Source organism: Centropristis striata, chromosome 11 (assembly GCF_030273125.1).
Source record: "Centropristis striata isolate RG_2023a ecotype Rhode Island chromosome 11, C.striata_1.0, whole genome shotgun sequence".
NCBI lineage: Eukaryota > Metazoa > Chordata > Actinopteri > Perciformes > Serranidae > Centropristis > Centropristis striata.
This window is the reverse complement of record NC_081527.1, coordinates 7622899-7740975: the sequence shown is the minus strand read 5'-3', so window position 1 is coordinate 7740975 and position 118077 is coordinate 7622899. Positions and strand designations below refer to the sequence as shown.

Below are 118077 nucleotides of genomic sequence, written 5' to 3'. Positions count from 1 at the left end.
GAACATGCCTTTGTGACTTAAGCAAGTTATGGAAACACTGGTGTCTACATAAGAGTCACACAAGCCTGTCAGAAACATGACATGACAAGTATCATGAGCATTAATGTTACTTCAAAGTGTCATTAATGTTCATGACACATCCCATATCATGTTTATGACACGCTCATGTCACTCTTATGTAGACACCGTCAAAATAAAGTGTACCACTACATATAAATATACCATGTTTTCTTACTTTGGCCAGGTTTGTTGTAACAACACCAGATGGCAGTGTCGCCTTTAAACAAGCAGCAAACCAAATGGAAGTCCTTGACAACAAGCCACAGAAACCTACCATGTAAATTATCATAGTATTCTTAGCATGTCAGCCCCCAGTAGAATGGTAATTTTAGTTTTAGCCATCCTCCACTGTGTTGGCTGTAACCTCTTCCACTGGAGACTTTGACCAGACCTACCAGCCAGCCTACTCTTAGGCCGGGGCAATGGCTAGTCCAGTTTGTTTTAATCAGTAGCTTGACATCAGATTGGTTTAAATATTACGTTGGAAACCTGTTATTACGTACAGACCTCTAAAACAGTGCATGGGCCCATTAGATTTGTCTCATGCACTGAGTTGAGGTGAAAAGACGCCTCAGACAGTTTCAGGAAAAAGTCCAGTAACTGTCACTTGACTTGTATTTCCTGCTATTTTAATGTGTCACCCAGAATCTGTAACAGCCAGTGGTGTGCTGGAGAATATGTGGTGGCACCAATGTTAGCCAATTAGAACTCAAAGGTAGATGTGCCAACCTGGCCACCCTTTGTGTTACACGCTTGGTTGGGTTTCCCTCCTGTTGCCCTGTATTGTTAAATTTCCAGCGTGTCCTGTTTCTCTAAAGGCCATCCACCATGGCCATTATCTCATCTGAACAGTTAGCTCATTGGATACAGCTTAAATTGACTCTTAGTAAGCCAATGTAAGGCAAAGCTCACCCTCTGGTCTGACTGAGCTTTGGAAAAAAGACTTAAAATGTTACTTCTCTGCCTTAAGAGACTGAATTTGAGAACAAGAAAAGCATCACTGGTTAATCCTTAGAAGTCTAAGCATTCACATTACTTAACCCTTTGGATTTTGAGGCTATTTTGTCAGTTTTGGACTCCTTTTCATTCTGCCTGTATAAACCACTTAAAAATCTTTACCATGCCATGTTGGTATATAGTCTATTTTGACTTACTGGATCAACATTTTGAACACAAAAAAACTACAAAAAATACACACATAAAACACATAAAACATGAAAAACAAACCAAAAAACACACACAAAATTACAAAAAAACACATACAAAAACACTCAAAACACATCAAAAACATAATAAAAATTCAAAAAACACAAAAATTACAAAAAAACACACATAAAAACACAAAGAAATTATTATTTTTTAAATCATGAAACACAAAAGATTGCATTACAAATGCTAAATGCATAAAGCTAAATTAGAAAAATCTCTGCAAAAAAAAATAAGATCATGTTAATACATTTCAAGGTTTTTTTTAAACCTTTGCTAAAAAAGGTTTGATGCATTAAATTGGACATGGGAACTTCTGGAAAAGCCAAAACTTTAGAGAAAGCTGACAGCAGGGAAACATGCTGCTTCGTTTTTACATCGTGACGTCATGAAGAAGTCATGCTCTGGTGCTTTCGTGGACTCCTCACGGTTAAACAAAGAATCAGCGATGACATTCACTTTTGACACTTTTAACAAATTGATAAATTGTTTTTAATTATCAAGAATATTTAAAAAATCAAAGAAATACTACTATATTGTGTCTACATTTTTCACTTTTAGCAATGATTGTTTGATGAGTAAACTTGGACCTACTCATAATGTTTTAAAGAGGATATATTATGCTCATTTCAGCTTCATGCCTGTGTTTTTAGCTGGGGAAAGACTGCAATGGCACTTAATTTAATCTCTTCCACTTTTTTCCTAGCCCCTATGATACCTGGTGTGAATTATGGTTTTGCCTTCGGGCATGTCCTGCCACTGAACTGGAACTGGGCGCTGCCTCGATCAGTCAGTTTGTGTTAGTTTTGCTTGTTTCTGACCCTTTTGAAACACCACAGACATAAAATAACATAATAAACAAACAAATCGATGCAGCGGTAGACTATATGGACTATATGGTCTAAGCCAGCTATTCTCAACCTTGGGGTCCCGACCCCAATTGGGGTCGCGAGATGATTTCTGGGGGTCGCCAAATCATTTTGGAAGTCAGCTCTGTCTCCACTGTGTTAAAGTGTTTTCGTCTTTTAGGTCATTTTGTGATTTTTTTCTAGTCATTTTGTGTCTTTTATTGGTCATTTTGTGTCTTTTTTTGATCATTTTGTGTCGTTTTTTTCCTCAATTTGTGTCTTTTTGTGGTATTTTTTTGTCATTTTGTGGACAATTTGAGCCCTTTTTTGCTTAATTTATGTAATTTTTTGGTCATTTTGTATCTTTTTTTTGTCATTTTGTTTCTTTTTTGGGCCGTTTTGTGTCTTTTTTTGGTCATTTTGTGTCATTTTTTTCCTCAATTTGTGTCTTTTTGTGGTATTTTTTTGTCATTTTGTGGACAATTTGAGTCCTTTTTTGCTTAATTTATGTAATTTTTTGTCATTTTGTATCTTTTTTTGTCATTTTGTGTCTTTTTTTGGTTATTTTGTGTCTTTTTTGTCATTTTGTTTCTTCTTTGGGCCGTTTTGTGTCTTTTTTTGGGCATTTTGTGTCATTTTTTTTCTCAATTTGTGTCAGGTCTAAGCAACTTGTTTAAAGGCAGTTTCTGAATACCAGCTGTGTGCATTTCTATGCGGATGGACCTTTAACCTGTGATGATATTTATTTTTAAAGCCATTCCATTTAAATGCTGAGCATAACTGGCAACATGTTTATCAGATAGTCCAAAAAAAAGAGGAAATGTTGGAAGGAGAATGAATCATTCATCCTCAAATTAGACTACTTTTTTCTCAATGGTGGCACAAGCACTGTCACTTTCCACATACGCGTGACTTGTGTTGTTCATCACATTACCTATTTTTAGCAGTGATGAAGTGATCACTGCTGTTTTGCAATTCAGTAGCCTCATTGGTGTCTCATTGAAGTCTGACAACAGCCTCCTTTCCATCAATGGAAGATAGATGCTGTTGATGGACATACATGTTTCTACAATAACGTGTCCTTTGAAGTTGATATAAGTAAGTGAGACTTGATTTGTTGTTGGTAGCTATTGGCTGCTACTCAGGCAAAAAAAACAGGCCTCTGCTAAATCCTTTAAATCAGGGGTCTCAAATTCGCGGCCTGTGGGCCAATTGCGGCCCTCGTGACGATATTTTGTGGCCCCAACCTTGATATGAAAGTTTAATGTGTTTTATATGAATGAAAAAAGTAATTAAAGGGTCCTTCCACACACAACACAGTAAAGTGTTACTGTGTTGTGTGTGGAAGGACCCTTTAATTACTTTTTTGGGGGTAATTTTGTGTCTTTTTTGGTAATTCTGTGTCTTTTAGGTAATTTTGTGTCTTTTTTAAATAATTGTGTGTCTTTTTTTAATAATGTTGTGTCTTTTTTGGTAATTCTGTGTCTTTTTGGTAATTTTGTGTCTTTTTTAAATAATTGTGGGTCTTTTTTTGTCATTTTGTGTCTTTTTTTTGTCATTTTGTGTCTTTTTTGGTCATTTTGTGTCTTTTTAAGTGATTTTTTTTTTTTTCTGTCATTTTGTGCCTTTTTTTTGTAATTTTGTGTCTTTTGACACAAAATGACTTTGGTCATTTTGATACAGCCTCCAGCGGCCCCCAGGTAATTTGAGTTTGAGACCCCTGCTTTAAATTAACCGTAATGACAGAATCTCCATGCAGTATACCTAGTGTTTAGGCTTTATGTGTTTCATTTGAAATATGAACGTGTTTCTCTTTTTTTTTTTTTTGCCTTTTGTTCTTTAAGACTGCTGCCCGGGCAGGTGTCTCTTGTAAAACAGGTTTTGATAAGTAGGTGAGGTGCTAAAATGAATTTGAATGTAGTGACACAGACTTCTTTTGAAAAAGTGGTTCTGTTACAGTGTGATTATGCTTTTTTTTATTATAAAGGCATGACTCTTGTCTCTTATTTTTTTCTCCCATTGACTATGTTCTGGCCTGTCATGAACATGATGATTATTTTCACCGATCATCATTTCTCTCGTCTCTCCATTGAGGCGAATCTCCCATGTAGTGGGAGAAAAAGTAAATAGTGTGAGGGTCATCCTATGGAAAGCGGTCACCATAATTACCATTCTGTTTTAAGTGCAGGGTATGTCTGTCTTCTGGCTAGACGTTGCTTTCACCAGGAAAGAAAAACATCATGAAATGAAACTGACAGCTTGAGGGTTCTTATGGGAGTAGGCAGAGTTCAGCATTTACTGACTGACTACTTATGATTGGCTTTAAATCGAACCAGATAATGTGAAACAAGTAATTATAGCCCTCTGTGGCTGGAGCTTTTGTAATTATTCCCACAATATCGGCCATAACTCATATTGTGATTCCCTGCTGTGTGATGCAAGGTTATTATAGTTAATGGAAACAAGTTTTTTTTAAAACGAGAACTAACTGAAACTGTATTTTGTGGTTACAAAACTAACTAAAATTATAGTAAAAATGTCCTTAGTTTTCATCTTTGTCAACTTTTTTCATACGTAAACCTTTTTGGTTCATCTATTTGGTTTTATGACTTAATAAACTTATTGGGGCTGAGACGGATCAGACAAAGGAAATAAAGGCAACATTTATTGTGACCTTATTGAATCTTGCACCCAACAAATACCCCATTACAAAAACACTAAAACTAATAAAAACTAAACTAAAACTAAGCATTTTCCAGAAAAACTAGCAAACTCACTCTAAAAACTCATAAAAACGAACTGAATTTGAAAACAAAAATTGACAACAAAATTAAAACTAATGAAAAATCCAAAACTATTATAACCTTGGTGTGATGAAAGAGTATTTTATTTGTTAATAATAACACATTATATTTGCAGATTTAATCTTGTGAACATGTTTGTTCTGCTATTGGCAGACAAAGCTTCGTCCTCACCTGACAGGACTTGTGAACTGCCTAACCCTTCTTTATCATGGCACAGTTCACCACCTACAATGTACATACAGCATTATGCTTTCAGACCCAGCTGATTTGAACTCTGAAGCTGCAGTCTGTCACTCCTGTGCGACATTGGTTTGCTGGCCATGTGCCTGCTGGTTCTTTTTTTAATCTATTTGAGAGCTGAACTCCCGCAATGAGATTGTCCTGAGAGCTTGAGGGACGCTGAGGTCCTTCATTTATTACAGCTGAAATCATCAGTGAGGATTTTTCTTCCCTTGAGAAACAGACGTACAATGTAATCATTTTTTTAAATGTATTACTTTTTTTCTTTTTTTGTGTGTTGTTGTTGTTTGTTTGTTTGTTCATTGTTGTCTCATTATGACTACATGGGTGTATGTGTACTTATGTGTTTGTAAGTTAACCCTTTGATGCAAAACATGGGTCTAAAGTGACCCGGCAGAGTTTTTATGTTCTATGTCTTTGCAATAAATTATTTTCATCATTCAGTATTCCAGGTTTTCCTCAATTACTTTGTTTTTGATCATCATACATCCTAATTTTTATGTTTCCTTTATTAATTTTTGAATAAAATCCCTTTTTGTGTCACTACTCTTCTAATGCACAACATGGGTAAAAAATTACCCATATCCATTTTTAGCTAAGAAGCTTGCTAAACTAAATACTTAGCTAACTTATTGGCTAAGTATTTAGCTAAGTAGCTTGTTAAGCTAACTAGTTAGCTAACTTCTTGGCTAGGTATTTAGCTAAGTAGCTTGTTCAGCTAACTATTTAGCTAACTTCTTGGCTATGTATTTAGCTAAGTAGCTTGTTAAGCTAACTACTTAGCTAACTTCTTGGCTAAGTATTTAGCTAAGTAGCTTGTTAAGCTAACTACTTAGCTAACTTCTTGGCTAAGTAGTTAGCTTAGCAAGCTACTTAGCCAAGTAGTTAGCTATGTAATAATACAAAAACTTTTTTCTTCATAAAGTATGAGAGGCAAAATGGAAATAATGGTATATTGTTATCAAAAACAACATATTTAAAGAATACTTGGAATATTCAATCATAAAATACGTTGATATCAAAAGATAGAGCACAGAAACACACAGCAGCATTAGATAACATGGGGAATGAATAGACCCATGTTGTGCATTAGAAGGGGGGTCAATATGTTGTGCATCAAAGGGTTAATAACAACTTATGTACGTTAATAATGGTAATAACAAGTTCATAAACTACATTATATGTGTTATACATACATATATATGTAAATATTATTGTTGTTATATAACTGAATACAGTAAATTAACATAGGGAGAAGGGCTGGGATTTAATAAGCTTTGGCTCCTTTTGAACACAAATAAGTGTTGAGTCTTGTTGTTGTTTCATTTTATGTGGCTGTCTTGTATTTATTGTTGTTCGTTTGTTTTTAAATGTTCATCTTTTATTTTGTGTTCAAATAAATTCTCAATCAACATGTATGTTGTGCTCTAACCTGTAAAAGCAAAGTTATTGTCTGAGAGTTGAGTCAGTGTCCTGCTCTACCTGTTTCCACGAGGTGGGATCATCTTCCATTCCTGCCTAAGCTGGTATCTGCAAATCTGATTTGGTTGTGGATCTGGATTGGCATTTCTCCCAAATGGTATGTCAGCAAGCAGTATAATGTTATCCCCTTATAAGAGCTGGCTCAGTGTCACCTCTCATCTTAGTGTGATCTGAGCCCCTTTACTCCAATCACTGTCAGCAGAGGTCACTGAGATCGCCAGTAAACGAAGCCTCCAGTGTACAATGCAAGGACGTTATACTACATTTTGACAAAATAGCAGGAAATTCTACATTTAAATATCCACTTTGTTTTATAAACTGTTTAATGCAGTTTCCCTTTTTTTTTCCAAACATGTTTTTATTAACCCTTTATCGGGCAAAGAACTTTATGTGGTAACTTCAGGTAATATTTCGAGAAAAAAGTTGCAAATTTACTAGATTAAAGTGGCAAATCTACACGAAAAAAAGTTACAGATTTAAGAGATTTAAAGTGGCAAATCTGTGCAAAAAAAGTTGCAGATTTACGAGAAAAAAGTGGGAAAAAAGCAACTTTTTTCTCACAGATTCCCCTCTTTTAATCTCATAAATCTCCCGGTTGAAATTTGGAAGTTGCAAGTATTTCAATGAGTATTATTATCTCATTTGTGATTAGTCTGGTGTTAGCCAGGCTAGCGCAGCACATTTCCCAACACTCAATCTTCTATGTTCGCAGTTAGTATATGATAATATATACACATACATACATACATACATACATGCATATATACATATACTCATACACATATTCTTTGTTCTTTTATGACAATAAACTGAATATCTCTTTGGTTTGTGGACAAAACAAGAGATTTGAGAACGTCATCTTGTGGTTTGGGAAACACTGATTGATATTTTTCAACATTTTATTGACCAAACAACTAACTGATTAATCATTTAAATAATCGACACATTAATCGATAATGAAAATAATCGTTAGTTGCAGCCCTGCAAAAACCACTGTCTCAGTTTTTGTGAAATTTGGTGGAAGGGTGTAACATTTTAAGTGTCATTAACACTACAAGATGGGGCATTTGTCGGGGCATTCATGTGGTGTTGGAACAGTTGTAATAATCTTAAAAATATAGTTCCCAGTCACATCTCATGACTCACCTGATGTGTCTCCTTTGCTCTTTGTTGTCATGCAAATTCTGGAAACAGCTATCAACATGTTGTTTAAACACAGCAATAAAATACAACACATCTTCCTTGTAGCATTCATGTTGTTTCCACATAACAACTTTAAAGCTCATGAACACACCAAAGTCAGAAGAATAACTTTCCAACTTGGGAAGCGGATCCATCCGAGGAGCACATGAATGCACCATTCTGCACGTACAGAGAGCCATTCTAGTTGTAAACTGATTTGGTTTACGATTCTGTTATTGGTCTGATTTGAAAAACCAGATCAGTAAAGTAAGAGATCTCAGGTAAGATTGACTTGTGCCACCTGAAGGACATAGGCCTATTTGTTATTCTAAATATAAAAAAATGAACAATAAATTTGTACAAAAGAGATTGTAGCATTCAAGGTCTTTTTCAAGCCACTATTGTATGGTGGGGTTTGTCTGGAATCAGACATAATGTTATTTGGGGTGTCCTTTAAAAGAATTTAGTTTAGTTTAGTTTAGTGTAGCTTTTTTATTTCGAACATGTGCGAGTAACACAACAAAGTAAACTGAAAAACAAACAAATCCAATGAGAATAATCAAAACAAAAATAGCAATAGTCAAAACAAAAGCTATAATGTGAACGCAACATGTCCGAAAAGGAGCAGGATGAAGCATATTTAAACCTACCCCATCTCCACTGCTCAATTGACATCTTTCCCCCTAAACATACATATTTACATAATACATATTTACAAAAAAAAAGAAAATAAATAGATTAAATAAACAATCATTTATCATTTACGAAAACACCTGATTGTTAAAGCCCTTCTTCCTCCCTGTACCTCTTGAAAACCATGTGTTTGTACTGCTTTTTAAACTGGATCATGCTTGGATAGCCAGAGTATAAAGGAAAGTATGCTTGGAGAGAAGTAAAAGCTTACATACAAACTTTATTTTCATCCTGAAACTTGTTTTGTGAGCATCATTTACCACAATTCCCCCAGGCTTGGAAACAATTTTCCATCTTAATTTTCTAGCTTTTCCATGACCTCAAAAAGGTTTCTCAACCTGTAAATACTTAAATAAATAGATACATACAAACACAGATACATACACAGTATGCAGACAAAGTGTTTAGCTTTTAATTGTGTTGGTATTAGAAAGGCTTCAAAGAAAATGTGGAGTATGTTTAACCCTCTGGAGTCACCAAAAGCGCCAAAGCATGACTTCTTCATCACATCCAGACTAGAAAACAAAGCAGCATGGAGCCCTACTGTAAATTTACCTCTAAAGTTCTGGCTGTAAACTCCATGAGGCCAGTTTCAGTTTCATGATGATATACCAAGTAAAACTGGGGACAAGCTCACATATATTTAGTATAAAATGATTATATGTTATATTTGCAACCTTTGTCCACATTTGCAACATTTAAAATTCTATATTGAGCATGGTAGTGTTTTGAAAGTAAAAAAAAAAGATTCAAAATCACATTTTATGTTGGACTAAAGGACTAAAAAAGATACAAAATGCCCAAAAAAAGACACAAAATGACTAAAAAAGACACAAAAGGACTAAAAAAAGACACAAAATGACCCAAAAAAGACACAAAATAACTAAAAAAGACACAACAAAATAAACAAAAAAGACACAAAATTACCAAAAATGACACAAAATGACTTACAAAGACACAAAATGACTAAAAAATACACAAAATGACCAAAATTGTTACGCTAAACACACAAGACACAAATAAAATAGAATAAAAACCAGAGTTGGATGATCAAGATCACATTTATGTTGTTTTTTCCTTTTTTTTTTTGGTTCAAAATGTTGATCCAGTGAGTCAGAATAAAAAATCTATTATTATTAGGTCATATAGGTGAGGTTGTGCTAAAATATATATATATACCAACATGGCATTTAAACATTTTTTAAAGTGTTGTATACAGGCAGGCTGAAAAGGATTCAAAAATGGACAAAACAGCCCAAGACTCCATAGAGTTAATGGTTCAGTCCGTAGCCTACATGCTGCTTGGCAGGCAACAGGATCTCTTGCCTTCAGCCTATAAGCCAGCTATAATGTGAGCTAGTAAAAAAGAGAAGGAAAAAAATCCCTCTTATCGATTCTGCCTCCAACATAGCAACTGGTCGCTGATTGGCCGGCGCCCGGCACGTTCTCGGCTTCCCATTGGCTCTTCGGGTAGCGTGAAAACGGTGGTTTCGGACGGAGACAGAGGGGAGGAGAGACGTGATTGGCTGCGGCCAAAACTGAAAGCGAAAACCTCTTTTCCTCTGCGAGACAGTTGATGGTGTGTGTATTTTAGGCGTGACTCCAAAGGTAATTCGTCCTGCTGAACCCCCCAGCCAGGACTTATTTAAATTGAGAACTATAAAGCAAAATGACTATGAATTTAAACGAGTTATGTGACTGAGGTGTACCGACAAGGAAAGAAAAAAGGGAGGAAAGTAGAGACACACTGTGTATGAGTGAGATAAAAGACGTGGGGGCAGGGCTTTTACATAGATTAAACTCAGATTCAGGGAGCTAAGGAAAACAGGAGTGGGCAGTGGAAGATGAATTGCTGTGAAAGCAGCAGCTAGGCGAGTGTGTTTCAGGTCAAAGGAAGACCTAACTTGACCTTTTCCAGCCTTCATTTTTATATCGTCACACTGTTAAAATAATGGCCTAACTCATTTTTTCAAGTTTTGCAGGAAACACTAAAAACTTCACCTAAAGTGTAGCCTAACATATGACATTTATTGATAATTTCACGCAAAAAGGATGTAACAAAGGATGGCTATTGGCATAGTAATAACACTGTGTGTATATTATGTAACTTAAGAGAAATAAAATGTGACTTAGGCTATTTTTTGAACATGCCTTTGTGACTTAAGCAAGATATGGTAACACTTTATTTTGAAGGTGTCTACATAAGAGTCACACAAGCCTGTCAGAAACATGACATGACAAGTATCATGAGCATTAATGTTACTTCAAAGTGTCATTAATGTTCATGACACAGCCCATGTCATGTTTATGGCACGCTCATGTCACTCTAATGTAGACACCTTCAAAATAAAGTGTTACCATATCTTGCTTAAGTCACAGAGGCATGTTCAAAAAATTGCCTAAGTCACATTTTATTTGGACTTAGGCATAAAAAATCTGCTTGAGTCACACACTTGACATAGGCCATTATCTTAAAGGGGTAAAATCACAAGATCTGATCAACTGAGGATGTAGGTGATTTTACCATATAAGGAGATGATTTAGGCAAAAAAAAACAATTTTGACAAAAAAAAAATTACTTAGGCGATTATTTTAACAGTGTGATGATATATTTTTGTATCGTCAGTGACCCTATTATTATGAACCTATTATTTATTATTTTTTTTAATTTTTGAGTGGCGATAACATCCTGTACGTGAGCTACAAAAAAATGCACCTTTTCCTGTCTTTTCCCGTCAGCCTGCCCCACACACTTTCTCTACCCACTCTCTCTCTCTCTGTCTTTCGGACACTCACGCATCCCGAGTGTGACTCAGCGCTGGTACAGCCTGTCCTATCTATGTATCTATCTGTCTCCCCTGCTGCATCTGGTCCATCCGAGCCGAGCACGCATGCTTGCCTGTCCACCAGCTCTCTGTGCTGACACAGGTAAGAGGGAGTAATCCGTGGCCTGGAACTGGCGCTCTACCCCAGTACATCCCTGCCCTCTGCACCTCATTAATCCCTACCTAACACAGGCCTTATGTGATGGTTGAAAGAAGCCACCTGTTGCTCTGGTCACGGAGAGAGAGCCCGATGGTGATGTCACTCCGGTTCATCATCAGTGGCTTTATCATAAGGTTTACACAAGTGTTTTTATAGCTCTTTTGTGTAACTGTCAGATAATAAATGTGTTGACTATGTGATTAAGTTCTGGAGACAAAACTCTAAATGTTTACAGTTGAGCTGCATTCCTGCTGCAGTCACGGAAGTTTCATGAAAGTGCCGTTTAACAATACAGTATGTTCTTCGTGAAGCGGGCTTCGTAGATTGTTTTCTAGTGACTCAACCACGGCAAGGCTGAGTAGGGAAAGGGCCTGCGCATATCCTGCTATTGTCTTATCGCTTCCTTTCTCTTTCCATCTGTCCACAGTGTGTCCTCCAGTGCCCTCGCCGCCTCCTATCTCTGCTGACCCGAGGATAAGCTCATCGGACGACAATGGCTCCACCAAAGACAGACGGTACATTTTTTTTTCAATCTCACTTTGTCATTCTATGCTTTGTATTGGATCATTTTTCTACCCGTGTTTGAAATATTGAACCTTAAATGATTAAGAAAAACTAACAATGTGCATGCATTTCTTCCACAGCAACAGCAGTAGACTGTAAAAAAAAAAAAAAAGCATTAATGTTACTTCAAAATGTCATTAATGTTCATGACACATCCCATGTCATGTTTATGACACGCTCATGTCACTCTTATGTAGATACCTTCAAAATAAAGTGTTCAAAAAGTGTTCAAATGTTCAAAAAAATGTTTGAAATGTTGAACCTTAAATGATTAAGAAAAACTAACACTGTGCATGCATTTCTTCCACAGCAACAGCAGTAGACTGTAAAAAAAAAAAAAGAAAAAAGAAAAAAGAAGAAGCAACGGATTACGTAAGTTGACAAAACCCTCATCAGTTTATTGTCTTTCAGCAAGAAAAAGGTCAGGATCTCACATTGCTTAGCTTCACCCGAGGAGTTTCCTCAATCCCCCAGTGGAGTTATATTTTTCTAAGAGGCTTAATCACCCTCCTTCCATAAACCAACCTCTGAAATACATTTTACAGTTTCTCTGTACAGAGTATCTATTGTCCTCAAACTTGAAAAATGTGCCAAGTTCAACATGGATTCCTTTCCTCTTAAGCTATGTAGGCTGCATGTCATGAAAAACATTCATAGCTCGAGCAATGCCACAGTTCAAGTAATGGAGGCAGGATACTTCCGGACCTCTGGCAGTTCACACAAACATCGGAGGCCACATCATACCGACACCACCAAAGAGAGTGCATTTTTGTGGCAAATGTCAACCTCTCATAACAGCATTACCTTCACCACCATCATCATCATCATCATCATCGTCACACATTGCAACAATAGAAATACTGTTGGATTGCACTTTCTTCAAGCTTTCATCTTGTGGCATGTTTATAGAAAAAATATATATAGAATACAAAAAGCTTATACTTCTTTGAGTAACAGAATATAACATACAGTACTTCAGATTATGTTTTTTGATCAGCACATCAGCAGGTGTACATAAATTGCCCTCCCCTTGCCCAAAATGCAATTACCAGACTTAACAGGGACGTCGTTTTGCTCACTATTAAGTGCTTTGGTCAATGGGTATAACATTGAGTATGCTCTTACAATGGTATTCTACAGGATGTTAATGCTACATAATTATCCACTGTATATGAATGTCTGTTAAGAAAGGGGCAAATTGTCAAGATGCACCACGACTTTTCACATATTCACACGTGGCATTTACCCAAAAATGGTTTGGTCCACCAAACCAGTATGACGGAAACAGCGTGTTTACAGCACCATTTTCCCCTTTACAAATGCACTAAGTAGTAGTAACGTATTTCCCATTCCTGAGCACACAGTGGGACATTTTGCGCACAGAAAGATATTTTTTTACAAACACATAAATTATACTTTGGAGAGAAATTACTACGTAGGAAGTTATTTAACTTAAGTGAACAAAAATCTACTTTTTGCTCCGTGCACTTGCTACAGTTTTTTCTATTATCCACACTTGACAGTGTTACACTGTGCCATAATGCGAGCTACTCAGAAAACTGGAGTAGGTTACTTCTGATTGGCTGTTGTGTCTCTAATCTGATTGTTTAGTAGTATTATCGGTTACTAGGCGAGTAAGGAAGCACTCGAAGAATGATTAGCAGCTCTGCAATTTTGGTGACATACCTAGTTGCATTAACTTTTATTAGTACGTCTGTATTTCATCAGCAGGTCCATGCAGAATCTGCACCCGCTGATTTCCAACAGCACCTATGCAGATTTTTTACAGATTTAAAAATGCTGTTTTCGATTCCTTAATTTTGTCTATTACATTAAGACAAAAAAGTAATTCTGCAAGACTTTTATTCTGGATCACTGTGAAAACTGTAGAAAAAAAGTCTGCAGATTCTGTTTGGGTCTGTTTATTAGCTCGCTATCTTGCTTAAAAAAAAAAAAAGAGGTAGGTTGCAAACTAAAAGCATCTTCTTAAAACAATTTATGCGCCTGCAAAAAAAAATTATATTTTTTGTGCTCAAAATGCGCCATGACACGCTCAGGAACGAGGCACAAATATAACTCCATTGTAACCAAATATATTTCTAAACTATTGGTCAAATTTTCAGAACTCAATACATTTTAACTAGGGAAATGGACATCTCTAGCAACATCAACTCTGGTTGTAAAAGTTGAAGTCAAACAAAGGTGCAGCACCCGATGTCAGTGAGCAATTTTTCTGGTTGTCAACATCCTTACCGAAAAGGTGTCCATTAAACAAACTGCAATAAATGAAGTACAAAATAAAATATTAAAAGCTTAAACAGTCTCTTTGAAAACAAAAAAAAAGTTCAAGCTGACATTCAAGTTCCAGTCCCACTTCAATCTGTGAAATCCCATTCACAAAAACCGATGGAATCACTGTAGTGCAAAACTTTACACAATGCACCTCGATGCAGTCATTCTCGCAGGATACAGTAAACATGTCCTTCTCTCTCTTTCCGTTGGATTACATTTCTGGAGCTGCAGGTGGGAGCCCCGCTGTGTGTTTAGGAGTCTGTAAGAGTTTGTGTTCCTCTGCGTGTTGCGAAGGCGTGGCTGCAGCTTTGCCGTGTACTGGATGTGACAGCCGAACATCCAGGGCGTCATTGTGTTGCGCTAAGGAGTGCAGGCGATAGTGCAGGACAAGGTCTTTCAGGGAGCAGTGGGCATCGTAGGGCTCAGCAAAGCCGTATCCGTGCGGTGTGCTGTAGATCATACAATGCTTCACTTCTTCATTCACACTGTAGTAAAAGAAGACAAGAATCCCATCAGAGAGTGTCATAAAATTATACCATGCTTTACGTTCATCTAAAAATTAGGGCCGGGACTTAAACGCGTTAATTAAGATTAATTAATTACACAAAAATGAACGCGTTAAAAAAATTGACGCATTTTAATCGCACTTATTTTTGCACCGCGGAACGTTTCTCACTGGATGAGTTTCAGGCGGACCGATTATACTGGAGCACCAACTAGCGTTGATGAGTTCAGACAACAACAAACCACAGTGAACATGAAGGAAGAAGCTGATGAGACCTTTGGTTGGCCCCGTGGATGATGGGACATTTAGTTACTAAAAACCAACGGATGGAAGCGTCGATAAGAGCATGGTTGTGTTGCTATGCAACAAGGAATTCACATATCACCGCAGCACATCCAGCCTCAAATATCACCTCAATGCTAAACATATAGCAGCTAGCGGCTAGTGTGGTAGCTAGCGTGGATTGTGTTTGACTTAAAAAACCAAAGTATTCTAGTTTACAGAAGGTCTACCTACCTGAATTAATGAAATGTACTATATTTCTAAATATTCTATTTCTACACTTAATGGCACAAATTGCACTGGTCTGTCGGACTTGAACAAAAATAAACAATATTTTTGTTGCTTAAGCTTATGTATTCAGTCATTATTCAATGGTATACTAAAAATCCATGTGAAAAAAATTACTTCACTGCTCTCAGGTCAAATATTTATATGCGATTAAAATGCGATTAATTTCGATTAATTAATTACAAAGCCTCTAATTAATTAGATTTTTTTTTTTTAAATCGAGTCCCGGCCCTACTAAAAATATATCCTCAAGATACTGCTTTCCAAAATGTGATACTCACACGACAGAGCAGGCGTAGCATCCCTGTTTGCTGCTCTCGCGGATCAGGAACGTTCCCGGAGCTTTTCCTTGCAGCATGTCCTCAGCCTGCGTCCGGCTCAGTTCACCAACAAACCAGTTTGTCTCATCCTGATGTGGCAAATTCTTCTCGTCTCCCTTCAACACGTACGTGCTAAAAAAGGAAAAACAAACAAGATTGGTATTGCCACACAAATCACACATTCTTAAAACATAGTTTCCAGAGATAATCAGCTGATACTCACTCATCGAGGCTGTCACTCAGTATTCCCAGCCAGTCATTTATGCGTTTCTGCCTTACACCTTTGTGATTAAGCCAGCTGCAGGTGTAAAGAAAAGTTTCATTTTAATTTAGAATACTTCGCAAACCGGCCACAGTTTGTTGTGCACAGATTCCACCAACAATATTCAGGCAATACACTTACTTGAGGTACAGGTCTCTGATGTTGCGTAGCTGGATGAGGTCAGGCCGCAAGCTGTTAATCTTCCTGTCTGTTTCTCTGTAGTCCTCTACCTGCGTTCTTAAGTCCTCCTCCAGATGGATTTTGCTGTCGTAGATCTCCCCAAGACGACACTTCAGCTTCTCGTAGTTTATCAGAAAGCTAAAAAAGGGGGAAGTAAAGGTCAAAGATCTGAATGCAGTTCGATAAACATGGTTCTACATGCACCCAAAGTAAACTACATTTATGCCCCTTTAGCACCAACGCAGAATCATTTTAGACCATTCCAAGCATTTTGACCAAATATAAATTGGTTTGGAACTCCAAAACTTGGTTTGCTTCAACAATCCTAAACAAAACCGGATCAAGAACCAGAGCTTATTGGGAGGAAAGGGGGCCCAGGATGGACCGTGATGTAATGAAGTACCTTTCCAGATCTTTGTCAGTTCCCTCGGACTGATTGTTCATCTCAAACTCCTCTCCGTAACGTTCCTGTTCGCGACACTGCTCCTCGAAGATCAGCATTGTCTCGTTAAAGGCCTCTATTGCCGTTCGTTTCATCTGGATCTCCTGAATCAAAAAAGAAAACGTCCACTAAGAAACCACTCAGGAGACCGATGGATGCAAATTCTACTGTTTGGAAAAATATTGGTCTTATCAAAAGACTTTAGAGACAATATAATATAATGCGTTTTGGTTTTCTTTTACCTGTGAGGTCTTTGTAAAAGCTTCATAAAGACGATCGAACTCCTTTGACTTTTCTTGATACTGACAGTGGACCTCCTTGAGCTTTCTTCCAGCCACATCGACACTGTCCTCTTTTACCTGGAGGGAAAAAATGACATTTAATCCTCTAAATCGAACATTTTTGTCAAAGTTTTGACGACCATTTTTCAGCCAAAAACATAGAAATAATGGTAGCTGACGAACCTGCTGGAAGCGGGACACAGGATGGGTGAGCATCAGGTCCAGCGTGGCGTTGTACTCCACCAGCGGATGGTGCTGGTAGTGCCAAATGAGCTCCACTACTGAAGTGAATGTGAGGGGGTCCGAGAAGCCGTACTTCCCGTCACGGTGGTAAATCTTGATCAGCTTGTTGTGCCCGTCTTTCCTAAAAGAGCGAAAGCACAAAATGACATTATTACTAGGGTTATCAAAAGTATCGATACCCAAAAAACTATCGATACTAAAACGTTGTATCCGGATACGATGCTCATTTTAAAAAGTATCTGAAGCTTGTTATCATAGTTGCAGTTTCTTTTTGCACAACTGTTTTTTATTATAAATATTTAACCTGTGGTTCTGTTAATTTTTACATGTTGCATTTTTCTTGTTGATAAAAATATTTCTGTTAAATTTTGGGGGTCTTTGTTTTTATCCTTGTGGTATCGAAAATGGTATCAAGTATCGAATATTTTCCTGAGTATCGGTATCGAGTTGAACATTTCAGTATCGTGACAACCCTAATTATTACACAGTTGATATTTGTGGTAGTGCTGCTTTGATTAGTTTTATTTTATTTTTTTCTTCTGCGTACCTTAACGTCAGCGTAAAGTCCCCTTGCAGCTTTGTGGATGCGTCACGCACCAGAAAAGAGCCATCAGGTGTGTCTCGGAGCTTCTCGTTCACCTCGTCCCTGAGGGAAAAATCAGTTAACAATTAACGAATTTAACATACCAATACGTTAAACAATCAAACACCGCATACACAGTGTTTGTAAGCATGGCGGCACTTTCAAGTAAAGAGACTTTACCTGGTTATGTCTCCCCAGTACCATTCTGCATTCTGTAACGTATACGTAGGTGGCGAAGGGCAGTTGTTGTTCATGGTGGCGGGCGCTGGCTTTGTTGACCTGGGAGGAAGAGCTACGGGGGGAAAAAAAAACCAGAGAAAGAAAGATAAGAAAATGAAATGCAAAGGATCAGGATAACAGTTTCTTAGAAAGAGATCTATCAGAGATTGTAAAACATTGATCTGTTGTGAGATCAGGTGATGTTCTGCAAACATGACCTCTTCAATATTATGACTATTGCAATCAAGGATGTGTGTGTGTTTAGGAAATGCAGTTTTTAAATGTATATCACCCCCCCCAACCCCCTCCACCACCAGCAACAGCACATATACACACACACTCTGTCACACCCTTGCTTGATGGAGCCTGTCAAGATCTAAGGACAAGCCCAGGCATGTTTCCAAGAGATATCACTTGCCAAATCATTACCAAGTGTGGTCAGGACTAAAAAAGGAAATGTGGCAGTTAGTCCTTATTTCTGAACCCTGTCAGTCAACAGATATGGAGCGTGTTTTCTTTTATTTTTCCAGACATTCTCAGAGTTAGGCGTTCAGTTGCCCGCGAAGTCAAACTTCTGAAGTTTGCAGCAGCCCCTGGCACTGTCCTGGAGTGCATGAAAGGCATTAAATAAATCATAAATTATATTTAGAGCCTGTTGGACCACTCCTCTCATTTTATAACGATTGCACGCTTACAGATCCTCTTAAGTTTTCCGTCGACCTTAAAGGAATAAAATCTGTTAGTCTGGCTGAAAACGTTTTCCTAAAAATGAAAAAGGAGGGCAAACCGCATCAAGAGGAGGTGAAGGGCGATATATTTCACTGCAGGACAAAAGTGCCTTTCATGAGGCAGTTAGGGAGAATACAAGAGCACCCTCAGAGAGGAGAAAATGTGGGTTTCTCCCACCATCCGCTCTCCTCTTTTTCTGACCTTAAAATAAACAAAAGGCAGGTGCAGCAGCACAGTGGCAGGCACAAAACGCAAAGCTGCGGCTCCTGAACTCAGCAAAATTAAATCTGCACACCTTCCCCCCTTTTCTGTCTCCTGCCAAGAAACTCTACTGGCTTCCAAAACCCACACGCACATACCAGTACAGACAAGAGCCACGTAATTTAAGCGTGGAATAATAAAAAACATTAAATCAGTCACGCCGTTGTCTGCTTTTCGCATTGTGCCCAATCCAGAAAACACATAAAAAGGCCAGTCTTAATAATGAAACACAGGAATTGCCAGTGAAACAGCACAGAGCTTATAGAAACAACACAGGCTGTCTGTATTGTTCTCATGCTTTGTCAGTCACATGCACTATAAGTTCATACTCTAATGTGCTAATTATTAATAATAATAATGTTAAAATAATTAAATGTACATGGCCTAACATTATGCTGCAATTTTAATTAGCTCAAGTCAAATTAACTAGCTGGTTATTTAGACTACGACATTCCCGACCGTAATACAAGTGTTATACACTGTTAAAACAATGTAATAACACGGAGGTCAAATGACAAATGCAAATAAAAAAAAATGTGTTCGTGAGCTGCCGGAGTTAAGTCATGAGACGAGCTGTCTAGCCTGCTTGCCTCTAGCCTACTTTCAGAGCTAACACACAAATTACGCACGGCTGGCTGCAGAGGAGAACAAAGCGGTCGTTTCATGCGGCGCTCATTAACGCACCCTCAAACTCTATTCCCTTTAAAATGCACACTTTATACTGTCATATGTCCTTCAGGAAACCTTTTGGTTCATAAGGAGATGCAAAACCGCCATGCATTTGTGTCCAAGTTTGCCATAAGCGCTGGGACAAAAGAAAAGCCACTGCGCCTGGTCCACAGAAAGGTATTACGTAATTGGCAAGTGAATTGCGCTATGCATGCCTGGGCAATGCCACTGGGGGAGCGCAGCACTGAGGACCTGGCCATTATAACGTCTTTACTAACACCTGCACAGCATTGTCAGATGGCAGCTTTTATCGCACATATTATACAAGAAGATGACAGCGAAAGGAGAAAGCACAAAACGATTAAAACGTTTTCTGACCCCCCGCAGATCAGACAATGGCTGCCTTTAACCCTAACTTACCTGGTGGTGCTTGATCCATTTCGATGTAGAATAAACCTTCGGGAGGATAAACCATTCCTGTTTCAAAAGAGTAGTCCAGGTTGCTGTTGTTGTCTTTTAGCGTGATTATCAAAAAAAAAAAAAAAAAAAAGCACGTTTCTTTTGCAGCAAATTTAGGCGACTTCAGTGCAGTCGCAGACGCCACGTCCTACATAGATGTGGACAAAAAGAAACCTCCTTTGATTCTGAGTCCTTAAAACATCCCAAAGTCCAACTGTGTATTCTCAACATATCCTGTCTAACTGGGTTTTTTTTCTCCCCTGAAGGATAGATTGTCAGTCCTTGCTTTCTTGCTGTGCGGAGCTCTACTTTACTTCATCTCGGAAGTGGAGCGACTTTAAAGGGCTGTTCGTAACATCATCTTGGCGCGGTCCAACTCGCTGCTACAGAAGGGGTTGCGTTTTTTCGACACGGTTAATTGTCACGTAAAACACGCCCTGTCAAGTTTATATTTCATAGTTAAATTAAAACAGTAGTTTCTCAATTATAATCTGCAAAAATATTATTTTATTAGGTGAATTCCAGCCACGAGTACTTAGTGTATGCTACATGACTGACCCCCCTAAATTATAATGGTACATTCCAGACCGTTTCATTCAGATCTCCTCAAGCTGCACTGTAACAGCTGAAAAATTCCTTGCAGGGCATGAATGGAAAAGGAAAAAAAAGCTTGAATCATTTAATAATAACACGATCCAACTTATATAATGTTTTTGCTTTAAAACAACTAGGAGCTAAAGCCTCTTCTGCCACTTTAGCTTTGCCCTAATTTACTGCTGGGTGGCTGACCAGGTTGCAATAGAATGACATCATGCGATAGGTTTTATGATAATTAAAGTGTCTTCAGCTGTTTGGCATCCAGAGAGAACCAGGCGTCTTTGTCTGAGAGGTGACAGAGTAGCCTGTCTATTTGGCAAGTGTGTATTATATTCTTGTTGAGCTTGTCAAACACGTTCGGCAGCAAAAATGGAACATAATTATTGCAGCTCTGACATGGTCTTGTTGAAGAGACGATAGGTAATAGCAGGTGTGTTAACGCCTTTACACGTTAACCCTCTGGAATCCATCTATTTATTGAAAATACACATGTTTTATTTACAGTAATAACTTTATTTATATATGATATGTAGACAAGCTGAGAAAGCCCGTTGAAAGTGCATCATAGGAGCTTTCACAGTGTGCCATTTATGTTTCTAGACCATTTTTAAAATGTGGATTTTCTTTCTACAATGAAAACTATTACTATTTTTAATTTACACGCAAATAGACTGTTTTTTAGTGTTATTAGTTATTATTTTTTCTGTTGTTTTTGTGTGTATAAATGGTTAAAATGGTACATTACCATAGACACCTTTGTCTTTTGTTTGTATTTTGGGTTCCTGACAGCTTTATACTTTGTTAATTAAAATAAAATGAAAAATCTGACTGATAGCTAAGTTTGTGTCGAGAAAAAGGAGCCATACTTGTGATGTAAGGACAGACTTAAGGATGCTAAACAGAGACAGAAATTAATGCATAGGAAGTTGACAAATTTGAACCAAAATCTCACTTCAGAGAGTTAATGACCTAAAAATTAACGTCAGGCTGGAAACAAATGTATTATTTCATGATGAGACATTCTGCCGTTTCTATCTTCAAATGCGAGAAAGTTTCATAATTTGGATGAATACATGCATTGTTGTATGGTTATGACACAGAATGATGTTGTGCTATAAATTTAAACAACTGAGGCCTCTTCCACCAGCTGACATTAGTGGCTGCAGGGAGAGTGAAACAAGGCCTGCATGGTCAGAGGTCTGTCTCTGTTGGTGTCCAGGCGTTTATGGCCGGTCCCCTTTTGACCCGAGGACAGAGAGTCAGGGAGGTAATTGCCTCCAGCATTCCTTTTTCCCATCAGTAAGATGATTCTTCCCTGTGTCCAGTCAGTGGCCATGAAACGTCCTAAACTAACTGCCATGATGGAGCATAGTTAGGGCTCGGGAGGAATACAAGTATTTAAAAAACGAAATGTATCATGCACATTTATCTTTTTTTTTTTTATTATTATTTTTATTAACGAAGAAACAGAAAAGAACAGTGAATTATGAAAACAAAACACTAAAACACAATTCTACACAACAAAGACGCAGGAACATATTTACAAATTAGACAATGTACACACAAATAACATACAAAGAATAATATAAAGGATAACCACAACAACAAAAAATGAAAACAACGATACACCAGTACAAAGCCACACGGCGAAAACAGACAGACGACAAAAAAAAACAAAAAAAACCGGATAAATATGCACATTTATCTGTATATTTCCATTTATTGTGCAACCAGTGAAATAAGAGTTTGTTGGCAGTTGCTTCAGTTGCATCGTGTGATTATGATGAGTTAACAGTCGATCAGATATTAAAGTTGCATTGCTCCACTGTTTCCTGCTCTCTGTTGAGCTCAGTCCTCCTAACAGGCTGGATGCTGATGTCTGTATTCTTGAGACTTTGCCAAGTTTGAAAGCAGATTGAAGCCTGTATTGTTTTCCTTATAGTGTTAGCTTCATTTTTGCTATGCTGCGATGGTGATCTGTGAGCCTATTGGGCACATTACTGCAGTTATTTTAGCACACCTGGAGGTTTGCACTGACTTATCTTTCCTTCCTGACAACCATTCATAATTAAGCCTAAACGTTTTTTGTTGAAATATATTAATATTTGCAGTTCAAAGCTTGTTTAGATCTAAGATAACATTAGAAGATGACCATTAATGTAGTTCAGCGGTTTAGAACAGCTGTAAAGGGGAGTGATGCATGTAGTTTATTTGAATATATGCCAGGGTCAGAGTATTTTATATAATTTGCTCTAAAATTCATATGAGGCACACATTTCTTATGACCAACTTTTTTTTTTTAAAAGTACAACAATACAGTCATGGAAAAAAAATATTAGACCACCTTTGTTTTCTTCATTTTCTTGTTCATTTTAACCCTTTGATGCACAACATGGGTCTAAAGTGACCCTATATGTATGAGTTTTTATGTGGTCATTAGTTTGTTTTTGATCATCATACATCCTAATTTTATGTTTTCATTTATTCATTTTTTAATAAAATCCCTTTTTGTGTCACTACTCTTCTAATGCACAACATGGGTCAAAAATGACCCATATCCATTTTTAGCTAAGTAGCTTGCTAAGCTAACTACTAAGCTAACTTCTTGGCTCAGTATTTTGCTAAGTAGCTTGCTAAGCTAACTACTAAGCTAACTTCTTGGCTCAGTATTTTGCTAAGTAGCTTGCTAAGCTAACTACTTAGCTAACTTCTTGGCTAAGTAGTTAGCTTAGCAAGCTACTTTGCCAAGTAGTTAGCTATGTAATAATACAAAAACTTTTTTTCTTCATAAAGTATGAGAAGCAAAATGGAAATAATGATCTGTTATCAAAAGAAAGATATTTAAAGCATACTTGGAATATTCAATCATAAAATAAGTTGAAATCAAAAGATAGAGCGCAGAAACACACAGCAGCATTAAATAACATGGGTTAACGCCTGGTACAAGGTACATTTGTTTGGACAAATAATAACCAAAATCATAATTAAGAAAACCATGGAAAATGTCTAGATATCAGCTCTTAAATGAAACACTTATGAGCTATTTTTGTTGTTATCATTATATTTGTCCAAACAAATGTACCTAGTTGTACCAGGCATTAAAATGGACAAGAAACTGAAGAAAACAGAGGTGGTCTAATATTTTTTCCATTACTGTATGTGCATGAAGTGCAGCCGCCACACAACAATGGCAGAGAAGACATCCAACTTCAAGAAGTGGTTTATTGTATTTATAATACTTAACTTAACTTGTGTATTAACAAATCCAATAAAATGTGCTCCAAATTTCAATTTAGGGCATGCATTCAGTAATGTGCAGGAAAGTAAGTTTAAAAAGTAACCCTCCCTTCCCATGCTGCACTCATAGACACACATAAAACAGGTATTTCAGACAAATACAGAGTTTATCAACATAACTGCATCATTTGCATGCCGCATGCAAATAATGTTCCACTTGCCAAGTAGTAGTTGTGGGATGTTGGCAGTTTTCTTTTAGGCATTAGATCCACCATTTGACAGGTATGTAATTGTGTGGGTGTGTGCACCCGTTTGGTGAATGTGCTCCCGTGTTTATTTGCGGTTGCAGTGTATGAGCGTTTGCTTGTGTGCTTTCCATGCGTTCCTACTTTAAGAAGCCTCGAGGCCTGTCACGGCATGTCACTTGGCTGCTGCCCAACCCTCCCCCCCTCTTGGTGTCAGAAGAGCACAGCATTTGCCCCTTTAACTTCTGGGTCTGACCTCCATGACACATTTTACTACCACCATCCTCTTGAAACACAACAGCATCGGGGCTCCAGACACGTCAGTGGGGGTACACCGAGGCATATAGGCACGACGAGTTCCAGTCTCCGGGCTTTGTGATTGAAACATGTTGCCTTTATCATTAGTTTTAGAAAATCACTGAAATATTTAGGGTGTGCTGTGTAATTTTACGTGCGTCCCATTTGTGTTGTGTGCGTGTTTAGTGGCCGGGGTGAGGGAGGGCTAACTTGCAGGATAAAACCTTTAGGCTTTGCACCCCAGATCCAGGCAGTCCTGATGGGATCAGTGAAGGCTAATCGTAAGATTAACGGGATAGGCTGATACTGCAAGCCTGCCAGCTGCCTGCTAGCTGATGTGACTCATCTTGATATCCACTACCGCAATATGCCACTGGACTGTGGGAGTGCTGGGAAACGCTGCATGAGTTTTAAATTAATAGACAGATGTTTCTCTGTGCTAAATGTAGATAACAATTCAGCTCTAATTCTGTTAGATTTACATTTTGGACACTGATCTGACAACAACTCAGAATGACTACAGAAGGACTATTATAGGCTGAAAAGGAGAGTAGAGACTTTAAAGTTTGGTCAAATCTCTCCTCTGGAAGTCAGTATCAGTGGCAGAATTGTGACAAACAGGATTGTTTTTTGTGTCCTTGAGGTTATTAGGTCAGTGTGGTTCAGCGTGTTGTACACAAACTCTGTGGTGAAATTATGGAAAAAAGCTTTAATCCCCATATTTAAGAGTGTTAAATGTACACCATAGGCCTCCCGCTGTCATTCACTCAACCACACTAAACCACAACAACCAGTTTTTGTAGAATCAGTGGAATAATCTCCTTGCTTTTTAGACTAATGCTTGTTTAGACTTTACTCACTAACTGTGTCAAGGAAAATTATTTATCAACTGTTTTTCATATTTCCTCTGCGGTACAATGTAGGGCACATTTTATCAGGGTTTGTTGTGTTTGTTGTCGGAAAAAAGACTCAAAGACATAACACAGAGAAACCATGTCAGGAATTAGTTCAGATCACCAATGCATCTGTGTCATGGTCTCGCATTGTAGCCCTGGGTGAATTGCACATCTCTCAAATCTTCTGTACTGTAGTGTGCTGCTATTCACAGCCATTGAAGGGATGCATAATGGTCTTGGCAGGGCGTTCGACATTCACCATGGAGAGACTGTGGGGTTTCCCTGATCGGCCGCCAGAACCAGCACACAAAGCACGCAGTAGTCCTGCCAGAGGCAACTCAACTGTGGGCAGAGTGTAGGGCGGCTATGGTCTGGCCCCCAGGACCCTGCCATTGTGGAAATGTAAGTGGGGACAGTGTCTGAACGGCTTGAGTTGGAACAGAAAACTTTGGATGACCAAAACTATGAGCTTCAAATAGCTGGGCCCTGGGAAACATAGCTTGTTCTTTTAAGGAGGTCAAAGAGAAGCCAAAAAGAGGAAAAAAACGGAAAACCAATGTTTGGTGGATGTCAAATTGGAGGCTACTGTTACTATAGACATCAGCAAAACTGACATACCATTTTTCCAAACGCTCCGGTGTCTGTCTGCCTCTCTGTCTGTCAAGTCAACCCCTCTCCCTTTCCGTCTCTGTCCGCTGCATTAGCACCCAGCGGTCGTACCCACCAGTCGTCATCTGTCACTCCATTCTGCCAGAGCCTAATCTGACTAACAGAGGTGACAACTGAGGTACTCGTGGCATGCCACCACATAACATCTACCAGCTGAGTGTCTGAGTTATGCCGAGGATGATGATCCTGTGGTATCAGTGGCCTCTGTCTCTCCAGAGGCCTTCCCCCCACGTCCCTGCTTAAGTGGTGCACCAAATAAAGGCCTGACCATGAAGAGTGTAAGAGAAGTATATAAATGGGATGTTGCCAGTTTTCGGGCCTTATATCATTACCTCTGCCAAGGAGGTCATGTTTTCAGCTCTGTTTGTCTGTTTGTTTGTCTGTCAGCAGAATTATGGGAGAACTACTGGCCCAGTTTTCATGTAATGTGGTTGAAGGGTGCATAATGGGTGAAGGAAGAACCCAAGGAAATTATTTTTCACTTACAGTCATGGAAAAAATGATTAGACCACCATCGTTTTCTTCAATTTCTTGTTCATTTTAATGCCTGGTACAACTAAAGGTACATTTGTTTGGACATATATAATGATAACAACAAAAATAGCTCATAAGAGTTTGATTTAGGAGCTGATATCTAGACATTTACAATGGTTTTCTTGATAATGATTTTGGTTATTATCAAGAAAACCATGGAAAACGGCTAGATATCAGATCAATAAAATACTACACATCTTCGTAGCGTTCATGTTGTTTCCAAATAAAAACGTAATGAACACCGTGAAGTTGGAAAAACAACTTGCCAACTAGGGAACTGGGACCACTCTCAAACCCCTTTTTCCACCAAGGCAGTTCGAGGGCCGGTTCAGAGCCGGTGCCTAACCGAGAACCAGTTCCTCGCTTTTCAACAGCCGGCTCTCAGCCAGGAAAACTGGTTCCAGAGCAGCAACGAATCTTTGCTGGTCTCGAACAACGAACCACTTACGTCAGGGTCTGGGGGCGGGATTATCGACACCAACAAGACCAACTAAAACATGCATCTTCATTTTATTTTATTTGTTTAACTTCAATGTGATCGATACAGGCTAGCATTAGCGGGCTAGTGTTAGCTTATACTGAAGGCTAACATTCACTTCTTACACTCAGTGTAAATAAGAACATAATCTCCGTCCATATCTATCAAGACGAGCAGCACAAATGTGTTGTACATGTCATGTTTGGATGCCAATGTTGGCTCACAAAGCCAGGAGCAACATTTGTAGAGACAATGCAAACCAGTACCAGCCAAGAACTAGAACCCATTGGCTCCTGATGGTCGAAAAGGCGTTCAGAGTGCCATTCTAGTTGGGCAGGTAATAAAGTAGGTTGCATGATTATTTTCATACTCAAATAATCAGTTTTTTTCCTGATTAATTGCTTTAAATGTCAGAAGAAATGAAAATTGCCCATCATAGTTTCCGAGTTCCCAAAGTAGCATCTGCACATTGCTTGTTTCATTTAACCAACAGTCCAAAAACCAATGTTATTAAAATTGTAACGACAGAAAGCTGTATTTTTGCTTCCTAAACTATAGATTATTAATATGTAGCCTATCATTCCAGGATCAGCCACAAATCCATTCAGAGTTCCCAATTGTTCTAAAACAATCCATCTTATTTCAGATTTCTGATAAAAACACTATTGTTTACTGCACTCGTTGTCGTACTCTTAACTTTAACACTTACCTGCTCTACTCTACTGCCCTTACTTTTTAACTACGCAATGTTTGACTTGTGCTTTTTATTATTTTATCTATTTTCTTATCCTGCTGTATCTTATTTTATCTTATTTTTATTTCCATTTCCCTGTTTTAATTGTGTCTTTTTGTTTTTAACATTTATGTGAAGCACTTTGAATCACTTTGTGTTGAATTGTGCTATACAAATAAACTTCCCTTGCCTTGATCCAGTCCCTCAACCTGCATGTTGACATCAGCAGATCTTTTGCGACACATCTTCAGCCGTGACTCAACTGTGAGTCTTTACAGAGAGCATGTCATGTGTGTCAGTGAGCAAAGGATTCATGGCTGGAAGCTCAGCGAAGTTAAGCTAGTAACCTAACCGCCTCTCCCTCACGCACACACACACATACACAAATGCACACACACACACAATCCCAGGCTTTCATGCAAAGCAAAATTGAGAAGCCGTGGACTCTTTCAAGCTCCTCGCCAGTTGCCCCCCCTTTATATAAAAGGACACTACTCTCCTCTGCTACACAGCCATCACATCAGCACTATAACTCTATTAGGCACAGCTCCAGGACACACTAAGCAACCCATAGCCCACAATGGCATCATTGTCAGTGGGGATGCAGCTATTGTCGTCCATGCTACAGGATTTATTCCCCTCCTCCCATATTGTGACCTTCACCTTTGACCCCAGCTGCCATCTCACATACTCAGGGACTGAGAGCTTGTGAGGCTTTATGCCTTCCAGGTCTTAAATGCTCCTTTACAATGACCCAAGCCTGCTAAGTGGCTTCTCTCCACAGCACCAGTGTTGGGATGATTCAGGTTAGTGTCAGGAGGGAGAGAGAGAAAAATAGAGAGAAGGGGGGTGGGAAGAGGGGGGTCTCAGTACGGAGTTGTGGTTGGACTGATTGACCCTTAGAAAAGGTCAGTTGGAAGGCATGAGAGGAGAGAAGCTGCCTAAATGGCTCTTTTCTCTCCGTTTTCTCCCCCTGGCCTGGGCAGAGACTCTGTATGGTTATTTATGAGTGTGTAGGAGAGCGAGAGGGGCTGCAGTGAAACCCACCAGCCCTCTTTGTTGCGAGGGCTGGGCTGGGCTGAGGTGCCTGTCATTGGTTCGGTTCTGTCATATATACATGCACATGCACGCTCACACGCCATTAAGAACCCCTCCCAGAGCTGCAAGGACAGAGGAGAGAGGACTCTGTTGCGAGGCAGATTTAGAAAATGAGGTGTGCTTCACACAATAGCTGTCAGCAGTTTGATAGATGCCTCTCAGGCATCTAAACCCCAGGAAACTTGTGGAAACTGGAGGCCACTGACATTATTCTGAACTAAAGCTGACAGACATGTTCGGATAATGTCCATATTGTGACATGAGTCTTTATGTCATTGTCCAGACTTTTACTAATCTATCTCCTATAGTTTAATAAACTCCCCTCTGGAAGGGTTATCGAGACAGGTATGGCGGATACAACTCCAGTCACTTTTATGATTTTTATTAACATACATAACAAGCATCGAACCTGGTCTCACAGGAATCCGTGAAATAGCCACGGATTCGCTTAACTCAAAATCCGTGGAATAGCCACGGAGTCACTCAAATTTCCGTGAAACTGACAAGGATTTTGCTACAATGTAAGTTAATGACAGTCATATCCCGTGGCTATTCCAACATACAAAGTGATTATGTACATTCACTGAGTGAATATTTAGAAAATAAAACATATATTTCTCGCTAGAAATGTGATCAAAATCCATTTTTATGCAGAAACTAAGTCAAAATATTGATATTTTAGGATATTTTTTCCTATTGGTTTGTTCCAAGTCATGTGACTTTTAAGGTCCCGGCGGTCAGAACAAAAAACATGGGGGACAGTTCTCTCATTTTTAGTGAAAAAATCAATTCGCATATTAGTGGTGTTAATTAGAAAAGTAAACAGTGACGTTGATTTGGTTGTAAACCTGTAATGCAAACAAAAACACAGAATTAATGAATGAAATTATACACTCATTCATATGATATTTAAACACCAACTGTGCTAGTCTGCAGCTACTCACCGACAAGGCGTACCAGTCCTGACTAGCAAGTAAATGAAATCAAAACCAAAAGGTGAAACACCTGCTGGAAAGTTCTACAGTCATATCGGATTTGGGTATTCTTTTGCTGTGTTACAGTTAAATGATTTAATTTCATGTGACTGTGCTAATTAAGTGCCTCTGCCTGGCACACACATTGCTGATGAAGTTTATATTAAAGGGATACTTCACCAGCAAAAGTGTTACCTTTAATTCTTGTAGAAAACTTTCTTTTTGCACATAGAGAGAAGCGATATAGAGAAGATGAAATGTCACAGTATTTTTGACCAAATATCCCAACACAAATTTTGTGACAATATTGTGGGTTGACTGTTTTAACAATGAGATTTGGAAAAGTTATCACCAGCAATGTGGATTTAATGACTAAGTTGCCTAAATGGAAAAAAATAGCACAATTTTACTGTAATGCAGCCTTTAAAACTGAAAAAAAAACATTATATTACAATATCCAAAAAGTCAAAACAATATCTAATCTCATACAGTCATGGAAAAAAACATTAGACCACCCTTATTTTCTTTATATCTTGTTCATTTTTTGATGGTTTTCTTGATAATGATTTTAGTTATTATCAAGAAAACTATGGAAAATCTCAATATCAGCTCTTAAATTAAACTCTTATGAGCTATTTTTGTTGTTATCGTTATATTTGTCCAAACAAATGTACCTTTAGTTGTACCAGGCATTAAAATGAACAAGAAATTGAAGAAAAAGGGTGGTCTAATAATTTTTGCAGTAATAATATGTATATATAATATGTAATATGTATCTAAATATAGATATAATGTTGATTTGTTGCCAATTCTTGATGTATTAAAGTAAATAGGAGCCAGGTTTAACAACAACAAAACTATATCAAACATCCATATAAAAAACTATCACACAACTCTCGTCGTATAATCCAGATCTGATTCGTCCCGTGTGCTGACTACTTCCTGAACACATGGATTTTTGTTAAAAATGTACTATTCACTCTTCCACATAAACTGTCTCACGATACTTTTACCTCCAAGTCTGGACAAGTAGCGCAGCTGTGCAAGCTTCGTTTATACTCATGCAAGACGCTGCCGAAGTGCTATATGTAGTCTGGTATTATTGAAAAAGGCACACTGAAAAAAATTGGAGTGACATTTACTTAAAAAAAAGCTAGGCAAGTTTTTCCACACAGAAAGTGTTTGTAATCTTTACTCAGGCTGTTTCTAAGTAATATTTATTTAAAAGAACCACTTATTATTTTTAATGAAAATACACAAGTAAATTGCAGATTCACTGATGTCCCTCAATTACATTTTACTTGGAAATATCAACTAATTAAGCCAATGAACCGGTTTAGTGAATATTACTTGGAACGAATGATTCAATTTACATACAAAACTGAGGACACATAATAACAAACAATCACTAAGTAATGCACTACATGAAAAACTGCTATTTCAAAGTAAAAGCACTGAATTCATATTACTTTGTAGAATTTATATAGATGATTGAAATAATAATTACAGGGCCAAAAAAAATTTTTTTTTCAGTGCATGTGTTTGGAAACAAAAGACTTGATTTATTTTTGCTTTTGTTTAAGGCTGTCCCCATTTATTTCAGTTCATAAAAACATCTCTGTTTACAGATTCTCTGTTTACTGTGGAGGCATGTGAGAAAAACAAAGTTTTCTTCAAGAATCCAAAGTAAGACAGGGTAAACTACTGATCTGGGATGTATTATTTTGGGGGTGCAGTATCCCTTTAAATATGATATAAAAGCACCTTTAAACATACCTAAGATATTGTTCTTACTGCTGATATAGAAAGTGAGAATATGACTGTACCTGGGTTTGACAGCATTGTCCTGCTCTAGTCACGCACAAGCCAAGTCAAATCATTTCTTACAGTAAATACAGGATGTGTGAGATTGTCATGACTCATGTATTCCTCTTGGGTTTGATATTCTCGAGAATAAATGAGCTGTGCCTTCCCAGAATCGCATCAAAATACTGTTCACACCAGCGCAGCCTTCTTCCAGTGTAACACTCACCACTTTTTTTTTTCTTTCCTGACAAAGTTAAATTAAGCTTGAATTTCACGCTGAAGTCAAATGGTCATGATGTCATGGTTTGAGGACAGAATGACTTGGTTTGTCTGTTGACTGAGAAGGCCTATTCTTGCATGTTTGGGTGGGAGCGTAGCATATAATTGCAGAGCGGGATAGCATGAGGGGATGGGGGAGGGAGAGAGTTAGCACGCAACATGAGTTTTGGCCCACAGTTGCTGGTGTGGGTGCCAAACTTGTCCAGAGGGCTGCTGTGTATATCTGTGCGAGAAGCTAGTTTCTGCTCTGCCTAGAGGCTTGAACTGTTCCAAGACACATCTTTCATTTGCACACGCTGAATAGCTTAGGGGAGCCCAAGGCAGTTTGGACTGGGGACGGATCTGTTTTTTTTTTTTCTTTTTTCTTTTTTGACTTTTTAGGGGATGTTGGGTGGTTGCCCTGGCTGTGTGAGTGTGTCTGTGCGCACGTATAAGAGACTCCGGATTTTTTCTGGATGTGCAAAAAATTCTTCAGAGTGTCCCTTTTCAGTGAGAACCACTGCATTGTTTAGTTGTCAAGTCAGTTGTTAGGGAGCAACCAAACCGCTGTACACGTGTTGCAGCCATTTGAGGATTACACTGATCCAAAAATCTGACAGTAAAAGAAGAGAATGGAAAGCTTTGTCGGCCTTTTCATATCCTCTCAGTGGGAGGTAGAAAGGCAAGACCTCCAGACCTGGGCTTGCAGTGGTGGGTGTTAATGTGGGGGGGGGGCTGAGCTCTCAACTGCCAACCAGATGGACAACCAAGCCCTGTGTATTTAGGGAGATCATATGGGATAACCTTGCAAAGACAGATTGACATTTTGCTGACAAAACAAACCACCCCTGTCCTGCACGCAAGTAGCCCCCTTCCTATTTCGCCCACACACACACACACACACACATGCACGCGCATACTCTCATGTACGGCCATACAAATACTTTGAGTGGTATTTGCTTACTTAGGTCTTAAGGAAGTTATTTCAGCATGTGTTAAGCACTCGGTTAGGAGCCATAACAATAAGAGGATAACACAAAAGAATCTAGGATTACACAACTCCTGCACAAACAATGGCCGCATCGCTGACCTGTGTAAATGAGACAACCTTGAGCCACGAGGGGAGCAAGTAAACTAATTTTCTGCGTCATGCATTAGGATTTACCTTGATGCTTTAAAGCCAAAGGTTGGGATGCATATCCCAGGAGGTTAAGAACGTCATCGTCTGTTTAACTGGCCTCATTTTCGGTGGTAATAGCATTAGGCTACTTTCAAAGAACTATACATTCATGAAAAAAAATTATTAGACCCTTGTTTCTCTGTGTTTATTTTAATACCTGGTACAACTAAAGGTACATTTGTTAGGACAGATATAATGATAACAACAAAAATAGCTCATAAGAGTTTAATTTAAGAACTAATTTCTGGACATTTTCCATGGTTTTCTTGATCATGATTTTGGTTATTTTCAAGAAAACCATGGAAAATGTCTCGATATCAGGGCTCAAATTAAACTCTTATGAGCTATTTTTGTTGTTATCGTTATATTTGTCCAAACAAATGTACCTTTAGTTGTACCAGGCATTAAAATGAACAAGAACATAGAGAAAACAAGGGTGGTCTAATAATTTTTCCATGACTGTAAGAACTGTACCTAAGTACAATTCTGAGGTACTTGTACTTTACTTGAGTATTTCCATTTATGTAACTTTATACTTCTACTTCACTACATTTTGAGCTGAATATTGTACTTTTTACTCCACTACATTTAACTGCTGGCTTTAGTTACTTTCAGGTCAAGATTTAACCCCAAAACAGGATTAAATTAGAGTGATTACACATTTTTTTTGCATTTGTTTGGACAAATATAATGATAACAACAAAAATAGCTCATAAGAGTTTAATTTAAGAGCTAATTTCTAGACATTTTCCATGATTGTCTTGATAATGATTTTGGTTATTATCAAGAAAATCATGGAAATGGCTAGATATCATTATATTTGTCCAAATAAATGTACATTTAGTTGTACCAGGCATGAAAATGAAAAAAGAAACTGAAGTAAAACAAGGGTGGTCTAATACTTTTTCCCATGACTGTATATTAAACAGGTGTCTTTGTGTTTTAGACTGAATTAATTTATTATGTTGGATTTATAGAGATCAGATTCCAGTATGTGATAATTTTTTTCTCCTCTGTTCTAGTCAAAATAGTTCACTCCGTTTAGGAAAAAGCGACCAGAGAACAAAACATTCTCTGACATTTAAAGAATAAATACAATTATCAAGAGTCACTCTGCTCTGTTCCTCCAAATCTCTAATACAACAATCTGAATACATGATTTTTTGGCACATAAACTCCCTCCCACACACACACGACTAATTCACACTATTAATACAGCTCGTACTAATGCTTTGTGTTCCAAAATACTGATTACATTTGTTGTCACAGCATTTAACACAAATTACTGTCACTTCACTTGCCTTTTCACCACACAGTCAATGTCAGTAAGAGATTCTGCTAGAGGCGGCTAAAACTGCTGACTGCGCAGGATCAAATTGTCATGGTGACCCCAAGAAAATGAGGCTGCTTTTTTTTCAGAATAAGATAAATTTGCTTTATTGTCTTGGCTGGAGTTAAGCACGGTATTGCCAAAAACAGGTTCTGCAAAGTCATTAAAAATAAGTCTGAAGAAAGAGACAGTTGGTTTAAACATGACTACACTACACTGCAAAAAAAGAACAGTTGGGTGAACTCAAAATTTCAAGGCAACAAACTTTAAGTTGGACAATAAAACTAAATATTTTAACTTCTGCAATGAGCTGAATTGGCACGATTGTAACGCCGCTATGAAATGTCAGCTAATGTTGCGACCACAATTTTGAGTTAGCATTGATACGCTAATGGCTACTCTTGTAGCTGTAACAAGCAACGCCGCTAGCGTCAGTTAGCCACTAGCGTCAGTTAGCCACTAGCGTCAGTTAGCCACTAGCTTTCGCTGATGACCGAATTTCACCGTTTTCCCGCATTTCACAACAAAGAAATAAGAGTTAGCAGAACTATTGTCCCTTGTTGTGAACCCCAACTTCAAGATATAAGTAACAACAACTCACAAACTTGTTTTTGAGCAGACAACTGGCTTCCTTTGTTGTGCTAACTTACATAATTGCCCTAAATGTCAATAGTTTATATTTCCAAGTTTTACCAACTTAAATCACTGTTTTAGGCCAAAAAATACAAGTTGGCTTTTTTGCAGTGTATACACACTATACCACACTATATATAATTACATCACCACACAGCATATTATAATGAAAGCACAACCAACCATCTCAGACAGATAATTTAAAAAAAAAAAGAAAAGAAAAGATCATAAGATGAGATATAGCTTACACATTGGATTTAATTGTACTGGTGAGAACCATAGCAGAAATCAAAAGAACAGTATCTGTCTTTTATAGGAGTCTGGCACGATTTAATGAAGAAAGTAATTAGAGGAAGTTGGGTAAGAAAGTCCAATTTTCTCACCCTTTCTAACAGCCTGCTTTGTGTTTTTATGTCCCACCACAATGGTCTGTGGTACACATGTGGGACACCAGAAAGTTGTGGCGACATCTTTGTGTGAGTCTTTGTAGACTCAGTGACGTGAGCACAGCATGTTTCCCCTATAGAGTGGCTGATTTGAATAGATCCTAAACATACTTAGTAGAGAGGCACTTCAGTTATATAGTATTATACTTTCATCACGTTGGGGGAGTCACGAGAGACAGATTGGAGAAAGAGCAAGAGTAAAGCCCAGAAATATCACTGTGAGCTAAATGCTGACATCAGCATCAGGCTCATTGCAGTGGTGGAAAGTGTAGTATTCAGATCCCTTACTTAAGTAAAAGTACTAACACCACACTGTGGAAATACTCCACTACAAGTAAAAGTCCTGCATTCAAAACTTACTGAAGTAAAAGTACAAAAGTATCAGCATCAAAATGTACTTAAAGTATCAAAAGTAAAAGTACTCGTTATGCAGAATGAACCCACTCAGATTGTTTTATATATTCTAAATATATTAACTATATTTGTATTGATGCATTTATGTATGCAGAGTTTTGATTTTCTAAAGACAGGGCTCCTTTAATTACTTAATATACTGTTATAAGGTTGAATTAAAATATGTCTAATCACTTTAAATTGATTATGTTTTTATGTTAAATCTTGACCTGAAAATTGACCTGAAAATTAGCTGTCAGCTAAATGTAGTGGAGAAAAAGCTATTGAGCAAAAAAAAAAAAAGTAAAAAGTGACATAAAATGGAAATACTGAAGTAAAGTACAAGTACTTCAGAATTGTGCTTAAGCACAGTACTTTAGAAAATGTTCTTAGTTACTTTCCACCATTGCGCTCATGACAATGATCATATTATAACATGATTTTATTTTTTTTAAATAATAGTATAACGTTCTGTGTCCTCTTTAAGCCAACATTTAATCAATGCTGGTAAATCTAAGAAGCTATTCATGGGATGGATGAAGCGTCTCCACCTACTGTACAAAAGTCAAGCCAAAACCAGTGGTGGAATGTAACTAAGTACTGTACTTAAGTACAATTTTGAGGTACTTGTACTTTACTTGAGTATTTCCATTTGAATATGTAACTTTATACTTCTACTTCACTATATTTTGAGGCAGATATTGTACTTTTTACTCCACTACATTTAGCTGACAGCTTTAGTTACTTTTCAGGTCAAGATTTAACATAAAGACATGCTCTTTTTTTATTTTTTATTAAACCTCATAACAGGTAGTTTAACCCTTCTAATGCACAACATGGGTAAAAAATGACCCCCATTCATTTCTCATGTTATCTAATGCTGCTGTGTGTTTCTGTGCTCTATCTTTTGATATCAACTTATTTTATGATTGAATATTCCAATTATTCTTTAAATATCTTGTTTTTGATAACAACATGTCATTATTTCCCTTTTGCCTCTCATACTTTAAGAAGAAAAAAAGTTTTTGTATTATTACTTAGCTAACTACTTGGCTAAGTAGCTTGCTAAGCTAACTACTCAGCCAAGAAGTTAGCTAAGTAGTTAGCTTAGCAAGCTACTTAGCTAACTACTGAGCAAAGAAGTTAGCTAAGTAGTTAGCTTAGCAAGCTACTTAGCTAAAAAATGGATATGGGTCATTTTTGACCCATGTTGCGCATTAGAAGAGTAGTGACACAAAAAGGGATTTTATTATTTTTTTAAAAAGGTTTTACATGACATTGCTTTTTAATTTTTTTTATTTTACATCTTTTTTTATGAAAAAAATACTTTTAACTGTTTTAAAAATATATTTTTTTAAACTTTGAAATGGGTCAATTTGACCCACAACATAAGAGGATGGTTATAAAATAGATAATAGCAAATTGAACATGATTAAAACTAAAAAAATTTAATTATAGTATATATAGTATATTTTAATTATAGTAAATTAAAACTGAAAGACAAGCGTATGGGCATACAACCCTTTATAAAAAAAAGCCTCCAACATCTATAAAGGGAACCTGGAGTCCTCAAGATCATCTCAACCCACAAAGACCCAGTGACCCAGGAGATACAAGACTTAGACAGTGTCACTGCAGGGCGGCACACATGCAGACGTCAGAGCTGAAATCAGGAGGCAAGCCAAGGCTACAGCAGGGTCAAGTACAACCAGGGTGCTGAAATACAATCCGAATGCATCAAAGTCAGAATGAGTGTATATGATCAGTGAGTTTGTTTGCTAAAATGGATAAAAGACTTTTTGGTAGCGCTTTATAATAAGGTCCTTAATAACCATTAATTAACAAGTAATAAGGCATTGTTCTCGCTTTAGATCCGGTAGTTGCAAAAAGCATAGTTAACTTATAGTTAACTTATAATAGATGAGCAATAAAGTATATTTTAATATCAATAAGCAAACAAAATAAGATTAATAAAGGCATGGCAAAGACATAATGGGTGGGTTATGGGTGTTTGTAATGCTATTATGAACAATTATAAGATACTCATGAGGCTTTTATTAATGTTCTTAAGCATTTGTAAACTGTTAACAAGTTTCTTATAAGTGCTTATGAATCTCTTATAGCCTGCTATACTTTTATAGGCTTATAAACACACAATAATGTTAATAAGCATCTTGTAAGGACTTACAAGGGCCTTATTACTTGTTAATTAATGGTTATTACAAGGACCTTAATATAAAGCGTGACCGACATTTTTAAAAAAAATGAATAAGCCAACACCATTTTGATTGAGATTGAGTTATCCTTTATTACGTAATAAAAATCAGTGGTGCAATGTCACTCAGTACATTTACTCAAGTACTGTACTTAAGTACACTTTTGAGGTACTTGTACTTTACTTGAGTATTTCCATTTTATGTAAAATGTGAATATTGTACTTTTTGCTCCACTACATTTAGCTGACGCCTTCAGCTACTTTCCAGAACGAGATTTACCATAGAAACATGATACATTTTAAGTGATTAGACTTTTTTTTTTTAATTAAACCTCATAACAGTATTAAGTAGTTATAATGAGTCCTATCTTTACAAAATTAAAACGCTGCTTGTTTAAATTCAATACAAATAATCGAATAATATATCTGGAATAAACATAACAATCTGAGTGGGTCCATTCTTCATACTTTAAGAACATTTTGATGCTGATACTTTTGTACTTTTACTAAAGTAAGTTTTCAATGCAGGACTTTTACTTGTAGTGGAGTAATTTCACAGTGTGGTATTAGTACTTTTACTTAAGTAAGAGATCTGAATACTTTTTCAGCTAAACCATACAACCTCAAAATATTGTTCTAATTGATATTGTTTATTGTATTTATTTTTATTTTTTTGCACTACCTCAGACCTGAAGCTTGTTATCATAGTTGCAGTTTCTTTTTGCACAACTGTTTTTTATTATAAATATTTAACCTGTGGTTCTGTTAATTTTTGCATGTTGCATTTTTCTTGTTAATAAAAATATTTCTGTTAAATTTTTGGGGTCTTTGTTTTTATCCTTGTGGTATCGAAAATGGTATCGAGTATCGAATATTTTCCTGAGTAGCGGTATCGAGTTGAAAATTTTAGTATGGTGACAACCCTACCCAAAAGTCATTATAACCCTTGTCAGCATCAAGGTTATAATAGTTTTGGATTTTTCATTAGTTTTAGTTTTAATTTAATTGTGAATTTTTGTTTTCAAATTCAGTTAGTTTTAGTTAGTTTTTAGAGTGAGTTTGCTAGTTTTAGTTTAGTTTTTAGTTTTTGAAAATGCTTAGTTTTAGTTTAGTTTTTATTAGTTTTAGTGTTAGTTTTAGTTTTTTGTAATGGGCTGTGTGTTGGGTGCGAGATTCAAAGAGGTCATAATAAATGTTGCCTTTATTTCCTTTGGTTTATCCATCTCAGCCCCAATAAGTTTATTAACTCTTACAGTTCTGGGTGTTTTGAATTTTGGTTCTAGTGTAGACATCCCAGTCTCAGTAAACATATTTACCATGTGTTGCATGTTCAAATAAATACACTGAATTATGAATGAAAAAAGTTGACAAAAACGAAAACTAAGAACATTTTCACTATCATTTTAGTTAGTTTTAGTTAGTTTTGTAACCACGCAATACAGTTTCAGTTAGTTATCGTTTTTTAAAAAACTCTTGTTTTTATTTTAATTCAGTTAACGAAAATGTTTTTTCAATTTTAGTTTTCGTTATTTTGTTCGTTTTCGTTAACTATAACAACCTTGGTCAGCACCCATGATATTAGACAATTAGCATAAGTATTAGCTTGAATGCGGCATGGTCTTATTGTGTCCCACTCTTCCTGTAAAGCCCCTGGAGTCAAGACAAAGATGAGCTTAGTGAACGGATTCAATCCCGTTTAGTCATCTAACGAGGATCGAACATGCCGCCTCCAGGTCAAAGGCCTCTTAAGCCTCTATGACCACCTTTTCTTCGACAATTAGGCCTGTCAGAGAGGGTTAGCTTTCATCAACACAGGAAATGTCAGCAGGTAAACAGGTCACTTACAGCCTCTAACTGCAGAGACGTAGTAGTGTAATAGGATGTTCTGGGAGACGGATAAACAAACAGACCGGCGGGCGGGGAGGCGAACACACAGCTGTGACAAAGGAATACTCAACATCACATGGAGATAGTTTATGTCTAACCCTTCTCAGTTTGATTACACTCATCATGTTCAAATTTATGTTACCCACAGAGATTCTTGCTTGTGCTATTTTAGTAAAGGCCATTGCTTGGGCTCGTCTCTGACAATCCAGCTCTCTCTCTCTCTCTCTCTCTCTCTCTCTCTCTCACTCTCTCTCTCTCTCTCTCTCTCTCACACACACACACACACACACATGCACCTCTCTCTCTCTCTCTCTCTCTCTCTCTCACACACACACACACACACATGCACCTCTCTCTCTCTCTCTCTCTCTCTCTCACACACACACACACACACACATACACCTCTCTCTCTCTCTCTCTCTCTCTCTCACACACACACACACACACACACACACAGACAGACACACACACACACACATACACCTCTCTCTCTCTCTCTCTCTCACATACACACACACACACACACACACACACACACAGACACATACACCTCTCTCTCTCTCTCTCTCTCTCTCTCTCTCACACACACACACACACACACACATACACCTCTCTCTCTCTCTCTTTATTCTTTATTCAATTGGCTTTATTGGCATGGCGTAACAATGTATATATTGCCAAAGCAAGCATCAGAAAAAAAGATAACAAGATAAGGAAAACAATATTTACAATAAATTATTATATTTAAAAGAAAAGAAAAACTAATAACAATAAAAGAAAGCAATATTTACAATCATTGAATTACAATCAACATATAATTTATACAATCTAACTGTCCCAGCAAAAAGAAAAAAGAAAACAACTCTCTCTCTCTCTCTCTCTCTCTCTCTCTCTGTCACACACACACACACACACACACACACACACATACACTTCTCTCTCTCTCAGTTGTTAAACTTTATTTTTTGGGCCAAGCTAAAATGGTGATCTACCTCAGTAGAAGGAACAAGTTGGAAAGTTCTCTGGATGTTGATGCACCTACCTTGTTTGTTAGAATGGTGAAGGCCAGATTACATGTTGATTTCAGTTTTTACAGAACCACAAATAATGTGGAAGAGTTCTCAAACATATGGAGCCTTAACAATGTTTTATGTTCTGTTGTCGAGAATGAGCTGATTTTTGGACTCATTTTGAGTTTAATTATGTGTTTTGTTGTTGTGTTTTAATTTATTTAATTAATTTTTTTATTCTTAATTTTTTTCTTCGTTTTTGAGAATGCAATGTGATTGTATTTACAAATTGCTTTAAGCAAATAAAGAGGTTTTGAAAAAAAAAAAAATCTCTCTCTCTCTCTCTCACACACACACACATACACCTCTCTCTCCCTTCCTCTGTCTTTCCCTCCCTACCGCTCTAGCCACATTGCCACACTCAGTTTTCCATGGCCTCTCATTCCCGAGTGCTCTGCGAACTAAGTAAATGAACGACACAATCCGGAAATAGTGTTCCAGCCGGAGATGGTGGGAAGGAAAATCCCTTGACTGGTGCTGGCAGGAGAGAGGGAGAGAGAGAGAGAGAGAGAGAGAGAGAGAGAGAGAGAGAGAGAGAGAGAGAACAAAGTTCTTTACAAAAAAGTAATGTTTTTTTTTAACATGTTTGTTGGAGCTATTTAGTTCTTGTTAGTATTTAGTTGTCTGTTTAGTTTATTATTAACCCTTTATCAGGCAAAGAACTATATTTGGTAACTTCAGGTAATATTTCGAGAAAAAAGTTGCAAATTTACTAGATAAAAGTGGCAAATCTACAAGAAAAAAGTCACAGATTTAAGAGATTTAATCTAGTAAATTTGCAACTTTTTTCTCAAAATATTACCTGAAGTTACCAAATATAGCTCTTTGCCTGATAAAGGGTTAACAATGAGTATTGTTTGATTATTCTAGACATTTGTTTATTTTGATAATATTTTGTTTTGCTAGTTAATTGATTAGTTTAATCATCATTATTGTTTACACTGTATTAAATTATTCTGTAGTCATTTCATTTTACTTAATATATTTGTTAAAACATATTAAATATAAATGCATCCTTGATTTTGAGGCAGTTGTTTAAGTAACTTTAATATAAAAAGGTTTGCGATGGAATCTACTTATTTTGATCACATAAAATTTAATCTTTGTGTGTATGTAATTCTATATCAAGAGAATTTTGAATGAATCCAACACAATAGAATTAGTCCGTTTTTAATTGACAGGCACTTCCTGTTAAATTGTTATTAACTCAACTTGTAACGTAGTTAGATTTAATTAATAATATTGCGTGCAATCTGTTGCCTCAATTTTATTGAGTAGCTTTTACACTGCAAAAAAGCCAACTGGTATTTTTTGTCCTAAAACAGTGATTTAAGTTGGTAAAACTTGGAAATATAAATTATTGACATTTTAGGGCAATTATGTAAGTTAGCACAACAAAGGAAGCCAGTTGTCTGCTCAAAAACAAGTTTGTGAGTTGTTGTTACTTATATCTTTAAGTTGGGGTTCAAAACAAGGGACAATAGTTCTGCTAACTCTTATTTCTTTGTTGTGAAATGCGGGAAAACGGTGAAATTCGGTCATTAGTGAAAGCTAGCGGCTAACGGATGCTAGCGGCTAACTTATGCTAGCGGCGCTGCTTGTTACAGCTACAAGAGTAGCCATTAGCGTATCAATGCTAACTCAAAATTGTGGTCGCAACATTAGCTGACATTTCATAGCGGCGTTACAATCGTGCCAATTCAGCACATTGCAGAAGTTAGCAGAAGTAAGGATTAAAAGTTATTACAATGTAAAAGTTAGTACAACTTACAGTTGAGTTGACAAAAATCTGAATTCACAGTTGAGCAAACTCAAAAACTAAACTTAAAATATTTAGTTTAATTGTCCAACTTAAAATATTATCGAAGTTTGTTGCCTTGAAATTTTGAGTTCACCCAACTTTTCTTTTTTTGCAGTGTATTTATCTTTTTTTTTTTTTTTTACAGTTTTTTTGCGTTTTATGGAATTTGGGTTGGCACCATGGGCGCCTGATGTTATATAGGTAGGTGGGTAGGCCGAGGGTTTTTTACCAGCGCAAAGAGAGGCAGCAGGAGCCATGTTTCTTTGTTCTTTTTGTTTGCTTGCTCGCAATGGATAAAATAAACCTTTGGAACTAATAATCATGCATGGACATCACCTTCTTTGCCTGCGTACACCACACGCCCATGGTGCATCAGTGGCAATTTGATTAAGTTTGTTTTAAGTTTAATTTTGTTATAATTCGGACAAAATTGCCACTACAATGTTTTTATTTGAAGAAATGAATATTGATCACACATATTCAAAAATAGTAATAGTTTTCATTGTAGAAAGAAAATTCACATTTTAAAAATGGTCTAGAAACATAAATAGCACTTTCAACTGGCTTTCTCAGCTTGTCTGTTATATAAAAAAAGTTATTACTGTAAATAAAACATGCTCAGTATATTTTCAATGAATCGATGGACTCCAGAGATTAACTCAAATGAATCTTGCTATTTGACTCAATATTTTAAGTTAAAATGAGTTTTTGCACAATTTTTTTGTATTGAAAAGGAAAAATTATAATAATTTATTATAAATATTGCTTTCTTTTATAGTTATTAGTTTTTTCTTAATCCCTTTAAAATTAATGATAGAATTATAATTAATTTATTGTAAACATTGCTTTCTTTTATTGTTATTAGTTTTTTCTTAATTCCTTTAAAATTAATGATAGAATTATAATTAATTTATTGTAAATATTGCTTTCCTTACTGTTATCTTTTTTTTTTAAACTTCTGACGCTTGCTTTGGCAATATGTACAGTGTTACGTCATGCCAATAAAGTCAACTGAATTGAAATTAAAAAAAAAGAGAGAGAGGGAGAAATGGTACTGCAGCCGTTCACACTTCACATGAAGCTCTGTTAAACTTTTGGGAAAAGAGAAAGAGAAAGTTGTCGTTTTTTTAGAATTTTATTTTATTAATTTCTGTGGGGCATCATATTAGGTACCAGGAAGTACATCAAAACAACAGAAATAAAAAATAAAATTAAAAAAATTTCAGAATTTCATCAAAATCAGTTTCATAGTATTTAATCAAAATCAAAGTTACTTCAGAAATTCACCTGTCTTATAATGTTCAATGCTTCCCTCAGTACTAATAATTGGTTATACCAACCCACCCGCACCGGATAGAGCTGAAAACACCTAGTGCTGAAGACTACTCTATCTCAGTGCTGCATACACTAAGCTACACATATACATACACATACACAAACGTATACACACATACATGCATGCATGCATGCAAAAAAAGGGGGTTCTAAGGACATGCTCTAGAGCAGTAGTTCTCAACCTTTTTGAGTCGCGACCCCCAATTTAACATGCATGTTTTCCGCGACCCCCGCTCACTGAACAGAATCTCACACATACAGTTCACCCAAAAAAGAAACAAAATGACCAAAAAAAGGAAACAAAATGACCAAAAAAGACACAAAATGATCAAAAAAAGACACAAAATGATCAAAAAAAGACACAAAATGACCAGAAAAGACAGTAAATGACCAAAAAAGACACAAATTGACCACAAAATGATCAAATTAAAGACACAAAATGACCAAAAAAAGACACAAAATGACAAAAAAAAGACATTAAATTACCAAAAAGACTAAAACACATAAACACTTTAACACAGTGGAGACAGAGCTGACCTCCAAAATGATTTGGCGACCCCCAGAAATCATCTCGCGACCCCAATTGGGGTCCCGACCCCAAGGTTGAGAATAGCTGCTCTAGAGGGCATTAATAAATTAATAAAATAAAATTCAAAAAAAAAAAAAAAGAGAGAAAGAGAAAGTTGGAAAAGATACTTCTCTACTTGGTTTTCCTAAGGCAGATGCCGCTAACATAACAGCGTTACGACGAGAGACCATGTCGGTAGCTTCACGACATGGCTGTAGAGGTTAACTTATCTTTAGCCCGAGAGGTCAAAGATCAATATTAAAAAAAAAGGGCAGATGTCTGTGAGGAGGCCGGTGTGTGGAGGAGGGGAGCACAAGGCGCTGGGTAAATGTTGTCAGGGTTGGCCTGGAGTTTGGCGGAGGGGGAGGTGGGGAGGAGCGGGGGTGAAGACAGGAGGTGTGCCAGCAGGTTAAAAGCAGGGTCAACTCTATAACCAGGGTGTTATCTGGACTCCTCTCCACAGCTGCCAATCACAATCATACCGCAGCGAGACCAGCGACCTGTCGCTTGCAGCTTTAAAACAGGGATTGGCTGGCGGTTCGGTCACTGCAGTCATACACGCTCAGGAAATGTTCCAGCTCTCTTGAAAACCTTGTGCAACGGCCTCTTGGTCAGGGTGGTAAAATGTTCCTGCAGCATTTGTCGGAGGATGTGGTTAAATCCCCAGAAGCCCGGGGCTGCATTTGTGCAGCAGCTCTGGTCATTTTAGATCGGGGCAATTAAGCTCCAGCGTGATTTTTTTAAAAGGTAAACGTGCTTTCGTAGAATAAGCAAATAATGTCTTGTCACGGATCTTTAATTGTGTTTAACTTGGTCGCCTGTTAAATGGCCAACAAATGCCTCGCTGACATTTTATAAGGGGAGGATAGTCTGCGTGAGTACATCTCACTATAACAGTCAGTAACATGAGATGGGGAACCACACAACCGCTAAATCAGTAAAATGGGAGCCCAGAGTCACTGTAATTTGGGAGAGAGCTGGTTAACCACTCCTCATAATGGATGGTGTTTCTGTTTAGCCTAAGGCGTTGGAGCTGAGGTCATATGCAAACAAGGCAGATCCAAGGCCTCGGCTTTTACACTGTGCAAAATGTTTCGCCCCATGTGTTCGCTCAGGTTCATGAAATCATAGAGAGTTGAAATTTGCATATTTATTTCACACGTTAAACAAAGACCCCATAAAACGTGTTTTAAACCGGTATGAAAGTCTAGCAAATAATCTCATGTTTTACACATTTTCAGGGGTGAAACATTTGCATCACAACCTTACAGACTGACAAAAAAATCATAATAATAATATTGATGATTTTTAACTGTTTTGCCTAAGGGTATCTTGTTTGCCAGCCAGTGTGCACCAATTAGGCGCATACTGTACAGTTTATGTGATTTGCATGGGAAATAAACTTTCTTTTTTTTTTTTTAATAGACGTGTGTTTATTGAGTTTTAACTGTTTATAAAAATTACATTTTAATACAGTTGACAAAGCATCAAAGTCAAACTATAAAGGAATCCACTCCCCCCACCCCAAAGGAAAAATAAATAGTTAAAGAAATGAAATGACAGAACTAATAATAAACCAAAAAAAAAAAAAAAGTGGGTAACGACATTACATATTCATACACAGCTTAGCATCACATGGTTAATATATCAACCGTTAGGGACACATCACCTTCAGGTTTCCAAAGTTTCCTCAATTTCACAGTTCTCCATGAATGCAAGAAAGGGATTCCAAGGAAATAAACTTTCTTATAAAAATATATACAAATTTGCCTGCAGCTTCTGCCACAAATGTCCCATTTGTTTTTAGTAACTGCTCCATAAACTCCAGAGTGTTTGGTTTGTTGACTGATAAGCTCTTCACTGCATGTCATTATAGTGTCATATATTAGCTGGATTCTGCAATAACTATAAGAACCACGAGCCACTCAGACTTATGTCACATAACTCATGTAACATGACCTATAAAAAAAGTGTATTTTCCTTTATTAAAGCAGGGACAATGAACTTTAATTTTGTGTTGATTTTGGCGGCCTCTGTGGACAAATGCGGTAGTGTTTCCATGAGCTCCACCGCCTCATGTCCTTTAACCCTCTGGAGTCTCCAAAAGCACTAAATCCAGACTTCTTCATGACATCCAGACTAGAAAACAAAGCAGCGTGGAGCCCTACTGTACATTTACCTCTAAAGTTCTGGCTGTAAACTCCATGAGGCCAGTTTCAGTTTGATGATGATATACCAAGTAAAACTGGAGACAAGCTCAAATATATTTAGTATAAAATGATAGAACTGGATATAACCCTCTTATATATTCTTTATTGAGCATGATAGTGTTTTGAAAGTAAATAAAAGATTCAAAATCACATTTTATGTTGGACTAAAGGACACAAAATGACTAAAAAAGACACAAAAAGACACAAAACGACGAAAAAAAGACACAAAAAGACTTAAAAAACGACACAAAACGACGAAAAAAAGACACAAAATGACTAAAAAAAGACACAAACTGACAAAAAAAGACACAAAATGACTGAAAATGACACAATACACACAAAATGACCAAAAAAAGACACAAAAAGACACGAAATGACTAAAAAAAGTCACAAAATGACACAAAAAGACACAAAATGAGAAGACAGAATGACCAAAACCCCCCGACAGAAGACACAAAATCACCAAAAAAGACACAAAATAACTAAAATAGACACAACAACAGACACAAAATGACCAAAAAATACACAAACACACTTACAAAGATACAAAAAGACATGAAAAGGATTAAAAAATGGACAAAATAGCCCAAGACTCCATAGAGTTAACCCTGTAAAGCCAAGTGTATCATTTGTGATACACAAGTTTTAAGACCTCCACCTCAACAGTGTGATATGTTTTTTCCTGAAAAACCAGATGTATACATGTGTTGAAGATTAAAAAAAACTGAGCAACAAATCGCACAAAAATGAAAACTTCATATCAGCAGATGTATGATGTTGTGTTATTAAGTCTTAATAGGAAAAAAATGTTAGGTTTTGTTTGAAAAACAATCTGTGAGCAACACAAAAAAGACCTGATGTATCAAATATGATACAAATTAGAATTCATATATGCAAATTGATATATATATATATATATATATATATATATATATATATATATATATATTTAATTTGTCAGCGGGTTCAATAAACACTCCAGAATAAAAAAGAAGAAGAATTATCTGGTTATTATTTCATGGTTCAGGCTTTATAGAGTTAACATCTTTATCTGACATTTGTTTTGAAAGTGAATGAAAAAATATTCAACTTATTTTTGATAAACACAACTGTTTTCAGGATGCATGACGATAGAGTAATCAGTAGCGTCTTTATGCGGCTATATAAGATTAAATCAAATCAAAATTAAATAGCCTTTATTGTCATTATATGATCAACTATACAACGAAATTGAGAGTGCCACTGCATAAGGTGCATAGTTAAAAAAAATCATAACACAAAACAAACATTTAAAAATATGTTTAACACTGAGCTAAAACAAGGACAAAAACAAGGACAAGGACGTGTGATGTCATAAATAAATATAAAAATAAATAAATGACCACTGAAAATGCTACAACGTTATTGACGAGGTAGATAGTATGTCTTGCACATATAAATTGTGCTGCACATGTCCGTTTTATTGCACTTTTTAATTAATTTATCCTGTGTGGGGGTTGAGAATAGTAACTGTAGCATAAAGATGTAACAAAACTTTGTTTTAGCCACCAACATCAATTCATATTTTGATGTAAAAACCACATTACTGTGCAGTTCATGAATAAAATAGACATTTAAATAAAATAGGCATTAAGAATAACTATATAAAAAATACTGAATTTTCTCACTGTGGTCTCTTTTGCTTATGTAGGTCATTTAGAGACATCAGTATTAAATTGAGACTGTTTCATAACCAGTTTAAAAGTCCTTGTAATTGCTACAATAGGTCACCTGTTGTCCTTAATTGACTTAAATCCCCATCACACTCCTGCTTGCAGCTACATTTCTTCCCTTATTGCAGTCATAGCCACACACACACACACACACACACACACACACACACACACACACACACACACACATTCTTGTACTTCTATCTTTGTGAGGACCCTCATTGGAACAGTGAATTCCCTTGCAAGGTTATAATAGTTTTGGATTTTTCACTAGTTTTAGTTTTAATTTCGTTGTGAATTTTGTTTTCAAATTCAGTTAGTTTTAATGCGTTTTTAGAGAGTTTGCTAGTTTTAGTTAAGTATTTATTTTTTGGAAATTCTTTAGTTTTAGTTTAGTTTTTATTAGTTTTACATTCTAAATTGGGCCTTTATGTCCTTTGCCTTACCCATCTTCATTATGTATGAAAAAAAGACGAAAATGAAGGACATTTTCACTATAATTTTAGTCAGATTTGTAACCTCACAATACAGTTTCAGTTAATTATCATTATTATGTAACCTTTAACCCTTAAAACAAAGTCTTAAATAAAATAAAAAAAGCCTTTAAAGAAGTGAGGACCGGCCAAAATGTCCTCACTTTGCAAAAATGTCCTCACTCTGTTGGTTTAAAAACGTGTTCTGGTCCTCACTATGTAGGAAGTACAAGAACACACACACACACACACACACACACACATGCGCACACACACACACACACACACACACACACACACACACACACACACACACACACACACACACACACACACACACACACACACACAACCTTGACCACACATTATTAAAGAGCAGAAACAATACTCTCTATACTGAAAGACAGTCTATGCGGGGACTTACTGATAAGTGAAATTACATTAAATCACTCAGCAGCTGTTTTATTACTGAACTAATCGGTTATCAAGTAAAAAAAAAATCGGTTCCAGCTTCTCACTTGTGATGATTTCCTCATTTTCTCTGTTTCACATCATTCTAAGTCGAACATCTTTGTGTTTTGAACTGCCGATCTGACAAAACCAGCAATAGGAAGACCTCCCTTTGGGCTCTCTGGGGAATTGCATTTTTAACTATTATCATGAAAATAATCGTTCCTTCAACGGTTGTCCGTGTCGTGGTCATTCCAGCTCGGCTGCAGCCTCGTATCTATTGTTCCCATATTTTATTTCTTGTGAATGTCCCTTTAAAGGATTACATCATCCTCTTTGCTCCTTTTTTTTTTTCCTCCACCACATTTCTCAGTGTTCAGCCTTTTCTGCCCAGAGACAATTGGTTAATTCAGCGGTGTATAACACTGCCACCTCCTGATCCACAATACCATCTGCGGAGCCGACACACCTTTCAGTGGCATGTTTAGTTAAGTCATGATGTTTGACATCGGACATCACACCTCTCTGATCTGATCACGGTGCTCAGAAACAAACCACATTATCATATTTACTGTTATTATCATGTGACGTTCAGTGAAGCGTTCATTAGTGGGAGGACAATGTACAACACATGCAGGTGCTTTACGTTCATCATTAATCCACTCTGAGCTGACAGGGGACTTTTACTGTGTGTTATTGGTGCTGCTGCACCATCTAGTGGCTGAAAGCACAAAAGATCTTATTGTTTTCTCAAAAAGAGTGTATCAGCTTTTTGTTGCCTCCTGGTCAAGCTTTTGGATCATTTAAAAAGAAAGAAAGAAAGAAAGAAAAGAAGCTACAGGCATAATGTGGTGTTTCAGTAGTTCTTTGTGCTCAGCTGACATCCACGAGCCTTTAAGACTTTAACCCTTTGGAGTTTGGGGCTATTTTGATGGGTTTTGACTATTTTTCATTCTGCCTGTATAAACGACTTAAAAAATGTTTATCATTCCATGCTGGTATATTTTAATTTTCAGCACAACCTCACCTGATTATTATTTTGTTGTTTTGACTTACTGGATCAACATTTTGAACACAAAAACACACACACAAAAAAACACACAAAAAAACATACAAAAAACATAAAAACACAAAAAATACTCGAAAAATTACAACCCCCCACCAGAAAAAATACACAAAAAATACTCAAAAAATGATTTAAAAAAAACAGAAAAACAGAAAAATTACTAAAAACACAGAAAAAAAAAATGAATTACATAAAAATTACAAAAAACACAAAAAACCCCAGAAAAAAATACAAAAAAACACAAAAAGAACACATAAAAACACACAAAAAACATTAAACACAAAATAATGATTTTTTTCATTATCAGGGGTTTGTTTTCTAAATTTTATGTCTATAAAGTGGCAGAAAATTGTAGGGAAACCATGTTAATTCCCAAAGCCTGAGACAATCTATTGATTACATTTTCTGTTTAACCAGCAGTCCAAAACTGGAAAAAAGGAAATTCAGCTTACTATCACATACGTCAAAGAAACATATCAAATTCGGCATTTGGGAAGCTGGAGCCGGCAGATATTTTGCCTGTGTTCTTAAAGAATAATATAATGATGAATTGAATATCAAAATCATTGTTGATTGTCGGTTGCTCAACTAATTGAGTAATTGTTGAAGGTCTCAAAGTCTGTTTAAAACACAACCATCCCATCCAAGTTCTTCAGCTGGAAACAGAAAACACGGCGGGACATGGAGCCCTCCACTAACCCACAACTTGCAATTAAGGATATCATTGCGAAAAAAAATGCAAATATAAACATGACATCACAAAAGGGCGCACGCTCACAGACAACGTCACTCACTTTATAGTGAAAGAGATGCAGCCATTCAACACTGTGGAGAAACCAGCGTTTAGAGAAATGCTGCAGACTTTTGACTTTTGGTTTAGTGGTTAGCACTCTTGCCTCACAGCAAGAGGGTCGACTCCGGCCTGCGCCTCTTCTGTGTGGAGTTTGCATGTTCTCCCCGTGTCAGCGCGGGTTCTCACCGGCTACTCTGGCTTCCTCCTACAGTCCAAAAACATGCACTTAGGGGCGTTCCCGGTGGCACACCTGGTAGAGCGTGTACCATAGAGGCACTGTCCTCGTAAGCGGGCGGCCTGGGTTCGAATCCAACTCGGAGCCCTTTCCCTCTGTCTCCCCCTTCACTCTGTCCTAAAAATGGCCAAAAAAAATATCTTAAAAAAAACCCCCATGCACTTAGGTTTAATTGGTTACTCTAAATTAGGGTTGTCAAAAAAGTATTGATACTAAAACGTTATATCCAGATACAATACTCATTTTCAAAAGTATCGATATTTTATTTTATTTATTTTTTTATTTTTTTTATCAATCTTGCCTAATATTGTGCACAGCATACAACCTCAAAATATTGTTCTAATTGTTATTGTTTATTGTATATATATATATTTTTTTGCAGTACCTCAGCCTGAAGCTTGTTATCATAGTTGCAGTTTCTTTTTGCACAACTGTTTTTGATTATAAATATTTAACCTGGGTCGCGACCCAGCCCCGGATAAGCGGAGGAAAATGGATGGATGGATATTTAACCTGTGGTTCTGTTCATTTTTACATGTTGCATTTTTCTTGTTAGCAAAAATATTTCTGTTAAATTTTAGGGTCTTTGTTTTTATCCTTGTGTTATCGAAAATGGTATCGAGAATCGAATATTTTCCTGAGTATCGGTATCCGGTTGAAAATTTTTGTATCGTGACAACCCTACTCTAAATTGTCCGTAGGAGTGAATGAGAGCGTGAATGGTTGTCTGTCTCTAGATGTCAGTCCTGTGATAGTCTGGAGACCTGTCCAGGGTCTATCCCGCCTCTCACCCAATGTCAGCTGGGATCGGCTCCAGCCCCGTGCGACCCAAGTGCGGACAAGTGGAGAAGGATAATGAGGACGAATTTGCTAAAAAAACGTACATTTCCCAAACAGCCATTCCAGCATTTTACTGCCAATGTTCAATATTCTTGAGAATTAACAGTTAATTGCTCTTAAAAAGGATTGACTTGAATTATTATTCTCTAATATCATTATATCAGTGGCATAACATTTTTAAAAAAAATCAACAATACTATTGGTTATCGTCATAGTTACAGGGAAAATATATCGTCCTAAAAAATTGTGACAGGTCTTGTTTGTCCAGATGCTGACCATTGATTTGTCAATATGTGTCTCTGGTTGGTTTGGACCGAATGGATTCTGCTGACCCGGATCGGATGGAATAGAGCGTGATTCTGTTAGCCAATGGGAGACAAGCGCCGACTTAATCAACCAATAGGAGGCTGAGTTGCTAAAAGAGAGTCTTCAGGAGTTACTGGCTGCTGAAGATGCTGATACAAAGACTCAGATGCAAAGAAAAAACATGTGGATGTGCACTCACACTCTTGTATTACAAATAAAGAAATATGTCGCGTGACTTTGACCGACTCTGTCTCTTCCTTTGCGGGAGAGGTTCGCTGCAGAGCTCCAAGTCCTCAGCAGGCTGGAGGCCAAACAACAAGAAGGATGTAGATGTGAAGAAGAGGATGATATTTATATTTACTATTAAAAATGGGTCAAGATCAGGACTGAAGCAGATCGAGGGATTCTGGACGGATGTGTGTGCATGTAAATAAGAAAATGTAAATGAAAATATCTGACAAAATACACTGATTTTCAACTGATTGGCTGGATGATAGATCTTGATTTAGATTTTTATTTAGTTTATAATAATCATAATTAATTTAATAATTCTGGACGGATGTGTATGCATGTAAATAAGAAAATGTAAATTAAAATATCTGTCAAAATATACTGTTTTCAACTGATTGACTGGATGATAGATCTTGTTTATAATAATCATAATAATCTATCCAGGTGCTCATTTATTCATTCATTCATTATCCTAAACTGCTTATCTCAGGTCACCCATATAAGAAATAAAATATAGTGAATCAACACTACAAAAAAACAAAAAGATTACCTTGGAAAAAAAGATTTGGGCTGGAGCCACATCTTGTTACACCTACCCCTCTTACAAGCTGATAAAAATAAAAAAATCTCACAATCATCATGCATATACACCTTCCTAACTGTAGGGGTCATCTTTACAGTAACAAACAAAGCTTTACTGAATAACAAGCCTAACACTGGTGTTCACTAGGAATATTGTGGTAATTTCTAATCTAGCACACAAAGAGAGTCATCATTTTTAGTCTACGCTGAACATGGACACTGGATGCATTATTGTGTAGGCAGCATTTTAAGATCATGCTGGACTGGGTGGACCTACTTTATATTCTGGGTAACTTCATCTATTATAAAGCACTGTATTGCATAAGCCAACAACATGTTTTTTCTGCAGGGTAACTATTTGTGTAAATGTAGTAGAGTTACAAATATGCAAGTCTTTCTGAAAAGTAGTGGAATGTAAGTATAAACACATTATAAAGAAAATACTAAAGCACAGAAAATTGTATCCAAGTATACTTTCCACTCATGGCTTTGTTCAAGCTAATATAATAACCTGCATAGACAACAAGTAGGATGCTTAATATCGTCACGCTGTTAAAATAATCGCCTCATTTTTTGTCAAATTTTTTTTTTTGTTGCCTTAATCATCTCCTTATATGGTAAAATCACCTACATCCTCAGTTGGTCAGATCATGTGATTTTACCCCTTAAAGATAATGGCCTATGTCAAGTGTGTGACTTAAGCGGATTTATTATGCCTAATGTGACTTTGGCAATTTTTTGAACATGCCTTTGTGACTTAAGCAAGATATGGTAACACTTTATTTTGAAGATGTCTACATGATAAGAGTGACATGAGCGCGTCATAAACATGACATGGGATGTGTGTCATGAACATTAATGACACTTTGAAGTAACATTAAATATAATTCTTCGCCCGATAAAGGGTTGATAAAGTTAAAAAAAAAATAAAATAAAATAAAAAAAAACTCACGGAAAATTTTCCATTATCTTGCATCATTCACCTCCTGATTGGCTGAGGCTGGCATTCTCTCCACCGCTGGCTGCAGACAGACCGGGAGGAGACTTTACTGAGTTTTCCGTTAACTTCGCAGTGTGCCAACATGGAGACCTTTCGGCAGTTTGATCGAGATCCAAATCATAAGAATTGGTTAAAAGGCATAATGGTGTTAGAAGATCTCCAAGACTGCCTCAAGCCTTTTATTGAAGATGAAACGGAAAAACTACACGAAGACCTGCGCAACATCTGTGGCCCGCGTCAGTGTGACAACAACTGCAATCCAAAATACCAAGGTCCAAATCAGGTATGAATTAAAATAACTTTTGACCATTTATACAGTCTATGCTTTTGACCAGTGAAAAGACTAATGCTGCGTTCGGTTGCACTCGGAACTCGGAAAGATCCGATTTGGAAATTCCGACTTTCGAGGTAAATGCGTTTCATTGCTCGTTTGTTTGGATGTCTTTGGAGCATTTGAAAATGATTCTTAGGAAGTACATCAGCTACCTGCTACAACATACAGTTAAATGGTTGTGTCCTCTCTGGGTCCAAATATAGGGGCGAATTGTGGTCTGCAAATACTTAAGAGACAAAAATATAATTAAATCTTATCAATTTCCTGGATATAATAAAAAGAATTGCAGTATTACACCTTATAGACTAATGTAGTTTAAATATGGGTAAAACTATAATATTTTTTACACTTTTACTGTGATTTTTAATCCCTACTACGCTCACACAAACTCTTTAATTAACAGAGTGGGAGTGCAAATACTGTTGTGGAATTCATTTGAAGATGTATTAAAATATCTGACATATAGCAGTTTAAATATGCATCAAACATGTTTTGATAAACACACCGAAATAGAAACAGAAACAGTCACAGTCTCTTTACAGGAAACTTCTGCTTGATAAAGATCAGAGCAGCTCTGATTCAAGAAATCCCAAGTGTGCTCTGATATCAAAAGTGGAACATAACAGGAAATAACAGGACATTAAAACCTTAGTTACACAGAAACATTGACACACGAACCTGCAAGATAAAAAAGACACAGAGTGTTGTCTCGCTCAGAGTTGTTCTACCATTTGGATCTGTCTGTCACCTTTGACATTTGTATCTGTTTTTGATAATTGCAAAATAAAATAGGAGAGGTTACCGCTAGGTGAGGTTACCACTAGGTGAGGTTACCACTAGGTGAGGTTACCGCTAGGTGAGGTTACCGCTAGGTGAGGTTACCACTACGTGAGGTTACCACTAGGTGAGGTTACCACTAGGTGAGGTTACCTCTAGGTGAGGTTACCACTAGGTGAGGTTACCTCTAGGTGAGGTTACCGCTAGGTGAGGTTACCTCTAGGTGAGGTTACCTCTAGGTGAGGTTACCTCTAGGTGAGGTTACCTCTAGGTTAGGTTACTGCTAGCTGAGGTTACCTCTAGGTTAGGTTACTGCTAGCTGAGGTTACCTCTAGGTGAGGTTACCTCTAGGTGAGGTTACCTCTAGGTGAGGTTACCTCTAGGTTAGGTTACTGCTAGCTGAGGTTACCTCTAGGTGAGGTTACCTCTAGGTTAGGTTACTGCTAGCTGAGGTTACCTCTAGGTGAGGTTACCGCTAGGTGAGGTTACCTCTAGGTGAGGTTACCTCTAGGTGAGGTTACCTCTAGGTTAGGTTACTGCTAGCTGAGGTTACCTCTAGGTGAGGTTACCTCTAGGTGAGGTTACCGCTAGGTGAGGTTACCTCTAGGTGAGGTTACCGCTAGGTGAGGTTACCTCTAGGTGAGGTTACCTCTAGGTGAGGTTACCTCTAGCTGAGGTTACCACTAGGTGAGGTTACCTCTAGGTGAGGTTACCGCTAGGTGAGGTTACCTCTAGGTGAGGTTACCGCTAGGTGAGGTTACCACTAGGTGAGGTTACCGCTAGGTGAGGTTACCGCTAGGTGAGGTTACCACTGTGTATACTGCAGGAGGGATGTTACACATGTCCTTATTCTCGCGATATAGCCTTCATTTTTAAACTTTTCTTTAGTGATTTTTCTATTTAAATAAATGAATAAACGTTTAATGTAGCCCTTATTTAGTTGTTTTTATCCCACTAATTAATTAAATGCTGACTCATCTATATTTAACACATCAGATTTATTACATCCCTTAAAATCAAGAGGGCTTCTCGACCCCCCCGTGGATCTTCGGCTGGTGGGAATCACTACTCTGGAGGATCCTGGACATTGGGACAGTCCTTCAGATGTCGATGACGTAGTATCTCTCAGATTCAGCTGTTTGAGGATCCTTCCTTGACTTTGGGATACAGCTACAATATCGGCTTCCCTCTCATCTCTCTGTCCCTCGGCTGTGCGTCTATTCCCTATGGTCTATTCACATACACCCCCCCCTCAGCCCTCAGTAAACATCCAATCACTGTTGCAGTATGCAAATGAGCCAAGAGTAGCCTGACAGTGTAGTGTCAGGTTTCAGCATGCATTTATGCAAGTTTGAATAACTTAAGTTTGGCTCCAATATGGCTTTTTGTTTGGACTGTACTTTTATTTCATTTTAGTACTTGTTTGTGCTCCTCATCCTTTTATTTTATTATGCGTCCTTCTGGTCCCTTGCTCTTGCCTTTACCAGGGTGCTTCTGATTCCAGATAGCATAATCCCATATTGGTAGGGGTATCCCAGTTATCCACTCGACATCAGTGTTTATAATAACTAACCTGTCAGACCTTATGCATGGTAAAATATGTTGAATGTTGTGTGTACTTATTGCACAACACCTGCTCTTTCTTGGTAAGAAACCCTAATGCTGATCTGATTAGTGGTGAGGTGGTAAACTTGACCCTGTGTGTACAGGAAAATATAGATGGTGACTTTTTCATTAGTAATTTGATAGTATAGCTTTTATGTTGAGAGTAAGAGCAGAATGGTTGTTGTTTTTGCAACAGTGTATGCTTGGAACACTTTGTTTTTGTCATAACCTGCAACTTTGTTTTAAATAAAATGTTTGATTGTTAAAAAAAAAAGAAAAAAAAAAAGGTTTCAGCAGGGCCACGGAGTGGGTTAGCAGCAGCATTACAAGCACAGAGATTAGTAAACTTAACAACGGAGATGATGGGAGAACCGTGACTCCAGTAAAACTCTTAGATTTATTAAAGACTTTCAGTTTTTAGTCTGGGACTGTGGAAATCTTTTGGTGTAAGCCCAGCATAAGATGTAGTGCAAAGATAGAGTTAATTAAGAGTTAATAACAACCACGCTAATAATATGGTGGTGTCTTCTGCCCCCTAGTGTCCAAAACCCAAGATTCACAAAATGAAAAGACAGCAAGGTGATTGTCTACTCTGTTTGCTCTTACCCAAACCATTACCAAAAATTGGCTTGCTGAAAAGATTAACATTTATTCTTTTAAATGGAAAGCTCAAAGTTAAGGATGAATGATTTGGAAAAAATATATCATTGTGATTATTTTGACTGATATTGTAATATGACTCTAAATACTGGAGGGAATTGTTTTTTATTTTATTTTTAATTTCCATATATTCCAATTTGTCCCCATGTTTTTCCAAAACGATTACCGTTTAAAAAGGATTTTTTAAAAAATATTTACGTAGCAACTCTAATTTCATGTTATTGGTTACAGAATCCTGTTTTTAATTGTGATGTGTGTCCCAACTGGAGAAAGGAAATACAGAACAAACATAAGAGTGGAAAGCTGATGTGGAAGAACAGTGAAGCCCACGAGTGGTCCAGAGATAAATGGGCCGTGTCTAAGGTACGTTTGAAGGATCCATCATGTAATAATAAATACATAATGTTTAATCTAGGCTGGTTTGGTGTCAAACTAAAGGATACTGTCTTTTGTTTTTAGGTGTACATGCCAGATGGTCATAAGAAGCATAATTCAATTGATGACTTTGACATTCATTCCTTTCTGACTCTCATCAATCAATGCAAGAACTTTCAAAGATTTGAGCTCGGTGAATTGTGCAACAAGGTAAATGCTTGTTTGTATACACATATATTAAATACACCTTCACATAAAAATAAACAAATGTTGTCCTTCTCTGCAGTCACTCATTTTAAATGCCATTATAGCCAGTTACAGAATATAGTGGTCATCATTAAACTGTATTCAGGTTAATTTGGCTATTTAACTTTAAAGGCTGACTCCAACAGCATATGGCTCCCAAAGTAGAGCTATAATCAGGCTGGAAATATCTGTTTCTGTCTGAGCCTGACCCACAGTAGCATTTTTGGGCCCAAGCCTGACCCAGAACCAGAATTCCTAAGGAGACGCATGATATACACAGGTGTAAACAGAGATGTTCTTATCTGTCCACTTGTGATCTGTTTGCCAAAGACGCATTTTGAAAAACCAAGTATAAACAGGGTCATAGAGACAGATAACCATTCACACTCTCATTCACACCTACAGACAATTAAACCTAAGCTGCATGTGTTAGACTGCATGTTCTCCTCCTGACACGAGGAGAACATGCAGAAACCCATCCAAACCTTTACTAACGTCTATTGTTTGTCTTTGTTTAATCACTGTACATAGGTTCTCAACGTCCGAAACCGTATGATGCATTCACCAAGGTACCAGCTGGACCAAGAGGATTTGTTAGATTTTCTGGATCGTATCAGAGATCTGGGCGATCAGCTGTCAAAAAAGAATTCTGGTTTCAAAAAACTAGCTGAAGACATCAATGAGGTGAGTGTTTCTCCTGGGTTTTTCACCCATTTGGGTGGAAATGTCATTAGTTGCTCAGGTATTTGGTCAAACAACCTGCAACAAAAGTACTGGATACATAAAGAATCGATTGATGATAGTGATACATGAAAATTTTAAGGTATCACAAAATGTCATAGCCGTCCATCATCAATCTAATATTTGTTGAGATTCACTCAAATACAAAGGTGAACCACATGGTGCATGAGAGGTGAAGTCAGGGAGTAAATAAAGTCCTACATCTTCTGGGGACCACGGATGCTTATACAAGTTTTCATGCCAGTCTGTGTTTCAAGATATATTAAGGCGTGTTTTGACTACTGAGTACTTTTTTGAAAGCGGCAGAGTGTTTTGGCTCCGCCCACTAGTTGGTTCCCCTCTGCTTCTGTTCGCATACAGGTACAAGCGGCTAACCAACGGAGTTCAAATGTGACAACAGACCGACGTGGCAAGTAGTGTTGCCAATTAAGCGACTTTGTCTCTTTATTAAGCAACTATTCAGACCCTCTAGAGCAGGGGTCCCCAAACTTTTTTCGGTGGGGGCCACATCAACTTTCCTGGGCATTCTGACATGGGCCAAAGTGACCACCAGTGTTATTGTGTAAATATAAGGATCATTTGTTGGCCTTGGCACCACCTGTTGGTTTGCAAAAAAGTAATAAAAAGTATTCACATGTTTATTAGTAGAAGTACCACAGATATTCCTTTTATTTTGTAGAAAATGAAAACACAAGCTGATGCCAGTTAACAATGATTTTGTAACAGGTACAGGTGAAAATAGTTAGCTTGCCTTGCCCGCGAAAACTTGACGCTTACGCCTTGGCATCACGTAGATCGGAATATACCATTGTGTGAGGGGCTGAAAATTAGCCACTACTGCAAATAATTCACAACTAAGGTCAATTTTAATTAGAACGCCTACGTTAATCATTACATGTGGATATTTTATAAATAAATATATAATAAATGCAATTTAAAAAAAACAGGCCATGTCTAGAGGGATTGTTTGGGATAGTTAAGTGGGCCACTCCAATTGCTTTGGCGGGCCGGAAGTGGCCCGCGGGCCGTAGTTTGGGGACCCCTGCTCTAGAGACTCTTTTTTTTTTAAAAGCGACTAGCGACAAATCTAGCGACTTTTTCTGGTGTTATTGGAGACTTTTGGAGACTCGTTCCTACTCTTCTTAACAAGTAGCAGACGCCGTCCCAAAGCACTCACAAGCGGCCCAGTCCTCCCGCAGCAGTCTCTCCCAGCTGCAGTCAGAACAGGAGATGTTAACCCCTCAGCGTCCAGTTTGCACCAGTCTGCAAATGAATCACGCGTGTGAAATCGCCGCTCAGTAGCAGCTCAGAAAAGTAGCTACCCGAGGCAGGTACTTCCTGAGCCGCTAACAGGTGAAGTCGGGCGGATCCTCTCTCCCAAGTCACACCCATAGCGGCTCACTAGAGGAAAAGTACCTAATGGAAACGCGCCTTTAGTCTGGACCAAAATGTTGGATTAACAGACTAACTTTGTTTTCAGATTCTGAATCTTAACTTCAGATTGGTAGAGACCGAGGAGCTTGAAAGGATGGAGAATGCAATTTATGTAAGGCACACAACACACTTCTAAAATGCTCTTTTTGTAAACAGGCTTTCTTGTTAATTCTGTTTTATGTTTTATTTACATCCTAGACTGCTGTTCAATTGGCCAATGAATACCGTGATAACCAGGACTCCCTCAACGAAGTGGTGGTGAAACTGGAGCAATGCATTTCTGAACGTGACAGTCAAATACTTGTTCTTCGCCAAAGAAACAAAACCCAACAAAAGAAACATGACTGGGAAATACAGCGTTTGCAGTCTGTAAGATAATTGATTTAAAATACTTATCAGGTCCTGATGGAAACTTATGTTTTATTCTGCACTTCAGAGAGCTGTGTTCTTTTTGGGTTCACACATAGCATGAATAAATCAAGCTGCAAATCTTATCACATATTGGCCCTCGTTTATCAACCGAATGTAGGAAGCGCAGAAATCATCTCCCGTGTGATTCATGAAACGATCACAGTGTAACCCCGGGATTCCACTGGATGCGGTACGACTCCGAAACTGGTCCGTTCGCAACGGCTGCGTATCTCCGCAGTTCGTCAACACACACCGAATCCGTCTGCGACCGTCTGTTGTGGACAGCGGAGTGCCGAGGACGCACGAGATCTCGCAAATTCACGCGTAGTCAAGTGATATAACCAGACTAGAAAATGTCTCATGTAATGTACAAGAACAGATCATTTGCTTTCAAACTACATTTATTGAACCATATTAGTAACTTACCATCCACTCCCATTACTCCTGCAATGGTTTCCCAAGCTGCTTCCTTTTTATGGTTGTCTTTATATAAAGGATGTGATGGGTCATAGATAATTGTATGATTTTGGACCTCCAGAATCAACATCTCCTCATCCATAGTGTCAGTGGGGTGAAAAGACGAGTGAAACCTCTAACCTGTTGACTTCAGGTCTGTCCCCGCCCATCATCACGTCTTCAAGTTGTGAAATACGATCCGCCGTGAACCCGAGGTATTTTATTTCGAAAATATACCGGATGTTTTATTTTGTGTCTGTGCACGACGTCCTGCCCCGAACGATCTGCTCTGTGCTGAATTGATGCGCCGTGCTCCGTCGTCCATCAAAAATAGAAGCTCTGCGCAAGTGTTGGAGGGCTGTTGGATGGCTGTATATATATATATATATATATATATATATATATATATATATATATATATACATATACATAAGAAAGGTTATATAAAAGGTTATATTGTTTATAGTGCGTATTGGCTCCGCCCACGGATCTGCAGCTGTTACGCATTCAGTGGAATTTAGGGTTAAGAATGATCGTGCATTGGTAAATGTGGTGGCTGAAAACATCCATCCATCCATTTTCTTCCGCTTATCCGGGGCCGGGTCGCGGGGATGGCTGAAAACAATTGTCATTAAAATATCACGCCCTAAAATATACTCTGTTTAGAGGCCTCACCCCGAGAGTTTCCATCCATTCATTATCCTAAACCGCTTATCTGAACTCGGGTCCCAGGGGGGCCGGAGCAGATCCCAGCTGACATTGGGCGAGAGGCGGGTACACCCTGGACAGGTCTCAAGACTATCACAGGGCAGACACATAGAGACAGACAACCATTCATGCTCTCATTCACTCCTATGGCCAATTTATACATCCTTTATTTAACCAGGTAAAAAGTCTCGTTGAGATTAAAAAAGCTCTTTTACAAGAGAGACCTGGCCAAGAAGGCAGCATAAAAAATTTAGAGTCACCAGTTAAACCTCAGCTTCATGTTTTTGCTCGGAGGACCCAGAGAGAACCCACAGTAACACGGGGAGAACATGCAAACTCCACACAGAATCAAACCAGGGACCCTCTCACGTCCTTTGATAAATGCCGAACCTTGCGTAAAAATGACCTTACATCCACTTTGCTGCAGTACGTTTGTTTTGTAAATGAGGGCCATTGTGACCAGGTACTCGTGATCAGACAGTTAACATGTGTAATGCATTGTGCTCTTCAACTTTAGGCTCTTGTGCATGAGACCACTGAACATCGTAATACCAAGGTGCAGCTGGAGAATCTGCATAGAGAACTGCAAGAAGAAAAGAAAATGCGTTCGGTAAGAAATCTTTACAAGACAGGTTCACATTTTTTAAAGTCTGTTTTAAGACCGTGCTCATTTGCCCCTAATGTGTTTAGGGGAGATTGCCCTAAAAATTGTAGCTTGGAGCCCATACGTCACTTAGTGCACCCCTTAACTTGTTTTTCACTGTTAGAATTGTTAAGAAGCATAAGCAGCATGTACATTCTTTCTAATTGTACATGTGTGCGTCGTTACATCTCAGGCTCCTGTGGAAAAACAGCAACATTAAAACGTATAAAATGCTCTATTTAAAACATGCTTACTTTTTAACTGTTCACTTGGTCAATTGTAAAACATTATTTCCAGGATGAGCAGAAGTACTGGCCTCGGTGGCGGGAATTCACTTGGCGTAACTGGGAAATCCAGAATGTAAGTGAACACAAATGTATACAACATACTTTTTCCACGATTGCTTCTTTTTGCTTCTGTAATAACATTAACAGTAACACTGTAGTTGGACAGCTGTGGTTTCAGAAACTTTAGACATTTTGGAGATTTCTGTTTTTTGGTGATTGTATGACGAGCACTGTAAACGGTTCTCTAAACCAGTGGTTCTCAACCTTTTTCAGTCGCGACCCCCAAATTAACATGCATGTTGTCCACGACCCCTCTTCTTTTTGTTTGTTCATTTTTTCTGCTGTGGTCACTGAACAGAATGTCACGTGCACAGTTCAGATCATACAAACGAATAATAGACAACAACTAAAACATCTCCCTGTCTGAAATTATACAATTTAATATTCATAGTAGTGTCACCAAAACCTCAATTTAGAGCACAACTAAAAAAAAACACCTGATTATTGTGTTTTGTTCATGCTGCTTGTGAAATGGGCCCTACTTACTAGATGGGCGATAAAATGTACAATCCTGTTCTGTGTTCAATTGAATTACAAGTTCAACTAACACTTAGATATGCTTATATATGTCTGAGTTAGTTTAATCAACTTGCTGTCACGTGAAATTGTCTTTTTCCTATGGGATTCAAAGCCGTGTTATTTCTGTGCATGTCTATCACATGCCTTTTTTCTTGTGAGCATGCCTCTATAATTACCTTTTGTCAATCTTTCTAATGTGTGCATGGTTACATTTCAGGATCCTGTGAAGTCCTTGATCAAAAAGGAAGATCTGGCAGGTGGGCTGTTTGCAGTACTCGGCGGTCTGCTGCTTGCTCTCTTTGCAATACTGAAGTAATTCTTGAAATTCCACAAAGTCTGCTTCTGGTTTATTCTACTACTACACCTGATCAGTAGAAAGTAACCAGGAGGGACAAAATCATATATTTGTGCCTTTAAAAACACAGCAGTATCTTTTTATAAGATTTTCACAAAAATGAATTGTTCACTGAACCTACTCTTTACTGATATATGATGATGTTGTTTCCTAGTACTATCATACATCTATCATCACTTGACATAATAATTTCAGTTTTATTTTGTTTGGGCTAATGGCCTGATCCTGTTTCTTTTCGCTCTGCAATATTGCTTGTCATGAATAAGGCATTTGTAAAGATTGTTTAACTGTGTAAACACTTGAATTGGCACCAAATCAAGTCACAGAAGGTTAGATGGCTCTGGTCTTGAGTATGTTGGTAGGGGTCATTGCATATTTATCAGTCTGTTTTCTAAAACTCATTGACCTCCATCTTATGAGTTTATCCTAGACCGTTTTCATACAGCCTAAAAAAATCCAATTTAGTCTGCACTACATCCTGATTGTGTAATAAGGCATTATTTTATTTTATGCAACAATATATATTTTATCATGAGAAAATAAAGAAACTAGTGCACACTGATGCATTTGCAGCCTTAAATTGTACAAAAAACAGAAACAGAATAAGTCTAAAAGGGACATTCCAGTCAGCCATGGATGAATACACCATGGATTATGGAGACGGGGCCCCGTTCATTCCTATGAAAGTTGGTCAGTCATTAATGTTTGACTTCTGTGTATAAAAAATCCTGGATCTTCTGTTGCTCTTCTGCATCTATGGGGCCCATTGAGCAAGCACACAAGATACTTCTGATTTAGCACTTTGTCAAATTGGCTTCAAAGCCCAGTGCTTCTCCTGGTGGCTTGGATTTTACACAGCAGGAGTAGTACAAGGCATTGGGAGCTGGCCTTTAAATGCATTAATCACCTAGCGGGCCACCAGAGTCTCTGTGATCTGTCCTGCCAGAGTCTCATGTCCTGCGCTAACGTCACATTTTAAGCTACTGAAAGTATTTTTACACTATCATAATCATAGACTGTATAAAATAGATCATAATATAAAGTTAATTTGCGTTGTGTTGCTGTTGCTCAGCAGAATTTCTGTCACCCGTCAGTCAGTCAAAACGCCGTCCTTCACCTCTCCGTCCACGTGCATTCACGCACTGAATTTACAGAGCTGCCATCCCCACTACTCCACTTCAAAACATGACAGAGAAACGTGCCTACCTGTCTTTATCAGTCCCGTCCCCACATGAGCGCATCGCTCTGTATGTGTGTGTGCGCCCCAAACTAAAGACTATCAACCTGTACATGTCAGAGATCCAAACACACTGCTGCATTATGCTGTTCGTAGGCTGTGAGCTAACATTAGCTTTTAAAGTTGTTTTAATCACACAAAACTGTGACTAGCTGTTTTGAATTACTTCCTGTCGCTAAACGCATGCAACTTTCAAAATAAGAACACAGTGTGTTAACAGAATCGACCACATAATTTACGAGAAGACTGTCAAAATAAGATGCCTTAAATAAAATATACAAGAATCCCTGTTCTCCTTTAAAATAATTCTTAAAATATGCAATCATTAACCCTTTATCGGGCAAAGAACTATATTTGGTAATTCAGTGGATATCAAAATGGGGTCCCCATGTCTCTCTGTGAGGTCGTAGAACCACATGGACTTGTACGAGGAGAACTTGACTATGACTGCATATTAAGGCCAAGTATGAATAAAAATAAAACTACAAACCAGGCGGGGGAGTTGACAATTTACTAGATTAAAGTGCCAAATCTACAAGAAAAAAATGTGCAGATTTAAGAGATTTAAAGTTGCAAATTTGCTCGAAAAAAGTTGCAGATTTACAAGTCAAAAGTGGGGAAAAAACAACTTTTTTCTCGCAGATTCACCACTTTAAAGCTCATAAATCTGCAATTTTTTTCTTGTAGATTTTCTTGTAGATTTGAGATAAAAAAAATCTCCCCCTTCCCCGGGTCCGTATGTTGTTTAGTGCCGTATTAAGGGTTAAGATCAGTTTATATGATGGAATAGTGTCATTAGAATGATGAGATTGATGCATTATACTTAATGTACCCCCAGAGTCTCATAAAATCCTGTGGGAAACACTGAAGTTAGTATATTTACAACGCTTCATCCACAGTATACTGATACAGATGACAGGCAACTGCATTTGGCTCATTTTCTTCAGATTAGTAATTAAGCAAATTCCTCTGTTCTTTAATTTTGCTGGTAACAGTGACAAAAAAATCAGCTAGTTGGAGATTTTTCTGCCAGAAGGAGAGCTAACGGTAGAGCTAATTAACTAGCCAGCTAGCCTACACAGTTAACGGCCCCACTGACGTGTGTTGTCACCATGGCAACTGATAACAGCAGTCAAATGCCCACAGCGAACAATGCAATGTCCGTTCTACTCCTTTTCTGTTACTACTGCTTACTAATGCAAACACTGTGCCTTCATCAGACTTTTCTTAATATTTTCTGTCTTTGGAAGAGACAAAGTCTTAATGTTGCCTCAGAGACGTGTAGCACCATGCCAAAAAGTTTTTTATGCACCATAAAGGTCAGTATATGATGTGAAATTGATAAAAAATGCTGTGTGTATTATGTAATAAACACTTTATTTTTGAAACATAACTGTTACAATAAGATGCTTGCTGTAATAGGAAGTGAAATGTCCATGCTGACAGTGAAACTGTATTTGTATGACATGAGGTTGGATAGACAGTATTTAATTGGCTGTACAGGATATTTGATATGCTGTTGGGTCACTGTATGGAATAAAATAAAATGAAGGAAGAAACACTGTATCAAAGAGCTTCGTCATTTTCAAAAATCATTCATTTGGACCTTGACTCCAGAAATAATATGTGCCACAATTTGCAACCAAGGTCTGAAATACTATTTTACAACTTGCAGCTAGTTATAAACATTAGCTAAAAATTATTTATTATAAAATAAGTTGTCTTCTGTAAACATGCTGCATTTTAAATATGTAGCGGGTCTCAGCTAGGTCTCCGCTGACAGATATATGTATATATATATATATATATATATATATATATATATATAAAATCATCTGATAGGAGTGCTCTGGAAATATAACAGAAATCAGCGAAGCAGGAAAACTGTTTCTCATTCTCCATTTATCTGGATTATTTATATTTACATATTCATTTTATCTTTTTCACTGCAATCATGAATTATTTCTGTTATTTGTCTGCATTGAAGCACTGAATAACATTCACACGAATGTCTAATTTTACATTATTTCCAATAAAATATACTTGTCAAAATTTGTATCAGACCTAAAATAAACATTTCCCCTTTTAATCATGTCATCTGTCTATCATCAATCAAGTATGCAGTTCTCCCTTAAACACACATCATCTTTATCCTCTCATAGAAAGAATATTTTCTTAGTAATAACTGTACATTTAATAAGTGTTCACTGAATATAAACTCCCTAGCAGTTAAGCTATTTCACTTTTTTTTTAAGTGAGTAAGTAACCTGGAAATATAACACACAAAATTAGCGAAGCAGGACAACTGTTGCTCTTCCTCCATTCATCTGGATTAACCATAGACTGTATATAAATAAATAACCTGCGAGGCATTGAAGCAGTGACGCTGCTGGTCAGTGCTGCCACCCAGCGGCCGATTAACGCAACAGCATGTCAGACAGACAGACAGACAGACAGACAGATTGAATACAATAAAAACGATACAATGGAATAAAAAATATAAGACAATAGTACAAAAACACAAGATAAATAAATAAAAATAAGTACATAAATAAATAATAAGGTGCAGTGGCAATATAATATTGTAATGGTACTGATGATATGATGGTAATGTTATTATTACTGAACAGTATAAACAGTATATAATAATAAAATTATATATATATATTATATCATATATCATATACCATATATACTGTACTGTACTAACGGCATATAATAATAATAATAATGCTAGCAACAGTATGTAATTAGACAGAATAAAATTAAATTATAGAATTGCAATAATCCCCCAGCCCCACCCCCCAAATAATAAAATAAATAAATAATAATAATAATATCTCAACAAAAAACTTACTTCGTGAGTATCACAAATACATGACTTAGTGACAAAATGCTTACTGCAATGCTCGGCGTACTGATTGTCAAGATCTCACAGTTTTCCACTTCTTGTTGCTGATGTCTCACATCTGTATACACCTGTATATTCTTTCTCTTGTTAAAGATTCGGTTCTTTAATTTGGAAGCTTATAAAACTGACTTATAGGTTCTTAAGCCTATTGGTAGCCAATGGTGGAAAGTACATTCACTCAAATACTGTACTTAAGTACAATTTTGAGGTACATTTACTTTACTTGAGTATTTCCAGCTTTAGTTACTTTCTCATAACATTATATTGAGTAGTTAAAATGAGCCCTATCTTTACAAAATTAAAACGCTTGTTACATAAATGCATCAATACAAATAATCTTATAACATATTTAGGATAAATAAAACAATCTGAGTGGGTCCATTCTGCATAAGGAGTACTTTTACTTTTGATACCTTAAGTACATTTTAATGCTGATATTTTTGTAGGCTACTTTTACTTCAGTAAGTTTTGAATGCAGGACTTTTACTTGTAGTGGAGTAATTTCACAGCGTGGTATTAGTATTTTTTACTTAAGTAAAGGATCTGAATACTTCTTCCACCACTGTTGGTAGCGTATACCACCAAACTGCTGCTTTAAAAAAAATGTTTTGGTGTTCACTAGCAGATGGGATTAACCAGGAGGTACCTTTACACAGCACAAAGTCAATAAAGAACATAGAATTGTTTTCCCCTCCACCAGAAGCTACAAACATGGACTGGAGAATTACCCACATCCCCTATCAGCCGGGCCCCACTCCCCCACAAAAAACCCCAATTAAATTAAATTAATTTTAAAATGTTTTGACAGCAAAAATGCACAACAGTAGCTTTAAAACCAAGTCAGTGGGCAGTAGCTAAACGGTCTGTAAAGAAATAGGGCCCAATACATGAAAACCAAGTTAACAAAAGGGTCATTACTAACAATTGCGTCATGAACAACAGCGTCCTCCTGATTGGCTGATGTCCAACGCGTCACTCCAGTTCCTCTGAAAACTTTCACTTTCACAAAGTCCATAGCTGAACTGCGTTTGTTAGAGGCCTACATGGAGACGTTTTGGGCATTTAACGAGCCAAAACAACAGAATTGGTTCAGAGGCGTTGTGGCGTTGACGTGTCTTGAGAAGTCGCTGGTGTTTTTCATCGATGAGGAAACTGAAAAGTTCCACCGTGAACTGCAAAATGAATGCGGCGCGGATCCGTGTGTCAATAACTGTGACTTTAAGAGCTGGAAACCACGACCAAACGAGGTATGGACAGGAACATATTTCATGTTTAATGTGAAATTAAAGAGTGAAAAGTAGTGATGTCCAGATGAAGCCCCATGAAGCCTTGAAGCTTTTCATCCAATTGCTTAAAAAAAAAAAAAATTCTCGAGACTTCATGTGCTCACAAACCTCCTGCTGGTCAAAAGCTTTATTGTCATTTTTCATTACATTTTTGGATTGATTTAAGGGTAATGGTAAAAGTCTATTAATGTAAAAAACAAACAAAAAAAAACAACAACTAAAATGTGTCAGTATGATTTCAATCGATGTTTAAATAAATCCAATAGGACATGAGATGTTTATGTTAAAACTGTTGCAGTGTTTTCCAAATATTAGACAGTGATTTTTTTAATGAATGCTGGGGTGATGGTGATGATGATGATGATGATGGTGATGGTGATGATGATGATGATGATGACTTCATTTTTATAAAGAGAATATTTTTGCCACTGTGCTTGGACTCAATTTTGCGGGGATCCATTGCGCTTTATAAATGTTCATATATCATACCCATAGATATATTTAAGAATGGGTTTATATATATATATATATATATATATATATATATATATGTGTGTGTGTAAATGTATATATGCCAGGTGACATGTCTGGTAGAATAAAGAAACCATAAATATATTGATAATAAATGTAAAATATGTCTGAAGGTAAAAGTTTATCACCCTGGCTGATGCAATGCCGGGACAGGCGGATGTAGAAAATATTAGTTCACAGGGTGGCATGAAGAAATGTAAATATTTATATATTGTGGCGGGCGACCCAAAATTGTTGAATAGTGGGCTAATAGTGGGATAACGACAAATGTTTTATCTCGAGATAAGGAGTTACATAACTTTTTATCGCAAAGAAACAAAAGTATTTCCTCTTATTGCTCATGTTTGTGTCAAACCCACAGACTGTATCGAGACTAAGGTAGTGTAGCCTCCTCCCCACAGCTCCACAGTTATCTAAACTTTAGATTTCCTCTTTAATACATGTCTGTCAGTATTCAGATGTGAAAAATTAGGTACTTTCATTGCATGCATCCCAGGTAACTGCATCTGTGTTGGAACCATTCCTTTTTAGGGCTTCTGTAGTATCTTACCCAAAATGTGTTCTGGTGAAAATATTAGCACATTATTCCCATAATGGACATCTCAGAATCATGTACTGGAAAGCCCTCCAGCATCCCTTTTTGTCCCCATCATTTAACATAACAATATTGTTGTTACATAGTCCCATAATTTCAGATAAGGTTTTTGTAGGAAAATCTCTTTTGACTAATTTCATGCCATTTTACAGAAGCCTCCTTTAGATTGTGAGGTGTGTTGTCCTTGGAGAGATGCAATATGGGACAACCATACCAGTCAGCGAGGAAAGGTGATGTGGTTGAACTGTAAACCACACCTGTGGTCCCAAAATAAATGGGAAGTGGCAAAGGTACGTTTACAGTCTTCATCACATGTTTAATCTCTTAAAGGGTGTCAAATGGGAATGTGTACCCATTTAACAAAGTCAGTTACGTTTATATTGGCATCTTATCTTACAAAAAGAAGCTAAAATATGACTTACAAAAAGAAACTAAAATAAGATTTGACAATTTTATTATTGAGCTGTTCCAGAAATTAAAATGAATCAGTTGATTATTTTTAATGACAAGAATAAATATAACGTAGGAATATATGAAGTATGTCGAAATAACTACAACATGATGCTGATGTGTTAAAAAAAGTCTGAATTCATGCTTTTTTCACGTCTGTCTGCAAGTTCAGGATGATCAGGGATACACTGACTGATATTGCAAAACTGTGTACCCAAAATAAAATATTTTGTTGTGATTTATGTGCAACAGACAGATCAAAGGGCAGCCGACATGCTGCCATGACTACATCATGATGTCAAAGTGTAAAAGGTCTGAATTCATGCTGTGTCAGGTCAGGTCTGTTCGCAAAAAGACGAGCAAAGAACTCTCAGTCTGGTGGAGATTAGCTTGGTGCGATTTTTATGTAAAGTTGGTTTGGTCTGATTGTTTCACATTAATGATCACATATATAGATAATGATTAATGATAATGATCTCCTGTTTTCAGGTTTACATGCCATGTGGTCACAAGGACCATAGTTCAGTGGAAGACTTTGACATTGCTTCACTTCTGTGTCTCATGACACAATGCAAGCATTTTAAGAAGTTCGAGCTTGGTGATTTGTGTGAAAAGGTAAGTGCTGTCTTGTACATGCACATACAGTACATGTAATTAACAAAGAAATAAACATATGTTGTGTTTCTCTGCTGTCACTGATTTTTGATGTCAATATAGCCAGTTGTTATTAGTGTTGTAGTGAAGGACATTAGCTGTGATCAAATCACTACTTCAATATAAACAGAATGTGTCCAAGTTGTGGGTTGAGTTGCATTAAAACCTTTACTAATATCTATAAGGAATCTGTCTTTTTTTAACCTCTGTGCGTAGGTTTCCTGCGTGCGAAACAAAATCTGTCATGCACCAAAGTACCAGCTGGAGCAGGAGGATCTGCACAATTTCCTGATCCGAATCAGAGATCTGGGTGAGACCCTGGCAAGACATGATCCTGAGTTTACAAGTATGTCTGAAGACATCGATCAGGTATGTGTTTTCACAATTTTCTCCTGTATGTAATGTATAATGAGCCAGCATCCATTTGAAGCTTATTAGAGGACGACTTACTAAAGAAATTAATAATTTGACTGTAGATGTATGTCCGCGGATCATAGCCTGTATATAAATAATGGACGTAGTCACCGTGACGTCACCCATTGGTTAATGGCCCATTAGAAGCATCAAATGCAATCAAATGAAATCAATTTTACTTATATAGCCCAAAATCACAAATCACAGATTTGCCTCGAAGGGCTTCACAGACTGTACATGGTACGACACCCTCTGTCCTTAGACACTCACAGCGGCCAGGGAAAAACTCCTTAAAAAACCCTTTTAGCAGGGGAAAAAGAAGAAGAAACCTCAGGGAGAGCGACAGAGGAGGGATCCATCTCCCAGGACGGACAGACGTGCAATAGATGTCGTTGTACAGGGCAGATCAACAGAGTAGAATAGAGTAGATAGAGGTTGAGGAAGGGGGAGGGAGGATAGAGAGACAGTTGAGAGGGAGGCAGAGAGGAGCATCGAGTTCATTGTTACACTCGTCGCCATCTTGCGTCGCCATCTTGTTTCCGATATGGGGAGCAGACCATATTTGGACTGTGGAGGAGGAGAGGAATCTGATCACTGACTACAGCCTCTCTACACCTCACCGTGTTCTGGGTCTTCCCCGGGGCCTCCTACCAGTTGGACGTGCCCAGAACACCTCTAACGGGAGGCGCCTGGGAGACATCCTTACCAGATACCCAAACCACCTCAGCTGACTCCTTTCGACGCGAAGGAGCAGCGGCTCTACTCCGAGCTCCCTCCGGATGTCTGAGCTCCTCCCCCTATCTCTAAGGCTGAGCCCAGCCACCCTACGGAGGAAACTCATTTAAGCCGCTTGTATCCGCAACCTTGCTCTTTCGGTCACTATCCAAAGTTCATGACCATAGGTGAGGGTTGGAACATAGATGGACTGGTAAATCGAGAGCTTTGCCTTCCGGCTCAGCTCCTTCTTCACCACGACGGTCCCGTACAACGCCCGCATCACTGCCGACGCCGCACCAAACCGCCTGTCCATCTCACGCTCCGTTCTACCCTCACTCGTGGACAAGACCCCGAGATACTTGAACTCCTTCGCTTGAGGCAGTACCTCTCTCCCCACCCAGAGAGGGCAGTCCACCGTTTTCCAGCAGAGAACCATGGCCTCAGACTTGGAGGTACTGACTCTCATCCCAACCGATTCGCACTCGGCTGCAAACCGCCCCAACGAGTGCTGGAGGTCCCGGCTTGATGAAGCCAAAAGAACCACATCATCTGCAAAAAGCAGAGATGCAATTCTAAGGTCACCAAACCGAATCCCTTCCTCCCCCCGGCTGCGCCTTGAGATCCTGTCCATGAAAACCACAAACAGAATCGGAGACAAGGGGCAACCCTGGCGTAGGCCAACACCCACTGGGAACGTGTTTGATGTTGTGCCGAGTATGCGGACACAGCTCTCACTTTGGTTATATAGGGACCGGATAGCTCGTAGCAACGAGCCCGGTACCCCATACTCTCGCAGTACCCCCCACAAGACTCCCCGAGGGACACGATCGTAGGCCTTCTCCAAGTCCACAAAACACATGTAGACTGGATGAGCAAACTCCCATGACCCTCCATAAGTCTCGCAAGGGTAAAGAGCTGGTCCGTTGTTCCACAGCCAGGATGGAAGCTGCATTGTTCCTCCTGAATCTGAGGTTTGACAATCGGCCGGAGCCTTCTTTTCCAGCACCCTGGAGTAGACTTTTCCGGGGAGGCTGAGAAGTGTAATTCCACGGTAATTGGAACACACACTCAGGTCCCCCTTTTTAAAAATGGGAACCACCACCCCGGTCTGCCACTCCACTGGCACTGGTCCAGACCTCCACACGACACTGAAGAGGCGTGTCAACCATGACAGCCCAACAGTGTCCAGAGCCTTCAGCATCTCAGGGCGAATCTCATCCAACCCTGGCGCCTTGCCGCCAGGTAGCTTTTTGACTACCTCGGGGACCTCTGCCAGGGATATTGATGAGTCTTCCCCTGAGTCTTCACTCTGCCTCCTCCACAGAGGACGTGTTGGCTGGATTAAGGAGTTCCTACCAAAGTGCTCTTTCCACCGTCTGACGACATCCACAGGTCGGGTCAGCAGGTCTCCGCCCCGCTGAGCACAGCTTGGGCCAAGCCCTGCTTTCCCTTCCTGAGTCGCCCAACGGTTTTCCAGAACCTCTTTGAGGCCGACCGAAAGTCCTCCTCCATGGCCTCCCCGAATTCCTCCCATGCCCAAGTTTTTGCTTCAGTGACTGCCGCAGCTGCAGCCCTTCTGGCCGAACGGTACCTGTCTGCTGCTTCCGGAGACCCTCCAGCCAGCCAAGACTGAAAGGCCTCCTTTTTCAGCTTGACGGCCTCCCTCACCGCTGGTGTCCACCAGCGGGTTCTTGGGTTGCCGCCACGACAAGCACCAACAGCCTTCAGGCCACAGCTCTTACCAGCCGCATCAACAATTGAGGCTTTGAACATGGCCCATTCGGACTCCATGTCCCCAGCCTCACTTGGGATGTTGGAGAAATTCTTCCGGAGGTGTAAGTTGAAGACCCTGCAGACAGGGGCCTCCGCTAGATGTTCCCAGTTCACCCTCACTACACGTTTGGGTTTGCCAGGTCTGTCCAGCAGCCTCCCCCGCCACCTGATCCAACTCACCACCAGGTGGTGATCAGTTGACAGTTCTGCTCCTCTCTTCACCCGAGTGTCCAGAACATGCGGCCGCAGATCTGATGATACGATAATGAAATCGATCATCGATCTTTGGCCTAGATTGCTCTGGTACCAGGTACACTTATGAGCAACTCTATGTTCGAACATGGTGTTCGTTATGGACAATCCATGACTAGCACAGAAGTCCAATAACAAAACACCACTCAGGTTCAGATCGGGCAGGCCGTTCCTCCCAATCACGCCCCTCCAGGTACCATCATCATTACCCACGTGAGTGTTGAAGTCTCCCAGAAGAACTATAGAGTCTCCAGGCGGTACCCCTTCCAGGACACCACCCAGAGACTCCAAGAAGGCCGGGTACTCCGAACTGCTGTTCGGAGACCTTCTCCTCGCGACTTGCAGCCGCAACGCTCCACCTCCCGCACAAGCTCGGGCTCCTTCCCCGCCAGTGAGATGACGTTCCACGTCGCCAGAGCTAGCCGCTGGAGCCGGGGGTCAGCATGCCCAGGTACCCGCCTTCGCCTGCTGCCCGACTCACACTGCACCCGACACCTATGCCCTACTCTGTGGGGGGTGGGCCCACACGTTATGCTAATTCATGTTAGCATTAACTGGAGCATTAACTGGGATGTTAGTTTTGGCAAATAACAAAAGCAAAATGTATGTTACTGAGCAGCGACTCCTTGGAGTGTCTGTTAGTCCAACCAAACACTGAACAAGACATTTTTACTGAACAAAACGTTTAAATAAACTGTCATTAAGTGAAAATACAGTGTGAAAGGGTCAAAGTTATGAGAACAAACCGCTAAACGTCCTTTTTATATCTATATAGCATTATATATAACTTTATTGACACGTTGCCGTGGATACACATTGTTCTGCTTCTCTCCTGATGACGGCTTGCCTTGTTAGTGACCTGTCAATCAAAGGTAGCCACGCCCCAAATCATACGATTCTTTATCTTATATTTTCTTCTAAATGGGGCCATTATTTACACTATTAACATCAAATTGTCTTGAAGAAGATTTTTCACTAGCGATTAAGACTATAGTGTTGTCCTAAAAAAAAATTCTCAGGTAATAAATCAAGTGATGCTTTCTCATTTTGCATTGAAATGAATGGACAGAAATGTTTTTGCAGCCACACTTAGCGCCCCCTGCTGGAATTTTCGGTAGAATGCAGCTTAAGGCACTTCCTGGTTTGCCTCCATGCTCAGACCTGGAGGTTGCCGCCTGCCGCAGATTGAGGCACGCCGTCCGTAGCATCGTGCTGTTTTAAAAAGCAAAGGCCTTAAAGGTGAAGTTATTTTTGGGCCTGGTGTGCTGACGGGAGGCAGCTATGCAATATATGTACTGCTGCTATTTACACATGTTACTGCACGAATACAAGGAGCGGGTGTTAAAGGACTGTTGTTTTATCCCAAAGGTCGTAAATGAAAGAGATGTAAATGGCAGAATTCAATAAGTCAGCTTGAGTAACTGCCCACATGGGGTGCTCTGTAAAATGAAGCCATCGAGCCAGCAAGAGGAAAGCTCCGCTTTGATTGGTCAGAACCATTGCAAGCACCAAATAGGGTGCCACAGGAATGAGTCCTTAAACCTGGAAGTAAGTTAGCATTTTAGCACCATGGGGTCTAACCTCTCAAACTCAATGAGGATTTTGAATGCGTTTTTGCTGTGATGTCTGCCTCCCACAGGGGCGAGCTGCAGGACGGAGCTGTAAACTGTAAATCTTTACTTTGTACCACTTTGTTTTCAGATTCAGAGCCTCGAATATAAACTCGACTTGCCTGAAAACATGGCGGCAGATATTGAGGCTCTTAAGGCACAGTATGAAAAAGAGCTAAATGATAAAATTATGGTAAGAGTCACACAACACACTTATCAAATGCTCTCTTTTTAACCATGCTTACTCTTTATATATATGTTTCATTTATATCTGAGGACATATTAGAAAAGGCTGTCCAGCTCTTAATTTAGCACCAAAAACAACACTTAAGAGTTTTTGTCTCAAATGGCGACATTTATATTGTTAGTGACTTACAGTAGGCCTATATTGAGAAAATTCTCCATGTACAGTTTGACTCATAAAGTTCACAAAGGCCACTTGATATCTGTTATTTTGTTCCAACGGAGAATTTTACTTGAGGCAAACGAAGCATAAATAAACCAAACTCCCAATCTGTACACATATTGTGGCAAGGCACTCTTAATCAGAAACTTTAACGTGTGTGTGTGTGTGTGTGTGTGTGTGTGTGTGTGTGTGTGTGGGAATGCATTGTGCTCTTCTTCAGGCTATCGCTCAGGAGGCCGCTGCACATTGTCTTACTAAGATGAAGCTGGAGAACTTGGAGAGACGGATGGCTCAGCAAGACCCAGAGGATTTACATTTGGTAAGACATATTTCACAAGAAATGTTCACATTTTTATGTATTTTTATAGGGTTATTGGTAGTTTATCATTAATTTTATTTAAACTGGCTGTGAAGTCATGCCATGTTATCACACGTTATTTCTGTGTGTGAATTTCTATCATAGACCAGTCATTTAGACTGTGCATTGTAAATTTAAAGTCTGTGCCCTTTGTTTTTACACACAGCTTTAAAATGACATCATTCTAATTGCATGTGTGTTTGGGTTGGGAGATATTGAAATTCCCCTACTTTCACAAATCATTTACACAATGCGATTTCTGATATGTTGATAATCATCAGTAATATGGATATAATGACTAAGTGTATGAAAGCAAATAATAAAACAGCTAGAACAGTCTGGTAAGGAAATTACATCAAGCCCCAGGTTTATACTGCAGAGATCAGTAGACCAGGGTAGGGTAGACCCTTTTTCCACCAACATGGGACAGGTTCCATTCCAGTTTGCACTCATAATTTTGAACCGTTCTCAGCATTTTTAATCAATAATAGATTGGTTCATAACACAAAAAGTCGATTCCCAGCCAGTTTTCCGAAGTGGGCGTGTCATATTCTACAGGTTGTAAAGACAGGATGGAGTCTTGCACGTAATGGTCTTCTACTTCTCCTCATCAATAATATTGTGTTTAGTCAATGGGTCACAACAAGCATCTGTAATAACTAGGGATGGGTACCGAATTCGGTACTTTTACAGGTACCGACCGAATTCCGTCGGTATTACCGAGTACCGATTCATGTAAAATCAAACGGTACCATGTTTCGGTACCTAAACAGCGTTAACTTTAAACTGATCATTGATTTCAACCTGTTTTCATTTGACGTCTTTGATTTACAAGCGTGCTGACGATTGCACTATTTTTAATTTTTTTATTTACCTCCTCGTCTGGTCCTGTCTGCTCACCGCGGCCACTAGCCACTAGCTGCTGCCCTCTTCCACCCCGGCGCAGAGACGAACAGCCGGCTCTAAGCCTGCTAGCCGCCAGCTGCTATCTCTCCAATGTCTCTACTCGGGCTTGGCCTTCGTCTGCCTCCAGATTGGACCTTCCTTACCCCGTTTGCTCTCTCCATTCTTCTGTAGACCAGTCATTAGCAGCTAGCAACTAGTTGCTGCATCTCTGGTCCTCCGCTAATACTCCGCTCTTCAACTCAGGAATATTACCTGCCAATTTACTCCAAACTCCCTCACTGAAATAAAATCCCTCAGACTCCTGCGTCATCCTCTATATGTGCACAGAGCAGCCCGACTCAACTTTGTTTATTCCATCATGCTATGGCCACAATACTGTCTGACCGGAGCTGCGCCGCACAGCTACGACGTCATCACAACAAATCACACGTGCACTTGCAACCTTGTTTTTTTTTTTTTTCGTACACTTGCAACCTGAGAGCGCTCCTCTGTGTTGACAGCATCATCCACCTCACCACCTCTGTTCCGGCATTCTTTGATAACACTGCAACCTTCATGTTACAAAATTCACGTTCACTCAACAATAAAGCACTGCTCATCCTGGATGTTATATTGTTTTTATATATTTTTTAAAGTTTATATTTTGAGAAATAAATATATTGAATTGAAAAATTGAGATTTTATTATTAAACAAATTAACATTTATTAGCACATAAACAAACGCAAAAGTACCGAAAATTGGTACCGTTGAGTACCGGTACCGATTCCCTGGTACCGGGTATCGGTACCGTATCGGTTCAAATGTGAAAGGTACCCATCCCTAGTAATAACCAAACAAAGGTCTGCAGTAATGCGAGAGAGAGAGAGAGAGAGAGAGAGAGAGAGAGAGAGAGAGAGAGAGAGAGAGAGAGAGAGAGAGACCTCCTCTCTTCAAGAAACTATTCACACAACATATACCTCTCTATCATTCATTCATTTATTTAACATTAATGATTTGTCTATGTGTTTGTTGCTTTTGCCATTCAGGAAGATTACTACGCCCTGACTCATATCCCACGTGGTTTGTGTGTGGTCATCAATAATGAGGAATTCCTGGGAACAGGGCTAGGTAGACGAAGAGGCACTCAAGAAGATGCAAGTATGTGTGATTTGTTTATTTATTAGTTACCCAGCACCCTTCAGGGCTGAGGATGCTCAGAGTTAATCCTCATCACATGTCTCTCCTTAATGTGACACAGAGGCCCTGCGTACAGTGTTCACCCGGCTCGGCTTCACTGTGGTGATACATGAAAACTTGACTGCAGAACGCATCCGACATGAACTACAAGAGCTGGGCAAAAGGGACTTTTTGTATGATGATGCCTTGGTGAGCAACACCTTCAGAGCTGTAACTACTGTATAGACTGTATTTTACTGTGAAGAAGTAGTTAGAAAATAATACATGAGAAGAATTATAATCTTTAGAGGTGCTAGTGGGTGGACTTTGGCGAGCCATTTTTAGTCGTTATGCTGTTAGATGGTATTCGTAAATTGAATAAACAATAGTCTTAAACATTGCCTCTTGCTATGCACTAATGTTAGATATAATATATTTCTGTATGTGATTGCTGGATAGCAGGAGACAGTGAACTCTAAAAACAGGATGGGTGTAACAATAATCTTTGTGCATGAGACATGTTTACATGACACTTAAAAAAATGTGTCTGATGTCGCAGTTCTCCAACTCTGATTTAGACACCCAGATAATGCGGTTAGAATTTGATTTTTGCCGGCATGTATGACAAGACAACGCATGTGCCCATGAATCTAACGTTCAGCAAGAAAGCAACTTTTCCAGAGTGTTGAACTATTCCTTTAAACATTATTTTTTACAATAGTCTGTAAGACAATTCCTTTTTTAAAAAAGTGTAGCTACAACTTGTGTGCACACAAAATCATGTCATGTTTAACTCCAGCATCATTATTAAATTATCACAAGGAATCATCATCGAAAATCCACTTAGATTGAGACGTAACTACATTTTTTAAAAGAATGTCTGCCTCTGTTCTTAGGTGGTATGCGTGCTTACTCATGGAGACAAGGGATGTGTCTTTGGGACTGATGAGCGGGAGGTGTCTTTGCGAGAGCTGACACTGCCCTTCACCAGCTGGAGAACTTGCGCCCTGGCAGGGAAGCCCAAACTGTTCTTCATCCAAGCCTGTCAGGGAAGCAACTACCAGAGAGGACCCATATCAGACCCCCAAAGGCAAAGATTGGAGGAGGATGGACGTGTTGTTTGTCTGGAGGAAGATGCAAGTTCTTCTGAGAGGGGCGAGATGATGCCTTGTGATGCTGACTTCCTGCTGGGCATGGCTACGGTGGCGGAGTTCAAGACGTTTCGAAACACCACCACAGGCTCCATCTACATCCAGGAGCTGTGCAGACAGCTGACGAGATCAGCAGCAAGGTGAGAGACACCTCCATCTGGTTCTGTTGTGTGAGTACCCAAAAATCACTTTTCAGGATCAGAATCAGAATTTGCTGTGGTGTATTGCAGTGCAATGCTGTAAAATAAGAATGCTTTCAAAAATAGAAATGTTAATAGTTTATTTTTATCTATTAACAAAATGCAAAGAAACAGAAGAATATATATATATATATATATATATATACTGTCTACTGTACTATATATATATATATATATATATATATATACTGTCTACTGTACTATATATATATATATATATATATATATATATATATAGTCAGTGATTAATTAGTAACGCGTTACTCTAATATGACCACTTTTTTCAGTAACGAGTAATCTAACGCGTTACTATTTCCAAACCAGTAATCAGATTAAAGTTACTTATCCAAGTCACTGTGTGCGTTACTATTTTTTTGTAATTTTCCTTAGTAAAACAATATATTTGCTTTCTTCTTGCGACTCGGGGAGCGACGTCGATCGGCGGTTTTGCAATCTATTTTGCGGGTAAAAATGGGTTTGGGTGGGTGGATAAAATTGGGCTGTTTTCGGATCAGTTCTGCGGGTTTTTGAAGCCGAAACACGGGCACTTCAGATCCTTTTTCTGCGACCCTCTGTTCAGCAGGCAGCAGTCTCACTCACTCATTCACTCACACACACACTACAGCTCTGGCTGACGTGCCCCCTAAACTCACAACAGACACTCGCACTACCTTCAGGCTACGTTAAGTCAATCAGTAAGGATGACTATATGGCGCTTTATATCCAACACAATCATGATCTAGTCTGTCCTTAGCCTACAACATAAAGTTTGAGAAATGTCTGCATGGAGCACAGCTGCTTACAGGTGTGCAGCTGACAGGTGTGCAGCTTACAGTGACAGTTTCCTCATCGCTACCTGAGCCACCATCCGATCCTCCTCCTTCAGTTTTTGCCCGTACGCGCCCGGTATCTCATCTCTTTCTCTCTTGCGATTCACACAGCACAGCTGGACAAAGTGGTCTATAACTGCCGTTTATATGCAGCAGTCAATATGATCGCTATTGGCAGTCCGGGGTATAAATGCTCAGAGTTTGTTTCATTTTAATATATTATTATATATAAGTTGTAAGCTTCAGAAACCATCAAACACATATATTTAGGAAAAGTCGCCGACTGAGAGACATGTAGTTTTAATGTAAACGAAGTTATTTATAAAAGAAAAACCCAAACGGTCTGTGAGACTGTCTTTATTTTATTTTTTATTTAAAAAAGAGTATTTATTTTTAAGTGAAGTCAAGAAAGACTGTCTTTATTTTATTTTTTATTTTAAAAAAAGAGAGTATTTATTTTTAAGTAAAGTCAAGAAAGACTGTCTTTATTTTATTTTTTTAAAAAAGAGAGTATTTATTTTTAAGTAAAGTCAAGAAAGACTGTCTTGATTTTATTTTTTATTTAAAAAAGAGTATTTGTTTTTAAGTGAAGTCAAGAAAGACTGTCTTTATTTTATTTTTTATAAAAACATGTATTTTTTTCAGGAAATTGTTTTTAAGTTTGTACGTTACTGTTAAAAATACACTTCCAATAAAATGAGTATTGGCAATTTAAAACTGGTTGTCATTTTTATGTTGAGGCGGCGAGGGGTTGTTGTCTTTTTAAAGGAGTAATCAGTAATCAGTAATCGGATTACTTTTTCAAGGTAACTGTGGCAACACTGTATATAGTACAGTAGACAGTAGACCACCTCAGACAATATAATAGGACTCTTAAATGTCATTTCCCAGCTGTGTTTTCTCTAATTCAGGTAATTTACCAGAATGAGCACACTGGTACGATGATAAGCGTCAATGGGTTGTATCAAACAATGTCATTTTAGGGGAAATATGAAAACATTTAGATGTATATTGTGTTTCTTTACTTTCTGATAATATATATGGTGTTCCCAAAGTGTAGGGCTTAAGATTCATGAAGCGTGATATTGTTTGTCGAGAGAGTGTATGTAAAATGCATCAGTTGTGTTAACAGTGGGTCTGACAGAAAAGGGAACATGATACGGCTTTTTCCTAATCAGGAACCATAAGTCTCTCTCTTAGTGGAAAATGTATCATTTGTAACGTGTGTCCTGTTTTTTCTGTGCAGCTCTGAGATGGATGATATCCTAACTGTGCTGACACGTGTGAACAGGCAGGTCGGCAAAGGAAACTATCTAAACCACAAACAAATGCCAGAGCCCAAGTACACCCTCACCAAGAAGCTCGTCCTCAAATTTGTGTGAGCTGCCGGGGATCAAGTGCTATGCTGAACATGTGCCGATTCACAAAGATCCTTCAGATTTACTGTGTGTGTGTGTGTGTGTGTGTGTGTGTTTTGTCTCACTGTAAGGTACAGCTGGCAGGATAAATTTAAATCTGTAGCATCTGATGTCTCTTAATCAACATTACCTTTTTGCCTCTAGTGATTGCATTTGAACTTCAAAAATCATAAAAGTGGTGTTCAACTATGAGGATTATCTTGCTAAAACAAAAGGTGTAAATTTAATGTTTTTTTTGTTAAAGTTTGGCCTATATTACAAAGATTATACAAAGATTCCACAATACTGCATTAAGACAGAGTGCATTCAAGTCCTGCCTAAACTGCAAAGATATCTCCTGCTAGCAAACAACTGAAAAATTTGCAAAAAGCTGCTTGGTGGTGGGATGGAAGAACCCAGAACTAACATCAGGCATCAGCAGTGAGAATGTGAAAACTGTGCAAGCACTTTCTCTTAGTCATTTATCCAAAATGTCAGTTTTATGCTAGCTATGTTTTTTAGTTCAGTTTTTAAGTTATTCTTTACTATTTGACTAAATGCAACTCGTGTTATAATATATAATATAAAGCTATGCAGTACGCTGCAGTATGTTTGTAAGTGCCTTATCTTTCCAATGATTAGCTGGCATTAGCTTACTAACGGCTAACCTTCCTCTCTGTTCAACACAGAAAATTAGTCCTTCATCATGCTCAACTCTAATGTTTTATTTAGGCACAGACATTTTGTCAGGTCTTGTTTGCAATTTGTGGCACCAATCGTCCCTCCTGGCCCAAGCAGCAACATGGAAGTACCTTAAACCTGCATTATTTCTAATGACCAGTAGGGGGTGACACAACCTGTTATAAGAAGTCTGTTAGTATGTAAGTGAACAGGAAAATGACTCTACTTCTCACTGGATGTATTACTTCAATAAATATTTCCATAACAAGTTTATAGTCTCAGGTTTATTGTTTCAAGTCCTCTTCAATACAGCATGATGTTCATTTTGTAAATGATGATCCCACTCACTCAGGGTCTCGATCTGTTCTCGGCATGTAACAGCTGCAAAAACCAATACAGGTTTGGCTGAAAAACCAAGATGTTGACAACTGTTAGAATAATCTGTGTGTCTGTCTCTGTGGACGTAAGTCACTATCTGTGTATGTACCCTCTGTGCATTGATGGATTAATCGTGATTTATCATGCAAGCTGCTTTGCTACAATGTTCATGTGCTAATATTGTTTTTAAACTAAATACAGAAATTAATTGTTCACTGAACCTACTCTTTACTGATTTATACTTCTACTCCACTACTTTTTGAGGCAAATATTGTACTTTTTACTCCACTACATTTAGCTGACAACTTTAGTTACTTTCCATGTCAAAACTTAACATAAAAAACATGATAAATTAGAAGTCTTAAAAAAAAAAAAAAAGTCATAACATTATATTGAGTAGTTAAAATGAGCCCTATCTTTACAAAATTAAAACGCTTATTACATAAATGCATCAATGCAAATAATCTAATAATATATTTAGAATATATAAAACAATCTAAGTGGGTCCATTCTGCATAAGGAGGACTTTTACTTTTGATACCTTAAGTACATTTTGATGCTGATACGTTTGTATTTTTACTTCAGTAAGTTTTGAATGCAGGACTTTTACTTGTAGTGGAGTAATTTCACAGTGTGGTATTAGTATTTTTTACTTAAGTAAAGGATCTAAATACTTCTTCCACCACTGTTGGTAGTGCATACCACAAAACTGCTGCTTTAAAAAAGATGTTTTGGTGTTCACTAGCAGATGGGATTAACCAGGAGGTACCTTTACACAACACAAAGTCAATAAAGAACATAGAATTGTTTTCCCCTCCACCAGAAGCTACAAACATGGACTGTAAAATTACCCACATCCCCTATCAAAAAACAATTAATTAATTTAAAAATGTTTTGACAGCAAAAATGCATAACAGTAGCTTTAAAACCATGTAAGAGGACAGTAGCTAAATGGTCTGTGAAGAAATAGGGCTCAATAAACGAAGATCAGGTTAACTTTTTATTTTTATATTAATCAGGTGAACAAATATGGTCATTAATAATTGCACAGGGCCGGTTTTTGTTATGGGCATTGTGGGCAACCGCCCAGGGCGCAATCTATGTGAGGGCGCACAACCGCCCTAAAAAAAAACCCAATGACAAATTGGCACGTCACCTTGCTGAGAGTCAGGATTCAGAAGGGTGTGTCCGAAGAGGCAAGGGCGTTAATCTAGCCAGGACCCGGTCTCACCTGTTCCACAGACACGGCTCTGCTCTTCCTGCTCATTCCTCTGAAAACTTTCACTTCGTTAGAGGCCTACATGGAGATGGTTATGGCATTTAACGGGCCAAAACAAAATAATTGGTTCAGAGACGTTGAGTTGACGTGTCTTGAGGAATCGTTGAAGCTTTTCATCGATGAGGAAACTGAAAAGTTCCACCTTGAACTGAAAAATGAATGCGGCGCGGATCCGTGTGTCAAGAACTGTGACTTTGAGAGCTGGAAACCACGACCAAACGAGGTATGGACAGGAACTGTGATAACATAGGCCTATTTCATGTTTAATGTGAAATGTGAAATTAAAGAGTGAAAAGAGTACCTGCTACACAGGACGACAACAGGTGTCTGTGTAGAAAAGGCGGGCAAGATGTGTCAGTTTGGAGGGAGGAAAAGTAGGCTACCGGGCTTTTTCCCCCCTTATATGTCAGGTGACATGTCTGGTAGAATAAATACACAATAAATATATTGATAATAAATATAAAATATGTCTGAGGGTAAAAGTTTCTCACCCTGGCTGATGTAATGCCGGGCCGGGCGGATGTAGAAAATATTAGCTCACAGGGTGGCATGAAGAAATGTAAATATTTATATTATGTGGCGGGCGACCCAAAATTGTTGAATAGTGGGCTAATAGTGGGATAACGACAAATGTGTTATCTCGAGATAAGGAGTTACATAACTTTTTATTGCAAAGAAACAAAAGTATTTCCTCTTATTGCTCATGTTTGTGTCAAACCCATAGACTGTATCAAACCAGCTAAGTGAACTACCTCCGGTTTTCAAAATAAGGTGTTAACAAAATACATATATGAAAATAAGATTAAATGGATTGTGTTCACAAGAGGTATGGATCGTGTTAGCTATGCCCTTTATAAATGTATCACCCATTTTGAAAGTTAAGCATGTTCAATTTACCATTAATTCATGTTTCTGTCAGTATTCAGATGTGAAAAATTAGGTACTTTCATTGCATGCATCCCAGGTATCCGCATAGAAACATTTCAGCCCTGCTAAAAGAACCTCTGTCGCTTCAGCAGAATTTGTCTGGTCTTTCTTTCGGCTTAGATGCAAGTAATAAAAAAAGACTAGAAAATTTCCCCTGGGGAAATTCTGAAAGGGCCACGGGGGCTACTGCCGGTGTGTGTACACTATGATGATATTCTTCAGAGATTTCAAACTATGCCCTTTAACCTCAAAATGTGTGTGTGTGTGTGTGTAGCGAAAATCGCATAAAGTTACCTGTGTGTGTGCGTGTGTGTGTGTGTGTGTGCACGTGTGTGTTTGAAGCATATGTATGAATGTGTGAGGAGTGTGCGCACTTCAGTTCATGTGTGTGTGTGTATCTGTAACTGTAATCACATCAAAGATCAAAGGCAATCAGATCAAAGCAATCAACAGAATTAACTGGCACCTGACAGCAGAGGTGGACAGACTGAAATTTCTGGCCTCGAACAGACAGCATTTTTGGCAAAACAATAATACTTATCATTGATCCGTTCTTCCTGAACGTCTACATATGTTGTTTTTTTTTTAAGAAAAATGAAAAAATAGCTTTGTTAGAGTGATCTAAAAAAACTGTTAAATCTCAGAGAGCTCAGAAATCTTCCTGCGTTTTTAATATGGGAGCCAATGAGGCTGTTGGTGGTGTTGGTGCCGCATCTGTGCGTCGTATGCCCAAACTATAACTCTGACAGCTTTACCAGAGGATTGTGAGTGAGAAGACAAATTTTCCTACATTTCTATGTATAAATTATTTCTGTAGAGTGGAATTTGCGGCCTGGAGCGCAGTTTTCAAATTTATTTTTTGACAATTTTTTCTCTCCCTCTACACTCTGGCGATGATGTCACACACTGTGACACGAACATTCCGTGCAATACACACCCATTATAATCTCAGAATTTCTCCAAAAATGATCATGGTCATTGAACAGGGATTGATAAAAAACTATATGACCTATCGAAAAGTGGATTAATACACCAAATACACAAGACTTGTGTCTACTGTTTAAAGTTTAAATGGAGTCTCTAGGTGAAATTATGCCGGAGAAGTAGATGTTTAAAAATCTCCAATTATTGTTCTTTTTCGCTCATTTTTTTTCGGCCGTCCCATTCATTTCAATGCAAAATTTTGGGCAGTTTTTCGCGACATAAGACATAAAAATTTGTATTCTGTAGAGAAAAGTAATAGCACACCGATCCCGATCAAACCGCACGTTTTGATATATAAATTGTCCTGCAACTCTTCAAGTTGTAGGACTAGTAGCGGGACGAAAAGCGTCCGGAAGAGGAAGAAGAAAAAATCCACAGTATAACAGTAGTGCTCGGGGCAATCGCACCGAGCACTGGTCCCATACAGCAATAGCTGTAGGGACCAGTGCTCGGGGCGAAGCCCATGATCATTTTTGGAGAAATTCTGAGATTATAATGGGTGTGTATTGCACGGAATGTTCGTGTCACAGTGTGTGACATCATTGCCAGAGTGTAGAGGGAGAGAAATAATTGTCAAAAAATAAATTTGAAAACTGCGCTCCAGGCCGCAAATTCCACTCTACAGAAATAATTTATACATAGAAATGTAGGAAAATTTGTCTTCTCACTCACAATCCTCTGGTAAAGCTGTCAGAGTTATAGTTTGGGCGTACGACACACAGATTCGCCACCAAAACCACCAACAGCCTCATTGGCTCCCATTTTAAAAACGCAGGGAGATTTCGGAAAAAGGGAAGATGGAACAGTTTTTTTAGATCGCTCTAACAAAGCTATTTTTTCATTTTTCTTTAAAAAAATCACATGTAGACGTTCAGGAAGAACTCGGGACGCTCAAAGTGAAATTGGATCAATGATAGGTATAATGGTTTTGCCAAAAATGCTTTCTGTTCGAGGCCAGAAATTCGAGTCTGTCCACCTCTGGCTGCTGTCACTCTTTCGAAACATTAACAGCTGCAGTTAATTCTGTTGATTGCTTTGATCTGATTGCCTTTGATCTTTGATGTGATTACAGTTACAGATACACACACACTCACACACACACACACACACACATGCACTAAAGTGCGCACACTCCTCACACATGCATAAACATGCTTCATACACGCACACACGCACACACAGGTAACTTTATGTGATTTTAATTACACACACACACACACACACACACACAGACACACACACACACACACACACACAGGTAACTTTATGTGATTTTAATTACACACACACGCACACACACACACACACACACACACACACACACACACACAGGTAACTTTATGTGATTTTAATTACATCTACACACACACACACACACACACACAAACACACACACATATTTTGAGGTTAAAGGGCATAGTTTGAAATCTCTGAAGAATCTCATCATAGTGTACACACACCGGCAGTAGCCCCCGTGGCCCTTTCAGAATTTCCCCAGAGGAAATTTTCTAGTTAGCTTCATTTTGTGCATGTGTGCGCTGCCTAGGAAGTAATTGTTACAATACACCTACTTACCCTTAGCTGATCTGGGCTGATTGAAGGCATTTACTTCGGCTGACTTGACCCAAACATTATAATTATTCAGAGGAAACAACGTTTTGTTTTCCTGCGATAACAACATATTTAACTCCTGATCTGTGCTGGAACCATTCCTTTTTAGGGCTTCTGTATTATCTTCCCCAAAATGTGTTCTGGTGAAAATATTAGCACATTATTCCCATAATGGACAACTCAGAATCATGTACTGGAAAGCCCTCCAGCATCCCCTTTTGTCCCCATCATTTAACATAACAATATTATTGTTACATAGTCCCCTAATTTCAGATAAGATTTTTGTAGGAAAACCTCCTTTGACTAATTTCATGCCAATTTTACAGATGCCTCCTTTAGATTGTGAGGTGTGTCGTCCTTGGATGGATGCAATATTGGCCAACCATACCAGTCAGCAAGGAAATGTGACGTGGTTGAACTGTAAACCACACCTGTGGTCCCAAAATAAATGGGAAGTGGCAAAGGTACGTTTACAGTCTTCATCACATGTTTAATCTCTTAAAGGGTGTCAAATGGGAATGTGTACCCATTAAACAAAGTCAATTACATTTATATCGACTTACAAAAAGAAACTAAAATATGACTTACAAAAAGAAACTAAAATAAGATTTGACAATTTTATTATTGAGCTGTTCCAGAAATAAAAATGAATCAATTGATTTTTTTTAATGACAAGAATAAATATGATGTAGGAATTAAAAGTATGCCGAAATAACTACAACATGATGCTGATGTGTTAAAAAAAAAGTCTGAATTCATGCTTTTTTCACGTCTGTCAAGTTCAGGATGATCAGGGATACACTGACTGATATTGCAACACTGTGTACCCAAAATAAAATATTTTGTTGCCATTTATGTGCAACAGACAGATCAAAGGGCAGCCGACATGCTGCCATGACTACATCATGATGTCAAAGTGTAAAAGGTCTGAATTCATGCTGTGTCAGGTCAGGTCTGTTCGCAAAAAGACGAGCAAAGAACTCTCAGTCTGGTGGAGATTAGCTTGGTGCGCTTTTTATGTAAAGTCGGTTCAGTGTGATTGTTTCACGTTAATGACACCGTCTCCTGTTTTCAGGTTTACATGCCATGTGGTCACAAAGACCATAGTTCAGTGGGAGACTTTGACATTGCTTCACTTCTGTGTCTCATGACACAATGCAAGCATTTTAAGGAGTTTAAGCTTGGTGATTTGTGTGAAAAGGTAAGTGCTTTCTTGTACATGCACATACAGTACATGTAATTAACAAAAAAATTAACATTTGTTGTGTTTCTCTGCTGTCACTGATTTTTAACATCAATATAGCCAGTTGTTATTAGTGTTGTAGTGCAGGATATTAGCTGTCAATAAAGCACTGCTCATCCTGGATTTTATATTGTTTTGAAAATTGGTACCGTTGAGTACCGGTACCGATTCCCAGGTACCGGGTATCGGTACTGTATCGGTTCAAATGTGAAAGGTACCCATCCTTAGTCAAGTCATGCGGCCGTGATGTAGTTCGCTATAGCATAACGCTAGTTTTTTTATTTCATCAGCTGCATTAATGCTTCAAACATCATAAAAGTGGTGTTCATTTGCGAAGATTATCCTGTTGAACAAAACATGTCAGCATCAGAAACATGTGGTTGATAGTGTCTCGCTCAAGTTCCAAGTGCGTGCACTGTGGTCTGAGCACAAGTTTTTAGTGCTAACACACAGTTTTGAGCTCAAGAAGGGCTGTGTCTCCGTTGGTAAAGTGGTCGCCTACTGAACGGATGGTTGGTTGTTCGATCCCCGACCATGGCAGCCTACATGTCGAAGTATCCTTGAGCAAGATGCTGAACCCCAAATTGCTCCCGATGCTGCGTTCATTGGTGTGAGAATGAATTCCCAATGGTGGCAGGTGGTACCAGTGTGCCCTGGTAGCCTTGGCCACCAGTAACGGGTGAATGAGCGCAGTCTATAGTGTAAAGCGCTTTGAGTGGTCGCAAATCGACTAGAAAAGTGATATATAAGTGCTGGTCCATTTACCAAAAAGAGTAAATCTGAGTGTGAGCAGTGATATTTTGAGAGCAAGAGAAGAGGTTTGAGAGAGCAGTGAAACAACCTGAAGGCAAAATCAATCCTGCTCTCAAATTGAAAGAATAAAGATAAGGAAGGAAAAAATTGCTTCTGGTTGCGAAGAAAATTCGTATTGCGTGGAGTTCAACTGAAGTGAACTTTGACCTGCGAAATTACAGCCTGAACCTGTAACAAAGATGGTCACTCACCTGCATTTGTATGTGACTGCAGCCATTACAAATCACTCTGTGAGACATATAATTTACGTACCCACATTAGATTACCTCTATAAATTCAGTTAGTTCATTTGCTATACGATATACATGTTGATATTATGTCTGTTTCCTCCCACAGAGGCGAGCTGCAGGACGGAGCTGTAAACCGTAAATCTTTACTTTGTACCACTTTGTTTTCAGATTCAGAGCCGACTTGCAGACTTGCCTGAAAACATGGCGGCAGATATTGAGGCTCTTAAGGCACAGCATGAAAAAGAGCTAAATGATAAAATGAGGGTAAGGAACACATAACACACTTATAAAATGCTCTCTTTCTAACCATACTTACTCTTCATATATGTTTAATTTATAACTGAGGACAAATCAGAAAAGGCTGTCCAGCTCTTATTTTAGCACCAAAAACAACACTTAAGAGTTCTTGTCTAAAATGGCGACATTTATATTGTTAGTGACATACAGTAGGCCTATATTGAGAAAATTCTCCATATACAGTGTAACTCATAAAGTTAAAAGCAAGCATAAAGCATAAAGCAAACGAAGCATAAATAAACCAAACTCCCAATCTGTACATATATTGTGGTAAGGCACTCTTAATCAGAAACTTTAACGTGTGTGTGAAAAGTCTATGTTTCTGCCTGTCACACACTGAGGGACAGCGAGTGACACACAGCTGTTGTTTTTTTTTTTTTTTTTTTCTTCTTTTTTTGCTGGGACAGTTAGATTGTATAAATTATATGTTGATTGTAATTCAATGATTGTAAATATTGCTTTCTTTTATTGTTATTAGTTTTTCTTTTCTTTTAAATATAATAATTTATTGTAAATATTGCTTTCCTTATCTTGTTATCTTTTTTTCTGATGCTTGCTTTGGCAATATATACATTGTTACATCATGCCAATAAAGCCAATTGAATTGAATTGAACTGAATTGAGAGAGAGAGAGAGAGAGAGAGAGAGAGAGAGAGAGAGAGAGAGAGAGAGAGACCTCCTCTCTTTGAGAAACTATTCACACAACATATACCTCTCTATCATTCATTCATTTATTTAACATTAATGATTTGTCTATGTGTTTGTTGCTTTTGCAAATCAGGAAGATTACTACGCCCTGACTCATAAACCACGTGGTTTGTGTGTGGTCATCAATAACGAGGAATTCCTGGGAACAAGGCTGAAAAGACGAAAAGGCACTCAAGAAGATGCAAGTATGTGTGATTTGTTTATTTATTAGTTACCCAGCTCCCTTCAGGGCTGAGGATGCTCAGAGTTAATCCTCATCACATTTCTCTCCTTTATGTGACACAGTGGCTCTGCGTAAAGTGTTCACCCAGCTCGGCTTCACTATGGAGATACATGAAAACTTGACTGCAGAAGATATCCGACATGAACTACAAGAGCTGGGCAAAAGGGACTTTTCGGATGATGATGCCTTGGTGAGCAACACCTTTAGAGCTGTAACTACTGTATAGACTGTATTTTACTGTATAGAAATACATGAGAAGAATTGCTCGAGAAGAGGTGCTCGTGGGTGGACTTTGGCGAGCCGTTTTTAGTCGTTATGCTAAGCTATGCTTACAAGCTGCTATCTTAGATGGTATTCTTAAATTGAATAAACAATAGTCTTAAACATTGCCTCTTGCTATGCACTAATGTTAGATATAATATATTTCTGTATGTGATTGCTGGATAGCAGGAGACAGTGAACTCTTAAAACAGGATGGGTGTAACAATAATCTTTGTGCATGAGACATCTTTACATGACACTTAAAAAAATGAATTATTGCCTTAATCCGACTATAACTGGGCAACTGAAATGCATGTAAAGGTGTTAGTCCGACTAATGACAGAGTTCTCCAAACCCAATTAAGACACCCAGATAATGTCAATGGAATTGGAATGGAAAGCAACGGAGCCCCTTTTCCAGAGTGTTGAACTATTCCTTTAAAACATTATTTTTTACAATAGTCTGTAAGACAATCCCTTTAAAAAAAACGTGTAGCTACAACTTGTGTGCATACAAAATCATGTCATGTTTAACTCCAGCATCATTAAGTTATCACCAGGAATCACCATCGAAAAATCCACTTAGATTGAAACATAACTACATTTTTTAAAAAGCAAGTCTGCCTCTGTTCTTAGGTGGTATGCGTGCTTTCCCATGGAGAACAGGGAACTGTCGGTGGGACTGATGAGGAGGAGGTGTCCTTGGGAGAGCTGACACAGCCCTTCACCAGCTTGGCCGCTCCCTCCTTGGCTGGGAAGCCCAAACTGTTCTTCATCCAAGCCTGTCAGGGAAGTGACTACCAGAGAGGAGCCATGTTAGGCCCAGAAAGTCAGTCTGGAGGAAGTCTGGAGGACGATTCAATTTCTTCTGAGCAGAGGGAGATGGTGCCTTGTGATGCTGACTTCCTGCTGGGCATGGCTACGGTGCCAGACTTCAAGTCGTTTCGACACACCACCACAGGCTCCATCTACATCCAGGAGCTGTGCAAACAGCTGATAAGATCAGCAGAAAGGTGAGAGACGCCTCCATCTGGTTCTGTTGTGTGAGTACCCAAAAATCCCTTTTCAGAATCAGAATCAGAATTTGCTGTGGTGTATTGCAGTGCAATGCTGTAAAATAGGAATGCTTTCAAACATAGAAATGTTAATAGTTTATTTTTTATCAATTAACAAAATGCAAAGAAACAGAAGAATATATATATATACAACTTATTATTATTTTGCATCAGTAGCATTATTTATTTTTTAACTCATAACATATATATATGTAAATGTGTGTGTGTGCGCGTGAGTGTGTTCCCTGAACCTAATCAAAGTAAATGATACAGACAGTATCATAGGACTCTTAAATGTAATTTCCCAGCTGTGTTTTCTCTAATTCAGGTAATTTACCAGAATAAGCACACTGGTACGATCATAAGCGTCATTGGGTTGTATCAAACAATGTCATTTTAGGGGAAATATGAAAACATTTAGATGTATATTGTGTTTCTTTACTTTCTGATAATATATATGGTGTTCCCAAAGTGTAGGGCTTAAGATTCATGACGCGTGATATTGTTTGTCAAGAGAATGTATGAAAAATGCATCAGTTGTGTTAACAGTAGGTCTGACAGAAAAAGGAACATGATACGGCTTTTTCCTAATCAGGAACCATAAGTCTCTCTCTTAGTGGAAAATGTATCATTTGTAACGTGTGTCCTGTTTTTTCTGTGCAGCTCTGAGAAGGATGATATCCTCACTGTGCTGACTCTTTTAGTGTCATATGATAACAGTATTTCTACTGTCTTTATAATTCAGCCTTCTGCCCACAACTTATTATTATTTTGCATCAGTAGCATCATTTATTTTTTAATTCATTACTTACATATATGCAAATGTGTGTGTGTGTGTGTGCGTGTTTCATCACTTTAAACACCACTAACAATGTATCATTTGTAACGTGTGTCCTGTTTTTTCTGTGCAGCTCTGAGATGGATGATATCCTCACTGTGCTGACTCGTGTGAACAGGCAGGTCGGCAAAGGAGACTATGGAAACCACAAACAAATGCCAGAGTCCAAGTACACCCTCACCAAGAAGCTCGTCCTCAAATTTGTGTGAGCTGCCGGGGATCAAGTGCTATGCTGAACATGTGCCGATTCATAAAGATCCGTCAGATTTACTGTGTGTACGACTGCAGTGTGTGTGTGTGTGTGTGTGTGTACGTGTGTGCCAGGTCAGGACTTGATGTGCCGGTCATCAGAAGATTGTGGCCCGGTGACATGATGTTTCCCTGTATTGATTAAAACTGACGAATCAACGGATCAAGAAGGCAGAACTTCCTGGAAGAAATCTACCTTCATGTTTAGTAAACAATTGTTAGGATAAATATTGGGTCTGAGGGAAAGAGACGGGGTTCAGACTTCACAAACTGAAACCCGTCTGTGTGTATCAGGGACATGAAGAGTTTTGGACCGGGAGATCTCTGTAACTGTACATTTCTTGACGTATTGTAATAAAATTATGTTAAACTGAGAACCTGGACGTCTCCTGCTCATCATTCCCCATCAATGACCTCCGCAGAGAAAATAGGTGAGGATTTTGGTGTTGGAGTCAGATTATTCATTTTTCAAGGTTTCCTCAAGCTATTTTCTAACAGCCCACACCAGGACACAGAGGTCCCTCCGTATGGTGGTAATTGTATTATTATTTAGAATTACCATTCTAACACTTAAATGGTGAGTAAATCCACTGACAATGTGGAGGAATTGACATATTGACGACACAAGCATAGTGGTGTTGTGTGTATTTCTCATATCTGCTCTGTCTGTGTCTGCCTCATCTCCATGGTCATCGAAGGTAAATCCCCTTCCCCATATCAAATACCACTAAATCACTCTGAATTGCATGCTTGGCTGCTCACTGATGCAGCTGATGATGATGATTGTGACAATGCGGAAGACGAAGACATGTTTTAGTTGACCTCTTGGATAAGAGGTCAAAAGGGGGATTGTTAAAATAATTTGATTATTCTACCTTGTTAAATGATTTGATTACTCTGCTTCTTTTTTGTCTGTCTCTGTTGTCTGTCTCTGTGCGTGACGCAGGTCACTATCAAAGGTCAACCTTGGTACTATCTATATTCATTTATATATTAATCAATGATTATGTTTGTGTGTTAATGTTGGTTTAGAAACTGATTACTTTGATTACATATATTCCATTTGCTTAAACTGATTAAGATTCTATAATCACAAAGAATATATTTTATGTTTCATATTTTGTAGACTTTAGAATACATTTATTCATTCATTCATTCATTCATTCATTACCATTAACCGCATTCGGGTCACGGGGGCTGGAGCCGATCCCAGCTGACATTGGGCGAGAGGCAGGTCACCAGACTATCGCAGGGCTGACAATCACAATCACACTCTCATTCACACCTACGGGCAATTTAGAGTCACCAATTAAACCTAAGTGCATGTTTTTGGACTGTGGGAGGAAGCCGGAGAACCCGGTGAGAACCCACGCTGACACGGGGAGAACATGCAAACTCCACACAGAAGAGCCGTAGGTGGGAGGCGAACCGGCGACCCTCTAGCTGTGAGGCGAGATCGCTAACCACCGTGTAGCCCAGAATACATTTAGACATTTGAAAAATAAGTGGCTCCAAATAATATCTTTAAGACATAACAAGGCAGGAGGTCGATAAGAGCGTGGTTGTGTTGCTATGCAACAAGGAATTCACATATCACCGCAGCACATCCAGCCTCAAGTATCACCTCAATGCTAAACATATAGCAGCTAGCGGCTAGTGTGGTAGCTAGCGTGGATTGTGTTTTACTTAAAAAACCAAAGTATTATAGTTTACAGAAGGTCTACCTACCTATAGGCTACCTGAATTTATGAAATGTACTATATTTATAAATATGCTATTGCTACACTTAATGGCAAAAATTGCACTGGTCTGTTGGACTTGAACAAAATAAACAATATTTTTGATGCTTAAACTTATGTATTCAGTCATTATTCAATGGTATACTAAAAATCTATATGAAAAAAATTACTTCTCACTGTTCTCAGGTCAAATATTTATATGCAATTAAAATGTGATTCATTTCGATTAATTCATTACAAAGACTCTAATTAATTAGATTATTTTTTTTAATCGAGTCCCGGCCCTAATATATATATATAATTTTTTTGTAAGTATTTAATTGCATATATTCATGGTTACATTTAAGGCCCATTGGTGCTCAGGACCAGGGATTGAGGTGCTGAACGAGCTGGACAGTGTGTGATAACAAGCAGCATCTTTAGAATTACGCTTTCAATATTTTTCCCACTTTTGCCACTTAGAGGCACACAGGAAAGGAGGCATTTTATTTAAAGGTAAGCATAATGTATATGTCTCTGTGTTTGTACTCATAAGTATGAGCCAATGTTACAAACTTCTGGCAGGTTGTGGTTTGGCTGGTAAACGGGGAAAAGGAAAATTAAGGGAATGTAAGTTGCAGTGAAGAACAACTGACACCTCACTTTTCTGTGTGTCTTACTGTTCTGAAATTATGTTTATGATGTACAGTTTAGACAGTCACTTTAAAAAAAAACGTTTAGAATCAGATTCTCTGCTCTGCAAGTCAAAATATATGTAAGTTATGTGAGCCAAATCAATAGCAGAAAATGAAAAGAGTGAGTGTGTGTGTGTGTGTGTCTGTGCGCACTCGCGCCCAGAAAGAGAGTATAAACTGTATTTATAGTGTGTACGTACTTATTTGTCATTGGTCCCTAGCTAAGACCGGGGTTTTTTGCATGATTTTTTTCTAGATATAATTATCTGCAGATGAACTACAGAGATGAAGGACACTATCATTGCCCTGTCTGCAGTAAAAGTGTATTGAGAAGGCCAGACATGGCAAGACACACTCCCACCCACAAAGATACAGCTGCAGTGTCCTGATGACATGACTGAGGTCAGTATCTTTATTAGTTGTTTTCAGTAAATCTTATGTCAAGTTTTCCCTCCCAGGTTTGAGAACTGACTCTGTGACGTTTGCTAGTATTTAATGCAAAATAATACTTGTTTAGGCTGAAGAGAAGCAGAAAGAGTGTCAGCAAACTGCTACGTGCTTCCCGTAGACTCGCTTTTATTTTGAAAGGCTTCAAATCAACTTCCGGACCTCACAGTGCAGGAGACCTCACAGTGCAGGAGACCCCACAGTGCAGGAGACCTCACAGTGCAGGTCTGTAACGAAGGGTCTGACAGTGCTTTTTTGTTTGGTTTTTATCTTCTCTTCTCTTCATTTTCTTGTGTTTTTTCACCTTATCCAGTTGAGCTGGAAAGATATACATTTAAAAAAAAATCTTTTTAATTTAACACATCAATACACATCAATATTTTCACAATGTATACGTAAAATAAAGACCCAAGAAATAAACACGGGAAATGAAAAATACGTGCTTCTGGCATGCTCGCTTATTTTGAAAGGCTCCGAATCAACTTCCAGTCCTGACAGTGCAGGTTTGCATTGTTTTCTGGTAAATGCAGCATTGCTCTCACTTGTTGCCGCCTAGGGCTTTCCAATCACGTCAGGACACGTTGCGCATTCTTGCCACTGTACAACCAATCAAGTAGGACCATGTCATGAGTATGCCAATTTCCATTGGACACCATAGGGTGAAGCTACCGTAAGAGACTAGAGGTGGCAACACTACAGTTGTCATTTCACTGTCAACAGTGGCAACAGCATTAAGCTGCAGTCACACACACACACACACACACACACACACACACACACACACAACTTTAACATATTTACATACTCACCTCCCTTTATTCTTTATTCAAGAGCAAGGTTTTCAGTTTGAGAGCAGGATTTCTTGATTTTCCCTTCATCAACTGAGATGAAACAATGTACAAAAAGTCTTATGTAAATGTAAAAAAAAGTTCATGTAAAATTTCCTGCAGGGTTAGGGTTAGGGTTAGCTGCAGGATGAGAGCTGTAAACTGTTTAACGTTACTTGATGTGTCACTTTCTTAGATTGAGAACCAATTACAAATTCCATTTGTTGTCACACCTACCGGGGATAATGAACATATGGTAAGCAGCACAAAACACACACATAAAATGCTCTCTTTTCGGCGTGTTATCCTGTGGTAGAAGCGACGTTCTTTACTAATCTAGGTTTGCATATATGCTTCCTTGATGACCACACAGACCGACTGTGAAGCAAGACACGAACCAACGACCGAAGTGGTCGAGTCAAGCTACTCTCGACGCAACCGGGAAAATCGCGGCTTTAAATGCTCCACAAGAGAACGTCGAACCAACAGTGGAAGTGGCTAACGCGAGTCAAGCTATTCTTGCTGCTTTTAATGCTCCACAAGAGAGCATCGGCTCCAAATTTTTGATTGCAATTGAGAAAATCAAGTCAATCAAGACTTTTTTCTCACAAAGGCTAACAAAACATAAACAGAAAAAGCAAAGCTGTAACACAACCGATGTCATTGATGGATATAAAACCAGAATTGTCTCGTTGGAGAAACAAGTGCTCGATCTTGTCTCCAAAATTGAAAATATGGAAAAACAACCCTGAAAGTCGCCAGATGGTGTAATGCACTAATTTGCATATTAATTTGCATATTCATGACGATATGAGCGACAATGCGCATCTCTCAAGCTGTAATTTTATCTGTGACGGTTCAATAAAATAAATCTTGTCTAATTTAGTTGATTGTCTTTATTTATGTGTAAATGAACACATTTCAACAACTAGCTGAATTAGATTTGTAAGAAAATATTCGTAATGCAGAAAAGCTATAGTGCTATAGTATATACCGTCGATCTCATGGAGCCCGGGATTCGAAAATGAGAGCGAGTAAGCCGGGCGCGGCACCTCGGAACTCGGTGGACTGCGATAACTCGGAGAAGTGCGCATCATACATGGGTATGTTTTACGTTCTCGCCATTTCCCTGATAGCATGAAAAAAGTCTTGTTATAAATTACAACGTCGTCAAGTTAGCAACAGTGTGCAGTACATATCACTAAACACCATGAAATGGCACTTGATTGTGCTTTGAAGTTGTTCTGGCTGATACAGGTGGCAAACATCTAATGTGTTTCATGTGACAAGGGCCCAACACAACTACACTTAATGGAATCCAGTCCATCTATCCAGCTGCGAAGTAGATCCCGATGAGTGATGATCCTCAATCAGTGACCTGCAGAAGAGGATCCTGTGCCGCAGCCACCACCTGTGCAAGAAGATCAAGGAGGTCAGCATCTGAGGGACAGGTTGGCAGCACAGGAGTCCCTCACCTCTGCAAGAGCATGATTATTTCATTTTGTAAATTGAAAGAATTTTGTTTTAGTGAATTGAAGAACTTTTCTTCTGCATTTTCTTTATCGATTAATAAATCGACTTTCCTTATTTCACACAGTGTTTGTCATATTTATTGCAGTGGATCTTTCTAATGTGCAAAACCCATTTGATGCCTAAGAAACACTAAACTCATTAAGTCAGTGGTAAAGGAGCTTTAAACTGATTTACATAATGTCTCAATGTAAATGAAGTCATTAGCAAATAGGACAACATGATGGCTCTGTCCTTCACTTAAAGCCTACATGGAGAGGCTGCAGTTCCAGCACTACAGCTTTGACTGCAAATGTTTTGGAATGTGACCACCACACTAATGGTGAGAACGTACAAGGAAATCAGTATCTTCAGTGATGTTGATCACAACAGGTCAGGTAGTGTGTGGTTCTATACAACAGGACGGTTTGCTTTGTTATTTTTTTTTTACTAATTCGCTGAACAGGTTCAGAAATCTTTCATTTTGCTCAAAAAGTGCTGCGTCCCTGGCCTCCTCCTTTTCAGCCTGCTTTTTAAGAAAACTCAGCACACTCGTGCCCCTTCTCCGCCTTTTTGGAGGTGGCTGAGAGCTGCAGGACGGCATGGACTCCTCCTCCTCCTCCTCCTCCTCCTCCCAACTGGAGACACCATGGCCTGATGGCACTTCACCCCCAGATGTGGCATTGCTACAGGGTGAGGCTTCAGCAGCAGGCGGGCCAGGATTTGATGCCGAGCATGAGGCAACAAGGGTGGGAGGCTGAATAGATGCCTCTCACCAAGTGCCTCATGCATGGCATGAAACCATGGCCAAGTAGCTGCTGTTGCCTCACCCCTGTCCGTGCCTGTTCCCGTGGGGGGATTCTTTAACTCCTATTAACATGATGAAAGCATGTTACTGTAAACACAGTTGAGGCAGAACAGTCTGTTACTGGGCAGTCAGCATTGTGCCTTTTCAACTGTTTTAGCCTCAGAAGTCTGCTTTAAATTAAATGTGAGAATCAAATGTACAACACAGTGTCCACAAACATTATTCCACCACCAAACCCAGCTATAGGATTTGTTTCACCTTATATTTTGTTTTTAGGTTGTCCCATTTTTTGGCAGCCTGCATGGCAGTCACCTGCCCCTGCAGCCCAATCTCCTTCACTGCCTGCCTATAAATCACAATTAGCTTCATTCAACACAACACTTACAATCATATTTTAACTCACAGATGGACTTACTCCCAGCCTGATTTCGCTGCATTCCTCTTCCCACTGAAGAGCTGCTCCAGTTTAACCCTTGCCTTTATTAAGGCAAGGGTTTCAGCATCTGTGACTAAAGTTCAATTATTTCAATAAATTATATTCGTAAAGGCAGAGACACATAACGTTCAAAAGGAGGAAATAACTAATGCAAACTGATGCAACAAATTTATGACAAGTTCTTATAACATCATATTCATACATTAAACATATAATTAAATTAAGATGAAAACACATCAGTAACTTACACGACGATCTGCGGGCTTTGTCAGTCATTTTGTTCGTTTCTTCTCGTGACCGGTCGGCCTTATATGCTGCTACCGCAAGGAATTGTGGGACGGCATTACCTCCTTTCCTTTCGTAAAGGATGGTTTGGTGTATCCTATGCTAAAGGAGATACTAAAGGAAGCATTGAAGCTCCTTTCCTTAACAGTTAGAGAATTCGAACAGCTCTTATCATGGCGGCTACGATAATACTTCCGGGTCATTTCACTCAGTTAGGAAGGTTCCTAAGCAAATTTGACTATTCGACCGCAGCCTAGAGGTGGCAACACTACAGGTGTTCACTTTAACAGAGACCATGGATGTGCAGTCTTCCTTAATGGATATCTTAAACGATCCAAAACTTAAGAATTGTTTCAAAGCCGTTTTGGCTTTGGTTTGTCTTAGGAAATCGCTGGCGCCTTTCCTCAATAAGGAATTTGAAAAGTTTTACAGCAAACTGCAAAATGAATGCGGCGTGGATCCGTGTGGCCAGAACTGTGACTTTAAGAGCTGGAATCCAAGACTAAACGAGGTATGGACCTGAACTGTGATAACATATTTCATGTTTAATGTGAAATGTTATGAAGAGTGAAAAGAGTCTGTTGAAACAGAAAAGAAACAGGTGAAAAAGGTGAGCAAGGTGTGTCAGTCAAGAAGGATTGGAAGGAGGAAAAGTTTGAGGCTTGTTTTGTCTTATATGTCAGGTGACATGTCTGGTAGAATAAATACTCAATAAATAAATATAATATGTAATAAATACTAAATCTGTCTGATGGTAAAAGTGTATTACCCTGGCTGATGTAATGCCGGGGGTGGATCTAGACAAGTATAAATGTGTTCAGGGGATGGCATGAAATATGTATATACATGTGTAAATTGTGGCGGGCGACAGTGGGCTAATGGTGAGATAACGAGAAAGTCGTTATCTTGGGACAAGGAGATAAATAACTTATTATCCCAAGGAAACAAAAGCATTTCATCATATTACTCATGTGTGGGTCAAGCCAGCTCACTGAACTACGTTTGGTTTTCAAAATAAGGTGTTAACAAAATACAAACATGGAAATACGATTAAATGGATCGTGTTCACAAGAAGTATGGATCATGGTAGCTAAGGAACCTATTAATGTATCACCCATAAATGAATCAACTATGTTTATTTTACCATTTAGTCATATTTCCGTATGCGTTTTGTACATAGGCTACTCTAACACCTTATTTTGAAAACTGGACATAGTCAAACACGTATCCTTCAGTTAACTTGACCTGTCTGTTAGTGTCATTTGATCTGGGCTGTTTGAATGCATTTACGTCAGCTGACGTGACCCAAACATGAACATTAATAAGAGGAAACAAAATTTTGTTTTCTCGTGATAATGACATAATTAACTCTTGATCTCAAGATAACGGTGGGAATGAAGTGTTGGAATCATGATCTTTAATGGCTTCGGTAGTATCTTACACTACCTTTTGCCAAAATTTGATTTGGTGAAAATATTAACGCATTATTCCTCATAATCATGTATTGGAAAGTCCTTTAACACCCTCTTTCCTCCCCATGAGTTTCTATAACTGTATTGATTTTTAAATAGTCTATTTACTTTGACTAATTTCATGCCAATTTTACAGATGCCTCCTTTAGATTGTGAGGTGTGTCGTCCTTGGATGGAGGCGATATTGGCCAACCATACCAGTCAGCGAGGAAAGGTGATGTGGTTGAACTGTAAACCAGATCTGTGGACCCAAAATAAATGGGAAGTGGCAAAGGTACGTTTACAGTCTTCATCACATGTTTAATCTCTTAAAGGGTGTTAAATGGGAATGTGTACCCATTTAACAAAGTCACTTACATTTATATCAACTTCCAAAAAGCAACTAAAATATGATTTGACAATTTTATTTCTGAGCTGACATTTAAATGAAAATCAGTTGATTCTTTTTAATGACAAGAATAATTAATTAAAATGAAAATAGTAATTTTAAAATAAAGGTGTATTTTGTAGATGATGATATGTATTGATATTTTACTTTTCATTGATCATTGAATTGATATATTGATACAGTTCAATGAATTGTTAAAACCTGCAAGGTTGCGCTTTTCTAGTTTTTTATGTAAAGTTGTTTGGTGTGATTGTTTCACGTTAATGATACCGTCTCCTGTTTTCAGGTTTACATGCCATGTGGTCACGAGAATCATAGTTCAGTGGAAGACTTTGACATTGCTGCACTTCTGGGTCTCATGAAACACTGCAAGCATTTTAAGAAGTTCGAGCTTGGTGATTTGTGTGTAAACGTAAGTGCTTTCTTGTACATGCACATACAGTACATGTAATTAACAAAGAAATAAACATGTTGTGTTTCTCTGCTGGCACTGATTTTTAATGTCAATATAGCCAATTGTTATTAGTGTTGTAGTGCAGGACATTAGCTGTGATCAAATCACTACTTTTCATTTGTTTAGTTGTCTGACAATATAAACAGAATGTCCAAGTTGTGGGTTGAGTTGTATTAAAACCTTTACTAGCATCTATAAGGAATCTGTCTTTTTAACCTCTGTGCGTAGGTTTCCAATGTGCGTAACAATATCAGTCATGCACCAAAGTACCAGCTGGAGCAGGAGGAAATGCACAAATATCTCGAATACATCAGAGATCTGGTGAAGAAGCTGGCAAGACATGATCCTCAGTTTACATATGTGTTGGAAGATATCGATCAGGTATGTGTTTTCACAATTTTCTCCTGTATATTTAATCCTGCCTGATTTATAGGAATTAAGGCCAAAATAAATAGTAATCTATTAAGTGTTACTTTATGACACTCATTTCACTGTCAACAGTGGCAACAGCATTAAGCTGCAGTCACACACACACACACACACACACACACACACACACACAACTTTAACATATTAACATCTTCACCTCCCTTTATTCTCTATTCAAGAGCAAGGTTTTCAGTTTGAGAGCAAGATTTCTTGATTTTCTTTTCATCAACTGAGATGAAACAATGTACAAAAAGTCTTATGTAAATGTAAAAAAAAAGTTCATGTAAAATTTCCTAAAACTGGCAAAAAAACAGAATGTTTAAAGGAAGGATATATGCCTTGCTCAAATGTTTGGCCATTTTCTGTACCCTCGTTCCTCTGATAAACTCTGCCATAATATAAGAAGTAATAGAGTCGTGTAAAGGGCCTTCCGGTTTTAATGAAAGATATTCTATATTTGACACCAGTGTATTGATACTGTGTTACATGAGGGAGTGAGATATATTCCTGTGTCAATATTTGGTCCGTAGTAGCCAACCAGAGCCTCAAATCACAGTATGTGTTCTCAAAAGGTTCCAAAGGCCAATATGTTTCACCTTGTTTTCCAATAAAAAATCAATTAAAAAAATTAAAATGAACAGATTCACCACTATATAACAGTACTGACATTACTGAAATCAATGACTAATCCTGGTACAGGTAACTGCATGATGTGCTTCAACATGCCTTTGCCCCTGTGTTTGTTCCGCTGCAGGATGAGAGCTGTAAACTGTTTAACGTTACTTAATGTGTCACTTTCTTAGATTGAGAACCAACTACAAATTTCATTTGTTGTCACACCTACCGGGGATAATGAATATATGGTAAGCAGCACAAAACACACACATAAAATGCTCTCGTTTCGGCGTGTTATCCTGTGGTAGAAGCGACGTTCTTTACTAATCTAGGTTTGCATATATGCGTCCTTGATGACCACACAGAAGAAGACCGACTGTGAAGCAAGACACGAACCAACGGCCGAAGTGGCTAACGCGAGTCAAGCTACTCTCGACGCAACCGGGAAAATCGCTGCTTTAAATGCTCCACAAGAGAACGTCGAACCAACAGTGGAAGTGGCTAACGCGAGTCAAGCTATTCTTGCTGCTTTTAATGCTCCACAAGAGAGCATCGGCTCCAAATTTTTGATTGCAATTGAGAAAATCAAGTCAATCAAGACTTTTTTCTCACAAAGGCTAACAAAACATAAACAGAAAAAGCAAAGCTGTAACACAACCGATGTCATTGATGGATATAAAACCAGAATTGTCTCGTTGGAGAAACAAGTGCTCAATCTTGTCTCCAAAATTGAAAATATGGAAAAACAACCCTGAAAGTCGCCAGATGGTGTAATGCACTAATTTGCATATTAATTTGCATATTCATGACGATATGAGCGACAATGCGCATCTCTCAAGCTGTAATTTTATCTGTGACGGTTCAATAAAATAAATCTTGTCTGATTTAGTTGATTGTCTTTATTTATGTGTAAATGAACACATTTCAACAACTAGCTGAATTAGATTTGTAAGAAAATATTCGTAATGCAGAAAAGCTATAGTGCTATAGTATATACCGTCGATCTCATGGAGCCCGGGATTCGAAAATGAGAGCGAGTAAGCCGGGCGCGGCACCTCGGAACTCGGTGGACTGCGATAACTCGGAGAAGTCTGTATCATACATGGGTATGTTTTACGTTCTCGCCATTTCCCTGATAGCATGAAAAAAGTCTTGTTATAAATTACAACGTCGTCAAGTTAGCAACAGTGTGCTCAAATGTCACACCGGTTTATCTCGTGGAAACTGCTGAAAAGAGCAAAACAAAACAATTGTACCACACAATTTACAATCACATATTGTGGCCAGATAATCTCAATAACCTGTGTGTGGTGGTGGGGGGGGGGGGGTAAGTGCTTTGTGCTCTTTCTCAAGCTGTCCTGCAGGAGGCTGCTGCACAAGGTGAAGAAGTTGGAGAGACAGATGGCTCAGCACGAACAAGAGAGTTTGCACTTGGTAAGACAAGATAAGATATTTTATTAATATATTACAGGATGTGTTCACATTTTTTAAGTCTCTGTAGGGCAATCCTCACATGCCCATTACATACTTTTATAGGGTTATTGGTTGTTTATTATTCATTTTATTTATACTGGCTGTAAACTGATGTTTTCACACATGTTATTACGGTGTGTGAATTTTTATCACAAACCTTTGCGACCACTCGAAGAGCTCTACACTACAGACGGCGCTCATTCACCCATTCACACACACATTCATACTGGTGGGAGCCACCATAGGGAATTAATTCATACACGGATAACTGTATGGAAGCAAATGATAAAATAACAGTCTGGTAAGTTGAGGAAATCACATCACTTTGCTGTAATGTAGCCTTTAAAAGAAGGAGAACACCTGTTTTAGCAATAAATTTATCACCTGAATAGAACTCCTGTAGACCATCCTAGAGTGTTTACTAACGGCCTGGTTTCGCCCCTGGTGTAAACTGGGTAGGAGGACCAGGCAGAGCGACTTCCTCGGGTTTCTTCGTGCTGGGCAGAGGCAAAGATGGGAAGAGGACGGACAGATGTGCCTAGAGGAAGACGCAGGTTGCTGTCCTGAAATTGTAAGATCAATGCAAAAGACACTGTGATCGCCCATAAATAATGAGGAGCATATGGGGGTCGTGAGGGAATTTTTTCCTTGATAGCAAGGTTTTTCGCCCTCACATGTGCTAATCTATGCATTGATCAATTTATCAAGTGTTTCGACTATTAAACTTTGCTCCTCAAATATCATGACTTTGTCTCTGTCTGTACTTTGAATAATTTCACTGACTTTTAAATCCACATCTGCCACGACAGCTCGACTCTAATGTTTTCTAGTTAGATGGAGACAAATGAGACAAAATTGAATGAAGTGCCTTCAGTTGCATTCTACCAGAACTTCCAGCAGGGGGCGCTGACGGTTGTAGAAGTATTTCAACATCAATTTCAATGCAAAATGAGTCAACTTCTCACTTGATTTATTACCTCATCAATTTTTTTAAGGACAACACTATGGTCTCAATCACTAGTAAAAAATATTTTTCAAGACAATATGATGTTAATTGTGTAAATAATGGTCCAATTTAGAAGAAAATAAAGAATCTTGGAAATAAATGTTCTTAAGACCAAGGAGCTAATCCTATAGAATAACAAAAATATTATGAGGCCAGTAAATATAGATGGACAAATGGTTGAAATGGTCGATAATTTTAAATATTTGGGCACATACATCGACAGTCGTCTTACCTTCCAAATCAATACGGATCATGTTTTTAAAACATGTTCACAATGCCTCCACTTGCTACGCAAGCTTTACAGTTTTGGAGTGAGTCAAAGTTTTTTATAAACAGTGTATAAGAGCCTGGTGGAAAGTATTTTATCATTTAATATGATCATGTGGTATGGAAACCTGAATATTAAAGGAAGAAACAAACTGCAGAAAATAGTGAACATGGCCTCTAAGATTTTAGGGAAGCCACAGAAACATGTGAGCTGTCTTTATGATGAATTAATTAGAAGTAAAGCTGAGAAGATAATTAATGACTCCTCTCATCCCATGTACAGCCCATGTACAGTTAGCGTTAGCTCAAGTAGCATCATTCTGGGTCCCAATCAGGCCGACAAGATGCAAATGTGTACATTTAAAAAAAACCATTGTAGTTTATATCTGCGTATGGGCCATCATGAGGTCCCCACTGAAGAGGTTGCCTGTCCCCCAAGCCCACCCCCCATTTATTGATTTTTTACCAATTTTCAAAGCATTTAATAGTGTCACTTTTAACTACTTATACTTAGATGATGTGGTATTGTGCTTGACTTCTTATCTTGTTAAAGAAGCCAAGTCTGACTCCACATAACCGTTTTAAAAATATATATTTGCTCTGAAATGCATCTTGTCTTTGAATAAAAGGAGTGAGGTTAAAAAGTCTTGTGTGGGTGGGTTGACTGAAGGTTCATGTGCAAATCTGCTGAAATTTATTTTCCCCTCCTATAAGTGTGTCATAATCTGCTGCGTCACATCCTGATGGGGTCGTAAAGCTGCTGCTGCCAGAATCTTACAAATATACAGTGCTGTGAAAAAGTACTTCTTATCCCAGATTTCTTATTTTTGTGCATATTTGTTGCATATTTTTATGCAGTTGTTAAATGAAGATTTCATTTTTGAAGGGAAAGAAGCTATCCAAACCTACCTGGAGCAGCCTAGTCAAAGTCTTAAGCCTTAAACAGGCAGTTCATGCTCAAAAATCCTCCAATGTGACTGAATTAAAACAATTCTGCAAAGAAGAGTGGGCCAAACTTCCTCCACAGCGATGTGAAAGACTCAATGCCAGTTATCGCAAACGCTTGAGTGCACTTGTTGCTGCAGAGGGTTGCACAACCAGTTATTAAGTTTAGGGGGAATTTACCTTTTCACATAGGGCTGGTAGGTTGGAATAGCTTTTGTCCCTTAATAGATGAAATCATCGTTTAAAAACTGCATTTTGTATTTTCTCGGGTTGGGGCAAATACTTTTTCAGAACACTGTATATTATCTTTTTTCATAATGTTAGCCTCATAGCATAATTGCCTAAGTAATTTTTTGGCCAAATTGTGATATCTGCCTAACTTTACTCTCCTACCACTGCTGCATCTTTCTGTCTTATTGCCTATGTTCTCAACCTATCAGAACACTTGTTAGAGTCCAAAATCACTTTCTGCCTTAGTCATCTCCTTGACTTAGGCATTTTTGCCGCTACATACAAACCAAACTACTACTATTATTTATATGTAAGAGAAAAGTTGCCTTAGTCAGGGCATATTCTGCCTAAGTCACTTTTATCTGTTATGAAATCGATGTGTTTAATTTTTTATGCAAACTTGTTCACACTTCTATTTGAACTTACTGTTACAATAACAATTAAAAATACCAATGGGCTTACTAAAAATTCAGTTTTTTCTTGTTTCCCAAAAACGTTCAAATATGACTTAAATATACTCAAATATGCTATGAGGCTAACGATAATACAGAGTGAGTGGTCCGGTCAGCAGGACTGAGAATAACTATGAGAGTATTTATAACAAATTATAAAGCACCATGGCAGTGAAGCAAAAACAATAATAATTCTGCAACAGATAAAAGCCCTTATTCTGGTTAGACAAAGTGCACAAAGTGTGATGTGCAGCTGCATGACAGAAATGTGTGAAAACCATAAAAGCTTTTCCTGTCACGCAGCCTTTCACACGCTCATGTGCTGCCACAGCCTGCTGCACCCTCACACAGAGCACACACACACACACACACACACACACACAGGAGCCTGTCTCAGAGGCAACATGGAGAGGGAGGGGATGCTGGTCCGGTCTATTTACTACGGGAGAATTGGAAGCGAGGCCACAGAGAGGCTGCTGGAGAGGTTTGGACACGATGGCAGCTTTCTGCTGAGAGACAGCGAGACGGTGCAGGGGGCCTACTGTCTGTGTGTGAGGTGAGCAGAAGCTGCTATTTATTATGTTCATCCTCCTGGGACCCTGCGTCCTCATATGTGGACATTTCCTTTTAGGTTTTCTGGACCTTCTACTTAATTCTGCTTGTCCTCAGTATCAAGGTTATAATAGTTTTGGATTTTTCATTAGTTTTAGTTTTAATTTCGTTGTGAGTTTTTGTTTTCAAATTCAGCTAGTTTTAGTTTTTAGAGTGAGTTTGCCAGTTTTAGTTTAGTTTTTATTAGTGTTAGTGTTAGTTTTAGTTTTTTTTGTGATGGGTATGTGCCATTATTTCCTTTGGTTTATCCATCTTAGCCCCAATAAGGTTATTAACTCTTACAGTTCCGGGTGTTTTGTATTTTGGTTGGAGTGTAGACGTCCCAGTCTCAGTAAACATATGTACTATGTGTTCCTGCATGTTGAAATAGAAACACTGAATTATGTATGAAAAAATTTGACAAAGACGAAAACTAAGGACATTTTCACTATCATTTTACTTAGTTTTAGTTAGTTTTGTAACCACACAATACAGTTTCAGTTAGTTATCGTTTTTGAAAAAACTCTTGTTTTTATTTTTATTTCAGTGAACGAAAATGTTTTTTCAATTTTAGTTTTCGTTATTTTGTTAGTTTTCGTTAACTATAATTACCTTGCTCAGTATTACACACTCTAGAAAAAGCACAATACATCAATCAGTGTAAAAATCAGATGGCAGCATCTTGGTGAAGTCAATCAACAGCTTATCCCCAGAAAAAAAGTGGACCAGGTACAAAATCTGATCAGATTTTATGGTTAAAACTTGTTTATTTGTGCCTAATGATGTTTGTTTGATATTCTGTGCAAATTTGGCTATTTTAAGCAATAGCAACAAGCTACGACTCTGCTAGTCAGTAAATACTCATTTGAAAAGGAATAGACTTTTACTATCGTTCTTTAAATAAGAGGGTGTAAATGTAAGGAAATAAACAGTTTTATGCACTGGATAATTAATTGTGTTATACAGTAAAATTAACCCATATTTGTTTTTTCAAAAACTACTTCCTGTTCAAAGACAATGCTTAGTTTTTGTACTTCCTACTGATTTGTAGATCCTACTGATCCAAAATATCTAGGAGAAACTAACAACACATACCAAACAAAAGCTTGGGTCTCAGGAGGATAAAGTAACATAACTTCATTTACTTCATTTATCAGACAAAATGAGAAAAAATGAGAAGTGCTGATGTGTGGCTATTACGCAATATATCATAATATGCCATATAAGACTGTACAACACCAGCACAACCTGAACGTGTTGGAGTTTTCTTTCTTTCTTTCTTTTCTGCACATTTTTTCATATCATTTGCACTCTGCACATTCTTCACTTAATTTGCACTAAGTTGTATTTAGTATATTGTATATTGTTAAATGTCTTTTTCTTAGATTGTTTATTTTTTATCTTTATCTTAAAGGGAAATACTTTTGTGTGAAATGTTTGTGGTCGGCTGTAACAAAGAAATTTCCCCGCTAATTTCCTCTAATCTATGTGAATTGCTAATAGTTCCAGTAATTTACAGACAACATTTACATAGTTTTTTTAAAATGAAAAATGAAGAATTAGTTAGCATAAATACATTTACATGTAGATAGACTATATTATAGTTTTATTTCTTACATTCTCTGCTGTGTTTGTGTGTATAAATAAAAAAAAAGACTGAGGAGAATAGAAACTACTCATCTGAAATGCATTTGAAGGCAGTGAAGAGACCTCTTTTTGTTGTTGTCAACAAATTTTACTGCAGTATAACTCAGCTTATAGCAGCACATGCAAAAAATAAATATATACAATAAAAAATGACACATTTCAGAGCAGAAATAACTAGAAATCCAAATCTGCAATAGGTTCACTTTTAATAAGTAGAGAGCTAAAACAATATATTAAAATATACTGACAGTGCTGGAAGAAGTACAAGTACTATACTGAAAGTAGCAACACCACAATAAAAAAAACAAAAATCTCCCATTTAAAATCTAATGCTAATACTTATTTTCAAGTTCTAATATATTCTAATATTATGTTCAGTTGCACTTGTTTATTTATTGTCAAGAGAACAAGATGATATAAATCCCTTTTCTTTGGTTCGTCTTTTACTGTCCACATTAATTTAAAAATGAATTGTTTACACAGTAAAACCTAATGTTGCTTGTTTGTTATCCTAATTAAATTTTCCCTTTTCAATACAAAAAAGATTTATGCAAATAGTCATTTTAACTTAAAATATTGAGTCAAATATGAAGATTTATTTGAGTTAACTCCATTGTCTTTGTTATCTTGACGTTAACATTCTTTCGCAGCATCGACACTCAAATATTTAAGTTGAAACAACAAGTTTGGTTTTAAAGTGTACCTTCCAGGCTTTAAATGACCAATAACCTTAAATATCTTCTAATCCCTTATGAGCCTTTGTGCCCTCTTAAATCAGCTGAATGTGGCTTTCTGGCTTTTTCAGTCCGGGCCCCCAAACTCTGGAGCGACTTAGCTGCTGTGATTATTTTTGCTAAATCTGTCCCTGATTTTAAATGTCTTCTTCATACAGTGTTTTATTTCATTCAGTTTGGCCCTGTGGATGATGGGACATTTAGTTACTAAAAACCAACGGATGGAAGCGTCCATAAGAGCATGGTTGTGTTGCTATGCAACAAGGAATTCACATATCACCATAGCAGCACATCCAGCCTCAAGTATCACCTCAATGCTAAACATATAGCAGCTAGCGGCTAGTGTGGTAGCTAGCGTGGATTGTGTTTTACTTAAAAAACCAAAGTATTCTAGTTTACAGAAGGTCGACCTACCTATAGGCTACCTGGATTTATGAAATGTACTATATTTCTAAATATGCTATTGCTACACTTAATGGCAAAAATTGCACTGGTCTGTTGGACTTGAAAAAAAAAAAACAATATTTTTGTTGCTGAAGCTTATGTATTCAGTCATTTTTCAACGGTATACTAAAAATCCATGTGAAAAAAATTACTTCTCACTGTTCTCAGGTCAAATATTTATATGCGATTAAAATGCGATTAATTTCGATTAATTAATTACAAAGCCTCTAATTAATTAGATTAATTTTTTTAATCGAGTCCCGGCCCAAAATTTAGTCACATTACAACCTATTTGATACAGTCTATGATTACAACATGTGAGTCTGTACAGTTTTGCACATTCACAGAAAATTATGTTTTCCAGGAGAGCTCCATATGTGCACACATACAGACTTGTACGCTCCGCTGACGGCTGGTGTCTTCAGGTGGGTCAACATCTGCACGAACATCGCACATGTCCACACTTACAAGGGTGTTATTCATGGTTTGTGTGTGTGTGTGTGTGTGTGTGTGTGTGTGTGTGTTTATCAGGATTCAGGAGTCAGATGTTTTAGGACTCTGGAAAGGCTGATAGAGTGCTACAGGAGGGGTGCAGCCCGTGATGTCAGTATCGCTCCTCTCACAGACCCACTGGACAAAACACAGCTACAATACACCGGCTTTGAACAAGGTACACACACACACACACACACACACACACACACACACACACACGTTGCACAAGATTTAAAGGAGACTTATGCTAATTTTCAGCTTAATACTTATAATACTATATACAGTAAATGAAAAAGTATTACATCATTGTTTTCTTCAATGTCTTGTTCATTTTAATGCCTGGTACGACTAAAGGTACATTTGTTTGGACAAATATAATGATAACAACAAAAATACCTCATAAGAGTTTAATTTTAAGAGCTGATATCTAGACATTTTCCATGGTTTTATTGATAATAACCAAAATCATTATCAAAATGGCTGAGATATCAGAATCAGATTCTATAATCACAAAGAATATAGTGTATGGTTCATATTTTTTAGACTTTAGAATACATGTGGACATTTGATAGTGACCTGCGTCATGCACAGAGACAGACAACAGAGACAGACAAACAAATTATTTTAACAATAGAGAATAATCAAATTATTTTAACAATATAGAAAAATCAAATTATTCTAACATGCTCTAATATAATTATATTAGCGGCATAAAAAAATCCCAACAATATCAACAATACTATTGTTAATCGTCATAGTTTCGGGGAAAATATAACGTCCTAAAAAATTTGTTGTCGTGACAGGCGTATTCATTTCTCCATGGAATAAGTTTTTTGATACTCTAACAGTCTGATCATTGAACCTGCTTCAAAATCTCACTTTTTACAATTATATCTGTATAATATGTGACCTTTAAACACGGTCTATGGACTCTGTGTCTTCATGTTTGTGGTGCATCAAAGAGTTCCACTTCAGCGATGAAAAGTCCATCCTGACTCATACGTACTCGCTCAACTCTAACACATTTTCATTGGTGTCCTTCACAGATTTTATCTACATGGAAACGTGTAACAGCAGCAGCAGCTCGGTCTATTGAGGACCTGTGTTTAGCGCCATTAAATCAGGTGGAAGTGGAAAAACAAGGTAGCAGAAATGTGCAGAATGTTGCGCAGGAAGGACATGTGTACTGTGGTTTTTTTCTGGGTTATTTTGATCTTTTTGTGTCGTTTATTACCAGTTAAAAAAAAAAAAAACTTGACATAAGGTGTCATTTTTGACAAGACAATGAAAAAAACCCCACTGCAGTCTATGCAAAACATGTCATTTTCATGCATATATTTCACAAGAGACCTTTAAAGTCATTGAAATGTTTTTAATTTAGTGTCTGATTGAGTGTGGGAACACATTGTTGCAGAAATAGATGCTGTGCAACCTGTGGCCCCGACAGAAGTACACACTCCACTTTTGTTGTTGCTGTGGTTTCATTTTCTCAGACCTTTGTGCATCATATGTTGGTTCCAAACTAATGGCCTTAGTCCCTGGTTGTCTGTGTATTATGATCTTTTGTGCCATAAAATAAAGATATTTGTACATTGTCGTTGTCATGCATTGTACTTTTTTTTGTCTACAAATACACAGACACTGAACTGAGAGGGTTTTTTAATTTTTTTAATTTTTAGTTTTTTTTATCTTCTTGGGGAAGTCACCTTTGTGTATAGTGATCTACTTTGTCTTTGTGGTTTGTTGCCCATATTTTATGTTATATCTGGAGTCACTCACTGTGTCTACCAACACAGGAAATGTAGCAATGCAAGAAAGGCGGATCTGAAAGGGGACATATTGTGCTAATTTTTTAGATTTTCACACTTAGCTTTTGGGTTTCTATTAGAACATGTTCACATGCTTTGATGTAAAAAAAAACCCACATTATTTTTGTCACACTGTCTCACTGAATATATATTTGTGTTCACCGTCTGTTTTAAATGCTCTGCCTGTGCTTTTCTCTTTAAATTTCTCTGCTAAAAAAAGCATAGTCTGCTCTGATTGGTTAGTGTTTCCATGTCTTGACATCTGCCTCTTTCAGACTGCAATTCCGTGAAAGTCCCGTTATAGTGCTGTAACAAGCTCTGCCAGCATTTTGCCTCATAATCATACTATGTAATACTGGCGTCCATCAGTGGCGGTTCTAGACTAGTTTTACTGTGGGGGCCAATGAAGGCCCAGTGTTTAATCAGAGGGGCACATTAAAAAACAGCAAAGATGATATTTAAGCATTCAAACCCTTTATTTTAGCTTATTTAATAATCTAATTTAAGTATATTTGGAAGATACAAATACATTGATTGAAACAATGAGACGGACTCACCAACAGTTGTTTTTGTACGACACTGACATTTCTCATTTTCTGCACAATAACTTTTTATTTTATTTTGAAAGTGCAGTAGTGCAGTGAGAATTCTATCTATCTATCTATCTATCTATCTATCTATCTATCTATCTATCTATCTATCTATCTATCTATCTATCTAGCTATCTATCTATCTAACGTCAGAACAATTCTTACCTATTTTTTGTTTAAACAATATCTCATTGTACACAAAAGTAACCCAGAATGTGTACATTGTATAATAGTTTAATTGTGCAATAAAAGCTTGTGTATACATATATATATATATATATATATATATGTATATAAATAATTAATTGTGCAATAAAAGCTTGTGTATACATATATATATATATATATATATATATATATATATATATATATACACACACACAATATATAAATAAAATCTATTATTTAGTAGAAGCGTTGACACTTCTGTTGAATTTCCAGAAAAATTTCAGGCTTTGGGGGATTATTTTAAAATCGCCCAGAAGTTTTACAGGTTTCTTTTTTTTTTTTTACAGGCGTTTTAGGCCTAAATGGGTTAAAGTAAATCTGCCAGGCTCAAACACTGTTGTTTTCTAAGTTCTTAACAGCTGAACTGTGAATATAAACTAGATTTATCACATTATGACACACACTTTAACTATTGCATACTTAGATCTAAGCTTGTATATTTTCAGTCTTGAATATCTCCAAAGTCAACATATTACATATTAAAAAAAAGCAGCATAAAGCTAATAAACATCCTCACAGACTGCGGCTTCAAAGGAAGTACCATGCGGTTACTGCAACAAGCTCAGCAGTGCTTTATCTTTACCTGTGTCTGAGTCTGAGCTAACCGCTGCTGCTAAAGTTATCTTTTGCTTGTGTGCAGTGTTTCTATTCACCTTTACCCTCACTGCTAATCTGTGTAATAAATCAGCTGCTCTATGGAAACTAACATTTGCCTTAAAGAGAGACACTGCAGGTGAATAAGGTAAAACTAATAGATATCACCTTGAACATTTTATGGGACATTTCCTTCACAATTAAAAGTTAGTTTACATTTTATGTTGAGATGTGCAAATTATGCATAATCTTGTTAAATATTTGCTCATTTTAACAGAACTCTGAAGACTGGAGATTCATTTTGTTGACATATTAGAAATAAAGGTTTTTTTTGCAGAGGGAATTTTGGATATTTCATTTTATCACTATAAATCAGAATATGTTGTCAGCAGCCAGAACAAAAATCCTTTGGGCATGTTTTTAGGTATAAAATGTTTTATAAATCCATCTATGAGTGATATATGAATTAACCCCTGTGTAAAAACATTCAGAACAAGCTACTGAAGTGGAGATTTCTGGCTCTGTAATGATTCTATTGTCTGTTAAGTATTTTATTTTTCCGTCATGTTCCATGTCCTGTGTTTCCTGTTTTATTTTGTGATCACTCACCCCTGTCTCTGGCTGTGTCCCAATGTCAAGGAAGGATGCTCAAACGGCTAGATTTGAAGGATGCCACGTCATCGACATCCGCCGAAGGACTGTCCCAATGTCGAGGATGCTCCGGAGGACAGAGTCCTTGGCTGCGGTCGAATAGTCAAAAAAATCAGCTCCTAAGTCCTTTCCTAACCACTTTTCCTTAACCTCAATGGAAAACGTCACGAGGTCAAGGAAAGATGACAAGGAGAATTCATGAGGAGTTAGGAGAAGACGATCGCGGTGTTTAGAGAATCAGACTGCACTTACACTTAGTCTACGTCATCACGCGACGGCGAATGTTGATGACGTCGTTTCTTCTCGTGACCGGTCAGCCTTATATGCTGCTACCGCAAGGAATTGTGGGACGGCATTACCTCCTTTCCTTTCGTAAAGGATGGTCCGGTGTATCCTATGCTAAAGGAGATACTAAAGGAAGCATTGAAGCTCCTTTCCTTAACAGTTAGAGAATTCGAACAGCTCTTATCATGGCGGCTACGATAATACTTCTGGGTCATTTCACTCAGTTAGGAAGGTTCCTAAGCAAATTTGACTATTCGACCGCAGCCCTTCTTCTGCCCAAATTCCAAGGATGCATGTGTGTATCCTCCATGCGCTCCCATTACCCATAAAGCATTGCGCACACCGGTCTACCGGGAGATTTAAAAATGGCGAGCGTAGAAACAGTGACGCCGGCGGCGCAATATGCATTTAAATATATAAGTATTTTCAGTTTACACTGAATGTTGTCACATAACTTACAAAACGTGTGTTTAAAGTCAAGCAAAAACATATAGATAAACAAATGCCAGAATATTAAGCTAAAGATAATAAACGTCATCTTGATACATTGCCGGTTAAGTTAATTAATGCCGTCTCAGTCGCTAAAGTTATTGTTAATTAATTTATATGCGTCCGATGATGATGTACTATGTGCAACTATGCCATTCAGAAAGTTATACATTTCTTTATTGTGTT

The 118077-nt window shown here is 38.1% G+C and overlaps 6 protein-coding genes and 2 long non-coding RNA genes across 9 annotated transcripts; 7 read left to right on the top strand and 1 right to left on the bottom strand.

Moving 5' to 3' along the window:
- The first annotated feature begins 11123 nt into the window (after window positions 1-11123).
- Window positions 11124-12771, top strand: LOC131980429 (uncharacterized). The gene is made up of 2 exons (XR_009395227.1): window positions 11124-11443; window positions 11928-12771. It is a non-coding gene; the product is annotated as an uncharacterized LOC131980429 (long non-coding RNA).
- LOC131980428 (phosphatidylinositol 3-kinase regulatory subunit gamma-like) lies at window positions 12442-20400 on the bottom strand. 2 transcript variants are annotated; one of them, XM_059344671.1, is made up of 10 exons: window positions 20041-20400; window positions 17923-18034; window positions 17707-17805; window positions 17100-17280; window positions 16878-16994; window positions 16597-16739; window positions 16155-16331; window positions 15975-16049; window positions 15713-15883; window positions 12442-14841 (listed from the first exon to the last, which is right to left on the bottom strand). In XM_059344671.1, the coding sequence occupies exons 1-10, from the start codon at window positions 20093-20095 to the stop codon at window positions 14568-14570; spliced, it is 1404 nt and encodes a 467-aa protein (XP_059200654.1). In that variant the 5' UTR covers window positions 20096-20400; the 3' UTR covers window positions 12442-14567. The 2 variants fall into 2 exon arrangements, with proteins under 2 accessions (XP_059200654.1, XP_059200655.1); XM_059344672.1 differs by having other exon boundaries at window positions 16597-16736.
- Window positions 20401-54689: 34289 nt separating this feature from the next.
- LOC131980807 (uncharacterized protein CXorf38-like) lies at window positions 54690-65749 on the top strand. The gene is made up of 9 exons (XM_059345112.1): window positions 54690-54940; window positions 58265-58396; window positions 58493-58618; window positions 59186-59338; window positions 60876-60941; window positions 61028-61198; window positions 62922-63014; window positions 63345-63407; window positions 64131-65749. Exons 1-9 carry the CDS (start codon window positions 54740-54742, stop codon window positions 64227-64229), a joined length of 1104 nt encoding a protein of 367 aa, XP_059201095.1. The 5' UTR covers window positions 54690-54739; the 3' UTR covers window positions 64230-65749.
- Window positions 65750-69402: 3653 nt separating this feature from the next.
- LOC131981091 (caspase-8-like) lies at window positions 69403-84053 on the top strand. Its single transcript, XM_059345389.1, has 10 exons — window positions 69403-69663; window positions 70981-71118; window positions 71768-71893; window positions 72149-72301; window positions 76790-76891; window positions 77325-77423; window positions 79395-79506; window positions 79607-79734; window positions 80421-80815; window positions 82952-84053. Exons 1-10 carry the CDS (start codon window positions 69460-69462, stop codon window positions 83085-83087), a joined length of 1593 nt encoding a protein of 530 aa, XP_059201372.1. The 5' UTR covers window positions 69403-69459; the 3' UTR covers window positions 83088-84053.
- Window positions 84054-85462: 1409 nt separating this feature from the next.
- LOC131980224 (caspase-8-like) lies at window positions 85463-94838 on the top strand. The gene is made up of 7 exons (XM_059344437.1): window positions 85463-85663; window positions 90038-90163; window positions 91417-91512; window positions 92321-92438; window positions 92539-92666; window positions 93373-93749; window positions 94703-94838. The coding sequence occupies exons 1-7, from the start codon at window positions 85463-85465 to the stop codon at window positions 94836-94838; spliced, it is 1182 nt and encodes a 393-aa protein (XP_059200420.1).
- Window positions 94839-98310: 3472 nt separating this feature from the next.
- LOC131980812 (uncharacterized) lies at window positions 98311-103285 on the top strand. The gene is made up of 3 exons (XR_009395252.1): window positions 98311-98422; window positions 101863-102114; window positions 103212-103285. It is a non-coding gene; the product is annotated as an uncharacterized LOC131980812 (long non-coding RNA).
- Window positions 103286-103287: 2 nt separating this feature from the next.
- On the top strand, window positions 103288-105293 carry LOC131980811 (uncharacterized protein CXorf38 homolog). The gene is made up of 4 exons (XM_059345115.1): window positions 103288-103349; window positions 103750-103875; window positions 104146-104298; window positions 105150-105293. The coding sequence occupies exons 1-4, from the start codon at window positions 103293-103295 to the stop codon at window positions 105267-105269; spliced, it is 456 nt and encodes a 151-aa protein (XP_059201098.1). The 5' UTR covers window positions 103288-103292; the 3' UTR covers window positions 105270-105293.
- Window positions 105294-109612: 4319 nt separating this feature from the next.
- On the top strand, window positions 109613-114837 carry LOC131980732 (SH2 domain-containing protein 1A-like). Its single transcript, XM_059345025.1, has 4 exons — window positions 109613-109891; window positions 113116-113176; window positions 113283-113421; window positions 114293-114837. The coding sequence occupies exons 1-4, from the start codon at window positions 109653-109655 to the stop codon at window positions 114340-114342; spliced, it is 489 nt and encodes a 162-aa protein (XP_059201008.1). The 5' UTR covers window positions 109613-109652; the 3' UTR covers window positions 114343-114837.
- The last annotated feature ends 3240 nt before the right edge of the window (window positions 114838-118077 follow it).

Coding starts and splice junctions, on each gene's coding strand:
- LOC131980428 (XM_059344671.1), bottom strand. CDS start 20,095: ATGGTTTATCCTCCCGAAGGTTTATTCTACATCGAAATGGATCAAGCA. Junction 16,740..16,877: donor CTTTTACAAAGACCTCACAG/GTAAAAGAAAAC, acceptor TTTTTGATTCAG/GAGATCCAGATGAAACGAAC. Junction 14,842..15,712: donor TGCTACGCCTGCTCTGTCGT/GTGAGTATCACA, acceptor CTTTTACTACAG/TGTGAATGAAGAAGTGAAGC.
- LOC131981091 (XM_059345389.1), top strand. CDS start 69,460: ATGGAGACGTTTTGGGCATTTAACGAGCCAAAACAACAGAATTGGTTC. Junction 71,119..71,767: donor ATAAATGGGAAGTGGCAAAG/GTACGTTTACAG, acceptor TCCTGTTTTCAG/GTTTACATGCCATGTGGTCA. Junction 79,507..79,606: donor AGGCACTCAAGAAGATGCAA/GTATGTGTGATT, acceptor AATGTGACACAG/AGGCCCTGCGTACAGTGTTC.
- LOC131980224 (XM_059344437.1), top strand. CDS start 85,463: ATGGAGATGGTTATGGCATTTAACGGGCCAAAACAAAATAATTGGTTC. Junction 90,164..91,416: donor TTGGTGATTTGTGTGAAAAG/GTAAGTGCTTTC, acceptor CTTTGTTTTCAG/ATTCAGAGCCGACTTGCAGA. Junction 92,667..93,372: donor TTTCGGATGATGATGCCTTG/GTGAGCAACACC, acceptor CTCTGTTCTTAG/GTGGTATGCGTGCTTTCCCA.
- LOC131980807 (XM_059345112.1), top strand. CDS start 54,740: ATGGAGACCTTTCGGCAGTTTGATCGAGATCCAAATCATAAGAATTGG. Junction 58,619..59,185: donor TCGGTGAATTGTGCAACAAG/GTAAATGCTTGT, acceptor CACTGTACATAG/GTTCTCAACGTCCGAAACCG. Junction 63,015..63,344: donor AAGAAAAGAAAATGCGTTCG/GTAAGAAATCTT, acceptor CATTATTTCCAG/GATGAGCAGAAGTACTGGCC.
- LOC131980811 (XM_059345115.1), top strand. CDS start 103,293: ATGTGGTTGAACTGTAAACCAGATCTGTGGACCCAAAATAAATGGGAA. Junction 103,350..103,749: donor ATAAATGGGAAGTGGCAAAG/GTACGTTTACAG, acceptor TCCTGTTTTCAG/GTTTACATGCCATGTGGTCA. Junction 103,876..104,145: donor TTGGTGATTTGTGTGTAAAC/GTAAGTGCTTTC, acceptor CTCTGTGCGTAG/GTTTCCAATGTGCGTAACAA.
- LOC131980732 (XM_059345025.1), top strand. CDS start 109,653: ATGTGCTGCCACAGCCTGCTGCACCCTCACACAGAGCACACACACACA. Junction 113,177..113,282: donor CTGACGGCTGGTGTCTTCAG/GTGGGTCAACAT, acceptor TGTGTTTATCAG/GATTCAGGAGTCAGATGTTT. Junction 113,422..114,292: donor ATACACCGGCTTTGAACAAG/GTACACACACAC, acceptor TGTCCTTCACAG/ATTTTATCTACATGGAAACG.